The sequence below is a fragment of the Syngnathus typhle genome, linkage group LG19, assembly GCF_033458585.1.
Source record: "Syngnathus typhle isolate RoL2023-S1 ecotype Sweden linkage group LG19, RoL_Styp_1.0, whole genome shotgun sequence".
Classification (NCBI taxonomy): Eukaryota; Metazoa; Chordata; class Actinopteri; order Syngnathiformes; family Syngnathidae; genus Syngnathus; species Syngnathus typhle.
The window spans coordinates 1,048,426-1,192,604 of record NC_083756.1 but is presented as its reverse complement, the minus strand read 5'-3'; the positions used below and the strand labels follow the sequence as shown (position 1 = coordinate 1,192,604).

Below are 144,179 nucleotides of genomic sequence, written 5' to 3'. Positions count from 1 at the left end.
GATGTGGCAGTTGGTTACAAAAGCCCGGACGTACTTGGGATCGCCTCTGAACTTCTCAATGTTGCCAAGGCGGGGCTCCGGCACATCCACAAGTCTCCTAGCCTCTGAGGTCGGCCGGGCCGTGTGCGTGGAACTGGGCATAGGCGGGGCCGGATGACGTGTTGCCTGCTGGGTTGCCAGCTCTTGGAAGGTGCCAAGTACCTGGGTCATCTCCCGCTGTTGCTGCTCGATCTGCCGCTGCAGCTGTTGTTGCTGTGTTTGGCCCGTCTCGATGAGGGTCCGTAGATCAGCCGACAGGCTGCTAACAGCGGTCTCTGCCCACTCCAGTCGGGACAATGCGTCCGGGTCGCTTGCTGGCTGCATGGTGCTGGTCAGTTTGTACTGTAACGGATGGACAGTACAGCCGAGTGCGGTGACGACACAGAGTTTATTGTCAAGGGGAAGGGGATCGGTGGAGGGCTGGAGTGGTGTACGGGCGAAGCGGGTTCGTCGAGCATGGATGGCTGGATGGCGGACCAGGGACCAGAGTGGTCGGTGGGACCTCTCACTGGCGAGAGCAGATCGCAGACAGGAGTGCTCTGAAGAGGATAGCGGCTGACTGGGGAGCAGGTCGGACAAGACAAACAGGACAAGAATCGAGTTGGAATAAATCGGGAAGTCAAGCTTACTTGGACCAGTGCACACACGGACATCACGAGACAGGCTGATGGAGAGTGACGTGCTGGTTGCGCTGATATAGCGCTCTTAATGAGCCCTTGGCAGGTGGCGGTGATTTCGGTGATAAGGGGGCGTGGTCGAGTGGCCAGCGGCGCCTGCGGGTGACAGAACCCCCCCCTCCCAACGTCCCCAAGAGGAACCAACCCCACCAAACACCCGACGGGCGGGCGGGGGGATCAATACATTGTAGATGCGTCGGAGTCCACGGCGTGCGCCGAAGCAACAGGTGCGGAAGGCAAAAGCGCCGAGCCTGGGCGCGAGACAGCATACACAAACATAAATAGAACTACAAGAAGAAATACGACGTTCCCAAGCTGATTTTTTCTTTTTTTAACCGAACCAAAGTATTAGGTTTGCTGCATTAGAAGTGTCCTGCTCATGCTAATTTATTCACTTTAATACATATAGTAAATAAAACTGTGCTAGTTGCGGGAAAACTTCCGAAAAGTTATCTACTTCGGTCTTTAATTAGGCATCTTGTAATGAAGAAAAAAAAAAAACTTAGTCTTTTTTTCCCCACTCACTGTTATGTGGAGCACAAAGACATTTGGAACAAGGAGGCAGGTGGAAACGGCTTATGTCTCCTTGGTAGCACACTGAGATAAAAACAGGTGGCTGCCAAACACACACACACACGTACACACACTAAACACATTTGTGTGCACACAAACAGTGTCGATATTCCACCCCTTGTATTTGCCAATAATGAGCGAGATGCGTTTGCAGCCGAAAAAAAGCATACACAAGTCTAAACTTAGCAGTGTTCCACATATACACGCACCGAGTCAGCGGAGGACCCCCCAGGTGAAATCCCAAAATATCGACGGCACGATTCTCCTCTTCACAAGCCTTCTCTATTCTTCCCCATGTCACGTAACTTTTGGAAACACAAAGAGGAAGAATGAAATGAAGTGTTCAGTCTGATATACTGCCTTCATCAGAAGAAATCATCGTCATCTTGACAGCCCAAAGTCACCGGAGGAGTCCATTAAAAAAAAAAAAAAGTTGATTTCTACCCTGAACTTGCTTGAGGGAGACAATCTTTACCTCACCCAAAAAGGTCATTTATTTATTTCCTATCATTCATGCACAGACTTTTGTTTCCTCCTGTATAAATGTCATTCATCTCATTTCTCAGCCTCTAATTTTTCCTTTTATTGAGACGATTTGAGGAGACACAAACATTTCCGTGATCACATGACTGTGAAAAGCTTGATAAGCAGGCGGAGCGATACAGTGAAAGGCTTGCAAAGTGTGACGGCAAAGAGAAGGGGAACAATAAGGGCCCAAACAAACGACAAACTGCTTTCATTAATTCCATCTGTTTTGTGTCTGCTTCCATTCTCTTGTCATTCTTACTCATTATGTAAGAAGAGCAAAGATCCAGGCTGACACTTGTCTCCTCAGGGGAACAATTAAACAATAAATGAATCCTCTGAAACTTTGTAAACTTCTGTGACAAATAAAAGTTTTTTAAAAAAAACTCTAAAATGTTGACGGGGGAAAAATAACGGTTAAAAAATAAAGGTAATAAGACTAGAGGACATTTCAAGAAGCCATAAAAGAACCACATAAAAGCTGCCATTAGCTGTAATAGTCTGAACTTCCATTAAGGCAAATGCTGTATTTAGAATTTATTCTCAATTCATTCAGGAATGATGCCAAATTGGCAAGTGAACCTTTAATAAAACTGCTTGTATTTCACTGATTTATCCAACCAATCATAAAAGGGTGTTATTAGTTGCGTAGTTATTTGAAGTTTAAGTTTCAACGTAAGCTAAATGCTACCCTTATTGCCAATTAAGTGACCCATGCGCTAATAAAAACAAAGCTAGTTTTTATTTTAGCATTTGACTAAACATTGTTTTCATTTTTTATTACATAATTTTTATTACAAAGAAAAGTGAACGTATTGTTATAATGCCGGCCAAATTCTAAACATAGCATTGACATTATGAGGGAAATAAAAGGTTTTTAGTAAAAAAAAACGTTTTTAGCATTTAGCTTACGACGACTTTTGAACGCCCCAAAATGTTTACTCCACATTGGCAATTTCACGCTTCCGTATGAGTACTCAAAGCAAACTCATGCACATTTTATTTTGTTTTTGTTTATCTATTTATTTATTTATTTTATTTATTTTTTTTATTTTGTTTTCGTTTGTTTTTTCAACAAAATAAATTTGTAACAATAGATTTAATGTGTTTTGGGACATTTTATTGATTATTTTCACCACCACCAAGCGCCCCTGCAATACGATCATAAAAGAGTATTGCCAAAATCTGCCAGGTATGTCTTTAACATGACAAACTGACAAAAAAATAATAAATAAATAAATAAATAAATAAATAAATAAATAAATAAATAAATAGATAAATAAATAAATAAATAAATAAATAAATAAATAAATAAATAAATAAATAAATAAATAAATAAATAAATAAATAAATAAATAAATAAATAAATAAATAAATAAATAAATAAATCATATTCACCTTTTACCATCTTTAATTAGTTCTTTATCACCACTGCCGGATGTGGACCACAGGCAGGCCTGACGAGTGCGTTAATAAGAAGGTGTCACGCGGCAAATCTGTGGGGTCTCTGTTGCACGCCTTATCTGCTCTCAGCGCTGTCATCAACACCAGATTGGGGGGAATAATGTCAGAGACAAGAACGAGTCCGGGAACTAAGCGGCGCTATCCAAGCCTTCTATAAGGGTTAAGCAAATATTAGCCAAGTGAGGTAGAGAATGCTGGCTCTTGTTTACAGCCTATTTGCGGGGATGTTTATTAGTGAGCATCCTGACAGCATATATGGATTCAAAGAACATCAGATTGACCCGACACGTTTTTAATTCGGCATTAACATCTCCCCCAATAGAGTCAATTGTGCTCGCTATTACGTGTCGGCTCTATTGATTTCTTTTTCTCCGTTGTGCCTCCTAGGAAAATGAGGTTTCTCTCCTTTTGTCAGCTAATTATCGAGAACGAGATCTTCTCTCGATTGACGGAGCCGATGGTTGTCGCTTCTGACACATTGACGCGCATAGAACGCCTGAGGTTAGGCGGAGCAAGTTAGATGGAGGGTGAAGGGACTCTAGCCTCCTTATTCGCTCTCGTAAGATTTATTAAAGGCACTGTGTGGCAAAATAACATTCTCATATTTTGTTTTATTTCCTCTTTTGTTCATCCACAATGTCCATGGTCTTGGTATTACACCTTCCAATTTCCCCCCTAAAGAAGTTAGCGCCTCCCAGAATGAAATATTAAACGCGCTGTGACATCTGAGGTCAGCGATACTTCAGGTTCATAACCCGCAAACAATACTTGGATACATCATGGAAAACATTACGTGTCGACTAAGTTGTCTGGAGTCCCGTGGTGGATGCTCACGGCTACGAGTAATAGCGACAACAGGCTGATATCTTTTCAAGATGGCTATGATAAATCAGTAATGGAGGATATCTGATGTTAGTTTGCTTTTCGTCCCCTTTGACCCCTGCCCCGCCCCGCCCCCAACTCCAAGAGGAAGAAAGTAATTGTCCTTTTTGTACATACTACAGCACCCTGTGACCAAATCACTACTTACCGTTTTTTTCCGTGTATAATGCGCCCCCATGTATAATACTAAGAATGGCATGGTGATGCTGGAAAAAAGCCTGTACCCATGTATAATACGCACCCAATTTTTTTTTTTTTTTTTTTTAAGTCCCAATGATCGTCACACACGCAGGGAGGCAATGGGTCCCATTTTTATAGTCTTTGGTATGGTCTTAAGTTAAGTTAACTAGGCTGGATGTATTTTTTTTTGTTGCCGTTGATTTCTCCGACTGCCCGTAAAGGCACCACCGCGATCAGTGCGGACATGTGAAAAAGGCGTGCGGACATGTGAAAAAGAAGTTGAAGAGGAATAAAAACACCCTTGGAAACCAAAACTTGCCCCTCGTCGTGACTCGGAGCCGCAACAAATGTTTCGGATTTGTGTAGGGTACATTGTGACAGCAAACGAGCAGGTGATCGAGCAAGCGTCTGATACGAGAGCATTGTGTTCGTATGGAGCGTGTTTGAAGTGAACAGCAGAGAAGAAAGCGCATCTGTAATGGCGGCCTCCGTATCATATCCGGATTAAAAAATAATAATAATAATATTTTTTTTTTTGTACCCATGTATAATGCGCACCCCAGATTTTAGGACAATAAATTAGTTAAATTTTGCGCATTATAGCGTCTGATACGAGAGCATTGCGTTCGTATGGAGCGTGTTTGAAGTGAACAGCAGAGACGAAAGGAACAAGGCAAAGTGTTGTGAAATGAAATATTACCTGTAATACGCATTTTGTTATTTGATAATTGAAACTGCTAATTAAACTGTGAATTGAAACTAATAGGAAGAAAACAACTCTCGCTTTTTATATAGCTGACATGTCTTGCGCATCCATTCTGCGCATCGGATCCATAGTGCGCATGCGCAGTCATACTGCCTCCGTATGACGTCCGGTCCGCGATGGAGATTAAAAAACAAACAATATTTGACAATAACACACCATCAAGGATTGCACCAAACAATGTGTCGTCAATTATGAATTTTACTGACTAAGTGTGTTGAGCAGGATGGCTGAATGAGATGCGCGATTGACAACAAACAAGAAGAAAGGTGATTTCAAGTTTTATTTCGAGGGAGATTTGTCATGTCTCGTCCCCAGTTTTGCTATGTGTCTAGGTTGCCATAGTTTCTGTTCGCGTCGCCCCTCCCTTCCTGTGTCACCTCAATCAATGTAACGTGTTTTGTATTTTAGTCCTGTCTGCCCCTCGCTCACCGTCGGATCATTGAATGTGTTACTGTCACGGTGTCTGTTTGGTTTCTGTTCCTGTCTTTGGTAATGTCACCCTGTCTTTTTGTTCCACGACTTTGTCGGTCCGTCTTGTTGTTGGTTTTGTTGTACCATGATTTTCTTAAAAAAAAAAAAAAAAAAATTTAAAAAATTGTACCCATGTACGTATAATGCGCACCCCAGATTTTAGGACAATAAATTAGTTAAGTTTTGCGCATTATACACGAAAAAAACGGTAATTATTTATAAACTTTCCCACTGCCCAAGTCCACTGACTTGTATATTGAATTTTATGATATTCTTTTTTACACTTGCAAAGTATTACATGACCATGACACCAATTATTGCCCTCAGAAAATACATTTTGACTTGCGTGGCGCAGAGAAATGTTTTACACTGTTGATTCCAAAGGGAGCTGAACTCAATATTGCTGAAGGTGTCAAGGTGATTGGACAGCGATGTAGTGAATATGTGCTTGGCGAGCCACAAGTTAGTTGTAATTGATCCGCAATGCTGTCTCTTCTCGATTGGGACGTAATATTTCTGGATCAGCCAGCGTGGCACAAACACTTGATCAACTTGCTGAATCATTACACAGCCTTCTAACACTCACCCATAAATCATATTGGGGAGAATTTTTTTTTCTCTTCTTTTCATTTTCAGTGCTATTCATTTCTTTTCCCAAATAAAAAGTGAATCCTCTCCTATTGTTATTCAAGTGCATCCTTTTGAAAGTAGGAAAACACGGGGTGGGCGTTTGCTGAATAGCTGCGCATAACTTATTCCGGAAAATGAAAAACAATCCTGGGTATTGCGCACACACAAAAAGAGCTAAATCAATAAAATGGATAATAAATCGTTTTTTTTGTCTTCCCGTACACAAGCAAGGCATCCCGGCTACACCTCGGCGTGGGAAAATGAATTATGTATTTTTCATTTACATTCACCCTCGGCTCACAGTATTTTAAGGGCATTAAGAGACAGTGGGACGAACAGAAGCTCACAGGTTAAGAATTAGGCCGTTCCTGGAGGACTGTATATGAATGGACTGCATCTGTCTTGCCTGTCAGACTCTTTTCTCCTTGTGGCACTAATCCAATCTCCATGAAAGGAGGAGAGATGAATTCAAATAAAAAGCAAATATTCTGCAGGGCCGAGGTAATGGGAGGAAAGAGGGTGGGGGGCAACCATCCTCCCTCCTTCCCCTTGCTCTAATTAGGTTGTCATGTCTTCTCACGCCATTGAGTGATTGCCATTTATGAGCAAGTTCATCAGATAATAGTTAGCCTCCCTCGCTGATTATCAATCACAACAGTGGCACAAATGGAGAAGAATGTGTGTTTGCCCAATAAATACAGAGGAGAAGATAAGGACACTAAGCCAGATGTTGTATTCTCAGGCTTGTCTTTGGAGTTTCCGAGCGATGCCATATGTCCGCCAAGCGGCACGGGAACGCTCGCCTCAACTTGGCAGCGGCCGAAAAGCAGGTGGTCAACGCACAAAAAAGGGAGGCGGCTCAGGCAAAACCTTTGTTCTGAACAAAAATAAGCGTGTTTTGGACCGCCACCAAATTGTACACCATCAAAGATCTTCTCCTCCCGCTGATCGTCCATTTCTGATGCTTTCAGATAAGGCTGTCGGCCATGTTTTTTTTTTTTTGTTCACTTTTGAGGGAAAGGTTTTGCGGCCAGAACACAAAAGCTTCGAGTCTGCTATATTTTCAAAATGCAGAATTTTCAACACATCTGTGGTGGAGGTAATAATCTTGCACAATAGGTGCTCCATTTTCTCCCCCAAATGAAGACGGTGTTTCCCCCCCTGCCGTCATCGCTCTCTTTATGTGCAGCCTTGGCGGAATTTCTCAAATGAATTATGTAGCAACTGGCTACAGGTTTGATGTGATAAATCTGCACCGCCGCTCAAGTGTACACAGACTCGAGGGTCCGCCGAGCAAACCCCGTCAACGGCCTCGTGTATCTCCTCGTAAAAATGGACGCTATTGTTTTTTTTCTTAGCAATGCTTCACTCAAGAGTCAGGTGGCTTCACGATACAACGGCAATCCAAGAGTGGAGAAGAACGCTGATTCGTAGCATTTTCAGAAAATGGACAGCTGGGGGTCTGCTTTTTAAGAACAACTAATTACCTCCACCAGGGAGACAATCAAATCTCTTGTTATTTATTTAGTTATTTTACTGGTTCTTTTATCACAAACAAACTATTTAGGTTTCATTACTCTGATGAAGACGGAAGTGATAGCCAAAACATGTCAGGTAATGAAACTTAATTAATTTGTTTGTGATAAAAGAACCAGTAAAATAACCAACAAATCTCTTGTTATTATTACAGCCATTTTATTTTTACCTTGCTCTCATATTGTGCAATTTTTTATTTTATTTTTTATTTACACCCACGCACTCTGTTAATTAAATTAATAGTGGGGTGGAAGGTGTTTGTGGATCAATAGTGTTGCAGGGTTCCTCACTCTGGGTGGACACAGCTTCCCACTTATTTGGAATTGAATAAGGGCAGCAAGGGAGGTCAAGATGATGAAGAGTATCAATCATTCTGTCTCCTGTGTGGAGTTATTTGGGGGTCGACACAATGTGCAATAATGAAAGTTCACTTGCTCACCTCTGAGGGGGGGGCGTGGGTGAATTTACTTCTCCAGCGGCAATACAATCAAGATCTCCGACGATACACGTGAGCCTTTCCCCGTTCCCTGTGGCGCATTCCCAAAGTCATTACCGAGCATTTAAGAGAGGGATCGCTGTGAGTTTTCTGCCCATCTAACCGATATCTGACATTGTATTTCCCCTTTTGTCTCCACATTATAAATACTAAGCACCCCGTAATTGGAATCAACCTCCCATCTATCCAAGACTTGTACCTGTCCAGGACCAGGAAACGTGCAAGGAACATCTCTACAGACCTTTCTCACCCAGGTTGCAGTCTGAACTACTCCCCTCCGGACAGCGTTATAGAGCTCTGTACGCCAAAACCAGCAGACACAGAGACAGCTTCTCCCCCCAGGCTGTTGCTCTGATGAATTCACACTACTCTTAGAGTCTCATAGTCATTACTGTGCAATAACATCCTGCTCTCCACACCTTTTTTGAATTGTCTACACTGATTGTACTATGTGTCCTCTGCATCCATTGCAGCCTGGTCATCCTGGAAGAGGGACCCTCCCATCTGTGGTCTCTTCTCAAGGTTTCTCATTTCCCCCAGCTGGAGTTTTGAGTTTTTCCTTGCCCTCTTGGGAGTTTAAGATCAGGGGATGTTTGAGAATATTTGCCATTTTTCACATATCCTGAGTGTTGTTGGTCACCTAAATGTTGAACAGAGGCTGTGATTTACCAAAGTCAAATTCCTTGTTTGGCACGCTCAAACATGGCGAATAAAAACTCTTGAATCTTGAATAATTTCTCTTCCTCTTTTATTTCATAAAAGAGAGATCAGCGGACTTCTGATAACGTTATTGTGGAGCTGCCCACTCGGCTGTCTTGTATTAGCATGCGTGGTTGCGACGGAGGATTCCTAAAGTGAGATTGATTGAACCCAGCAGATGTGGAACTCTGCTATGTTACAGTCATTTATGCCGAGGCCGGCTCACAAGCTGTCAATTGAATGGATGGATGGATGGATGGATGGATGGATGGATGGATGGATGGATGGATGGATGGATGGATGGATGGATGGATGGATGGATGGATGGATGGATGGTTGGTTGGTTGGTTGGTTGGTTGGTTGGTTGGTTGGATGGATGGATGGATGGATGGATGGATGGATGGATGGATGGATGGATGGATGGATGGATGGATGGATGGATGGATGGATGGATGGATGGATGGATGGATGGATGGATGGATGGATGGATGGGCACGGTGGAGTGTAGGAAGGCAGGTATGAGGAAGCAGAGGGTGTCACCTCAAAGCTGTAATCAAACTTATATCATATATATATTGTATATATAAATAGGCTACACAACAAACTGATGAATGACTAGTTTTCAAAACAGAGACTAATAAAAACTGTTCAAATATTTAAAAATGAAATATTGAAATCAAATCAAATATTTAAAAATAAAAATTATCTTAAAAAATGATTGGTAATAAAAATTGCTAACAATATTTTTTAAAAGTGAAAACAATTTGAAATTTTGGAGTTGACACGAATTCGAGGCACAATTTTTCTTCGCGGGCGACCTAAAATGATGTGGCGGGCCGTATCTGGGCCCCGAGCCTTGACTTTGATACCAGTGCTGTAGAAGAAGCTTTGGCACCGCTGCATCCTTGAGCCTGCAAGTGACGTAGATCTGGGGATAAATAATATATTATAAGGTGCGGGTGAAGGAGTGAGTGATGTCTTGATGCTACAAGTTGCCGTGGTTCATTTGTGCAGCGTACAATATTTCACCCCTCCCCCCAGAAAGACAGATTTCTGTCCTCTACACTCTCAAGAGGCAGAAAATATTAACAGAATGCTTAATACATGTACGTTTGATTTGCTTACTGACGGAGTTCACGTCACACAGCTAGCGCTAGTGATGTGCATTCCAGTTCATTTAGGTGAACTGATTCAGTTCACTCAAAAGATTCGTTCAAACAAATCGTTCAATTAATAACCCCCAGCCCCCCCCCCCCCCCCCCCCCACACACACACACACATACACGCACACACTGATACGATTTTTTTTAACCGTCTCTCACCCGGTCGTGAACGGGAAGTTGCGTCACTGACTCGTTTGTGAACGGGAAATTACGTCACTGACTAAAGTCCCTCCTCCATTTAACGCTCGCTGGTGCTGCTGATTGGTCGTTCGCGAAGATTCACGAGTGAGTGACAGATAGCATTGCCGCTGTGCCTTTGACAGCCGACACACTTTATGCCGACATTGATGTTTTAATTTTGTATTTGTTGGATTGTAGTTGATGGTGTTATTACATCGAATGTGTTTGTGTTTGAATAAAAGGTTGGGGGGAAAAAAACGTTATGCCGGCATTTGTTAATTTTGGGGACACCAACTCATATAACAACGTAAAACACATACCTATTGTCATATAAAGCAGTTAACCAAATGTCTGATTTTTATGTTTTGATTGGCGAATGTAAAAACAAGGAATAAAACACCAGACAAGTTATAACATAAATGTTTATTAAAATAATAATAATAATAATAATAATAATAATAATAATAATAATAATAATAATAATAATAATAATAATAATAATAATAATAATAAAAGTACATGTCAAACCAGCAATCTAATGTGAAACTGCGGTCGATATATTGAATAACAACATTTAGGCATATATATACATAAACGTTATTCAAAACCTACTATAAGTAAATCGTAAATCTACATTCTGGCTTACATAGTTCACGCCAGGAGACGCAACATATTCACTGACTGATCCGTTGATGCACAGGAAGGCAGTTCACTCATTGACTCGTTCGCGAACGGGAAAGCCAGGATTCGTTCCCTCACTGATCCGTTCTCGCGGTGAACTGGAAATGCGAATCACCAAAGAACAAATCTGTGAGTGAACGAATCACTCACTGATCGATTCACTCACAGATTCATTCGTAGGTGAACGGGAAATGCAATTCACGACTCGTTCGTGAACGGGAAGTTACGTCATTTTCTTCCTCTTTGTTTTACGGCGAGGTGGCACCAGCTTCAATGGGCATTACCGACATCTACTGGTTGAAGTTGTATGGCGGCTGTGGCTCAGGCAGTGGAGTGGGTCGTTTAGTAACCGGAGGGTTGGGAGTTCGATCCCAGCTCTGTCACAGTCACATCTCGTTGTGTCCTTGGACAAGACACTTCACACACCTTGCCTCCAGGTCGCCATTGTAAATGAGAAAGTGTTCTCAATTGGCTTACCTGGTAAAACTATGATTTAGAAAAAAAAAGAATCACTTTAAGAAGTGATTCGTTCACTCTCGTTCACTGAAAAGTATCGTTCTCTTTGAACAAATCGTTCACTCACTTGCCAACCCTAGCCTAGCGCGAACACTAGACGGTGAAGTAAGTGCCAAAATCAGCGAGTTGAAAATTAAGAGAGCTGAAAGAGCAGCTAATTTGTGAAATTTGAATAATTATGCTGACAATTTAATCAGGCCTCTGTGGATCGTATTGTACAATGATGATGATTTTGTTGATGTATCATCCATGCACGACTGGGCCTAAAACCGATCTCTGTGGGACTCCTTTTGTGCAAATGACAATAGCATCACCGAAAATGTAATTTTTAGACAATTTATAGACGCTACCTGTTGTTTTGATATTATCCCTATGATATTTTTATTAATTGTATAAGGGATTAGTGGCCATCTAATGATTCCCTGTGCAAATCATTTTAAGTAGCTTTCGCTTGTGTGAACGTTGGTCAAACGTCAACTCCAGCTACTACGTTACATCCATCCATCTAACAATTGGAGGAAGGCAGCGACGACCAACAAGAGAAATATTTTTATTTTCTACTTGCAACCGAAGTTCGACGACGCCGAAGATAATCATGAAGACCAAATGTGCTAAATGTGCTCGTGGAGTAACCACAAAGTCGAAGGCCGTCCAGTGCAGTCTGTGCGACGGATGGATTCACATCGCCTGTTGCGGTATTGAGAAGGCGGAATATGAATGCCTACGGATGGTAACCTCCTCGGCTGTGAACTTCCTCTGTGACCACTGTCAGTGTGTATTTAGCGATATGCGCGTAAAGTCAGGACTTCCACCACTCACTCCCCAAAACGCTCCCGTAACTCAAGTTTTGCGCTCTGCAGACTGCTCCCCGGTTCGGGTCACCTTTCCTACCTCATCCTGCTCTACGACAACGCCATTGACAAAGTGTAACTCAGAGCCGGATATCTCCACCCTGACAGCACCCACAGTCCTAAAACAGCCTGCTCCAAAGGCAACCTACGCCGCTGTTGCTGCAAGCCCAGATCCCGACGCGCCCAAAGAAGAAGAAGAAGAAGAAGAAGAAGAAGAAGAAGATGATTTTATTCTTGTACGGAACAAGAAACACAAACCAAAAGCTCCGAATGTCAGCTCTCAGATGCAAACTGTCTTAGACAAACTCTCAGCGCTACAAAAACAGGTGACTGAAAACTCCAAGCATCAGGCAGCCGAAAACTGCAGAGCCAACCCGTCTATTCCACTTCGTGAAAGATGTTTGATAATTGTGAATGCCCCGGAATCTTTGAAAGAATCTTCGGCCGAGAGAATTGTTGACGATCAAACATTTCTCCAACGTATGGTGTCACTCATGTTTGACGAAGGTGAAGAAGGGATACACGTTATCTCAGCTTACAGGCTTGGACGCAAATCGGAGGACTGCTCAAAAACGCGCCCGCTGAAACTCGTACTTAACAACGAAGCGGAATGCCACCGCGTTCTCAAAAGAACCTTTCGCCTGAAAGGTGAAAAGTTCTATGTGCTGCGTGACCTATCGCCGGAGGATCGAATCAAAATGAAAGATGCAGTCACTGAACTTCGTACTCGCCGTGCAGCCGGTGAAACTGATCTACGCATTGTGGATTTTCGCGTTGTTCAGAAGAGGACCAGAGAGACCTGGAGACCGATTACCTTTATCCCGAAGCATTAACATCGCCTTTGGGATTAAGGGTGATCACGGCCAACGTTAGAAGCATTCGTAACAAACTAGATGACATTGAACTCCTTGTAGAGGAACAACATCCTGACCTGCTTGCTTTCACGGAAACGTGGTTAACCCCAGAGATCGCTGATTCTGAGATCCAGCTTCCAGGTTACCTCCTAACCCGGTCCGATCGTCCCGAACACCGAACTGGTGGCGGTGTCATCCTTTACTGGAAAGCGGAACTTCGTGTCCACTCGATAGTAACCAACTGCGATGCTGACAACGGAATTGAAACCCTATGGTGCCGCGTCAACAATGGGCGCAAATCAGTTACAGTTGGCGTCATCTATAGAAGCCCGTCTGCTCAAGGAACTGAGCTTGAGCTACTAGATCAACTTCGATGTCACGGGAGAGGCAGAGACTGTCTGATTGTCGGTGACTTTAATGCGCCCGCTATTGAATGGGACAGCCTCCACTGTAACCTAGATCAAGGAACTTTCGATGCCCAACTGCTTGATACAATCCTCGACTGCAATTTGACCCAGCATGTCATGTCTCCAACCCGTATGTTTCCTGGTCAAACCTCAAACATCCTGGATCTTGTTTTAACAGCGTCCCCAACTGACATCGACAAATTGCAATGTTCGCTGCCAATCGGGAGAAGTGATCACTGTACAATTTCCTTTCACTGGAGCGGTTGTGCATCAATTAACGATTCTGGTAGACCTCGTCGAAATTATTGGCGTACAAATCAACCCACTCTTCAGGAAGCTGCTGCTCAAACAGACTGGAGTATTCCGTCTCATCTCGAACTCGAAGATGCCTGGACCCTGTTTCGTTCCAAACTTGAACTTCTTGTGGAGGAGCATGTGCCAATTTCTCGGAAACGAACCTTCACCAAAGGTCCTCCTTGGTTTGATGGTGAACTAAGACTCTTGCTGAAAAGTCGTCGTAAACTATGGGATCGATTCAAACTGTCTCAATCTCCCGTGGACTATGATCGCTACAAAATAGTTCGAAATCGGTGCACACAAATGAAGCGGAAAAAACGAACCGAATATGAACTGCGTCTGGCGGAGACATCCAAGACTTCCCCAAAGCTCCTGTTCGCTTATTTGAAGAGAAGGACCAAGGCAGGAAGCGGCATACCTCCCCTTCGTTCCCCGGGTTCTGAGGATCTCCTTCTCCAGGATGCCGAAAAAGCTGAATCACTCGGCTCACAATACGCCTCTGTGTATACCGTCGAGCCGCAGATCCTGGATTCCCATTTTCCTGTTCCTGACTCAGGCTTCCACCATCTTGTATTTGAGCGAGAAAATGTTATGAAAGCACTTCTGGAGTTACGGCCGGACTCCTCTCCTGGGCCAGATGAGATGCACCCAGCTTTCCTCAGAACTATTGTCGAGCATATTGCAGAACCCGTCCGACACATACTCCAGCTTTCCTTGGAAACCGGACGTCTACCTGTCGACTGGAAAATCGGCACAGTCAAACCAATATTCAAGGGAGGAGCTCGCCATGATCCGACAAATTACAGACCCATATGTCTGACCTCGATCGTTTGTAAGGTCATGGAAAAACTACTAAAGCGGGCTCTACAAAATCACCTGAACGAGCTTGACGTGCTAACTGCTGCTCAGCATGGTTTCCAGAAAGGACGTTCCTGTGTATCGAATCTCTTAGTAGCCAGAGAGAAGTGGGTAGCTGCCGTCGACGCTGGTAAATGCCTTGATGTCATTTTCGTGGACTTTAGCAAAGCCTTTGACAGAGTACCTCACATGCGTCTCCTGCTTAAACTCCAAAGGGTTGGTGTAACTGGGAAGATCTTATCCTGGATTGCTGACTTTCTGGAAGGACGTTATATGCGAGTGAAAGTCAACGACGCATACTCAGCGCCTGTGCTTATGTCTAGTGGAGTGCCACAAGGATCGGTCCTTGGACCCGAACTCTTCAAGCTCTACGTCAACGATCTCCCGCAAGAACTGAACATTGAGTGTTTACTGTACGCGGATGATTTAAAACTTTGGGCTGAAGTTACTAGCGTCGAGGATGCTGACTGTTTCCAAGACGTGTTAGATAGGCTCCAAAGTTGGACGGAAAAATGGCTGCTTCCAATAAACCATGCCAAATGTTCAGTGCTCTCCATGGGAACTCAGAATCCACTCGGGGCGTACCATATTGGAGGATATCTCCTTAAAAACACCACAAGTGAGAAGGACCTTGGTGTCATAGTGTCGTCAGACCTAAAGACTAGTCTTGACACCACGAAGAAGGTCACCGCTGCCACCAGGATGTTTGGATCCATCAGACGGTCTTTTGCCCGTATGACTCCTGCGATTTTCAGACTACTGTTTATCTCTCACGTGCGTCCCATTCTTGAGTACGGACTGCCTGCAGTATTCCCATTGACCAAGTACGAATCCGATATGCTGGAGCGAGTTCAACGTCGCGGTACGAAAACAGTCGCAAAACTTCACCAGCTTTCCTACGAAGATCGACTGGAACAGTTGAATCTCTTCTCTCTGGCCTACCGTCGTCACCGAGGAGATCTGATATATACCCGGCGCATTCTCCGAGGCGAACTTGGTGAAGACCTGAGGGAGTATTTCATCTTAAATAATGATACTTCGACACGTGGTCACAGTTTGAAGCTATACAAACCGAGGAGGTTACGCATCCATGGTGACGCCACTCTCTCTACCCGTGTAGTTAATAGCTGGAACCGCCTACCCGAATCATGTATCACAGCCCAGTCAGAGGAAAGTTTCAAGAGAAGTATTGACGCAGTGTTTAAAGTCTGAAAGGTGAAACTGCCGACCGCGGTATCGGTACCGACTTTTTTCCGACATTTCAACCGCGGCTTGGTAGCATCCCTTCAACGTCCGGGAAGTGAAGGAGCTGACAAGGGATTCTTCCCTCTGCTTTCTACCTCTCAATGAAGTCAATGAAGTAGAACCTGATAAGTCTTACTGTCTGGCTCTGGGTGTTATCTTGGTGTTGCTGCTGTGTACATTCGGATGCTGTGTAGGTGGCAAAGGCAGGTGGCAAGAGTAAAAGGAGGTGAATAAAGCAAAAGGGAATTAGGAGGCGAGAAAGGTATGTGGCAATGTGACAGTCGCAGTGACACCAGGAGGGAGGAGGACATGAAAAAAAAATGCAACGCAAAGGAAGCCAATGGGTGCTGGCTGGGTCTGTCAGCTATGCGATGTGTTACAGTGAATTGTTTTTAACCCCGCAGCAGATTATAGTGAGGGCAATATTGTGTGTGTGGACCACCGGTGTCATGCAGGATCTCAGCTGGGTTTGACGTTAATTGGGTGAACTTTGCACCTCACTGAAGTGAGATAAGATTCTTTGAAGGGAGAGTGAAGGTAAAAGAATGAACAGATGGGTGCAAGAATTTCAAACACTGGACTTGAGATGATGCATAGACAGCCAGGAAATGTTGTTTTAAAAACAATTATGGACCTCGGGTTGAGCCATGAGGGACACCACAGTTCCGGCATCATTATCAGGTAATTTACATTCATTTGCATTTACAAGAAACACACAATTGCAGTGTCGACTTGTGCTCGCTACACACTTAGCAACTGTTTGGTACTCTCTCTAGGCTCGGTAATTTGCTACTGCTTAGTCAACACCGCCTTTGCTGGAGCGTCACCTGCCTGCTGGCCTATTGGTGGTGAATGGTGAGGCAGTAATATTCCAATCAGGTGTACAAATTCATGAGACAGTGATGTTGTTTTTCATTCGATTAGCAGCCAAACGTAAAAAAATATGATCTACCGTATTTTTCGGACTATAAGGTTTTTTTCATAGTTTTGGGGGCTGATTTATACTCAGGAGCGACTTATATGTGAAATTATTCACAGATTTTTACTTGATCATTAACACATTACTTACTAGTATAGTTGATCACTTCACATGTTATTTTCACTTTAAACCGCATGAGGGCGCACTATGGCTGTGGAATAATTGGAGCCTCACTGACAATGAGGTTCATTCATTGACTTCCAGATTCAGGAGATTTAATGATTTGAAATGGTATCTGAAAACGGCCTTCAAAATAAAGCACCCTACCTCAAATCAAAGCACGGCTGAATAACATAAGTAACATGGAGAATTCTTAACACATACTGTAAATATCTTTTTAGAGCAGCTTTTATTATTGTAACAATTTTATTAACAAGGTACAAGTTTACATACTGTAAATATGTTTTTAGAACTATTTTATTATTATAACGATTTTTCTATAAAAAGTTATAACACTTAAATGTGTTTTTAGAACTCTTATTAATATAGATTATTTTTTTATAAAAAGGTACAAGTGTATGCACTGCAATTGTGTGGGCACTCCCCGCCTTCTGCTGACGAGTGGGCAACATTTGTGCCATAATTCCGCAATTTAAAAGTTTTATTTTGAATCTTATTTTCTTTTAATTTGGGAAAACAAATCCGCGATGTAGTGAAACCGTGATAAACGAACCGCAATGTAGCAAGGGATTACTGTAATTTGAACTCCAACTGACGCCTAGTCCAACGTCAGCAGTGTGGTGCACACGCGGCCTTGTTTACATAAAGGACGAAGGATTTGATCGATGGATTTAATGATGTGGCGTTACAGAGATAGTTTGATAAAATTTTGTATATAATTATATGGGCCTGTGGAATAATTTGAACTGCAACTGACGCCTAGTCCGACGTCAGCAGCGTGGCGCACACGCGGCGTTGTTTACATAAAGGACGAAGGATTTGATCGATGGATTTAATGACGTGGTGTTACAGAGATAGTTTGATAAAATTGTTGTTTATAATTATATGGGCCTGTCGAATAATTTGAACTGCAACTGACGCCTAGTCCGACGTCAGCAGCGCGGCGCACAAAGGACGAGGAATTCGATGGTTGGATTTAATGATTTGGAGTGACACAGATGATTTGATAATATTGTTGTTTCTATGATAGTTTTTTTATATATACTTTATATATCGTTATATGGGCCTGTGGAATAATTTGAACTGCAACTAACGACGAGTCCGACGTCAGCGGCGTTGTTTACAGAAAGGAGGACGAATTCGATCGATGGATTTAATAATTTGGAGTGACACAGATGGTTTGAGAAACGTGTTATTTATGTTATAGTTATTTGAATAACATCAGGCCCATTCTCAGCTCCTCATTTGTGTTTATGTCATGTTAGCATACCGTATCGTTTAGCCCAGGAGTGGGCAAACTTTTTGACTCGCGGGCCGAACTGGGTTCTAAATTTGGACCGGAGGGCTGAACCAGGAGCAGATGGACGTAGTGTTTGTGTGAAGTAATATAAGCGACCTGTAAAGGTCATTGCATAAAAGATTTTGGCCTTTAGTAGGTAGTAAAACATGGATATTCCAAACATGTTTTTTGAAAACAAATGCATTTATTAACAGCATTAAAAAAAAAAAAATCACAAAAAAACTGCTATCAGTGATTCTCATAAAATACGACACTGTTAATATGAATAACAGTCTCCATCACTTCAGTGCCTGCAGGTCAGATTAATGAAAGATGTTTAGCTTATGAGATCACATCAAACGGCAAACATTCTGACCAAATATATCATCTTGAAGAATCTGTAAAAGCATACATCCAAATAAAGTACCGTTTTTTCCCATGTATAATGCGCAAAATTTAACTAATTTATTGTCCTAAAATCTGGGGTGCGCATTATACATGGGTACAAAAATATATATATATATATATATATATATATATATATATATATATATATATATATATATATACTGAAGGATATACTGGACTGAAGGACAGCACAGAGGCACTCATCATGGCTGCACAGGAACAGGCTCTGAACACCAGAGCAATAGAGGTCAAGATCTACCACACCAGACAAGACCCAAGGTGCAGGCTGTGCAAAGAGGCCCCTGAGACAGTCCAGCACATAACAGCAGGGTGTAAGATGCTAGCAGGGAAAGCATACATGGAACGTCATAACCAAGTGGCTGGCATAGTGTACAGGAACATCTGTGCAGAGTATGGACTGGAAGCCCCAAGTTCAAAGTGGGAAGCACCCCCTAAGGTGACAGAGAATGGGCGAGCCAAGATCCTGTGGGACTTCCAGATCCAGACTGACAAGAAGGTGATGGCGAACCAACCGGACATTGTGGTGGTGGATAAACAACAGAAGAAGGCCGTTGTAGTGGATGTAGCAATACCAAGCGATGGCAACATCAGGAAAAAAGAACTTGAGAAGCTAGAGAAATACCAGGGCCTCAAAGAAGAGCTTGAGAAGGCCTGGAAAGTGAAGGCCTCGGTGGTGCCCGTGGTCATTGGGGCACTTGGGGCAGTGACCCCCAAACTGGAGGAGTGGCTACAGCAGATTCCAGGAACAACATCAGACATCTCAGTCCAGAAGAGTGCAGTGCTAGGAACAGCCAAAATACTGCGCAGAACCCTCAAGCTCCCAGGCCTCTGGTAGAGGACCCGAGCTTGGAGTGGGAGACCACCCGCGGAGGGTGAGAGGGGAATTTTTTTTTTATTTTTTTTTATCCGGATATGATACGGAGGCCGCCATTACAGATGCGCTTTCTTCTCTGCTGTTCACTTCAAACAGGCTCCATACGGACACAATGCTCTCGTATCAGACGCTTGCTCGATCACCTGCTCGTTTGCTGTCACAATGTACCCTACACAAATCCAAAAAATTTCTTCGCTATTGAGTTTGCTAGCGCATGCGCAGTGATACTGACCAGCAGAATAACATCCGGTTGTTCCCAAAGATGATCTTTTTTCTGAAATAATTTTACGTTTACGGACTTAAGTAGGAGTCAAAATTTGGGTGCGTATTATACATGGGTACAGGCTTTTTTCCAGCATCAACATGCCATTTTTAGGGTGCGTATTATACATGGGGGCGCATTATACATGGAAAAAAACGGTTATCAAAACGGCAACACGGTGAGGGGTATCTGAAAATCAGAGCAGAGTTTTAACTCACAAACACCTGGTAACAGAGGTGAGGAAACGGGAAACATTTCCTTAATGTAAGCCTTAAGAACTTTACAGGTTAAGATTAGTTGCAAACAGGTGGTGCATCAATGTCCTTGAGCATCCTGCATTGTTTGAAAATGAGAATGGTCGCAAGTTTCAATCCCTGCTATGTGTACAAATCATATTCAAAATGCATTTTTTTACAACAAACTTGAGAGCCTCCCGTTCATTTTCAGTGGGAACAGTGTTGTTGGTCTCCCTTTTTTGCTAGTGCGTCACAGCCTGGAGTAAAATGTGTTGTGGCAATTCTTAGGAGAGATTCGAGGTGTTGGTCCGTTTACCGCAATCTGTGACGGGTTGATGTTGATGTGGCTGAACGTCACGTCTTTTTTAAACACTTGGCACTGTGTCCACCTTGCTTTTCCTTGGGCGACTCGTTTTAATTGAAGGATTCCAGGCGAAGGTTTGTGGGTGGCTTTAGCGCTCCACGCTCTAATTCGGGACTGATACAAATAGAGCGCGAGTGCGCCATGTCCGTACTACTGAGTACGTGCTTGTGAGTGTGCACCGAGCTTTCTGACACGGCTTCCGGTAGTAAATGCGTAGGCGAGCGGTTCCCCATCTACTGGGGAAACGCAGTCATTGCAGGCAAAATGACCCAAAAAAATGTTTATTAATACAATTTATTCAGGGTTGGCGGGCCGGATTAAACGGTCCCGTGGGCCGGACGTGGCCCGCGGGCCGTAGTTTGCCCACCCCTGGTTTAGCCTGTTGTTGCTGGTTCTTGTGTGTTCTTGGTGTTGGATTTTGTCAAATAAATTTCTTCCAAAATGCGACTTAAACTCCGGTGCGACTTATATATGTTTTTTCCTCTTTATTGTGCCTTTTATGGCTGGTGCGACTTGTACTCCGGAGCGACTTTTAGTAAAAAAAATACGGTATTTTTTTTTTTTTTTTACACAACCGCTGGGTGAAGAAGGGGTATGTCCCAATAACCTATAAATGGCAAAGTAAGGGAAGTCGAGGAATATTTTTGCGATTTATGTATTGTGCCGTTTCTTTTCAGACTTCTCTCCAACGCTCCTCGAGTAAATGTCAGACAGTCTGTCAAATGGATATGGCAAGAAAAGGAGAGTGGTAGGCGCGCATGAAAAGACGTAAAGACGAAAAATAAATCGTTGTCAAGTAAAAGACGATGGGGAGACATGAGTTTATAAAGCACGAGTAGGAAAGCAGCACTGCCAACACGGCAAACTGATACTGAAATAGCGGTAATTGAGCACAGTGTAAAACTACCTCCAGAGTTCTTTGTGTTTGACGAGGTTCTATTACCTTTGCCCTGTACATTTACATTTATAGTAGCTGTGTCGGCAGTGTGAGGCGATGGAAGATGATGCAGGGAATTGTGGAGTTCTAAGAAAGCGAGAGAGAGAGAGCAGCGTGATTCCAGGGCACGCCTAATGTGAGCGCTGGGGTCGATGACGAGGGCTCAGCTCACAGATGGGCTCAGCGGGAGGCCGAAAGAGCCTCAAAGGTAGAAGGTCCACTTACTGGCTAATCAGTGCGCAAAGGGGTGCAGGAGCTGAAGCGAGCAGGTGATAAGGAGAACTTGCTTTTACAAAATTCCAACCCCATATCAAAATTTGGCTTGATTCAATCATGGCTACAATTCATTTGCAGTCAAACTGTCTTTTTTTCCAATATAATATAATATAATATAATATAATATAATATAATATAATATAATATAATATAATATAATATAATATAATATAATATAATATAATATAATATAATATAATATAATATAATATAATATACAGTTTTTTTCCGTGTATAATGCGCCCCCATGTTTAATACGCACCCTAAAAATGGCATGTTGATGCTGGAAAAAAGCCTGGACCCATGTATAATACGCACCCACATTTTTGTTTTTGTTTGTTTTTTTGTTTTTTGTTTTTTTTAAGTCCCAATGTCACACACGCAGGGAGGCAATGGGTCCCATTTTTATAGTCTTTGGTATGGTCTTAACTAGGCTGGATGTATTTTTTTTTTGTTGGCGTTGATTTCTCCAACTGCCCGTAAAGGCACCACCGCGATCAGTGCGGACATGTGAAAAAGGCGTGCGGACATGTGAAAAAGGTGGCTCTGTATGGGAGAGAAGTTGAAGAGGAATAGAAACACCCTTGGAAACCAAAACTTGCCCCTCGTCGTGACTCGAAGCCGCAACAAATGTTTCGGATTTGTGTAGGGTACATTGTGACAGCAAACGAGCAGGTGATCGAGCAAGCGTCTGATACGAGAGCATTGCGTTCGTATGGAGCGTGTTTGAAGTGAACAGCAGAAACAAAAGGAACAAGCCAAAGTGTTGTGAAATAAAATATTACCGGTCATACGCATTTAGGTAGAGAACTGAACTCTCGCTCTTTATATAGCTGACGTGTCTTGCGCATCCGTTCTGCGCATCTGTAATGGCGGCCTCCGTATGATCTTCGGTTTGCGATGGAGATTAAAAAACAAACAATATTTGACAATAACACACGATCAAGGATTGCACCAGCTCAGTGGCCTAGTGGTAGAGTGTCCGCCCTAAGACTGGAAGGTTGTGGGTTCAAACCCCGGCCGGGTCATACCAAAGACTATAAAGATGGGACCCATTGCCTCCTTGCTTGGCACTCAGCATTAAGGGTTGGAATTGGGGGGTTAGATCACCAACTGATTCCCGAGCGCGGCACCGCTGCTGCTCACTGCTCCCCTCTCCCCCAGGGGATGGATTAAAATCACACGGGGATGGGTTAAATGCAGAGGACAAATTTCACCACACCCAGGTGTGTGTGTGACGATCATTGGGACTTTAATCTTTAATCTTTAATCAAACGATGTGTCGTCAATTATGAATTTTACTGACTAAGTGTGTTGGGCAGAATGGCTGAATGGGATGCGCGATTGACAACAAACAAGAAGAAAGGTGATTTCAAGTTTTATTTCGAGGGAGATTTGTCATGTCTCGTCCCCAGTTTTGCTATGTGTCTAGGTTGCCATAGTTTCTGTTCGCGTCGCCCCTCCCTTCCTGTGTCACCTCAATCAATGTAACGTGTTTTGTATTTAGGTCCTGTCTGCCCCTCGCTCACCGTCGGATCATTGCATGTGTTACTGTCATGATGTCTGTTTGGTTTCTGTTCCTGTCTTTGGTAATGTCACCCTGTCTTTTTGTTCCACGACTTTGTCGGTCAGTCCTGTTGTTGGTTTTGTTGTACCATGATTTTTTTAAAAAGAAAAAAATAAAATAAAAAAATAAAAATAAATTTAAAAAATTTGTACCCGTGTATAATGCACACCCCAGATTTTAGGACAATAAATTAGTTAAATTATGTGCATTATACACGGAAAAAAACGGTAATATAATATAATTGAATAAAGACTATGCAGCCACATGAATTAACAGAAAAAATGGACAGCCGGACTCAGACTCGTGGTCAAGAGGCCGGACTCGGACTCGGTGCAAAAATCCGACCGAGTCCACAGCCCTGAATATAATATAATATAATATAATATAATATAATATAATATAATATAATATAATATAATATAATATAATATAATATAATATAATATAATATAATATAATATGATATGATATGATATGATATGATATGATATGATATGATATAATATAATATATATAATATAATATAATATAATATAATATAATATAATATAATATATATAATATATATAATATATAATATAATATATTATAATATAATATAACAGGCGGCTCGGTGACACACTGGGTAGCACGTCCGCCTCACAGTTAGGAGGGTCCGGGTTCGATTCCACCTCCGGCCCTCGCCGTGTGGAGTTTGCATGTTCTCCCCGGGCCCGCGTGGGTTTTCTCCGGGTACTCCGGTTTCCTCCCACATCCCAAAAACATGGTTGGTAGGCCGATTGAAGACTCCAAATTGTCCCTAGGTATGAGTGTGAGTGCAAATGGTCATTTGTCTCTGTGTGCCCTGTGGCTGGCAACCGGTTCAGGGTGTCGCCCGCCTACTACCCGATGACGGCTGGGATAGGCTCCAGCACGCCCGCGACCCCCGTGGGGACTAAGCGGTTCAGAAAATGGATGGATAATATAATATATATTTTAAAAAATGTATATATTTTTTAATATATCTTTATAAAACCTGGTTAGTTAGCCTTTCACTATATCAGCCTCAAACAGGAAAAAACATCTCGGGTGGATTTGCACTTAGGCTAATGTTTACATAAAACAGTGACATCTGTCCATGCCTTTTAAAGTTTTTTTTATTTTGTGGGGGACCCGAACAAAATCCTCCTGGCCAGAGCTGCATCTTTTCTACTGGTAATTGCAGAAAACAGCATAGGTAAGATCGACATAATGCCTTATACATGCAATAGCTCAAGTAAATAAATAGGAGAGGCACTGCCCGCGCCCCCGAATATGCAGATAATTTCATTTCAACATTTCCACCCATCTATCGTAGAAAACAGGAATATTCATCAGCAGATATATAAAAGTATTTTTGGGGTTTGTAAAAAAAATGTTTTAATGGATTTGGGAGCAAGGCAGAAAAATAGATTTACACCCATCTTAACTCTGATACGTGCCCCTCCACGAATAACAGCAAACCTAGACAACACCTCATCAGCATGATGGGAACAATCAAACGGCAGCGCCGCATGAGATATGAGGTGACGAAGCTAATTGAAAGCCAAAGACTCTACCGGCCCTCGGGGACTGTCACTTTTGCGCACGCTACGTGCCGAGTGTTGGGTATTTACGGGAAAGGAAAGTGGATTGGGCAAACGACACGGCATGTCTCTGCAAGCGAGCTGGAGCCTGGCCTCCTGCAGCAGGAACAGCTTGGCGCTTCCCAAAGGAACAGACCTGACGACGGTCTGCAGCTGTGCTGAGAACTATCACCATTAAATATTCACATATTTAATCCGTTAAAACAGTGGCCCCAATGCTCTTGCGCACATGCTCGCTATCCTGATGAATCAGTTCTTTTTGAAGGCAGCCCGAGCTGCACTGTGTGGATTTTTGCACTTGCTAGAACAAGCAATGACAATGTCATGAATTACTAGAAAGGATTCAAAATCCAGACTGTGTAGATCTGCTTTTCATTTCTAATCTGTTTTTAGGAATTTGTCAGCTGTCTATTATTAGAACTGTAGAGGATTTAGCTCTTAGGTAACCAAATAATTCCTGAAAGCTTGACGACTAAACATAACATCTTTTATTGCTAATACCAGGAAAACAATATTACGACACATTCATTCTTTTGTGTGTAAAACAAAAAATTGCATACAATGACACGGAGATTTTAGAGGCAGCATCAATTAGCCGCGTGCAAAGCTTCGACCCGTCACACAGATATCTTAACACCTTTTATCATCGTACATCTCCGTGTGAAAGGTATCATCCTTAATCATGCGCCGCCATTGTTGTTTCCTTTTTTTTCCGCAGAGGTAAAAATATGTCTTGGCACCACACACGCACGACTCCCCAGACAGCCATGTTGTTTACTGCCGGTTAACAAAGGGAAGGCAAGTCAAGACTGACTGTGACACAGACTAATGTGAAGGGGGGGGGGGGGGGGGGGGCGCACAATAATACCACAGCGGGGAAGGAATTCTAAAGCAAAAGTCTGGAAAAAGAGGAGGCAAACAACAGAGACGCACCTGAGTGAGAGACGATAGACAGCCATTTAAGCTCTCCGTCAGTCTTTTTCCAAATTAATAAAACGCAACGTGCCAGCTTCTTTGCTAACTTTATTCTAACGACAATAAGACAGATACATTTCATCATTGAGCTCAGGATATTTATATTGGCCACCAAACACTGCCAGACATTTTGGGGCAAAACTCACGAGAAGCGACATGACACATCCCACCCGACATTTCCTCATATCGCAGTGTTCTAATACCCTAAAAATAATCTTAAAACAGATTGAGGAGTCTGCTAAAGGATCAAAGTAGCACAAGTGCTACACCAGCTGGTCTGATGAAGAAGACTTTGGATGTCAATGCTGCTCCCTCCGCAACTTCCACAGGTCAAAGGGCAATTTTTGGACTACTAATGGCTGTCACGCTTAATAACAAGCTACATCAAAAAAAAAAGAAGATTGGCTTTGTTGAGGAGACTGTAGTTAACACATATGAGCATCAGGTGCCATTAGCGCTCATCTTCATTGGCACTAGTTGCACTCCCACTGAGACACGCTGAAAGGATTAAGATGATATTTATAGGCGCTTTTGGACCTCCCTAATACATGCTTATCTCCAACCTGCTGGAGTGTATACTTTGGGCCTGGTTCTTCTTTCATCCACTCCCGTAAGTACCGCCATTCAGCACTGCACTTTCTGCTCAGGTTATTCATTTTAGAAGAAAAAAAGGGCCATGTGAAAAGGCGCACAATGAACATTTTAAAAAGGCTTTTGCAAACCAGGTTCGGATGGACAGTATATAATAAGAAACAATACAAAAGCAAAAAACGTGTCCTGCGATTGGCTGGCAACCAATCCAGGTAGTGATTTGGCATTACTATGTGTCAATATATTGAATATTTTTTATCATGTTTTTTGTATTGGCACCATTTTTGAAACACATGGTGAGATGAGTCACCTGAAAGTGCACTCATTGTGGTGATATTTCTACCTGGGGAGGGGAGGGAAAAAAAACAGGTAAACATCTTTGGAATAAAAATAAATCAGCGCTGAGGATAAGAACACATTGTTTCAAGGATACAAGCAAGGAATTAAGCAGAGGCCGCCACACTGCTTGCGTTCTATTTAGATTCACGCAGCATAGATAGCTATCAGCCTTGTGATGTAGGGAGGAATTATTTCTTTATTTAGCTTTCCACCATCTATTTATTTCCACGCTTTTTTGAATACCTCCCACGTCTGCTTCACGTTGCTCTCGTCTCCCCACTAGTTGAATGAAGATCTAGGCGGCGGCGATGAGTCTTTTACCTTTGTGTTTCATCCAATGCTGCTCTAATTGTGGTTTCAGAGACTCCCCAATAGAGTTTATATTAAAAAAAAAATGTGCATACGTGTTTGTGTTTTTGGCATGAAAGTCGCAAGTCTGACTACTTTTCATAGCTCCTTTAAAAAAACAAAAACAATAATACAATAATAAATCCATGATGTTTTATCACTGTCCAGAAAGTGGAAATTAAAACCAGCAATCTGTTTGGCATTTGTGAAGGAAATAATGATGCCAGACGAACGTACAAGCATGTTAAATTAATTACAGGCGGTGTGTGTTGATTCATTAAAACATTGAGGAGCGAGGGATTAGGATGAAAGGTTTTTGTTTGTGAAACACACGCATCAGAGGCTTGTTGGATAAAATTGCTACGGGAACCTCTTCTGAGTCAACAAAGACGAGACTGCGTAAAAAGTATCCCCTGTGCTCTGGTGGGGTACCTCACATTTGAAGCGTTTCAGAAAAGTGGATTATCTCCATTCAATTTAGATGAAACTTTGTAACGTGCGAAACAACGTCACTAATAGGCCGTCGAGGGTACCGTAATTTTCGGACTATAAGTCGCGTTTTTTTTCATAGTTTGGGTAGGGGGGCGACTTATACTCAGGAGCGACTTATATATGTTTTTTTTCACAAATCTTTACTTGATCATTAATAATAATAATAATAATAATAACTGGGATTTATATAGCGCTTTTCTAGATACCCAAAGTCGCTTTACATGTGTGTGTGTGTGGGGGGGGGGGGGGCTGGGGGAGGAGGGAGGATAAAGAATAACTTTGTTGGGAAAGAAAACTAAGAAAAGAAAGAAAAAAGAAAATAAGAAGAACAAAGAAACACCAAGGGCAGGGTCAGTTAGGAAAGGCTAATGTGAAGAGGTGGGTTTTTAGGGTGGTTTTGAAGGTAGGGAGGGAGGGGGCATCTCTGATATGCCTGGGGAGAGCGTTCCAGAGAGAGGGGGCAGCCACGGAGAAGGCCCTGTCGCCCCAGGTTCGGCGCCTGGTCTTGGGGACCTCCAGGAGGCCGGCATCACTCGACCTGAGGGAACGGGATGGGACGTGTGGCTGGAGGAGGTCAGAGAGGTAGGGTGGAGCCAGGTTATGGAGTGCCTTGTAGGTGGTAAGGAGTATTTTAAAGGTGATTCTATATTTGACAGGCAGCCAGTGGAGGTCATGAAGGACAGGTGTGATGTGCTCTCTGGAGCGGGTTCCGGTGAGCAGGCGGGCAGCGGAGTTCTGGACATATTGCAGTTTGTTGAGGGTTTTGGAGGTGATGCCGTAGAGGATGCTGTTGCAGTAGTCTAGTCGGGATGAGATGAAGGCGTGGATGAGGGTTTCGGCAGCAGAGGATGTGAGGGAGGGCCGGAGACGGGCAATGTTTCTGAGGTGGAAGAATGCAGTTTTGGTGATGTGGTTTACGTGGGGGAGGAATGAGAGGGTAGGGTCGAAAATTACACCTAGATTGCGGATGTGGGTGGAGGTAGTGACAAGGGAGCCGTCGATGTTTAGTGAAAAGTCCTGAGTGGAGCGAGTGAGGGAGTCGGGGCCAATGATGATTATTTCAGATTTTTTGCAGTTGAGTTTTAGAAAGTTATTTTGCATCCAGGTTTTTATGTCTGTGAGGCAGGTGGTGAGGGTGGAGTGGGTGGCTGTGGTGATGGTCGTGGTGGAAAGGTATAGTTGTGTGTCGTCGGCATAGCAGTGAAATTGAAGGCCGTGGTGGCGGAGGATCTGACCGAGGGGTAGGAGGTAGATGGTGAAGAGTAAGGGGCCAAGTACTGAGCCCTGGGGGACACCGTGGGTGACTGGGGCAGTGGAGGAGGTGCAGTTGTTGATTGAAATGAATTGCTGACGGTCAGAGAGGTAGGATTTCATCCAGGAGAGGGCAGTGCCGGATAAACCAAGGGAGGAGTGGAGGCGTGATAGGAGGATGGAGTGGTTGATGGTGTCGAAGGCAGCACTGAGGTCGAGGAGGATGAGGATGGAGAGGGAACCAGAGTCGGCGGAGAGGAGGATGTCGTTGGTGACCTTGAGGAGGGCAGTTTCTGTGCTGTGGAGTGAGCGGAAGCCGGATTGGAACGTATCGTATAGGTTGTTGTGGTGAAGGTGGGATTTAATTTGGGAGGCAACTGCACGTTCGAGAATTTTAGAGAGGAAGGGGAGGTTGGAGATGGGCCTGTAGTTGTTGGGGGAGTTGGGGTCGAGACCGGGTTTCTTGAGAATGGGGGTGATGGCAGCCAGCTTGAGGGCAGGAGGGACAGAGCCAGTAGATAGGGAGGAGTTAATTATAGTGGTGATGAGAGGTGAGAGTGAGGGGAGGCAGGCTGTGACTAAAGTGGATGGGATTGGGTCGAGGATGCAGGTGGAGGCTTTCATACCAGAAGTTATGGAGGATAGGTCAGCTGTGGTGATTTCGGAGAAGAAGTTGAGTGGGTGGTTGGAGAGTAAAGGGGGGGCATGATCGGGGGTAGGGGAGGAGGTGGGAGAGGAGGCGGCCAGTTCAGTGTGGATGGTGTTGATTTTTGATTGAAAAAATGATAAAAATTCTTCACATTTGCTGGTGGTGAATGAGGTGGTGGTGGTGTCCATGGGTTTGAGGAGTTGGGTTACGGTAGAGAAGAGTATCTTGGGGTTGTTGCTACCAGATTGTATGACGGAGGAGTAGTGGGAAGTGCGTGCATTGTTGAGGGCATCTCTGTATTCCTGTTGGTGTAGTGTGTAGATGTCCAGGTGAACAGTGAGACCGGTTTTCTTTGAGAGCCGTTCAAGCTGCCGGCCCTTGGCTTTAAGGTGACGGAGGTGGTCAGTGTACCAGGGAGCGGTGTGGGTGTAGGAGACAGTTTTGGTTTTTATGGGGGCGAGTTGATTGAGACAGGAGGAGAGTGCGCTGTTGTAGCTGTTAACCAGTTCAGTGGGGGAGGCGTTCAAAGTGAGGGTGTGATCGGAGGTGGTGTTAGTCAGTAGGGCGGAAAGAGAGGGGGGGTGGATTGATTTCATGTTCCGGTATGATATGGAGCGTTGCTGCTTGATAAGGGGGGTGGGGATGTCTATGTCCAGGGTGAGGGCCCGGTGGTCTGAGAGGATGTCTGTGAGGTTGAAGCTGGTGAGGTTGCTGATGGAGAGTCCAGTGGTGCAAATTAAGTCCAGGGTGTGTCCTTTTTTGTGGGTGGGGAAGTCAACGTGTTGAGTGATATTAAATGAGTTGAGAATGTCCAGAAATTCAGTGGCAGTTTTGCAGGTGGTGGAATCGACATGAATGTTGAAATCTCCCAGTAGGATGACTGAAGGTGAAATGGCACAGAGTTGGGTGAGAAATTCAGAGAGATCGGAAAGGAATGCAGGGTTGGGTTTGGGGGGGCGGTAGATGATTGCAGTGACCAGGGGTTTGGGGCCAGGCAGCTTGAATGACTGGTGCTCAAAGGAGGAGGGGGTGGTGATGGTTACAGCAGTGGGTTTCAAGTGTTGGCGGTATATTGTGGCTATACCGCCACCACGACCGTCACGTGGTTTATCCATGTAGGTGTATCCTTACTGACAAGTATAGTTGACCACTTCACATGTTATTTTTAGTATAGTTGATCACTTCACATGCTTTGGTATCTTTATCTTGAACATATTCAAAACATGAAAAATAGAGAGAAAAAATCAAATAAAGTAATTAACACTTTAACGCGCCATATCCTCTGGACATGTCCTCTGTCATCAGGATGACATAAAGGACGAGAAATTTGATCGATGGATTTAATGATTTGGAGTGACACAAATGGTTTGATAATATTGTTGTTTATGTGATAGTTATTTAAAATATAGTTTATATATCGTTGTATGGGCCTGTGGAATAATTTGAACTGCGGCGCGGCACACGGAATTGTTGACAAAGGACAATCGATGGATTTAATGAATTGGAGTGACGCAGATGGTTTTATAAACGTGTTATTTATGTAATTTTTTTTTTAAATAACTGAATGTTACGTCAGTCAACCGAATTGTTTCCATTTGGTAAATAATGTAGTCTTCTGGCATAAATATAGCCACAGGCCATACAATAGTAATGACGACTGGGAGCGTGTTGGAGAAATAATTCCATTTGAGGAGGACGGTTACATTTACACAGCTGTCATTAGGAGTTGCTGATGGGATTTGTGAAGAATTAAGAATAGCTTCCTTCATTTATTCATCTCACAAAATGGCGGGTCCTCTGACAATGTAATAGTTTAAGCGTGCAATTAGGTTGACTGTGGGGAAAAAAAAGGGAATGGTTGTTTGTCTACTGTAAAAGTGACACAGAGCTTTCATTAATTTATGCTTAAATGTGTAACGTTAAAATGGTAAAGCCGTGTGTCCTTCTCAACAGATGGTGAAAGGTCAAAGTAATCATCCGGACAAAGAACCTAAAGCACCCACGATGATGAAATTGAGTGTTTCCGAAAAGGGCGATTTGGTGTTTCCTGGGTACATGAGAGCAGAGAGAGGTCGAAAGTGTCTTGGCAGAGTGGGATGTAATTTGTCAGCAGAAAAAAAAAAAAAGTTGCACATTCCTAATTCTTTTTAGAAGTGTTACGATCAATCAAGTGCTTCATGTTTGGTCCACTTACCTAGTAAACTAAAACAGACGTAGTGGCGAAGCTTTTAGGAGTTTAATAATGCACACAACAAAACGAGAAGTAGCATTTTGGGTTTCTTCTGCCATAAAACACCGACAATATTAAACATCTATTCAATTCATTGAACCGCTCTGTTGTCAGGGAATATCTAATGATTGTAATACCGTAATTTTCGGACTATAAGTCGCTCCAGAGTATAAATCGCACCAGCCATAAAATGTCCCAAAATGTGAAAAAAAACCCCGACAGCATTCTTGTAATTCGCGCGCTGAGCGTTCAGATACAGTTTTACGCTAAAGCCACCCACAAACCTTTCTCTGGAATCCTTCCATTAAAATGAGTCGCCCAAGGAAAAGCAAGGTGGACACTGAGTGCCGAGTATTTAAAAAAGAGTGACCAATTTGGCTCGACGTGACGTTCAGCCACATGAACATCAACATCAACCCGTCACAGATCTAGATAAACGGACCAACACCTCGGATCTCTCCTAAGAATTGCCACAACAAATTTTACTCCAGACTATGACGCACTAGCAAAAAAAAGGGAGACCAACATCACTGTTCCCACTGAAAATGAAGGGGAGGCTCTCAAGTTTGTTGTATAAAAATGCATTTTGAATATGATTTGTACAAATAGCAGGGATTGAAACTAGCGACCATTCTCATTTTCAAACAATGCAGGATGCTCAAGGACATTCTTCAAGATGACATATTTGGTCAGAATGTTTGCCGTTTGATGTGATCTCATAAGATAAACATCTTTCATTAATCTGACCTGCAGGCACTGAAGTGATGGAGACTGTTATTCATAATAACAGTGTCGTATTTTATGAGAATCACTCATAGCAGTTTTTTAGTGTTTTTTTTTTTTTTAATGCTGTTAATAAATGCATTTGTTTTCAAAAAACGTTTTTGGAATATTCATGCTTTACTACCTACTAAAGGCCAAAACCTTTTAAGCAATGACCTTTACAGGTCGTTTATATTACTTCAAACAAACACTACATCCATCTGCTCCTGGTTCGGCCCTCCGGTCCAAATTTAGAACCAAGTTCGGCCCGCAAGTCAAAATGTTTGCCCACCCCTGGTCTAGCCAGACTTCGTTAAAAAAAAAAAAAAATCAATAAACTATGTGCTCTTGCGCATTTTCAAAGTTGCCATTCAGATATCGTTATTTTCGGACTATAAGTCGCTCCGGAGTATAAGTCGCACCAGCCATAAAATGCCCAAAAATGTGAAAAAAACATAAATATATAAGTCGCTCCGGAGTATAAGTCGCATTTTGGGGTGCAATTTATTCAACAAAATCCAACACCAAGAACAGACATGAACGAGCAACAACAGGCTAAACGATACGGTATGCTAACGTGACAAACACAAACGAGGAGCTGAGAACGGGCCTGACGTAACATTCAGTTATTTAAAAAAAAAAAAAATTACATAAATAACACGTTTATAAAACCATCTGCGTCACTCCAATTCATTAAATCCATCGATCGTCCTTTGTCAACAATGCCGTGTGCCGCGCCGCAGTTCAAATTATTCCACAGGCCCATACAACGATATATAAACTATATTTTAAATAACTATCACATAAACAACATTATCATCAAACCATTTGTGTCACTCCAAATCATTAAATCCATCGATCAAATTTCTCGTCCTTTATGTCATCCTGGTGACAGAGGACATGTCCAGAGGATATGGCGCTTTAAAGTGTTAATTACTTTATTTGATTTTTTCTCTCTATTTTTCATGTTTTGAATATGTTCAAGATAAAGATATCAAAGCATGTGAAGTGATCAACTATACAAAATATAACATGTGAAGTGGTCAACTATACTTGTAAGTAAGTGATGTGTTAATGATCAAGTAAAGATTTGTGAAAAAAAAACATATATAAGTCGCTCCTGAGTATAAGTCGCCCCCCCCCCCCAAACTATAAAAAAAAAACGCGACTTATAGTCCAGAAATTACGGTAAGTACTATTGTGTGCTGAACTTGTATTTATAGAATACGTTGTAACAAATGATTAGGACAGATTTAGGACAGGAATTCTTTTGATTTGTTATAGGTGGACGTTGGACAAAATACAAGAAGATCTCAAAGGCTAATAGGAGTGAAGGATTTCAAGAAGCGCCTATGGCTGCAGTGAACTCAAAGAAGAAGGGACAGGCTTGACAGATGGATCATGGACTCCACAAATGGCCGTCTGGAGACCATGTCAGTCAGTTTAACTGATTCAAACAGTGAGGGGATCCACTTTGCCCCAAAGCACGCAGCTCAGCACTTTTATTTTGCTATTGGATTTTACGTATCGGATATTATGGATGCATGGCGGAACAGCTAAAATGTCAGTCAGGCGCTAAACACAATGATTTGTGCTTTCCTCCATTTTTTTTTTTTAACAGCAACACACACATTGATGCATTAGTTATCCCCAGGAAACAACCAAGCTCTAAATATTTATTTGTCTTGTGATCAGTCAGCAGCATATTTAGCATACATCTCAGGCATTGGATCAAATGCCACCACCCCTCAAGCTGCAACCAAGGGGATGAGATCCACGCGCCCCTGTCATATCTAGTGAACATGATGGATCCCCCCTACTTGAGATGCGTAAAGAAAAATTACAACTCTGGATTAATTGTCAGGTAAATGTTATCTAATAAAAGGACAACTGGCAGTAAACAATAGGCAGCTGCCGCTCGGTGTAAGATAAAGAGCTTGTCGCTGCAGTTTGAATGTGGCAGATGTGAGATGACGACAACAGTGTAGAAAATAAAATTACAAAATCATTATTACATTGAAAATATGTATTATGAAGGAAGAAGAAAATAGCTTCTACTAAACCATCCAATGTATGCTGTCGCTACTCACTCCTGACAGAGCGAGGAAGGAGAACGAGAGCTACTATCAGCGGTGTAGGAATCACAATTTCAAAGGCTCGTCCTGTTCTGGTGTCTGATATAAAGAGTCCATTGGTGGTTCAGCCGCAAACTGCCACCTGCTCGCTACTTCATCTTACTTCAGCCTCATGAACCCCCCCCCCCCCCCCCCCCCGCCTTTGCCCCTCAGTATCTACACGGAGAAAAGGAGGCTGCATGATGATCCCCTGTCAGTTTCCTGATGACCGCCACCTGTTCGACTGAAGTGTAGGATGGACGGACGCACAACAGAGGCATGATGCCGCATTGTCACTGTCACATGTCACTTCAGAATAATATTATTTTTAGACCCCAGCCCCGAAAGTCCACTTACACATTTTGGTGTGTTTCTTAATCGTGACTAAGTGAAAAAAAAAGCATATTTTCAAGGATGTAAATATATTAGAATTAAACAGAGCCTAATATCTCATAATAGGCATCAATTTGTTTTATCCCCCCAAATACTTAATATGATGGATTTTATGGGTTGGTATATTTACATCCATATTTTCCCAAGGTAATTTCTCTATCCTCGTTCAAGTATTCTTTGCCCGATGATACTTCATCATGAAAATGAAAGAGGCTTTGATTGCATTCCAGACTTTCTAGCGCGACTTTGCAAATTTACATCCAAATAAATTATTTGAGTTTAAGATCAAAATTGGATTATGTAAGCCTGATGTCCTTCTAAATTACTGACCTTGCTCGACTCAAGAACTGACTTGACAGGTTAGCACGTCAAACTGACTTTTTTTTTTTTTTTACAGATCTGATAACCTGTGGCTGTGACCATCTGGAACGGCCATTTTGGGGTAATTATACACGTGGCAATTGCTCTTACTCAATTATCTGGTCTGGCGCATATTTAAAGGGGGGATTCAGTGCCCCCTGCGGCCTCCCCTCCTCTAGCTCCGCCCCTGCTTAGCTGAGCTAAAAGACCAGGGGTGGGCAAACTTTTTGACTCGCGGGCCGAACTGGGTTCTAAATTTGGACCGGAGGGCCGAACCAGGAGCAGATGGACGTAGGCTTTGTGTGAAGTCATATAAGCGACCTGTAAAGGTCATTGCATAAAAGATTTTGGCCTTTAGTAGGTAGTAAATCATGGATATTCCAAACAAGTTTTTTGAAAACAAATGCATTTATTAACAGCATTAAAAAAAAAATAATAATAATTCACTAAAAAACTGCTATCAGTGATTCTCGTAAAATACGACACTGTTATTATGAATAACAGTCTCCATCACTTCAGTGCCTGCAGGTCAGATTAATGAAAGATGTTTATCTTATGAGATCACATTAACGGCAAACATTCTGACCAAATATATCATCTTGAAGAATCGGTGAAAGCATACATCCAAATAAAGTAATCAAAACAGCAACACGGTGAGGGGTATCTGAAAATCAGAGCAGAGTTTTAACTCACAAACACCTGGTAACAGAGGTGAGGAAACGGGAAACACTTCCTTAAAGTAAGGTTTAAGAACTTAAGAACAGGTTAAGATTAGTCGCAAATAGGTGATGCATCAATGTCCTTGAGCATCCTGCATTGTTTGAAAATGAGAATGGTCGCTAGTTTCAATCCCTGCTATGTGTACAAATCATATTGAAAATGCATTTTTTACGACAAACTTGAGAGCCTCCCCTTCATTTTCAGTGGGAACAGTGTTGTTGGTCTCCCTTTTTTGCTAGTGCGTCATAGTCTGGATTAAAATTTGTTGTGGCAATTCTTAGGAGAGATCCGAGGTGTTGGTCCGTTTACCTCGATCTGTGACGGGTTGATGTTGATGTGGCTGAACGTCACGTCGCGTACGTCGAGCCAAATTGGCCACTCTCTTTTAAACGCTCGGCACTGTGTCCACCTTGCTTTTCCTTGGGCGACTCATTTTAATGGAAGGATTCCAGGGGAAGGTTTGTGGGTGGCTTTAGCGCAAAACTGCATCTGAAAGCTCAGCGCGCGAATTACAAGAATGCTGTCGTCAAAGCCCACGCTCTAAATTCGGGACTGATACGAATAGAGCGAGAGTGCGCCATGTCCGTACTACTGAGTACGTACACGCACTTGTGAGTGTGCACCGAGCTTTCTGACACGGCTTCCGGTAGTAAATGCGCAGGCGAGCGCTTCGCCATCTACTGGGGAAACACAGTCATTGCAGGCAAAATGACCAAAAAAAAAAAAGTTTAATAATACAATTTGTTCAGGGTTGGCGGGCCGGATTAAACGGTCCCGTGGGCCGGATGTGGCCCGCGGGCCGTAGTTTGCCCACCCTTGATCTAGACAATAGATTGAGTTAGTTAAAACAGAAATAAACATATAATAATAATAATAATAATAACTGGGATTTATATAGCGCTTTTCTAGATACCCAAAGTCGCTTTACATGTGTGTGTGTGTGTGTTAAAACCAAGGTGCTACTATCATTGAAACTCCTAATGTCATTACTAGGGGTGTAAATCGCGGGTTTTGTCACGATACGATATCATGTCGATACAAAGAACTACGATACGATATTTGCAGATATCTTAAAGCCTGCTGCGATTCATTCACGATATATCACGATATAGTGCTCTACGATCGATATATATATATTTTTTAAATAAAAAATATAGAAAAATATCCTGATTTATAACAATTCATACGCAAAATCAACAAGGTACTGCAAACTCTATTTAGGAAATTACAAGAGTAATGTAGTATACAAAGTGCTTATTTTAACACTGAACTTTGATGTCGTGTTTTTTCTTTAAATGTGCGGCGAGATTTGTGGTCCCTGAATATTTGATCACCGCATGGCAGGATTTACAAACTGCACGTGTCTTGTCCGTTGAGCCATCTTTTCTTTGGAATCCAAAGTGCTTCCAAACGAATGACTTGAAGCCTAAAGGGGAGCAAATTTCCTCGGCTTTTTGGACACTAGCCATAAGCACCAGCCCAGGAGCCACGTACTAGTTGTCGACTCCCCTTTCACGTGCCTGCTTTGCTCACAACACAACAACGCCCCGCACTGCTCCCGGAAAGAGGAAGCAAGCAACAATGAACTGGATTTCAAAATAAAGTCGCGTCTAATGTCCGAGGTCAAACACGGCGATATAAATCGATGTTTACGTTTAGCATCGATGCCAATAAATCGTAGAGCATTATATCGATTAATCGATGTGTATCGATGAATCGTTACACCCCTAGTCATTACATTTTTTGGAGCTGTAAAGTGTGAACCATGTTTGAAATGAAACCGTTACCTGTGTTGAGGGAAAAGCGTGTAGCCTACTATAAATTCGGTGCACCCCATAGGGATACATTAATCACCGAGATGCTGGGCTGTTCCAGTAGAGAGGTGATGCCGAAGAAGGCGGCCCCGCTGTCTAACAAGGCTAATTGGGCTTTAGAGGCTGCTAATGCATGACAAATAGAGAAGGAGGGTGTCTAAGCACTGCTTGTATGAGCAGCTCAAGGATTAATAAAGCCACACCTTTCAAAGACATCTGTTGCCAGCAGGCAATGCTGCCTCCATCATTACGGGCCGAGCACTCTCGTGTTTGCCTGGCGTGACCATTTGAAGCAATACGTATATATGTTTCCCGGCTAATTCAAGCTGTCGACATCATCCCGGTTTAGAGGTGAAAAATGGGCGCGCCACGCGGCGCACCAGATGGCGGAGTCGGATCATTAATCTCAGCCGGCAGACATGCGATGGATGGATTCTCCAGCATGAACTGTTTCAAAAGTGAGAAGCATCCCCAGGGATGGGAATTTGCTCACTAATGACTCATTTTGTGTTTACTAATAGTTATGAAACAAATGTCATGTTTGTCTTTACCAATGAATTGGAATTGAACTTGGCTGTACCATGACACGAAGACAACTTGAGAAACCCTCACCCGTGCTTTTGTTTTAAATTTGAAAATTAAAAATGCCAAGAAGGGTGTTTTCATGGAAGGGAGGGGCGACGGCATCTCCATATGACATATGACTACCAGTGCGCAATGAATAAATCATTGCGAGGCAGGCAGAGGGAGAGTAAACAGTTGTGTATCTTCACCTCAGATGCCTACAGAGGCCTGTCAGACACTGCAGTTAATAAAGGCTGCCACCTCATCGCCATGCAGATGTTGTTTGCCGCCGCAGAAACCTGACATGATCGGAGGGCGCTACCCCGTGAACCCCAGAGTTTGTTCAAGATGGCCTCCATTTTGTCTGCAGACAAAAAATGAGGGAGGAAAAAAGTACTGGAAACCAAAACAATCCTTTTTAGAATATATATATTTTTTATTTATAATTTATAATTGGCAGATACAAAAACTCTTACTGTATCCAAAATGTGCAATAAATCACTGCTGATTACCAAAAGAAATTACAAAAGTCTGTCTACTCTTCAAAGTTGACAACCAATGTAAACTGGTTTGAACTAGTAATCCTAGAGAGTGTTTACTAATGACTAGTGAACTACAGTTTTTAACAAATTGCAAATCGCCGTTGCTCTCCCAAGTACGTTGATATCGGCGGCACCCCCCGTTATTAAATACAAGAAAGGCAATCATTTTCCGTAAGCAGCACAAAATGTGTAGAACACATGACAAGGTCTTGTACCAATATATTTGAGAAACGGGACGGCGTTAAAAAAAAAAAAATGTAAACGATTACCTTCATCAAAAATCTGTGACACTTAACATGCGTCGCCATAATCATACAAAATGTGTCATTTCTTAACCAACTAGAAATATTTGGGAGGGGGGGGGGCATAGTAAGAACACTTCCCGCTCATCAATAAATTGTAAATCAAAAACAGAAACAAACACTGTATCAAAAGCATCTGTCGTTCACATTTCAATAAAAGAAAATACATCCACAGTCATGATCAGCCTATCTGGACAGAATGTCGTTGCTTTCATGTTCCGCACATGACACCAAACTAAAAACAGAATCTAGTGAAGCAAACGCATACAAACGATTCTTGGCAGACTGTAACAACAACAAAAAAAATATCCAAGTGCAAAAGAATTCTTCAATGTACTAGTTTGTTAATTTTACTCCAAATGAGCGCACATTCCTTTTTGTGTAGCATAATTCCCCCAAGATGGCAAAAATAAAACTACAAAACAACATCCGACTCGTGTTTGATAGAAAGCAAACATCCCTGGTCCGACTCCGACCTTTAACATGCAACACCATTACACCGAGGTCCTAATTTCTCCGACATTGAACGTTTCCAGCTACATAAAAACCAAAGCCGTATTATCGTCGAACAATAACGTCAAAAGTCACATCATCAGAATTCCCTCTCTGGGAATCCGTCTCAAAGCACTTGCGTAATGAAGTCTGTGCTTTTCCATTTTTCTGTATTTGAGCCGAGACATCACGTACAGATTCGGGGCAAGTGACGACAGGTCTGCTTTTAGGGTTCTAGAGGACAATTTATAAACCGCAGCAAGGTTTTATTGGGTTCATGTAACATCTTTTTATTGTTGAGGTCAACCGTTGAAGCCTTTGCGACATGCAAATAACCAAAGAGCAGCAAAGTTCTTCACTCAAGTTGCTGTCTACTATTTCTGACACAAAAAATATTTTAAAAAAGGGACCTATTATGCTCAACTCGATTTTTAACAACCAAAATGGTCAAGAAAAGTAAGAATAGAAACACTAATTTAGCATACATGTAGCGGTGTGAAAATGAATCGGTTAATCGGCAACAAACCGATAAATCGCCTTGTATTTTAAGAATCTAGTAATCGTTTAAAGACATTAAGGATTGTCCAAATATTCTGATTCCTTTAATCACTAAATAATCCCAAATAAACACATACTTGGTAAATAAACTGTATTCGGGGGGAAAGAAAATTAATACATTAATGCAAATAAAATTGTATCCGATTATTTGATGGAATATCGATGCAAAAAATATTCGAAGTTGATATCCCTTCATATTGTTACAAACATTGTATCTCAAATCATTAATAAGCATAATAGGTCCATCTTATTTGTAGAGCACAAGATTAACGCAATGCTGCACAACGGCACAACATGAAAAAAAAAAGATCCAGCATCATCAGTACCGTGAGACTTGCATAATATCGGATGGCTCTACATAGCCATTTAAAGCTCCATGCTCATGACCAAACTATTCCTAATGTCGCAATTTTGGGCAGCCGTAAACCGTGGCTACTTGCACGTCACGCACAAAATTTTATACATAAAAAAAATATGATTTCATATTCACATGGCATTTGTTTTTGGAATTAATTGTCGAATCACTTGAGTCTAGTCGTGTTCGCTTTGTGCTTTCTCAGGTTCCACCAAATGTGTACTGCGATGAACTCAGCTTAAGACAGGGGTGGGCAATTCCGGTCCTCGAGGGTCCTGCATGTTTTATAGGTCTCCCTGCTGCAACACACCTGATTCAAATAATCAGGATTGTTATCCAGCTTCTGCAGACCTTGCTAATTATCTGACCATTTGAATCAGGTGTGTTGCAACAGGGTGACATAGAAAACATGCAGGACACCGGCCCTCGAGGACTGGAATTGCTCACCCCTGGCTTAAGAGGATTTGCAGTTTTTTTTTTGAAGGCCCAAAAATGGTCATTTGATAGCAATGTACTAGTAGCCTTTCATTTTGAATTTTGGGTTTGATTGCGCAAGTGGGATAACTGCTTTGTGTGTGGTTGACCTCCAGCGCTCATCTGGATGGATTAGCGTAGACCAATGGTTCCCAAACTTTTGCAGGCTGGCGCCCCCTTGGCTCCCCAGTGAATTCCTAGCGCCCCCTCCCCCCTCAGACACATATGGAAACAAACACCTCTTTCTTGATATTTGGTATGCTGCAATTTGAAAAGAGAAAGGTTAAACACAAATGTGTATTTCACAAATAAAACCCAATTTAGTAAACCAATTTATTTTTCTAGCAGTTTTAACTGTTTCAGCAACATAGAATGGTAAATAAACATTCCACCAGTAACCTTCATTGCTTGGTGCAGGGACATAAGCTTCTCAACATCCGGCTGGAACTCACTAAGAAGAAGTCGTAGATCCCCGCGGTCAGTAATTTTCAGTCGGTTTCTTTGCTTGGAAAGAAGCAAGGCGACTGCACTGAAGCCCCGTTCTACTAAAAATGATGTTGGGAAGGCAATAAAGTACATCTTGACCTTGTTCCACAGCACTTGATAGCAGTCAGAGACTCGTCCTGCTGCACGTGTTGTGTACAAATCGTCAAACAAACGTTCAAACTTCTGACTTCGGACTGCCGCCCCCCTACCGCCCCTTTCTTCCTCACCGCCCCCCCAGATCTTTCCACCGCCCCCAGGGGGGCGGTACCGCCCACTTTGGGAACCACTGGCGTAGACCTTGACTGAACATAAAAAGTGCAAAAGACTCCCGTGGCGTGTGTTCGTGTGTGTGTGTGTGTGTGTGTGTGTGTGCGTGTGTGTGTATGTGTGTGTCAGTAGTGCTTCTCCTGTAGGTAATCTTTCATCTTGTTAGGTAAGGGCAGTTTCTGGATGAGGTCTATCCTGGTGTATTGTCGAATGACAAAGCGACAAAGGTACTGCAGGGAGCGCACTTGCATAAAGCGAGAAACGGGGTTGGTGAGTCTGACCGGGTAGGTCGCAGAGCCCGGTAAGCGGGACCTGGAATAACAAAAAGCGCCATTCTCAGAGTCTTTGATGGAGTGCTCGATGAGGTCCACGATGGACGTGTGTCCTTCCACGTCGGGCTGCTCATAAAAGCTGAAGCGCCCGTTGGAGTGTTCGATGCGGGTGTGGAGAGTTTTGCTCTGCGACCTGAAGCTCAGGCTAAGCAGGTACCTGTCGTCCGAGCTGTCTCGGACCAGAAAGGAGCCGTCGGCCAGGTTGACCAGTTTCTCCTCCGCCTCCCAGCGTGTGATGGGGCCCCAGTACCAGCCCTGCCTAGCCAGCTTCTTCAGCTCCTCCGTCAGGCTGGTCACCACTATGGGCCCGCTGCTTTGGACCGAGTCGTACACCCGACTCACTCCGGGAGCCGAATTGGGATCGAAGTTAAGGTGATGCCGGACTCGATCGGTGACATGGCTGTCTGAGGAGCCAAAGCTGGAGAACGTCCTGGGAAAGCGAGTGTTGCTGCTCATGGGAGGCAGGAGAGGAGAGAGGGGAGGTGGGCCCTCGCCTCTGGAATTTTGGAGCAGGACGCCGGCGGAAGCCATCAGAAGACTATTCATGGAAGTCTCCATGAAGAGATCTGGAGGCAAGCCGCCAACCATTTGGTGCTCCTCCTGTCCCGGATCCATCAGCGGGGACCGGTTGTCCGCCTCTGCCGCCACCTCCATGGGAGACGCGCTGTCCAGGCAGAAGGAGTGGGACCCTTCGGGGTACATTCCCTCATCTAAAGGCATCGTGTACTGAATGTAGTCTTGGGGCGTCAACCCCAGCACCACAGGCACGTCACTATCGTCAATATTTAAATGCAGCTCGCCGTTTTGCGGCTGCTGGAGGTTTTTGAAGGATTCGGGTTGGTCCTGAAAGAGCCCATTCATCTGAAAATCGCTGAATTCCTTTCGGATGCCGTTCAAGTTGGGGCTGGGGCTGGGAGAGTGGACCATGGCTTTCACTTTGACCTCCATCTTAATGCAAGCGTCATCTGAGTTGACCAGCCGCAGAGGCCAAGGCGAAGGGCTGTAGTGGTGACTCCGGAGCGACGCGGACCTTAGAGGTCGCTGGGCCTTAACCTCGTTGAAGCCGATGGGCGCCGAAGAGGAGGAGAAGGTGTCCTCGTCATCCGTCGACCCGATGGCAGAGGACCCCGCTTTGCTCTTCGCCTTTTGCTTGGCCGACAGCCTTCTCTTAAGCGATCCCATCAGGCCTTCGCTCTTTGACCGGCTCTTATTCTGCCCACCTTTGTCTTCCTCGCCACCCAGGTCGCACACGGAAAGGTCTTTGGTGTAGCAGCCTCCGAAAAGTGACTCGTCCTTGGAGAACTCTGTGGCCACTGGAGCCTGCTGGAGCATGACAAAGTCGCCGTCCTCTTTGCCCTTTATGCTCAGCGACTTCCGAATGGTCTTAAGGCTGATCTTCTTCATTCTGACTGGCCCTCCGCCAAGGTGGGGGGCATGAGATGTCTCTCCTCGTATCCTGATGAAAGAACTAGCCACAGTATCCTCCCATCAGGTTGCACATAAGTCATGCATACAGCGGAGCCCACAAACTCTTCAAAAGGGGGTGGGGGGTGGGGAGGAAACACAATGTTCTTAGAAACAGTCATATGCATCTTTATTTACCTCATACATTCATCCATGTAGACGGATTAGTTTGGGCAGCTGGCGTAATATTTATTTTACAGATCATTTGCTGACTCAAGTTTTGGAAACTTCTGTGGCACTGCTGAAACGGGTTTATGACAGGGTGTGGATATTAATGACAAGTGTTTCCATTTATACTCTCTACAACAATGGCATTGAGTGCTGACATGTTTAAAGACTCAGATTTAAATATTTTGACTTGCATTAAGTAAAAGCTGCAAGTATTTAGCAATTCAACATGATCTAAATACCCTCGCTTAACTGATGAGTCAACTAACGATGCCACTACTAGATTCACACAGCATAAGTAAGGTTAAAAACGCAGCAAATCGACATTAAAATACATTGCTAGCATTTTTTTGTGCATTCATGGTGGTGATAGATTAAATTAAAGCACACACATGCACCCACAAGATAAAAACAAACCCAAGATCAATTACTCACCATTATGCGCAGAGAAAATGTGACTCGACTTGATTGAATGGGTCAATTTCCACATCCAGCACCTTTCATTTGATGCTGTGAAAAAAAGAAAGCTTGTTATCATATTTCAAACACTTTCCATGTTCGCTAACATGTTATTACCAGCGTAATAAATAACTAGTAGTTTATTCAAGCTGCTACTTGTCTGATCTTATTAAAGAAACAGAATCAAGGTTTTGTCCTGACTTATCCTAGCACGGCCTACACATTTAAAGGCATTCTTTATCTTAGCCTTGAAAGTTAGCATTTTATAATGTCCCAGTTTAAAATAACAATATCAAACATTAGAAAAAGCTTCAATACGCACTCGACAACAGTTGACGATTGTTTCTTGAACATCGAGTGTCAATAGAACAGCTATAAACAGCCAGATATGTTACAACGACGAGCTATAGCGTTAATTAGCACATTCGCTCTTCACAGCGGAAACAAATCTTAACCGATCGCATTTTAAAAACATCCCCGTGTTGGATAAACCTTTATCTCGTCACTTGCGCTTAAGAGAACAACAAATAAATCCGGATTTTAAATAAAAGCTAGCTCTTCCACCTTTGTTAGCTACCTTAGCTAACGTTAGCATACGACCAACCTAAGCCAATCAGCTTGTTTCCTGAACGCTTGTTGTCGAAAACATACAAGATAACATTACCTTGCAGTTATTCTGCTTGCCAATCCGCAGCAAAAGATCAGCGTATACATGTCCAGGGCTTGGTACATTTTAGGAAAAAAAGGTGCGATGATATAATCTGGAATACGACACAATAAAGTGACACCTTTCTTTCTGACTGACTAGGTTAGCACACTTGAGGAGCTCCCGGCCTCTTCCTTTGTTGCCTGTTAAGTTGAGTTAAGGCAGCTCGGCAAGCAGACTTGGATGGATGGATGGATGGAGCGAGCACAGTTTGACAAATAATTATAACATTCCACTTCTGAAATGAAAAAAAAAATGCAGACATTCCACTGTATTAAAAATACCGAGTCTTGATTGACAAATTTAATTGCTGTAAATCTGAACCAAAACAAACTTAATAGCCTGGCTGACTCATGCACTGTATAATATTGTGCACATTTTGACAAGTTATTATTATTATTATTCCCACTGTGCAATAGAAAATGTCTGTTTTTCCTACTTTAATTATATATATAAGTATGACGACAGTATTGATAAGAAGATGGATGGATGATTTATATTTTATTTGTAATTTATAAAGTATGTAGCATGAGGACATATATTTATGTAATTTTTTATGCTGCATATCCTCTGTTACATGTAATAAAGACTAAAGGATCAATTATTAAACCTATAGCTACTGTTAATCTGTAATCATTTCTGTTTGGCAAAGGTTATTTATGGTAAATGTATGTTTTCTGTGTCATTTATCAACAGTTTAGTCAACGTTATACTTTTCTAATTTCAGTTTCAAACTGGAAAAGTTTGGGGAAATGTATTTACCAAAGACTGCAAGTCATTTCTTGTTCAAACAAACGTTGACCACAGTGGTTTAGTGCTGATCACATCATGACAGGCCAGTGTATCAGTGTAGCAAGCTGTCTGAGCAAAAGAATTGCTCTAAAATATCCAATGTCCAAATATTCACTAATGAGTAAACTTTCTTATTTGCGGTTTATGAGGCTGATCCAGTGTGGTGACTTGTGTTTACAGGTCTTCTTAATTTGTATTTTGAAGAAGATCAAATTGACCCTCCAAACTACAAGTTGATAGAGCAAACTAAATGTTGGTTGCCCAATTAGCGTCAGTATTGTTTTTAAAAGGGATGATATTTACCACTGCCAGACTAATTTGGTTTCTGCAGAAAATCACATTGTTGTTTTTCTTTTTACACACTGTCAAGTGTATGGCAGTCCTTCCCCACCCTGCTTGAAGCTGCTATAGGCAGACAGGCCCTCTGCAAGCACTCTAATTACTGGGCCTTATTAGGCTTCATCAGGCTACCTTTTCTTGATATCCTGGCACACGAGGGAAAGTGGTGGTGGAGCAAGGGGGGAAGAAGGATGACAGCTGATGCACCGAGGACACCATAACACGAGTCTGTTTTTACAAGCCAAATTAGACCTGACAAACAAAGTTCACTCCACTTGATATCGGAAGGCAAACAGTAAAAATGAATGCAGGCACAATTTGACACATTACTGTACCTCGTAAAACAAAATTCAACGCAATGTAGCTTCTCAAGTTAAACACAATCTGTAGCGTGATGTTGATTGACATCCTCGTTGCTCTTTTTTAAAACAAATTTTCAACTTGCTGTAGTTTGACTCTTTTCACCAGCTGTCAATTTTGTTTCCCTTAGAGGCTGCTCTTACCCTTGGTGATGTAGTGGAGGACAGTAACAGAAGAAATGTCAACACTGTGGGTCCGTGACAGGACCATTGGGACTCCTTTTCCACCAGGAAGGTCGGTGGAATGACAACACCTAAGCCTTATCTTATGTCAAATTCAACCATTCATTATTCATAATCAGCTATTTTAATGTGAATGTATGCAGTTTAAAAAATGTTTGACAACAGATAATCTTTAATGATAAAATAAAGTATCATGCCTTTTGAATCCTCACTAAAAAATCCAAGTTGACCATCAAACTTAATACTGCTGAAATTATTAATTATCACCATGCCAAATTCTAAAATACACATCTCATCATCATCAACATCATTAAAATAGGCCTAACGTGTCTGTAGCGTCTGTGGAGCACCTTTTTTTTTCTTTCTCGAATTGGATCTCATTTGATCCTCCAGTTGTACTTAAAGCCATACATTGAAAAGGAGATCTGAGAGGATGAAAACGTCTTTTTGTCCTACGCATATGAAGGCTTTGAACGCATCTCTGCTCGATCCCGGAAGTGGAGTGGAGCCGGCGCGGATGTTGAAAACAAACCGAGATCGTTGGCTTTTATGTGACCCTAGCAGAAGCGATCGGCCCACTAAACTGACTCATTTGGACCTAATCTGGTTTTGAATAACATTCAATTGAAACAAGTAGAAAAGCAGTGTCACCGGAATATGGAATTATCTGCTATTATCAAGAAAATAGGTAAGCCAAGTGTTAGCTGGAGAAAGGGTGCACAGTGGGCTGTTTTTTTTCTGCAAAACTGAATGATCGTTGACTTCTATGCATTCTACCGAAGTATAATAATGATATTTTCTCTTGATTCATAGCGGCTCTCATGTTAGATATTACGTCGCACTTGTCTCTGTACTTAAACGCTTTTGTTTAGCTAATCCAGCAAAGTTATCAAAGTCACTAAAACTCATCAATGCAGAACTTTTATCTGCTACTGAGATCAGAATTCTACTACGAGAGCTTGATGTTTCTTTTCAAATGGAACGTTTCCTTTCTGTGACCAACAGGCCACTCTTTGGTCGAGATACGAGTTCGAGCGTTGAAGAGCATCCTGTGTAAACTGAAGCACTCCCTGATTTCCATCCCTGACATTGTTCAAGAAAAGATGCTCTTTGTGTACCTCTTGGAATGGTTCAATCTCCCAGAGGTGCCCATGCAAGAGGAAGTTTTGGATTTACTCTTGACTTTATCCAAGGTAGATGAAATAAATTCACAACCTCTATGATGTCATTCATCATTATTTCTTTCATTATTTTGCCAATTATTTATTTAAGCATCCAAGTGCAGCCCAGATGCTGAGAGATGTCGAGGCGGAGGATTTCCTCTCCCAACTGTCTGCTAACGTGGAACCGAGACTTCGAGCTGTCATTGACGCAACCCTGGACCAGCTGTTTCAGCTACCTCAGCTAATCCCCTGTCGCAACGCCAACGACACGCATGAACTCCACAATACACCTCCAACAGGTGCTGCAAGCTGAGACAAATAGTTAAGGAAATCTTAAAATAAATAAAAATTGTTTCTCATTCATCTTGTATTTTTTCACAGTGCATGAGGATGCGAAATGCTTGAAAGTTTCCGTGTTTCCGTGGCTGACATTGACGAACGCTGACAGACACATTCTATCTTCCAAAGAAAGGTGAGGAGAGGCTTTAGTTAAACATTTTGGATGGATGATTTGACTTTTTTTTTGTAATCACTTCTGTAAAAGTTCTTTAAGAAGCAGCAACCCCAATTTGGTGCGGACCACGTGTGAGCTATTATGTGACGTCATCATGCAGGACTTCCCTGCTGAGATCTTCCTGCAGAGGCCCAATATTGCAAAGGTGTGCACTCTTAAACTGTAATTTTGCATTTATTTTTAAAGCAGTACCCATACAAGTGAACTTTCATGTTCAAGTGTAATAATTGAAAGGACAGTTTCTTCATATATATATATATATATATATATATATATATATATATATATATATATATATATATATATATATATATATATATACCGTTTTTTTCGTGTATAATGCGCAAAATGTAACTAATTTATTGTCCTAAAATCTGGGGTGCGCATTATACATGGGTACAAAAAATTTAATTTTATTTTTTTAAGAAAGTCATGGTACAACAAAACCAACAACAGGACTGACCGACAAAGACGTGGAACAAAAAGACAGGGTGACATTACCAAAGACAGGAACAGAAACCAAACAGACATCATGACAGTAACACATGCAATGATCCGACGGTGAGCGAGGGGCAGACAGGACTTAAATACAAAACAAATTACATTGATTGAGGTGACACAGGAAGAGAGGGGCGACGCGAACAGAAACTATGGCAACCTAGACACAGAGCAAAACTGGGGACGAGACATGACAAATCTCCCTCAAAATCAAACTTGAAATCACTTTCTTCTTGTTTGTTGTCAATCGCGCATCGCATTCAGCCATCCTGCCCAACACAGTCAGTAAAATTCATAATTGACGACACATCGTTTGATGCGATGGTGCAATCCTTGATGGTGTGTTATTGTGAAATGTTGTTTGTTTTTTAATCTCCATCGCGGACCGGACGCCATGACTGCATGCGCACTATGGATCCCATGCGCAGAACGGATGCGCAAGACACGTCAGCTATATAAAGAGCGAGAGTTGTTTTCTTCCTATTAGTTTCAATTCACAGTTTAATTAGCAGTTTCAATCAGCAAATAACAAAATGCGTATTACAGGTAATATTTTATTTCACAACACTTTGCCTTGTTCCTTTCGTCTCTGCTGTTCACTTCAAACACGCTCCATACGACCGCAATGCTCTCGTATCAGACGCTTGCTCGATCAGCTGCTCGTTTGCTGTCTGTCACAATGTACCCTACACAAATCCGAAACATTTGTTGCGGCTCCGAATCACGACGAGGGGCAAGTTTTGGTTTCCAAGGGTGTTTTTATTCCTCTTCAACGTCTCTCCCATACAGAGCCGCCTTTTTCACATGTCCGCACGCCACTTCCCTCTCTTTTCATCTGATCGCGGTGGTGCCTTTACGGCAGTGCTTCTCAAATAGTGGGGCGCGCCCCCCTTGGGGGGCGCGGTGCTATTCCTGGGGGGGCGCGTGTGACCCTGGGGAACAGGCTTTTTTTTTGGCAGTACTAGAATAAAATGTAATTGCGAATCTTCACAGCAGGGGGCAGTGGCGCTCTCATTGTTACTTCTGTGACGTTTGCGACAGTGCAACATTTTACGACTTACAAGACAAGTTAGGATAGTCACGGTGGGGAAGGGGGGGCGCGAATAGTTTTCTTCTTGCTAGGGGGGGGCGTAACAGAAAATAATTGAGAAGCACTGCTTTACGGGCAGTCGGAGAAATCAACGCCAACAAATACATTTAGCCTATTTAAGACCATACCAAAGACTATAAAAATGGGACCCATTGCCTCCCTGCGTGTGTGATGATCATTGGGACTTAAAAAGAAAAAAAAAAAAAAAATTACCGTTTTTTTCCGTGTATAGTGCGCCCCCATGTATAGTACGCACCCTAAGAATGGCATGCTGATGCTGGAAAAAAGCTTGTACCCATGTATAATACGCACCCAATTTTTATGAATTTTTAAAAAAAAAAAAATTAATTTTTTTTTTTTTTTTTAAGTCCCAATGATCGTCACACACGCAGGGAGGCAATGGGTCCCATTTTTATAGTCTTTGGTATGGTCTTAACTAGGCTGGATGTAATTTTTTTTGTTGGCGTTGATTTCTCCGACTGCCCGTAAACGCACCACCGCGCTCCGTGCGCGCACGGGAAAGAGGCGGCTCTGTATGGGAGAGACGTTGAAGAGGAATAAAAACACCCTTGGAAACCAAAACTTGCCCCTCGTCGTGACTCGGAGCCGCAACAAATGTTTCGGATTTGTGTAGGCTACATTGTGACAGACAGCAAACTAGCAGGTGATCGAGCGAGCGTCTGATACAAGAGCATTGCGGTCGTATGGAGCGTGTTTGAAATGAACAGCAGAGACGAAAGGAACAAGGCAAAGTGTTGTGAAATAAAATATTACGTGTAATACGCATTTTGTTATTTGCTGATTGAAACTGCTAATTAAACTGTGAATTGAAACTAATAGGAAGAAAACATATCTCGCTCTTAATATAGCTGACGTGTCTTGCGCATACGTTCTGCGCATCTGTAATGGCGGCCTCCGTATGACGTCCGGTCCGCGATGGAGATTAAAAACAAACAATATTTGACAATAACACACCATCAAGGATTGCACCATCGCATCAAACGATGTGTCGTCAATTATGGATTTTTTTGACTAAGTGTGTTGGGCACGATGGCTGAATGCGATGCGCGATTGACAACAAACAAGAAGAAAGGTGAGTTTTATTTCGGGGGAGATTTGTCATGTCTCGTCCCCAGTTTTGCTATGTGTCTAGGTTGCCATAGTTTCTGTTCGCGTCGCCCCTCTCTTCCTGTGTCACCTCAATCGATGTAACGTGTTTTGTATTTAAGTCCTGTCTGCCCCTCGCTCACCGTTGGATCATTGCATGTGTTACTGTCATTCTGTTCCTGTCTTTGGTACTGTCACCCTGTCTTTTTGTTCCACGACTTTGTCGGTCAGTCCTGTTGTTGGTTTTGTTGTACCATGACTTTCTTTAAAAAAAAATAAAAATAAAAAAAAAAAAAAAAAAAAAAAATTAAAAATTCTTTTTTTGTACCCATGTATAATACGCACCCCAGATTTTAGGACAATAAATTAGTTAAATTTTGCGCACTATACACGGAAAAAAACGGTAAAAATTTTTTTTTCAAAAATTGGGTGCGTATTATACATGGGTACAGGCTTTTTTCCAGCATCAACATGCCATTTTTAGGGTGCGTATTATACATGGGGGCGCATTATACACGGAAAAAAACGGTATATATAAACTTTATCGGACTAAATTGCATCAATAATAATGTCTCATGTCGTTATTTATTGCCTTTCTCTGACAAAGTATTTTCCTGTCTTCAGACCCTTCTGTCCCTTCTGAGGCCGGGGTCGGGTAAAGGTGAAACATGTTACCTCCACTTGCAGGCGTTCTCCTGCCTGAGGCAGCTTTGCGTGGGGCTAAGGCAGAGGCTGCGCTTTCATCGAGATCCGGGTTTCCACTCTGCCAAGCAAGGACGTTCTGCCTGTGAGTTAACGTCACAGCGTCTTTTGCATAAATCCACTTCAAATCTACAAGTTGAAAAAATATGCTGACTCAGCGTTCACTTCATCAAATTACAAAGTGCATTCAAATGGTTTCCTCATTGTTTTGGTGATTTAGATACAGTGTCCCTGAACTCCTCCTACTCCCAAGCTTCACAGGTTTTTTCACCAGCAGCAGAGTGCTCTCCTCGGCCGTCTGTAGTCGGGGGAACGGCTCAGAGAGTCCGAGGTGATGGGCAAGATGGAGACGCGGGTTCCCCCAGGTATGCGTATTGATATTCAATTATGTTCTGGCTTTCATCATCTCCAAACATTGAGTGGCTCGTGTTTTTCTTTCCTATCTAGTAGCAGCTTAAACAGAAGTGCAGTGGCATCCCAGCCAGCCAGCCAGACACCTCCAGCAGATGTGGGCCGCTTGGCGCTGCCCGACCAAGGTCTGGAAGATGAGCCAGAGATGGTGTTAGAGCAGCTCACGTTAGCTCAGTTCACCGTTGCCACCCTGGAGCATGTCATACCTCTGCTGAAGACAGGTAAGGTCATTTGAGCTTAGCATTTAATTCCCATGTTCTACAAATGCTACCCTAGAGTGGTGCTCACTCTAATTAATTTTTGTAAGAACCACACGGGAGACAGTATGCCCTTTTTAAGCACTTGCAAGTGGAGAGTCATTCGTCGCTGTGCGTACAGCGATGATGGAATGAGGTCTGACTTTGGATTCTTGCAAGAGAGTATTTATTGAGAGAAAGCAGGGTGGGGGTGACATTGGACATGTTTGGTGGTCACCTCAGCAACTGGTTAATCAGTGCGGAGGGTCCCAGCTCATTGTTTTACAAGGTCGTGGAAACAGAAACTAGTGGAGCATTTTAGATGACTAACTAAGCAAGAATGTTTCCACACCATTTGGAAAGTTTCAACAACTGAATGGTTAGACTTTTCAGAGTGAAGGAAAGGTAAAGGTTTAAACAAAGTTAATAACTCTAGTCTACATTCCAACATAACCATACGATCAAAATAATCTGTAAACCCTAACACCCTCCATATTTTTGTATTCCTCAGATGCTTCACATGTGTTCTGTTGTGTTCTGGAGCTGCTGTTCGACACCGTCCTCCTGCTCGGGGACAGCGTTTCCGAACTGGTCTGGAATGATGGCAGCCTGATGGGGATGGAGCTGGCAAGTCAAAACACAGATGAATGAATGCGCCGTACTTGCATGGGGGAGGGGCCGAGCCGCCCCACTGAGTTTTACCTCCGGCCATTTGCCACTAATATGTAGGCATACGCTACTGGTATACATCAGGTAAAATGGGAGTTATCCCAAGATGCAGCAAAAAAAAAAAAATGGCAAGAAAAGTCATATGCACAGGTTTTTTTTTTTTGTACCTCAGAAGATATTATCATACTCCATTTAACATTATACGCCTCTGCTATTGGGCTCATACTGTACACTTGTCAAGAAGGAGGGCCCGAGGGCTCTTTGCTGTTTAATACATGCCATTCAACGTCTCATGGCCTGTTTTGTCATGTTTATGTGAGGAGCAGTTTTGTGTGGCAGACCTTTTTTTTTTTTTTTTTTTTTTTTTTTTTTCCCCCGATTGGAATGCACTTGTCTGACTGCGTTAACCAGCCAAACAATAAAAAAGACACTTACTGCCCTCCAGTGGTAGTAATCAATCACTATTGCTAACCGAACAAAGTGTCAGAGAATAGACTGTTCCAGTTTCTTCATTGTGAGATGGATTCAAATGTATTTTGTCCAAAAATAACACTCAAATCCTCCCTCATATTCAATTTCCCCACGTCTGCTTTGAGCAAGTATTTCCCTTGGCCGTCAGCCGCTTTCTCTGTAAATTCTGTGTCAAGTCAACATTGATGTGATGGAACGACATTCTTGTCTCTGTGCATTATAGAAGGAGAAGCTCCAAACATGCATGGACCTACTCGCAGATGTTCTGAGTTACCATCAGGACTATAGCGGCGGTTCTAAAGTTCACCACACAGTTACATACACAGGCTCGGCAGTCTTTCTCATTAAATTCCTGCAGACCATACTCCCACTTGAAAAAGTATGTGTGCTCATCTTATCATGTAATTGATTTTTCGAATGATAATAAAACACTTTTTCTCACAGGCGGGCGGGAATGTTCCGGAGAATGCGGTAACAGCTATTTTTCATCTGTGCCTGGACAAGTCATTTGGGATGGCGCTCCCCAGCATGCAAGAAACCGCAGTGGCCTACTTGGAGCAGTTAAACTCGGGCAGCCATGAGCTCTACGTGAGGATGACCCGGGCCGCTTTGTGGATGGAATCCACTTGCGGCTTCCTCAAGGAGGTACAGGCCGAGGTATGATATGCATGTCACACACCTGAAATCAGTTCCTGTTAATAGACGTTAAATACATATATGTATAATAGTAAAATACAGTAAGAGTATGTACTCATATGTTGACGACTAGAAGGTGTTTGAAGCATAACACTGCCACCTGGTGGCTCAACTTGGAAACACAAATAAGATTAATAATAGATTATCCTTTTTATCCAGATTTTATTTGGCCATTTATAGAGTAAAAGTGAAGTCACTTTGGATTCACATTGTTTCTTCATTAAGGGAGAGAAGAACTGGCCGGAGCTCCTGGAAATGGCGGAGCAGGCGATAGAAGGCCTTCCCTTTCATCAACACGTGCCTGTCGTCAAGGAATGCGTTCAATTCTGTTCTTATTTGTGAGTTAAAGATTATTATGTTAATGATCCCATGTGTTTCATGGCTTTTTAGTCTTACTGTGGTTTGCCATCAGGTGGAAGTTTGATCAGTCCAGTCCACTTCAGACGGAGAGTCAGAAGCTGCTCCTTAAGTTGCTGTCGCATCCATTGCAGCCTATCAGGATAGAAACGTACACGTGCGCATTGAGTGTCGTCAAGGTCAGAGCGTGGTATTCGGTGTTTCAATGAGAGTTAATTTCTCGAGTGATTTGAAATTTTATATCTGCTTACCCACAGGAGTGCCTCGGCATCCACAATACGTCCCGACAAGAATCGGGACTCTGCAGCAGAGTCAACTTCCTCCTCCAGCACAAGGTGTTGTATGAAATAAGCACCTTTGGCCTCCAGGATTCTGCAGAGAAGGTGAGAAAATATTTCTGGCGGTCATTTAAAGGGGTTCAGTGGCTGGAGTCAGTTTTTCAAAATCATTCACAATTTCACAGAAGCACAGGAAAATGATTGACATTTCATAATTCTTTCGATTAATCAAATAATCTGCTAACAATTTATTTTGCGTTTGTTTCAAATTTCCTTTTTTTTTCCTTCTAAATTTCCGTTTAAATTGCATTTGCAATTGCATGCATTTTATTTGAAGGGCATGCGAGTCAACGATAGCTGCTATTAAATTGTGGGAGTGACCTTGAAGATGACTTAACTCTGCCAATCTGCCATACCACCCCACTGTGTCCTCTTAAAATGTTAATTCCATCCATTTTAAGTATCCCGGGGCAAGGTCGTCGACGCAAACTGACTCGGGGCGGCCATCGGTTTTTAGCAATGTTAGTTTAGGTCCTGGTTGTGAGCAGAGCCAGCAATTAAACAAAAGGCCCACGTCGCCATTATATGCATCACGGGCCCAGTAAAGCTGTCCAACATTTTATTAAGGCCGTTAAAGTGCCAGTGTCACGTCGCGTTAGACATTATAAAAGTCTGTCACTTGCATTACCTGCTGTCTTTACCCACGGTGCTAAATGTCACTCGGCCACTTAACCTGTGATCTATAGGTGAATGTCGCCGCCAAGGATATCCTGCTATTCCTGCTCAAAGGACGATTGATGATGACAACACCAACCTGGGACAGATTCATAGCGGCGCTTTCCCGGGTCATCGCCATATTACAGGTTTTGTGCTCTTGGTGGAAAATTGCGGTTGTACTGCACAGCTCACAAAGCACTGTAATGCTCATGATTTATCATTTGATATTTATTAGGAGAGGGGAGGGGGCGGAGGTGTTGGATGTTGGCTCATAATCAAAATAACTGTGATCAAAAGTGCAAATGTAGCATTTTTGGACCAGCAAAGGCTGTTTATTGGGCTGCCAGAGAATAATATTTAGTTATTGTCTCATTTACATAGTCCTGTTTTATTGTTTCTTTTTTGGGTGGTGGTGGAAGAGGTCAAGCGCATGGGGGGGTGGGGGGCAAGTTTTTATTAATTGTTCCATTTCAGGCAGCAGAAAGCCTGAAAATCCCCCATAAATATGCATGCAGTTGTGACGAGGCTGTCGAGCATGATTTCATTTCAAGGGGGCTATTCACAATTGTGCCCATCCTGCCAACGAGTAACAAAATGAAAACTGCATGTAATCAAAGTGATGCATATTTTACTTACTCTTGTGCTGCTTAGCGGGAATTCCCCATCGTTCATTGTCTGCCAAGACTGTTTGGAAATGTGTGTGTGTGTGTGTGTGTGTGTGCGTGTGCGCGCGTGCACGCGTGCGCGTGTGATGCAGGGTTATGCCAGCACCGAGGAGCCACTGGGAAGCTGCATCCTGCTGCTAAGTGACACGTCGGGAGGAGACGGCTTTCTGAGCACGACCAAGTTAAAAGCAGCTCTCAGACTTCTTTTCACCAGACAGCCCACGTGAGTCAACATTTCAAATCACGTCTGCCCGTGTGTGTCCTGCCCGCAATGTGTTTGTGGTTACTAATGGCACGGTTCTTCTGTTCCTCAATTTAGATAAAATGATTAGTTGGCTCCCAGCATCTTTTTTTTTTTTTTTTTTTTTTTGCTCAGCAGACAAGCTCTTGAGACTTTTTGCGACGGACATATTATCACAGTCTGTTGCCATCGGCTCATCAAGTAATCTAAATGCTTTGCGAGGTCTGTTTAAAACAGTTACTTGATCCCAGTATATGAATATTGATGAAAATGGAAGTTCACAGCCGGCCAGTCGATGAGCTCGGGTAGATTTTGGAGCCCCGTAACAGATTTGTCGGTGCCGTTTGACGCTTTTGTTAGTGATTACACCAGGAGTATTTAGCCATAATGAAGCTCCAAAGCCTTGACAACACTAAAGTTGTTTTATACGCTCATGCTGAGAGAAGATGATTATTTTCTTGGGTGGGCTTTTTTCAATTACCGTTTTTTTCCATGTATAATGCGCAAAATTTAACTAATTTATTGCCCTAAAATCTGGGGTGCGCATTATACATGGGTACAATTTTTTATATATTATTATCTCTTTTTAATCCGGATATCATACGGAGGCCGCCATTACAGATGCGCTTTCTTCTCTGCTGTTCACTTCAAACACACTCCATACGAACACAATGCTCTCGTACCAGACGCTTGCTCGATCGCCTGCTCGTTTGCTGTCACAATGTACCTTACACAAATCCGAAACATTTCTTCGCTATTGAGTTTGCTAGCGCATGCGCAGTGATACTGAATAAAATAACATCCGGTTGTTCCCAAAGATGATCTTTTTTCTGAAGTAATTTTACGTTTACGGACTTAAGTAACCCGGCCGGGTCATACCAAAGACTATAAAAATGGGACCCATTGCCTCCCTGTTTGGCACTCAGCATTAAGGGTTGGAATTAGGGGGTAAGATCACCAAATGATTCCAGAGCGCGGCGCCGCTGCTGCTGCTCACTGCTCCCCTCTCCCCCAAGGGATGGATCAAAATCACACGGGGATGGGTCAAATGCAGAGGACAAATTTCACCACACCCAGATGCGTGTGTGACGATCATTGGGACCTTAAAAGAAAAATAAAAGGTCAAAATTTGGGTGCATATTATACATGGGTACAGGCTTTTTTCCAGCATCGACATGCCGTTTTTAGGGTGCGTATTATACACGGGGGCGCATTATACATGGAAAAAAACGGTAAGTGTTTTTTTGTTTGTTTGTTTTTTGTCAACAGAGTGAGAATAGCAGCGGTGCAGCACATCCTGGCCCATCTAACCGGAGCAGACAATGCGAAAATAAGCAGGCCGCAGCTGGACCGGGTGGTGACCTCCTCACTTCCCAATCTCTATTGCATTCCATACCCGCTGGATGTCACGCTTGACACCAGCCACAAGTCTGTACTGAAGGTATAAATAGACATGGACATTTTAGTCTTGTACTCACAAATCCAACTGTTTCAGCACGTTTACAATGAGACGTTTGCTAATAAGGTGGAGGCGGTGGAGAAGCTCTTCCACATGCTGTCTTCCAACACTCTCGATGTGGCTCTAAGAAGATCTGCAGCCGAGCAGCTGTCCGTGGTTCTGCAGGGTGAAGAAAAAAACTCTTTTAGTTTACATCGGCGTTTCATGTCGGAACGCTGTCAAACCGGAGGAGTCATTTATGTTTCTCCGGGAAAAGCCGCTGACTGCTAACTTTTACTTCTTTGCTTTCTAAATTGGTTTCACAACACACTCTGTCCCGTTCTCATCACGGCGTTGAAGGACCGCAACACCGCTCTGACTTTCCGCAATTTCTTTGAACTGATGTTTGTTTTATTGTATGAAATCTTAAAGCCCTGACAAATGAACCATCTATTTGTGAAAAGCCGTTTTAGTATGCGTAGCCAGTCGTGCTCTCAAATATAAGCATGGCATCGCCAACTGACTGTTATGTCAAGCCCCGCCCACAAACGACTCAATAACCAAATTTCCAATTGTGTGGGATTGACTGTTGATTTTGGTTTTCCTTCTCCGTAGCGACAACAATGCATCCGGTCCTGAAGAAGCTCGGAATAACTGACAGAGTTATTTCTTTCCTCACTGACAGTGTCAACGGTAATAAGGTAAAGCCAAACCCGCTCTAACAAAAATATAAAGCATCACTGCAGTGATTCAAGACATGGAAATAGCCCTGGTTGCTCATTTTGTAAATATTTGTTGTCCTTCTGTGCAGAGCTTGGACTGCATACTGGAGCCTTGCGTATCTATCCTGAGGAAACTGGCGTACGCTGATCCAGCTTTGCGGAACAGCCTGGCGCAACGCAACCTGCTGCTCATCACTCTGCTCCAAGGTGCGTTGATTTATAAAAAAAAAAAGACATCTCAACGTTTGGACACACAGCACATAGAAAATTGGTTTGCATGCTCTGTGTTGTGCATAGCATCTCTAATCATGAAGGCAAACAAAAACAACGGGGGCGAGGCTGCCGTTCTAATGAGTTTGCTGCTCTTTGATGAAATAAGCAACATGGCAATATGGTGAGTTTGATTTCTCACGATCATATGCAGAATGTTGGCTATACCTTTCACGTTGTTTTCTGTTTGTTTTTTGCTGGGGGCTTATTAGGTCGGACAAATCAGCCACCGATGGCCCTCTCCCAACATTCTCTCTCCCAGTGTCAGTAGTTCGCAGGTAAACTTTAAGATGGCTGTATTAATTTGATCGCTGTCTAACTCAACTTTCTCTTTTAAGATACAAGATGCCTTTCCAGGCCGTGATCCATCACGGCGTCAGCCCGTATCGTTGCGTCCTGATGCCCACCTCAGATCTTCTGGCCTTAGCACCTGCCTGTCAAACCTTGCAGTTAGCGTGGAATGTTGCATGGCACTGCAGCGTCGACAACCTGCTTGAGGAATTCCATGGCTTGACCGGCAACGCTGAGTAATTTGCTTTGCTGTTTCTGTCATCATACTGACTTTACTAACCTAATTAATTTAATATGATGACCCTTTCTTGAAAAAAAAAAAAAAAACATTTTTAAGCTGCTACACCGAGGAGTCGAAGTTCTCTGGCGCCCCCTAGAGGTGCCTCTTAGTTTTACAATCACACATTGTTCATTCCTCAGATTCCATGGTGACCTGAAGCTTTCGGAGGCCCAGGTGGCGTGTCTGCGGGCAACCCACCTCCCCCGCGCCCTTCAGGACTGCATCCAGGCCGTGGTCACGGCAGCGGGACACAATTCGGTGATCGCCGCCCTCTCCAGGCTCAACATCTACTTGTTGATCGAAAGAATGGCTGTCCCTTACGTGGCCAGCTACAAGTGTAGAGAAACACTACAGTCGCTCAGCTGGCAGGCCGCCGTCACCAGGTACAAACACATATCGCAACCAAGTCAAGACAATCTCTTAAATGTCATCCACTGTCAGCCACGTTGCTCTTTCTCCACCGCAGGTTTCTCCAGGTGCGTCCGGCGTCTGTGGAAGATGAGAGGCTGCTGGCATACGTTGTTGCATTTCTGAACGCATACTTCAAAGATGCGCGCATGCGCTGCACCGATCCCGAGGACAAGGACCTGCGCTGGATGTTGGAGCTGCTTCTCAATGAGGTAGACAGCATCTACAACAGATTTGATTTTTTAGAAAAGCCCAGTAAAGAAGCACTATGCCAGGCGTGGCCAACCAGTCAGAGACTAAGAGCCACATTTTTTACTGTCATTGCAAAGAGCCACAACATACAGATGAACACACATGAACACCCCCCCCCCCCCACACACACACACACACACAAACACGCGCACACACACGCACGCACACACACACACACACACACCTCTGCCCAGCCAAATTTATTGTGTGACATTATTATGTCACGCACCAACATGATAATGACAAATTGACTCCTACAGTACTAAAACCACAGACCAAAGACCACATTTTCAACAATGAACATTGTGTGCATTGTCTCACACAGACAAACTCTCAGTTCAACAAATTCCACAAACAAAAACATAAGTTTTTTTCACTTACTATGTGTGGCGGGACAGACCATTCGATCTAGTTTGTCGTTTTCAGGAGACGAGATTTCAATAACGTCACTGAGGGATTTATTAACGAACTCCACTTCATTGTATGGCTTTTGTACCTACCGTTTTTTTCCGTGTATAGTGCGCCCCCATGTATAATACGCACCCTAAAAATGGCATGCTGATGCTGGAAAAAAGCCTGTACCCATGTATAATACGCACCCAATTTTTATGAATTTCTTTTGAAAATTTTTTCTTTTTTTTTTTTTTTAAGTCCCAATGATCGTCACACACGCAGGGAGGCAATGGGTCCCATTTTTATAGTCTTTGGTATGGTCTTAACTAGGCTGGATGTAATTTTTTTTGTTGGCGTTGATTTCTCCGACTGCCCATAAACGCACCACCGCGCTCCGTGCGCACACGGGAAAGACGCTTGCGGACGTGAAAAAGGCGGCTCTGTATGGGAGAGACGTTGAAGAGGAATAAAAACACCCTTGGAAACCAAAACTTGCCCCCCGTCGTGACTCGGAGCCGCAACAAATGTTTCGGATTTGTGTAGGGTACATTGTGACAGACAGCAAACGAGCAGGTGATCGAGCAAGCGTCTGATACGAGAGCATTGCGGTCGCATGGAGCGTGTTTGAAGTGAACAGCAGCGAAGAAAGGAACAAGGCAAAGTGTTGTGAAATAAAATGCACAGAACGGCTGCGCAAGACACGTCAGCTATATAAAGAGCGAGAGTTGTTTTCTTCCTATTAGTTTCAATTCACAGTTTAATTAGCAGTTTCAATCAGCAAATAACAAAATGCGTATTACAGGTAATATTTTATTTCACAACACTGCCTTGTTCCATTGGTCTTTCCCGTGCGCGCACGGAGCGCGGTGGTGCGTTTATGGGCAGTCGGAGAAATCAACGCCAACAAAAAAAATTACATCCAGCCTAGTTAAGACCATACCAAAGACTATAAAAATGGGACCCATTGCCTCCCTGCGTGTGTGACGATCATTGGGACTTAAAAAAAAAAAAAAAAAAACAAATTAAAAAAAACAAATTAAAAATTTTTTTGTACCCATGTATAATGCGCACCCCAGATTTTAGGACAATAAATTAGTTAAATTTTGCGCACTATACACGGAAAAAAACGGTATTCTTCTGCCTGACTTTTCAAAGTGTCCAAACTTGTGCTTGCAAAATTCAGTCCCTTTTGCAAAGTCCTTATCGATATCGGCATGAAGTGAGCTGAAGTGGCGCTGAACATTTGAAGCTTTTAAATGCGCTAATGACGTCCGACAAAACAGGCAGAATGGCCGGGTTGGCCACCCCTGGCTTAGCGTCTTGTCAGCTTTTCTGGACCTAATGGGCCCCCGTAGTCACAGTCGCCATTCATTAAAAAGCCAGCAAAACCAATCGCTCTGCCCTGTGTTCATCGTCATATATTCGTTTAGCTGTGCATTTTTTCCTTGCCATTTTGAGAGCGAAATTGATACTCCTCAAATGGGTTTGTCCCTCCTCCTTTGCGGGATTTCACCTCACGCGCCTGCGCGTTTGACCAAAATACCATATTGAACTCAAGCAAAGCAAATACGCACGAAAAATAAACACAAATGTTGATATGAACGTAAAAGAGCCGCATGAAACCAGCCAAAGAGCCGCATGCGGCTCGCGAGCCGCGGGTTGGCCACCCCTGCACTATGCGCATCTCTGTTAAACTCTTCACCCCTCTAGGAAAGTGTTTCCCTCCTTAATTTGCTGCCTGGTGCGAAGCCTGCCACCCTAGATCAAGACTCCGAAGAACCAGAGGACGTGAAGAACTTTGTTAGCCAGAAACTACAGCGAGAGCTCACCGGTCTCTTTAAAAACGTGCTCAGCCAGGTGACGCGCACGTCAGACAGGTAAGATAAGGTTGAGGCCATCCATCACGTTGAGCCATTTTCCATTGCCTGTCCTCTCTGCGGTTGCAGGCTATGTTTGGCACGAGCCGGTCCGTTCAAGAGCCAGCTGGCACTCGGCTTGCTTCAGAGCTTGCGGCTGTCTGATGCCCCGCACTACTATGGCCTCCCCAGCCTGGAGAGAACTTTGCAGGGTATCGTCAGCCTGACAGCCCAGTCTGGCTGGAGTTTGCACTGCCTTGACTTTTCGCCCGCCACCCTCTGCGCCAAGTTTCTCAGCGGCTTGCTCGAGGTCTGCGCCTAAAATGATTTCATATATTTATCATTGAGCTCAGTTCACAGTGCTGAATGTATAAGGATTAGCGTGCTTTTAATTACTGTTTTTTTCCATGTATAATGCGCCCCCATGTATAATACGCACCCTAAAAATGGCATGTCGATGCTGGAAAAAAGCTTGTACCCATGTACAATACGCACCCAAATTTTGACTCCGACTTAAGTCTGCAAACGTAAAATTATTTCAGAAAAAAGATCATCTTTGGGAACAACCGGATGTTATTCTGCCGGTCAGTATCACTGCGCATGCGCTAGCAAACTCGATAGCGAAGAAATGTTTCGGATTTGTGTAGGGTACATTGTGACAGCAAACGAGCAGGTGATCGAGCAAGCGTCTGATACGAGAGCATTGTGTTTGTATGGAGCGTGTTTGAAGTGAACAGCAGAGAAGAAAGCGCATCTGTAATGGCGGCCTCCGTATCATATCCGGATTAAAAAAAATAATAATATTTTTTTTTTGTACCCATGTATAATGCGCACCCCAGATTTTAGGACAATAAATTAGTTAAGATTTGCGCATTATACATGGGAAAAAACGGTAATCACAAGTAAAGCATGTGAATATGTCATGTACCTTTTTGTGCATCTGAAGGGCCCTAAAGCTCCGGCAGCTACCTCAGCTATTCGCCCTTCATCTGCTCTCCCATTCTGATAGCACATCAAAACAGCTTAATTAGTCTCGGCTGTATTAAACCTGATGAGCATATGTTAGCTTCCAACTGAGTGTGTTCTTTCTTGTATCATGTCACATGATAGGACCTCTATCTTTTCTTCACAGGTGATCTTGTCTTTTTACGTGAAGTGGGGTGGCAACTCCATGTCGTTCATGGGCAAAGGCGTGACCAAGAATGCCGTCGTCTGCTTGCTTCACTTGTCTCACGAGATGATCGCCAAGAGCGAGGGCAAGGTGAGCTGCAACGTCTTATTTCTAATGTCTAGTTACCTTAAATATTTATGTGGAAAAGATTTAAAAGTAATCTTGAAGTTGACCTTGCGCAGCTGTTATTGCTATTCTGCAAGCACCAGTCTGCACATTATTAAAACATTTACTTCAAGCAAGCCAATGTTTTCCTTATGTCTGGAGCAGGACATAATTTCCATGTGGTCTTTGGGGAATGAGAGCAGCGCCGAGGAACCAAACGACTCTCAAATGGGTTTGGCCTGGCTGGTTCCTCTCTGGGTGGACAGGGATCAGGAGGTACGGCTGTCCCGTGGCTCTCGTCACTCGGCATTTTATGAAAACATACAGGCAGGCATTTTATGAAAACATACAGGCAAGCCGGGGCTTTTTAGTATTCAGCTTGTTCACCATCGCTCCCAGCTCTGTCACAAAGTAATCATTTGTAGATTCTCGGCTTTCGGAGACAAGCTGAAAACCCCAAAAGAACATCACAAGAAGTTATACTTTAAAGGTAAAGGAGTGCGTGACAGCGACGTCACGTCACTCGTTACCAAAAATAAGCTCCCACACAACATGGGTTCAGTCTCGATGGGTTACCAACACATAAAGATTTTTTTCTGTGTGATTCCATCTAATTAGAATTTCTCTCGACATCTTTCCCGAAGGTGAGATTTGCCAGTTTGGGTTTAGGCGCCACTCTGTCGTCGGTGGAGAGCGGGTGCCAGGCTCTGTGCGCCAGCTGCCAGAACATCAGCGAAGGCCTGTGGGGCACCTTGCTCAACATCCTCCTTGATCAGCATGAGAGCAGCATGGTCCGCAGAGAGGTAGATGAATAACAAAACAAAACAAAACAAAACAAAAAACATTATTGTGAATGTTGGGCTGAGAAGTATAAACATGTACTAGCAGCACACGGCCGGCAGAGGGCGCTTGTGGAGACATTCCAACTTCAAAGTAACTTTTTTGTTTTCCTCGCTGTGGTTGTGTGTCCAGGCTGCGTTTATCCTGCAGAACCTGCTGGTGATGCCCATGCCTGCCAATGCAGAAGAGGCCAAGTACTCCCACTGGCAGGTCAGCAGCTCTGCCAGCGTCCCCCCATCCCCTCTCTTCTTTGTCCCCTCAAAGCTTTTTATTCTTAACTTCCATTTGGTCTCTTGTTGAGCCCCACAGGGTTCAGAGCAAGGGGGTAGTTGCTTGAATTGAAGCACAACCGAGTTCTCAGGCCCTCCAGCACTCTCACTCAAGTTCAAAGATCTTTAAGAACATCAAAAGCATCTTTTTGGGACACTTTCTTAGAAGGAAACTAATAAATGAATAAAGCATGGACCAGTGAAAACATTGAGAATTGATCTGACTCACAAATTCCTAAGTCCAGGGTTCAAATCACTTTGCATATTTCTCTCCATGCCCAAATAATATCCTGTGCTTATCTTTGTGTTTGTCACTCCGCCAGCATCCTTGCGTCCCCACGTCTGGTGTGTCTTTGGTGGGTCTTCCCGCGCTCCAGGCTCTGCTTTACCACTCTCAGTATTTCCAGCACGTCGCGCTGTCTGCCTCTGCCTGTTACAAAGGCAGGTACACTTTTCACCTCCAAAAACCTGTCGCTGGGCCCGCCAGTCGACTCGGGCCACGGGACGGTGCTTCATTTGGTAGGTTTCGCTCACTCATGATGTCACATGTTAGACTTGGCAGTTTTTCCACCCAGCTCCTTAAGAAAAAAAAAGAACTGAACAACGGAGCATTTAAAAGTTTAAAATATGCGTATGACTCTTTTGCGCACATCCAGTTTCCGACGATTCTCTACTGTTTTGGAGAAGTGCCGCGGCGGCAGCACAGGCTGCCAACTCCAGCAGACCTCCCAGCTCCTTGTCCACATCCAGTACCTCGGTTTGCTTAATTATTTTTTTAACCCACTGCCCACTGACACACAAATGAACATTGAAATTTAAATGTGTGTCTTTTATTCCAGGTAAGACGTTCAGAGTCTGAGACCTCCGGTGCTGCATCCCCCACCAGCTTCACGGCAGATGTTCCTGCTAACAGGCTAATGGCGCGAGGTAACCCACTCTTGAAATTCCTTAAAATGCTTTTACCAATTTTTGCGGATTTATGTCATCTCTTAGGCCAAAGTGACATCGACACAAGGGACTCTGTTGCTTCGCAAGACCTCCAACGCCGCCAGTCCTCGTCTACGCAGCCGGTCATCATGGTTACCCCTGACCTCCTGGCGGCCCACTGTGGCCTGCTGACAATTTTACTGGCCATCATGCCAGATTTTACCCTGATGGCGATTCGACAGAAGCGGCTCCTGCGCGTGTTGGCGGGGTAAGAAGCTAAATTAATAATAAATTCAATTCTTTGAGCACATTTTAATGTATTTTCCCTTAGCTTGGTGACTGTGGAGCCAATTGAGAAATGTCTGAGTGAAATGAAGGCACCCAACGTTCTTCCTGGAGAGAGAGAAGACATCAAGAGTCAGGTGACAGTCAAGAAATGTTTTTTTAGCTCGAACTGTTTGGGGATTTAATTCTCTTGTTCTTGTCTATGATCAGCTTGTCACGCTTCTTCACTTCCTGTCTGGCTTCTCCAAGCTGCTGCAATCGTGCGTCTCGCTCAGCCAAGACTTGATCAGCCAGTGGGACTTTGTGAAACAATTGTTGCCCAACCTCGCGGCGGCGCTCACGCTCAGCGCGGAAGGATTAGGTATGACCTTTTGGATCATCGCAAATGTTATTATCAGTCCTTTTATTGGCGACATGTCTAAAACCCAGATGCGGACGCGCGGGACGCCGTCCTGGCGTGCTGGGCGGATGTGTTTACGCTCATGGCTTCTCTGGTGAAGAGGGACAGTTTTACCGTGTATCCATCTGTTTCCGCCGCATTGGGGAGACACTGGCGGATGTTCACAGGTATTGTTTGTCATATTGATGAATGGGGAATAGCAGGAATCATCAATCACGACCTCTACTTTTTATTCATCTCAGGAACGCTCTCAGTGTGTGTGCACGAGAAGTTTGTGGACTCTCACCTTCACGGAGCGGCTTTGCATTTTCTTTGCACGATTTTGGCGCAGGAGACTAAAAGGCGAGGAGTCGTCAGGACTTTGAATTCAGACCAAAGCGTCACTTTGGTTGACGTGCTTGCCGGTCCGTCAGCGGGCCGGCTTTGCGATGTGCTGCTGCAGGTGAGGACAGAGGCGTGTGGTCATCCTTGAAAAAAAAAAAATATATATATCCACCTATCTTTGTGGGGTTCGTTTTTTTTTTTTTATTATTATTTTTTTTTTAGAGCTTTGAAAGGAGGTGCCTTCATGAGCCACTTAAAAAGTTGACGGCCAAAGCTCTGATGGCTCTACTGGCCAGCAGTGCCGCTGCCCAGAACCACGCCGCTACAGGTAGCTTAACATTTTCACAAAAGCATACTATTTTATTAGCGCTATGTGAAATTCCTTCGTATGCGGCTGTGCTTGTGCTCCAGCTGGAATAATTGACAGCTGCGTGGATCAGATGAAGCAGACTCGCTCTCAGCTCAACCTGGAGTCACTCCGAGGCGACAAGACTTCCCACCGCAAAAAGGTGAGGGGGGCGGAGAATGTGACCACTGCAAATGCTTGCGTAATTTGACTTGTCTTTCTTTCTCATCAGGAAGAAGGCTACTTGAAGGAGGTTAAGATGACCGTGGAGATCCTGCAGAGTGCTCTTTACTGCAACCGGGAATGCAAAGTGAGCCTCTGTGTCTTGCCTTTTAATTCCCCGCTGCTAATTGGTTTGAAATGGTTCATCTGAGTACCCAACGCTGTGCTTGTAAATGAGGCTCTCCCCCTCCTAAAATGTGGATGGAATGCCTTAACATCAATCTCAACTTCATGCTGGTTGTGGCTTTCACATCATTTTGTAGACTTTTGTCTTTTCCATTTGTGTAGGAGTTAGCCAGAGATACAAGCCTCACAGCAGTGTTGCATGCCCTTTGGCCTTGGCTCCTATTGGACAACTCCATCATGGAGGCGGTGCTGGAGCTCCTCTGTGTTTACACGGCCGACTGCCCCGCAGGTTTTTATACATCTCACTTGTTTTCTGTGCCTCGCTCCATGTTTATCCATTGTCCGCCGCTTTCACCGCCGAGCATTGTGTGTCCTGGCGCGCCACAATGGCCGCAGTGTGATGAAGAAAAGGCCGTCTAGCGACAGCAGCTTTCACAACACAGGGAGATGATTTTCTGAGCCTTGCCGTTTCTGCCTTCAGTAATTAGTATTCTAGTTTAATTGGAAGTCTGAACGCCGAGAGGTTCGTAGCAAAAACAAAAATGAGTTTTTCGAGGCGAGATTCACAGGGAGGAAACTGGGAAGTGTTACTTTGATAAATAGCTGGTGGTGGCTTTGATGCGCACGCGCCAAGCACACGGCTTTTCTGGCAGTGTTTGGTGTCTGGATTTCCATTTGATTGGCATGTGCTTCCTCAGCGGGGGCCGGCACTGTATAAGCACAGAGCTCAGAGGCGTCACAAAGCAATGAAGTCAGCCACTGGTATTTCTCTACGGGAAAAGCAGGTCGTGTTGAGGCTGCGCACGCTTCGGCTTAATGTTACACCAGCCGCCCTCCGGCTATCATTTTGTCTCCAGAGACAAAAAGTGAATGTTTCATCTGAAGCCTTTCATCTAAGGCCCTTGTTTGCAGTCAGTTGGTTTTAATCTGTGCATACTTTGACACATTATTTTAGGCAAGCAATTTCAAAGATGAGAATCCATACCAAAATGTGTGAAGGGAAAAAAAAATCATCCTTGTTGTTAGAGTGGTGCTCACTCTAACTTATTTTGCAAGAACCACATGGGAGACAGTTAAGTCTTTTTGGGCACCTGCAGGCGGAGAGTCCATTCGTCACTGTGCGTACAGCAATGATCGAATCACGTCTGACTCTCGCTTCCCACAATAGCATCTTTATTATTAAGAGAAAAAGGGTGGGGGTGACAGTAGACTGAATAGACAAGTTAAAAAGCCCTTGACCTCTAGATTAGCAGAGCAGGGGATGTTTTACGACATTGTGTAGGATGGAACAAGCTAGGTTATTTATTACTGGTTACACACCAACATAAGCATAAAACTAATCTACCAAGGTTATTTATTACTGGTTACATACATTCCAACATAATCATATGATCAAGATAGTTTTGGAAAACCCTGACACTTGTTGCGTGGCTGCAAATTATTTATCTGACCATGGGAAATAGATTCATAATAAAGAATATCTTCCTCGACTAGTGTTCAGAGTGCCCGAGGCTAACATTAGCATACATATGTTACTCTGCCAGAATTAACATCAAGACACCAATCAACAGCATCATTCAACAAGTGTTTAAAAATTTATTTTAAGTTGCGCTATTTTTTTTTCTCATGTCCAACGTCACCGGACAGCCACCCGGCCGAGCGCCGGCCCCCGACTTCAATCCACGGAGGTGAAAGAGAGCTCCGTAGAGTAGGACCGGGCGTGCGTAAAAGCCATAATAGTTTTTCAAAGCTTCTGTGACACTCCAAATCCTTAAATCCTTCAAACTCTTGGTCCGCCGTGTCACTTGAAAACAAAGCCGCTAATGATGCCGGTAGTACGTGGGGCCCTTCGTCATCTTCGTCATCCCGTGATCAATCTTTGTCCTTTATGTAAACAACCGCCGCGCCACGCCGCGTCGCGCTGCTGACGTCGCGCTGCTGACGTCACTTGAAATTCAAATTAGAGTAATCTCTACATCGTGCTAAGCTACATCGTGGTTCGGTTATCGCGGTTTCACTTTTTTGGGGGGAGAGGGAAGTTTTTTGAAAAACAACACATAAGTTGCTCCTTATTATAAGTCGCCCCTCCCCACCCAAACTATGAAAAAAAAAACGCGACTCATAGTCCGAAAATTACGGTAATACTTCCAAGCCCTGTTCTTCACTGGTTGTAATGACAACAAAGTAGCTTTTCAATGAGACAGGGCCTTGCACAAGCACAAAAAAATGGAAAAAGATTGTTCATTAAAATTTATTTTAGCATTGAGAGCGATTATCCTACCACTTTCAAAAGAGATATAAAAAATGGATGAATGAATTAATTTCTCCCTTTATTTGAACTCCCTTCCTGAGAATACTTTTTTTTTTATGTCCCAGCATGCAGTTCTGTGTGTAGCGGGGGGCCGCCAGGACCAAAAAACACAACGAGTGGCTCGCTAATGCACTCCATCATGAGGTTGGCCTCGGGCATCGCCCCCGACAACAGCGTTACCCAGAAACTTGCCTTTTCCTTGCTGGCTAACTTGGTTATGTCCCGTGACTGCCGTGGCGTCTTGCAAAAGGTGAGCTTTGGTACCAATAGTGACAAAAATTCTCATTTCTCTGTGCTTCTAATTGAGTTTTCTCGCCCAGAACAACTTCCTGCAAGCCTTCACCTCAATGGCCGCGCCCAAGGTTGGCGGCTCCAGGGCCGCTGGCGTCGGTAGCGGCTCGGCTCGCCTGATTGGTCTGTGGCTCAGGCTGCTGGTCAACCTGTCCTTCTCAGACGACGGCCAACAGAGTATCCTCAGGGTGACTCGAGCGCTGGAAGCGCTGGTGGATTTGGCGCCGCATCGGCGCGCCGCGTTGCTCACCCTTCACAACGTTTGCTTTTGTCCCGCCAACAAGCCTCATGTCATCGCCAACGGTATTGAAAGGAGTCCAAAATCCTATTTGCTTACTTCTGGTTCTTTGTTTCCTTTTGTATCTTTTTTACCCCTTTTGCTATTTTGTCCCTCCGTCCAGACAAAGCTATAACAGTCCTCTTCTGCTGTCTGGAAAGTAAAGAGATGGAGATGTGCTGCATGGGAGCGTCTGCGCTTTGGGCATTGCTTCATAATAACCAACGGGTACACACACACTCCTACACACAAATTTGTGCGTGCACTGGATGAGTTTGGGCTTTATCTGCAAGTGTAAATAAAAGCCGGAGCTGCATCTGTTGACCTCTGTCCCTGTAAGTCAGATAAATTTGGGTAAGGCTTTATAATTCAGCTGACCAGCTTTTTTTAGTATATCTGGGTTATCAAGGCTTCATTATAGAAACTCTTCTCGTCTTGGATTTAGCACAAAATGTCTTAATCCCCTCCAAGGCCAAGATTACCCTGAAGTGCCCTGCGGTTCGATTGAGGATCGAGGAAGCCCACCGCATGTGCAAGAAAGGTATGCGTTGGGTTTGAATATTTTTATGAATCATTTAAACCCCTTTTTTTAAATATATATCTGATTTTATTTGTGCAACACAGATGCTGAGAACAAAGAGGACCCTTTACGTGCCTACTTGTTGAAGTGCCTCGAAAATCTCTCCCAGCTGCTGAACACATGATTTCCATTTTGTATATTAATTCTTAGAAAATATTTTCTTATTGAAATGCCAATGGGCAATGATTTTGTCTTAAAAATGATGATGAATTTTTTGTTCATAGTGCAAATTTGAAATCCTAATAAAGTTTTAATTTAAAAAGAATTTGGAATTACCCAGCATGCCTCATTGTGCCCACCGCTTCTTTCTACCCTGCAAGATTGCAAGTTTGTGTGTGTGCGCCGTGTGTCTCCGCCACCCGGAGTGAGCAGGAAGTTGCAGATCGGGTGCCGTTGCCTCTCGTCTCATCAATGCAGCTTTCATTCTCTTCGGCCGGGCCAAGATGGAAGTCGTACAAAAGGAGCGCTGGTACTTCATGGCACTTGTCTTATTCCCTTTTCTTCAAGGTATGGAGCAAAAATATTCAGATTTTTTATTTTATTACATGAATACTTTATTGGTTTGAACATAATTTGATTCTGGTGGTTTTCATCCCATTATTGCAAGTCACTAGAAATGGTCGAAAACTAATTCTGACAGTTGTCATTGGGCTTGGATCCAACTGTTTCCGACTGCTATTGTCACTTTTGTTAATTTGGCCACTTGTTTGCATTTATCCAGGTTTGTGCTTTTCGTTCTTTTTGAGGCGAAAAAATACACAAAAAACACACTACACCATTTATTCACATTATAAACGTATTTGTGGATTTTTAGGCAACCAAGTTTTGACCCTAACTAACTAAAATTGTCATGTTAAACCAAATCAAGGCGTGTGCGCAGATACCGCCCCCCCGGAGATCGAGACGGTCACGATCCATTTGCAGGAGGGGATGATCCTCGACTGCTTGTGCCCCTGGGACGGGAACCTCACCATGGTGTCATGGACCAAAGACCCGGACACCAATTCCATCGCCGTTTTCCACCCGGACTACGGAGTAGCCACGACTTACCATTACCGTGAGCGGATCGAGTTCTTGAGGAGCACGCCTATGGACGGAAGTATCACCATGAAGAATGTCACCCACCAGGACATTGGGCTTTATCACTGTTCTGTCCAGACATTCCCTCAAGGCCCCTGGATCAGAAACATCCAGGTGGAGGATTTAGGTAACTGCAGAAAACATTCCTGACTTGCCCTCACGGAGATAAATTTGAATTTCCCTTCATAAGATTCTTGTTGTGAATGCAGATGGGCCTCCGGTAGAGGATAACGAAGACAACGCCGAGGTCATGGAGGCGGGCGCGCACATGACAGCAGAAACCAGTGGCAACCTGTCGGTGGAGTGCAACCAGCAGCGCAACGGCACCATCGTCCACCAGGCCATGGTGGAGCACATGGCATTTGGGCAACTCTGGGTCATCATCGGCATATGCAAGCGGGTGGAGGGCGGCGTGCTGAGCGAAGACTACAGCGAGCGCGGTCAGGTCACCTGCCAGAAGAATCTGGATGTCAGTCTGCAACTGACCGCTGTCGCCCAGGAAGATGGCGGATTGTACCGCTGCAGCTTCAGCACCGACACCGGCTTGCAGACCAACACTGTCATGGTTACGGTGTTGCAGTCAGGTAGAAGGTCACACTCCGACTCTTGTTGCCGGGCAGATTTCATGGGGCTCTGTTAACCGTCATTAGGTTTCTTCACCCTGTCCGTCTTCATGATGTATCTGTACTTGGCCATTGCAACCACCGGATTGATTTTACTGACCGTCCTCCTCATCGTCTTGTTGAGGCGCAGGTAAGCAAAAGCATTTCTCGCAAAATGTATTGCATCATACGCTCATTTGAGTCCAATGACCACTACAGGAAGAAGAGCAGACGAGAAGAAAGCAGAGATAAGCTGCACCCGGCCGACCCACATGTAAGACCTCCAAGGGGACATTTCAACCAGATTGGCTAATATAATTCAAATCCAAAGATGTATTTATGTCATTTCAGACTCCAGACAGTCAAACCAGTCAGGTACTTATTCATATATACATTTTTTTTCTTCAAGCGTTAGGGGAAAGGAAAATGAGTGAAGTGGGTACCGTAATGTTCGGACTAAAAGTTGTTCCGGAATATAGGTCGCATTAGTCATGAAATGCACAATAACGTGAAAAAAAACATATATAAGTCGCTTCGGAGCATAAGTCGCATTTTGGGGGGAAATTTATTCGACAAAATCCAACACCAAGAACAGACATGAACGAGCAACAACCGGCTAAACGATAGGTATGCTAAACACATAAACACAAACGAAGAGCTGAGAACGGGCCTGACGTAACATTCAGCGTTATTAAAAAAAAAAACTATTACATAAATAACACGTTTATAAAACCATCTGTGTCACTCCAATTCATTAAATCCATCGATCGTCCTTTGTCAACAATGGGTGCGCGCTGCTGACGGCGCTTGCGCTTCAAAATATTCCACGGGCCCATATAACGATAAATAAATTAGATATCAAATAACTATTATATAAGCAATAATATTATCAAACCATCTGTGCATTCTAAATCATTAAATCCATCGATCAAATTCCTCGTCCTTTGTCAACAACGACGCGCGTGCGCCCTGACATCAGCCTCGGTGTTATTCCACAGATCTAGTATATAACTATATTGTAGCGTTAACAAAGTACAAGGAAAGACGTGGGTTTGGTAAATTGCTCTTTATCTAACGAAACAAACTTCCAGGCGTGTGGCGGCGTGGACTTCCAGCCACGGAGGTGGAAGAGAGATCCATAGAGTAGGACTGGGCGTGCGTAAAAGCCATGACCGAGCCCCATCCACTGTCCCCGGACAGCCACCCGGCCGAGCCCCGGCCCCCGACTTCAATCCACGTTGGTGAAAGAGAGCTCCATAGAGTAGGACCGGGCGTGCGTAAAAGCCATAATAGTTTTTCAAACCTTCTGTGTCACTCCAAATCCTTAAATCCTTCAAACTCTTCGTCCTCCATGTCACTCAGAAACAAAGCCGCTAATGATGGCCCTTCGTCATCTTTGTCATCCTGTGATCAATCTTTGTCCTTTTTGTGAACAACCGCCGCGCCACGCCGCGTCGCGCTGCTGACGTCACTTGAAATTCAAATACATACTTTATCACTGCTGCGCTTTATACTTATCTTATTTCATATTTATATAGAAATGTCCCTTTTTATTCAGCCGAAATATCATTCCATTGTTGAGAACCGTATGCAACGAAATTTCGTTTTGTGTGCATGTCAGGTTTATTTCTGTCAGGTTTATTTCGCTGACTGAATAAGTGAATAGAAGAGCAACAGCAAACAAACCACAAGTGAGACAGAATATTACCGTTTTTTTCCGTGTATAGTGCGCAAAATTTTACTAATTTATTGTCCTAAAATCCGGGGTGCGCATTATACATGGGTACAAAAAAAAAAATTAAAAAAAAAAAAAATTGTTTTAATTTTTTTTTTTTTTTTTTAAGTCCCAATGATCGTCACACACGCAGGGAGGCAATGGGTCCCATTTTTATAGTCTTTGGTATGGTCTTAACTAGGCTGGATGTAATTTTTTTTGTTGGCGTTGATTTCTCCGACTGCCCGTAAACGCACCACCGCGCTTCGTGCGCGCACGGGACAGCAAACGAGCAGGTGATCGAGCAAGCGTCTGATACGAGAGCATTGCGGTCGCATGGAGCGTGTTTGAAGTGAACAGCAGAGAAGAAAGGCAAAGTGTTGTGAAATAAAATGCACAGAACGGATGCGCAAGACACGTCAGCTATATAAAGAGCGAGAGTTGTTTTCTTCCTATTAGTTTCAATTCACAGTTTAATTAGCAGTTTCAATCAGCAAATAACAAAATGCGTATTACAGGTAATATTTTATTTCACAACACTTTGCCTTGTTCCTTTGGTCTCTGCTGTTCATCCTAAAACACAAAGGCGCTCTTTAAGCAATGCGACAGTGAGCGCCCGGCGCGCTGCACCAAATTAAGCTCCCTGCGCAGTGCGCACTGAGGTCCACTTAAATTTTAGAAAGTACATCAGGACTTTAAAAATATCTTCTAAATTTCAGCGACGGCTCTGTCACAATAATCGACCAGCCCGGTGCAGTTGGGCGGTCGGCGGCGCGCTACGATTGAGCGTTCTCTCGCACGCTCTCTCTCTCGCTCTCTCTCGCTCTCGCACACACGCAAACCGGATATCATACGGAGGCCGCCATTACAGATGCGCAGAACGGATGAGCAAGACACGTCAGCTATATAAAGAGCGAGAGTTCAGTTCTCTACCTAAATCCGTATTACAGGTAATATTTTATTTCACAACACTTTGACTTGTTCCTTTCTTCTCTGCTGTTCACTTCAAACACGCTCCATGCGCACGGAGCGCGGTGGTGCGTTTATGGGCAGTCGGAGAAATCAACGCCAACAAAAAAAATTACATCCAGCCTAGTTAAGACCATACCAAAGACTATAAAAATGGGACCCATTGCCTCCCTGCGTGTGTGACGATCATTGGGACTTAAAAAAAAAAAAAAAAAAAAATAAATTAAAATTTTTTTTTAAAAAAATTCATAAAAATTGGGTGCGTATTATACATGGGTACAAGCTTTTTTCCAGCATCAGCATGCCATTTTTAGGGGTGCGTACTATACATGGGGGCGCACTATACACGGAAAAAAACGGTATTCGCGCCCCCCCTTCCCCACCGTGACTATCCTAACTTGTCTTGTAAGTCGTAAAATGTTGCACTGTCGCAAACGTCACAGAAGTAACAATGAGAGCGCCACTGCCCCCTGCTGTGAAGATTCGCAATTACACTTTATTCTAGTACTGCCAAAAAAAAAGCCTGTTCCCCAGGGTCACACGCGCCCCCCCAGGAATATCACTATTTGAGAAGCACTGGCTTAATACAATCTCTACACACACTGAATATCTGTAGGCACTCCCGCTCTTTTTATTTGGATTTGCCCTACCCAAAGTGTGAGACATAAGCCACTAAAAGGGGAGGAGGAAAGCATGTGGGCTTTGTCTCGTAAGCAAAAATCACTAGGTGTTTACATACTCATCTGGGAAGAGGAGTTTGAGCGGACTGGATACAGAAGAAAAAACCTTTGAACTCTAGTTAAAACATAGCAAGGGAAGTTTTATGACATTGTGTAGGATGCAACAAGCTAAGTTATTTATTACTGGTTATATACATTCCAACCGTATCCTACGATCAAGATAGTTGGGAAACCCTGACTTTAATGGTCACTTGGAGGTTCATCTGGGGTGCAGGACAGCAATGAGGCATGTTGTCTAACAAAGTGGTCTTTGTTAGAAAAGAACTGTCCTTCTGTGGTACATCGTAAAAACAGCAAGGCCAAACAGCAAGCATATATTGCAGTAATATTGCGGTAAGGCATTGATTAGAGAACGCATGATAACATATATATACATTTTTCTAACAGTGCACCAAGTGTTTACAAAATGACAATAAAGTCTGTCTAAGTCTAAATCTAAATTACAGTAATCCCTTGCTACATCGCGGTTCGTTTATCGCGGTTTCACTTTTTTTTTTTGTTTTTGAAACGTTTTGATAAAAAACACATAAGTCGCTCCTTATTATAAGTCACCCCCCCCACACCCAAACTTTGAAAAAACCCGTGACTTACAGTCCGAAAATTACGGTAATCAAAATGCTACCCCTTAAAACTTGTAATTTTATATTAAATAGAACAAAAGAATAACACCTGCGATAGGTGACAATTCTAGATATGGAGAGGCTACATCAAATTAAATCTAATTGTATACCTTCCAGATAATACACTTAAACTGTATTATTTGTATCTTCCTAGTTTTGGCGGCGGTGGTGGGCGAGGGAGCTTTGCGGACAAGTCTACTAAGATGTGGACCACGTGGAATGACAGAGCCATCTTTCCCCACCCTTCCATCATCAACTCTGTCATTATTAAAATGCACCACGGCACATTCAGTGACTATAAAAAAAAGTCGAGCGAGACTACTGCTACATGAGAGAACATTCAAGTTTATTACCTCTGTCATAAAAAAAAAACATATTTACATTGAGAAAACTGCAACATAAATAAAGTGCTATTGATGTAATCTGACAACACATTAATAAACAAACATGGGGTCTATAGATTTTCTTAAATAGAACGCATGAAAATAAAGTGACACGTGGCACTTTGAAGTGCTTGTACATTTCTATCCAGTCCTACGGGCTTTGTTTCAACACAAACTAAATAATAACATTTAAATAAATTACCACCAAAGGATATTCAAAATGCTGATAATGTCATCTGGATTTTGCACAAAAGATAAAAATGTGACAGCAGGTGTGTTACAAGCAAGACAGTGCTAACAACAAGCTTAAAGGAGGTCTCAGTGGGTCTGAAGGCACTTCTTACATGAGGCCAGAAAATGGAAAGATAAAATAAACAATAATACCGTTCATGTGAACTGGGTTGGAACATTTTATCATATATTTTGATTTTACTAGGTTTCACAGCGGAATAACTTTTCATTATTGTGTTGCATTTCTACTTACTATTTGCAATGAGTTTTTTGAAGAAAAATACAATCACAATAATAAACAAATACCTAGCAAACAGTGTCAATTAAAACGATCCAGTCTTCTATTATGTATCTTAAATACAGTGTAATGAGACTGCGATGTCAGCTTTAATAAGGTGTTTGATTGGACATTTCAGTGACGTCACAAGTTCTTTAACATAAAAAGAACACATTTATTTAAACAAGTCTGGTGCCATTGAGGCTACTTCTGCTGTCACATTACAAAACAAGGTGGAGCAACTCTTGAAATGACGTCATATACTACATATAGGTTGACATTGCGTTTTACAGTGTCCACTGTTGTCATTGCAGCGGCCTCAAGCTGCAAGCGGCCTCTCGGCCGCTAGAGGACGACAGCGCCTCTTCCTGGCGCCTCCTCCCCTCTTCAACTTTTCCGTCTTCTGCTTTCCTTTTGGGCTCGTTGGACAGAAAGTTTGGGAAAGTTTGAGCTCGAGGGATGAACGTCATCGACATGCTGCTCGCTGCAAGAAAAAGATGAGGCTCCTTGGAAACAGGACAGCAAATGATGGAAACATTTCAAGCACGGATTGATGCAACCACACCTGTGTCATCAGACAGGTGACAATACCAGTGATTATCCATCCATCCATTTTCTGAACCGCTTAGTCCCCACGGGGGTCGCGGGCGTGCTGGAGCCTATCCCAGCCGTCATCGGGCAGTAGGCAAGGTCAAGTCAAGTCAAGTTTATTTGTATAGCCCTAAATCACAAGCAGTCTCAAAGGGCTTCACATAGACAGAAATTGACAATTATTCTCAAAGCATCCCCTGATCTTAAGCTCCCAAAAGGGCAAGGAAAAACTTAAAAACCCCTACCAGGGGAAAATGAGAAACCTTGAGAAGGGACCACAGATGGAAGGATCCCCCTTTCAGGATCACCAGGTTGAAATGGATGCAGAGAGGGCACAAATGATACAACATGAAAATCAATTAAATAAAAAGTGGATGTCCATGTCATAGCAGAGGGCTGCCGAAGGAGCCCTCAATTGTCCTGGCAGTGTCTTCGAGGAGGTTGAGCTGCAGTTCCCCCATCCTGAATTGGCCCACGAGAATCCAGATAGCCGCTGTCAGCATGGGTGCCACCTAACCACCTCCCCGGCCGGGGAGGGGGAGGGAGGGGGTGGAGAGGGAGAGAAAACAAACTCCAGCCGAATCGGCCACTACAGGTTAGTTAAAGGCCATGTCATAGAAATGTGTCTTTAAACGTGTCTTAAATGTTTCTACTGAGGTAGCAGTCCTAATATCCATTGGTAGGGCATTCCAAAGCTCTGGAGCCCGAATAGAAAATGCTCTAGAGCCTGCAGACATTTTCTTGGCCCTCGGTGTCGCTAAAAGGGTAGCGTTTTGCGAACGAAGGTTACGAGACGGAACATAACGAACAACTACATCGACGAGATATGAAGGCGCTAAGCCATGCAGCGATTTATAGGTTAATAGAAGAACCTTGAAGTCACATCTTAAATGGACCGGGAGCCAATGTAAGTTGGCTAGTATTGGGGTAATGTGATCAAATTTTCTTGTCCGAGAGAGCAGCCTTGCAGCAGCATTTTGTACTAACTGTAGACTTTTGATGCGGGACTTAGGAAGACCCGAAAATAGTACATTACAGTAGTCCAGGCGCGACGTGACGAACGCATGTATAATAGTTTCCGCATCACCGGTCGAGAGGATCGGACGAATCTTTGCAATATTACGAAGGTGAAAAAACGCAATTCTGGTTATATTCTTAATGTGCTTTTGAAAGGAGAGAGTTTGGTCAAATATTACCCCGAGATTAGTTACAGTATCGCTTTGAGTGATAGTACGGTTATCTATAGTTATAGCGGTTTCCTTGAATAAGTGTTGATAACGAGTTGGACCAATTATCAACATCTCAGTTTTATCTGGGTTAAGACGAAGGAAGTTGAGAGACATCCATTGCTTGATCTCCGCAAGGCACTTCTCAAGATTACAACAATCCCGCGGATCTGTCATCGATAACGGCATATATAATTGGGTGTCATCCGCATAGCATTGAAAACTAATATTATATTTACGTATTATGTCCCCAAGCGGAATCATATAAATATTAAAAAGAATTGGTCCGAGAACCGATCCCTGTGGGACACCACATGTAACATTATAGAGCTCCGAGGACGCATTACCATGGACCACTCGGTGCGTCCTGTTTGATAGATAGGAATGGAACCAGCCTAGTGCTGACCCTGAAATACCAACACAACTTTTAAGACGCCCTAATAAAATATCGAAGTCTACAGTGTCGAAGGCAGCACTAAGATCGAGTAGTAACAGTACAGACGAAATGTTTGAATCCATAGCTATGAGGAGATCGTTAGTCACTTTAGCAAGTGCTGTCTCAGTGGAATGATTAGCTCTAAAACCAGACTGAAAAGTGTCATATCGATTATTGGCGACCATGTAATCAATAAGGGACACCCTGAACTGGTTGCCAGCCAATCGCAGGGCACACAGAGACGAACAACCATTCAACAACCTTTTAATTGCAGGAGCATTCAGCCAGACATGACGCCATTTCTATTTGACAGTTTTGCAATTTGGAGCAACCTAAAGTCATTACAGGTAAGTCTTTATCATTCTCATTTGCATTTGCTCAATCAATCAAAAAATTCAAACTGCGAAGCATGATGCCAAACCTTTTAACTCATTTTTTAGTGTAGACTTGACATTTTCTCTTTACATTTTTGCAAGATAAATATATTTTAAAAAGTCACATTTCCCTTTCAATGGTTCAGTGAATATCAATTTAAATACAAAACAAGCAATGTGTTGGTAATTGAAATACTAACTTGATGAATACAAATGATGTGAATATAGAAAATAAATTTTCAAGGTTTTTAGTTAAAATAATGAAAACATCAACACATATCACAAGTGGATCAAACCTTTTTAGTTATTTCGTTCTGTTTGCTGGTCTCTTTGTGTTCCCTTTCAATTACAAAAAAAAAAAAATGGGAATAAAATCCCCAGATATCTTCCATGTCGCTGGTGGCAGGTAAGTCTTATGCTCCTTTGAGATCGACTTCCTCGCTGTGAAAATCTCCCTGCTATTAGTCCCGTGTGATCAAACTAAGTACTCCATTTCAATGCCAAGCACAAGCCAAGAGAAAACAGGAAATATTTGTATAATGTATAATAGACATGTCTTTTTTTTTCATTTAACAATGGTGTGTAGTGGTGGGCAGCGCAATTCGTTTTTCTGCCTTTAGATGGCAGAAAGCACATAACATGTACCGTTTTTTTCCGTGTATAGTGCGCAAAATTTAACGTATTTATTGTCCTAAAATCTGGGGTGCGCATTATACATGGGTACAAAAAATTTTTAATTTTTTTTTTTTTTTAATTTTTTTTTTTTATTATTATTATTTTTTTTTTAGAAAACAAAACCAACAACAGGACTGACCGACAAAGTCGTGGAACAAAAAGACAGGGTGACATTACCAAAGACAGGAACAGAAAGCAAACAGACATCATGACAGTAACACATGCAATGATCCGACGGTGAGCGAGGGGCAGACAGGACTTAAATACAAAACACGTTAAATCGATTGAGGTGACACAGGAAGAGAGGGGCGACGCAAACAGAAACTATGGCAACCTAGACACATAGCAAAACTGGGGACGAGACATGACAAATCTCCCTCGAAATAAAACTTGAAATCACCTTTCTTCTTGTTTGTTGTCAATCGCGCATCGCATTCAGCCATCCTGTCCCAACACACTTAGTCAAAAAAATCCATAATTGACGACACATCGTTTGATGCGATGGTGCAATCCTTGATGGTGTGTTATTGTCAAATATTGTTTGTTTTTAATCTCCATCGCGGACCGGACGTCATACGGAGGCCGCCATTACAGATGCGCAGAACGGATGCGCAAGACACGTCAGCTATATTAAGAGCGAGAGTTGTTTTCTTCCTATTAGTTTCAATTCACAGTTTAATTAGCAGTTTCAATCAGCAAATAACAAAATGCGTATTACAGGTAATATTTTGTTTCACAACACTTTGCCTTGTTCCTTTGGTCTCTGCTGTTCATCCTAAAACACAAAGGCGCTCTTTAAGCAATGCGACAGTGAGCGCCCGGCGCGCTGCGGTTGCGCGACCGCACCAAATTAAGCTCCCTGCGCAGTGCGCACTGAGGTCCACTTAAATTTTAGAAAGTACATCAGGACTTTAAAAATATCTTCTAAATTTCAGCGACGGCTCTGTCACAATAATGCGACCGGCGCGGTGCAGTTGGGCGGTCGGCGGCGCGCTACGGTTGAGCGTTCTCTCTCGCACTCTCTCTCTCGCTCTCGCACACACGCGCACACACGCACACCCGCACACACGCAAACCGGGTATCATACGGAGGCCGCCATTACAGATGCGCAGAACGGATGCGCAAGACACGTCAGCTCTATAAAGAGCGAGAGTTCAGTTCTCCACCTATTAGTTTCAATTCACAGTTTAATTAGCAGTTTCAATCAGCAAATAACAAAATGCGTACTACAGGTAATATTTTATTTCACAACACTTTGCCTTGTTCCTTTCGTCTCTGCTGTTCACTTCAAACACGCTCCATACGACCGCAATGCTCTCGTATCAGACGCTTGCTCGATCACCTGCTCATTTGCTGTCTGTCACAATGTACCCTACACAAATCCGAAACATTTGTTGCGGCTCCGAGTCACGACGAGGGGCATGTTTTGGTTTCCAAGGGTGTTTTTATTCCTCTTCAACGTCTCTCCCATACAGAGCCGCCTTTTTCACGTCGGCACGCCTCTTTCCCGTGCGCGCACGGAGCGCGGTGGTGCGTTTACTGGCAGTCGGAGAAATCAACGCCAACAAAAAAAATTACATCCAGCCTAGTTAAGACCATACCAAAGACTATAAAAATGGGACCCATTGCCTCCCTGCGTGTGTGACGATCATTGGGACTTTAAAAAAAAAAAAAAAACAATTTCATAAAAATTGGGTGCGTATTATACATGGGTACAGGCTTTTTTCCAGCATCAGCATGCCATTTTTAGGGTGCGTATTATACATGGGGGCACACTATACACGGAAAAAAACGGTAGTTCATATGCATTCTTTTACTTGTTTTATTTTGCTGTGAAATATTTTGGGGAACGTATCTTGTATAAATGGCTAAAAAAATATCTTACTACGCCAATGCAAGAACTCGATTCAAGTGCGCTCACCTTGGTAACTGAAGAGATCTCCCACGCTGTTCTGCCGCGTGATGTGTTGCCAATAGGCGCTGCGGGGCAGGGAAATGGACTTACTGAGCGTCTCCGAAGAGCGCACCTGCAAGGAGACGACGGGCCTCAGATGCTTTTGTACAACTGGGTGAAATATAAAATATGCACCACCGTATGAAATTACCTGGGAGCTTTTCTCCATCTCCTCCATCATTCTCTCATGCTGCTGGGCAATGGCCAGAGTAGCCGAATGAACGCGCTGGTAGATCATTTCCCCCTCTCGTGTCTGGAACGTGAACAAGCCCTCGCCTGTGTCGCACATCCTGCGCCCCGGAACAAACAACGTGCGCAGACACAAAAGGGGGAAGTAAAGTAAACACTTTGACGGTCGCTGTTGGACACACTTCGACGGCGCTCGTTGTTGGGAGCGCACGCTTGACTGTGTGCTGATGTAACAGCACAAACGCACACGCATGAGTACATTGAGTCGACCCGGCGCCCCGAGGCCACTGCGCATATCTGGGAACTTTAGTTTCTGACACTTTCAAAGAACTTTTTTAACTATATTTAAAATTCTTAAATGTTATCAAGAAAATCGTCACGCACCTTCCGGACTCAAACGTGAACCAGGTGGAGTCTCGACCGTATCTGCGGAGCGAACTGAGAGGCCACATGACGAGTTTTAGGCGGGCGTTGTGGATGTCCCACAGGTAGATGTTCTCATGGGTGATCTGCATAGTGCACTCCCCGTAGATGTCCAAGTTCGGGGTGGGCATTAGGTACACATTGAAACGCTCTAAAATTCAATTAGAAGATAAATGCAATTGGTAAAAAAAAAAAAAATCTCCCCCAAAACATACACAGCTCCCCTCATCGACATCCCACAGCAGCTGAAGAATTCCAATTTTCAGGGCAAATTTACTCTCGCCAAACACCCAGATATTCTCTTCTTCAAAGATTTACTATCAGACGTAAATAATAAAAAGTCACAAGAGCTGCATCAAAATGCCTCTGCAGAAACCACAATGGTAAACAGATCACATTTTCATTCACTCCTGAAAAGAAAACAGACGCATATTTGTAAATATCAAATGCGGCATTAAAGCTAAAAGCTCTTTGGGAAGAGGCTTTGTTCCACCCGTGCAAAACGTTAGCATGAGAGCCGGAAGGATTAAGAGTGATGGATTATTTGAGTGAGTTGTGTGGCAGCCCGTGCTCCAATTTAGGTACGAATTTTGGATTACGTCGACACCGAGGACCCCAAATATTTGTCTCTAATAGAAAGTACAGCCAAAAAATGTGACTGTCACTATGCTTGCAAATCCAACATTATCCGATTATGAGAAATATCTTGTTGCAGATTTGGGAGCAAGTTGAGCATGTCCCTGCTCCCTCTTCCACTCCATTTAACCGCCAGAGGCAGCGGGCAGGGGAGTGGGGGGGCTAGATGGGTTCTCACCAATTATACTCAATGTCTCCAAAATAAGCCATGTCTCTGCAGTGGATAGAAAATAGCCATGTCATAGCTCGCTGTCTCTTTAGGCTACTCGGATCTAATGATGGCCTTAGCTTGTTAGGGTTTGGGGGGAATTTAGGGTTTGGGTGCTTACTGCCCTTGCTCACTTCCCGGCTGTAATTAGAAAGGAGTCAAAAATGCAACCATGTTGGTATTTAGTGTCCCCACACTTCTTATGATTGCCTGTTGCCTTTCCGCTCTTTCAAACTGCATTGGCCATATTCCTGCAAGCGGAATATGTGGGGGGAGCAACACATTTATTTCGCACAGCTTTGGGAGTGTAATGTCATCCATCTCTGTGACAAGCCTCATCACGAGAGAGGCCAGTGATGCACAGCACTTCGCATCAGGGCCTGGAACGGAGCCCTGACCGCCGCCACCACCGCCGCCACCGCCTGTGACCTATGCATCCACTGGCGCTCATGTTTCCCATAGTATAACTTTGGAAGTTGAACTAACAGGGCAGGCATTGACAATTGCACAGTGGCGGCAGCTCGCCTATTCTCTAAGGTAATTGGGCACTCACCGTTCTGCTCCCGCTGCACTCCCGCCGCTAGCAAGTCTGGTTCGCCCAGGCTGATGTCGTTGAGACGGCTACCCAGGCACTCGGCGCTCAGGAGCTTGCACCATTCCTCCGCATCCAGCTCTGCGTTTGTCCACACAACAGCAGCATCTAATGAATCATCACTGGACCAATCAACAAGTTATTTCCCAAATTTGATTTGATACAAAATCATGTCCGTTAAAAAAAATATATATCTGTGAGTGTTTTGGTCGGGAACATCAATTTTCCTTCCTGATGAGTCAGAACAGCTCAGTGGCCTAGTGGTAGAGTGTCCGCCCTGAGACTGGAAGGTCGTGAGTTCAAACCCTGCCCGGGTCATACCAAAGACTATAAAGATGGGACTCATTGCCTCCCTGCTTGCCACTCAGCATTAAGGGTTGGAATTGGGGGGTTAGATCACCAAATGATTCCCGAGCGCGGCACCGCTGCTGCTCACTGCTCCCCTCTTCCCCAGGGGATGGATTAAAATCACATGGTGATGGGTTAAATGCAGAGGATAAATTTCACCACACCCAGATGTGTGTGTGACGGTCATTGGGACTTTAACTTTAACAGATCATGTTCTCCTCGGGGAAGAAAAGCAGTTGTTTCTCTTTGCCAGTTCCTTTCTGGGATGCGTAATTGTCGTCGGTGACACACGAAAGCGCAGTGGCGTCATGTTTCCGTGTCTCTTTATTTGTGCGTATTAGTGGCAATATCTTTTGTTTCATTCATCCCGCAGTCTCTTGCGTTCCGCCTTAGCTTAGCGCGGTGAGCCAATGGTCTGTTGGTGCCTGAAGCGCTTCGTTCACAGACATCAGAGAGCAAAACTACATTTACTACACACAGGAGGCTGCTACTTAATGCCTCCCCTGATTCATACTCTCTCTTAACCAGATACTGTGGCCTGTAAATGCCTCCTACACTTTTAAGGCCCGAGTGGAAAGGAGCTAAACAAACAGAAGCGGTGCTCAGGCTTATGCATGAGAAAAGTACGTTTGGTGTGGCCAAGCTCATAACGCAGATTTGGAAATTGTGAAAAATCAAAACCCTCTCAAATGCTGGCACCGTCGGAGCTACTAGCTGTTAGAGAGAGCGCCGCAGGGGCACTGCCCCCCCTCATCTGAAATATGCTTGGACAGCACCACTAGGTGCCTCGGCAGATAATTGACTATAGGGTATTATCCTATTGTTCTGGAAATTATTTCCCACATTTTCACAATAGGGAACATATCCGAGGCCCTGCCCCCTCATGGGCCCTTTTAACAAACAAATGTCTGTCAGTGTTTGCTAAGTGTGTAACACCAAGTCTGAAAATCAATGCTACCTCGTCTAGCTTCTTTGCCTCCAAAATATATCCGCTTAAAGCAGGGGTGGCCAACCCGCGGCTCGCGAGCCGCATGTGGCTCTTTGGCTGGTTTCATGCGGCTCTTTTACGTTCATATCAACATTTGTGTTTATTTTTCGTGCGTATTTGCTTCGCTTGAGTTCAATATGGTATTTTGGTCAAACGCGCAAGCGCGTGAGGTGAAATCCCGCAAAGGAGGAGGGACAAACCCATTTGAGGAGTGTCAATTTCGCTCTTAAAATGGCAAGGAAAAAAATGCACAGCTAAACAAATATATGACAATGAACACAGGGCAGAGCGATTGGTTTTGCTGGCTTTTTAATGAATGGTGACTGTGACTACGGGGGTCCATTAGGTCCAGAAAAGCTGACAAGACGATAAAGTTTAGTTTAAGCCTTAAAGCCTCCAATAGCTTGCATATACCCAACGAGGGAATTCCAGGCCCCATGGAGAAACGCTAGCCGCCAGCTAGCCAGCAAGCTAACTGGCTTCTGGGGCCACCCTGTCAGCTGGTGTCCATGTTGTAGCATCACTTACTCGCTTGAGAATTTAAATAATCACAGGGTAGATACATTTTGGGGCTTTGGGATATAAGTCGTAGAAATGGACTCTGTTTACATATACAAGTTAGAGAAATAAATAATCACAATTGTTTCAGTATTCTTGTAACAAAAAAATACTCCTGACCTGATTCGCAGGCAAACGTTCTGGAAGTGTCGTCACAGAAGATAATGGCCACAGCGTGTCTCTTGGTCTCTCTGGGCATCCTGCTAATGTTCTTGATATTATGGAGCTCAGTGATCTGAAGAGGACAAAATTGGCAGCGGCACATTAACTCGGTTGAACGCCGTCGACGGCGGCGGCGGTGACGCTTCATTGAACCTCTTGTGCCGCTCTGTTGAAAGATTTTGCCTTTGGCCAAAATTTGCAGTCTACTTAGAGTGAGAAAAGTAAAATTGTGTTCAGGTACTTGTATTAAATCTTTTGGGGATTGTGCAGAGGGGAGGCCGGAAACATTCTGCAGCCAGACGAAAATATAAATTTATCTCCATCTCTGCCTCCTTTTCTGCCAGAAAGACACAACAGCGTGGGAGCCGGAGTGCCTGGGAGAGCGGAGGCTTCGTGGCCGTTTGTCTGCCGTCGATCATCGGACACAAAGTATGGCTGCGGATCAAGATGTTTGTGCGGCTTTGTGCACCAACTGCACCCTTCTCTTAGAGAGGTTGTCCCTGCTAGAGGGACGTGTCCGCCAGTTAGAGCAGAATTGCACGATAACTGTAGATGTGGCGGATACAGTCGCGGGCTGTAGTCAGCCCGCTAGCTCAGTTAGCATTAGCCCCAAGCGGCTTGCTAATCGCGTTGAGCCAGGTAAGACGCATATCCGTCCAAAGTCATCTCGGTCTACTGGCCCTCGCACTTTGGTCATAGGTGACTCCATTACCCGAAATATTACACTTAAAAATCCAGCCACGGTAATGTGTATTCCTGGGGGCAGAGTACCCGACATAGAAGCTAATCTTAGGGAGCTGACTCGCAATAGGTCTAGTCAACAGCGTAGTTCCACCAACACTAGCTACTCGGACATAGTGATACACGTCGGCTCCAATGATGTTAGGATGAGGCAATCGGAGATCACAAAGAGAAACATAGCGAGGACTTGTGATCTCGCCAGAAAGATGAGTCGGCATCGAGTATTTGTCTCTGGCCCCCTGCCTGGGAGAGGCACTGATGAGAGGTTTAGTAGATTAGTCTCCCTTAATCGATGGATGGCTGGGTTCTGTAAGAAGCAGGGACTGTATTTTATAGATAACTGGCCTTCCTTCTGGGGCCGCCCCAACCTGCTGAGGAAGGACGGCCTTCACCCTAACCGTGAAGGCGCCTTAACTCTTTCTAGGAATATAGATTACTGTTTGAGCCACACATGACAGGTCACTTTAGAGCAGGCCGGGTCACAGGTGATTAGACCACCTGTCAAGATGGGTTTGGAGTCTGTTAAGATAGAGTTAACTAGCGCTAGGCTAGACTCCCAGCATGCACATAGCTCCTTGTGTAGACTAGAGCGTGATAGTTTGAATAGTGCTACAGTACACATAAACGCACTTTCTACTGGGGTAGTAGACAAATCCAATCACTCCACCCCGACCGGTTTTGCTGATGAAACGGTGCGTGTTTCAGATAATTCTACACGTGTAACAAATATTTACTATCAGATTCCCACGGTCGTATCATCCCACCGCGCTAACAAACATTTGAGAGGTGATGTCAGGCCTAGAGAACATATAAATATCCTTCGATAGATACGCACCCGGATCGACCAATTACACTTAAACTTTTATGAATATTGGGTCGCTTCATACGAAAGCCGTTCTCGTTAATGATCTCATCACAGAACATAATCTAAACGTTTTTGGTCTCTGCGAGACCTGGTTAAAACCTAATAAACTGATGCCGCTTAATGAGGCCTTGCCTCCAAATTTTGTGAGCTCGCATGTGGTGCATCCTCGAAAAAAGGGTGGGGGTGTCGCCCTCATCTCGAATTCCGAGCTTAGTTTTAGGCCTCGTTCGATCAACGTATTTAAAACTTGAGGTTCTCACTGTCCGATCCACCGCTTTACCGTTATTTTATCTTGCTGTTATTTACCGTCCACCCGGGGCTTACTCTGGCTTCCTGGATGAATTTTCAGAATTTGTGGCTGATCTAGTAACCAATGCGGATAATAGAATTATCATGGGCGATTTCAACATCCACATGAATTTACCGTCAGAGCCACTTACTTCGGCGTTTCAGACTTTAACTGATACGTTTGGTTTTACGCAAGCCGTACAGGCAACAACGCATAAGACTGGAAATACCATAGATCTGGTATTATCCCGAGGACTTGCAACCTCAAATATAGCAGTACTGCCATACACTACTGTTTTGTCTGATCATTACTTAATAAAGTTTGAAATTCTAGTTCCTTGTCAAAGACAAAAGAGCAATCAGCATTATAGGAGCCGTCATTTCGACTCCATGACTGCAACTGCGCTATCTGAGATACTGTCGCCGGCAACCGCTATATTTCCCACATAAGCCGGCTCTATTGATAATCTTACAAATGAATCCAATGCGACATTGTTAAATGCCATTGACTCTGTGGTGCCGTTACGTCTGAAAACTCGCCGTAGAGTGCCTACTCCGTGGTTCACAGATGAAACGCGTACGCTTAAGCAATTATGTAGAAAGCATGAGCACAGATTGCGTCTAACCAAACTTGAGGTTTCCCATCAGGCATGGCAGGATAGCCTCCTGAAATATAAAGATGCGCTTATCTTAGCAAAAACTCGGTATTTTTCGCAAGTTATTAATCTCAATAAAACCAATCCGAAACACCTATTTGATACAGTGGCAAAGCTGACTCTGCGCCAGCCGACCCCCGATAGTTCCTTCCACTCAGCTGACGAGTTCATAAAACGTTTTGCTCAAAAGATTGAATCCATTAGTGATGAGATCAAGAATACCATTCCAATCGCTCGGTCGAGCCCGCCGTTTACCAACGCTGATGATCATGCAACAACCGTCTCAACTTTTAAAAGCGTGTCTCTTGAAAGGCTTACACAATTGGTTAGTGCGGCTAAACAAACAACATGTTTACTCGACCCTCTTCCAGCCAAACTACTTAAAGAATTATTTCAAATTTTAGGACCGTCCGTCTTAAATATAATCAATCTGTCTGTCTCCTCTGGGATAGTGCCAACAGCCTTTAAAACCGCTATCATTAAACCGTTACTTAAGCGACCAAATCTTGACCCGGACTGTCTCAGTAATTATAGGCCAGTTTCAAACCTCCCATTCATAGCAAAACTTCTTGAAAAAGTAGTAGCGCAGCAGCTTATTGATTACATGGTCGCCAATAATCGATATGACACTTTTCAGTCTGGTTTTAGAGCTAATCATTCCACTGAGACAGCACTTGCTAAAGTGACTAATGATCTCCTCATAGCTATGGATTCAAACACTTCGTCTGTACTGTTACTACTCGATCTTAGTGCTGCCTTCGACACTGTAGACTTAGATATTTTATTAGGGCGTCTTAAAAGTTGTGTTGGTATTTCAGGGTCAGCACTAGGCTGGTTCCATTCCTATCTATCAAACAGGACGCACCGAGTGGTCCATGACAATGTGTCCTCGGAGCTCTATAATGTTACGTGTGGTGTTCCACAGGGATCGGTTCTCGGACCAATTCTTTTTAATATTTATATGATTCCGCTTCGGGACATAATACGTAAATATAATATTAGTTTTCAATGCTATGCGGATGACACCCAATTATATATCCGCGGGATTGTTGTAATCTTGAGGCGTGCCTTGCGGAGATCAAGCAATGGATGTCTCTCAACTTCCTTCGTCTTAACCCAGATAAAACTGAGATGTTGATAATTGGTCCAACTCGTTATCAACACTTATTCAAGGAAACCGCTATAACTATAGATAACCGTACTATCACTCAGAGCAATACTGTAACTAATCTCGGGGTAATATTTGACCAAACTCTCTCCTTTCAAAAGCACATTAAGAATATAACCAGAATTGCGTTTTTTCACCTTCGTAATATTGCAAAGATTCGTCCGATCCTCTCGACCGGTGATGCGGAAACTATTATACATGCGTTCGTCACGTCGCGCCTGGACTACTGTAATGTACTATTTTCGGGTCTTCCTAAGTCCCGCATAAAAAGTCTACAGTTAGTACAAAATGCCGCTGCAAGGCTGCTCTCTCGGACAAGAAAATTTGATCACATTACCCCAATACTAGCCAACTTACATTGGCTCCCGGTCCATTTAAGATGTGACTTCAAGGTTCTTCTATTAACCTATAAATCACTGCATGGCTTAGCGCCTTCATATCTCGTCGATGTAGTTGTTCCTTATGTTCCGTCTCATAACCTTCGTTCGCAAAACGCTACCCTTTTAGCGACACAGAGAGCCAAGAAAATGTCTGCAGGGTCTAGAGCATTTTCTATTCGGGCTCCAGAGCTTTGGAATGCCCTACCAATGGATATTAGGACTGCTACCTCAGTAGAAACATTTAAGACACGTTTAAAGACACATTTCTATGACATGGCCTTTAACTAACCTGTAGTGGCCGATTCGGCTGGAATTTGTTTTCTCTCCCTCTCCACCCCTTCCCTCCCCCCTCCCCGGCCGGGGAGGTGGTTAGGTGGCACCCATGCTGACAGCGACTATCTGGATTCTCGTGGGCCAATTCAGGATGGGGGAACTGCAGCTCAACCTCCTCGAAGACACTGCCAGGACAATTGAGGGCTCCTTCGGCAGCCCTCTGCTCTGACATGGACATCCACTTTTTATTTCATTGATTTTCATGTTGTATCATTTGTGCCGTCTCTGCATCCATTTCAACCTGGTGATCCTGAAAGGGGGATCCTTCCATCTGTGGTCCCTTCTCAAGGTTTCTCATTTTCCCCCGGTAGGGTTTTTTTGAGTTTTTCCTTGCCCTTTTGGGAGTTTAAGATCAGGGGATGCTTTGAGAATAATTGTCAATTTCTGTCTATGTGAAGCCCTTTGAGACTGCTTGCTATTTAGGGCTATACAAATAAACTCGACTTGACTTGAAAGTGCAATTGTGGTTTCTAGGCTTTTTGCACACAAACAAAGTCTCTCTTTCCAATTCAAGACAAGCTCGTTGCATAGCGGTGAAAGGCCCCATTTGACTACCTGCATCCATTTCAAATAGCAAAGAGTAATAAAATACAGCCCAATCCCTTAAATCAGAAATCAATGCAGAATGGCAACATTTTATTGAATTGAATATCAGGCTATTTTGTTGGACTTGACTCAGACTACCCTACATGAGTGTTAACTATCTAGGGTGTTTTAACTGCAGGCCTTTTGCCAAGAAGGCTGGGAATGAATTAGCCGGGCTCCAATGTGAAAAGCGGCGAGATTAAAAACCTGGACTTCAGACAAGATATGCAGACCACACATTCCTCCTGATCCCATAAAATCTGAAAAGATACGCCGCGATTGTAATTTGTTGGCGATTACGAGGGAATAATAAAAATGTGAAAAGATGCAATTTGGGTGTTTTTATCTCCCTACAAGATGGTATCAAAATATTTTATGTGCTGTGTCCTCAGATAAGCAAGCACAAAGTCGTGTCAACTGTGGGAATTTCGGAGCTGTGAAATGAATTCCGGCATGCATCCACTCTTGTGTTGTGTGTCGCCATATATGAAAGGAAAATATTTGGTTGCCTTCCCAGCCTCGGGTAAAAAAAAGGCATCAGTCCTATTTCACATCCCAGCCACCTTTTTCTTTTATTTACACCAAAAAATATTGACTTTAATCTCATATTAGTACCAATATGTTTTCCTTCCGCCGCTTCGATTTCAACACATAATTGTCAGAAAGACTAGAGAGGCACAAAAACTCCCAAATGTCCTTTTGGCTAAATATATCCTGGATTTCTGTTTTTTGTGTGTAGCGACTCAGGCAAAAAAAAAAAAAAAAGGCGGCCAATCCTCTTTGTGTTGAATGTGTAAATGGGCAACGGGCGGGTGCAGCCTATTCTCTCCCAAATCACAGCGGCGTCCAATGAAGCCCTCAGACGGGACCTTTCTTGATCTTTGCGGCGACGCATTACCAAGTGCACTGGTGCATGTGTGTGCCCATCGTTCACTTCAGCATCGCTTATATGAGAAGCCCCATGGAGCGGCGGCGGCGGCTGATTTGTGTGTAAGCGCACGAGACGGCCCATGTGACAATATGATGCAGTGGACGGCGAATGCACATCGTCATCGCTACTAAATCATGCTTTGTGGGGACCAGAGACACCAGCAGTCAGTTCGAGATGTCATACTGATTACGGTTCTTATAAATCAAATTTAACTGATGATTATTTTGATATATATATTGGATTGGGGATCCCGGTCCAATATGGCGGACTCGTTTTTCTTTTTACCTTGTTGAAACTCCTAAAATAAGCGGCCTTCTCATCTGGATACTTCTCCAAGCGTCGTGGTCCTTTACTAGACGCCTTTTTCAATACCAGCCAACATCTTCGGAAGATCTGCCAACAGAGAGAGGTTGAAGTTAACTTCCTGAAATCAAGCCAAATGCTTTTATCATATGGATACTTGGATGAAATTGTGTGCAAAACCTTTTGGTGAGTGGATTCATTGGGGAAAGGTTATTTGGCTCAAGTGGTCTAATACAAGGAATGGAACTTGGTGATGTATACTTTAGAAAAAATCTGTTACCTCAGTTTTGTCATGTCTCGTCCCCAGTTTTGCTGTGTGTGTAGGTTGTCATCGTCTCTGTGTGTCTGTGTGCTCGCCCCTCCCTTCCTGTGTGCCCATGATTAGTGTAATCATACTCACCTGCCTCTTGTTACCTTTGTTGTATTTAAGTTCTGTTTGTGTGCCACTCGCTGTTGGAGCATAGTTGATGTTAAAGCTCACTGTCACGAGGTTTGGTTGGTTCCTGTATTTTGTTTCACGTTTTTGTTGGTCAGTCCTGTTAGTTTGTTGTTAAATCACGTCAGTTTGCCGAGTCTGTCTTTATGAGTTCCTTCAATAAACCCTGGTCCAAGCGTCATTTGGTCGCCCTGGTCCATATTCCACCCCGCCCGTGACAAGTTTACTTTGTTTGTTTTGTTTACCGTTTTTTTCCGTGTATAGTGCGCAAAATTTAACTAATTTATTGTCCTAAAATCTGGGGTGCGCATTATACATGGGTACAAAAATTTTTTTAATTTTTAATTTTTTTTTTTCTATTTTTTTTTAAGTCCCAATGATCGTCACACACGTAGGGAGGCAATGGGTCCCATTTTTATAGTCTTTGGTATGGTCTTAACTAGGCTGGATGTAATTTTTTTTGTTGGCGTTGATTTCTCCGACTGCCCGTAAACGCACCACCGCGCTCCGTGCGCGCACGGGACAGCAAACGAGCAGGTGATCAAGCAAGCGTCTGATACGAGAGCATTGCGGTCGCATGGAGCGTGTTTGAAGTGAACAGCAGAGAAAAAAGGCAAAGTGTCGTGAAATAAAATGCACAGAACGGATGCGCAAGACACGTCAGCTATATAAAGAGCGAGAGTTGTTTTCTTCCTATTAGTTTCAATTCACAGTTTAATTAGCAGTTTCAATCAGCAAATAACAAAATGCGTATTACAGGTAATATTTTATTTCACAACACTTTGCCTTGTTCCTTTGGTCTCTGCTGTTCATCCTAAAACACAAAGGCGCTCTTTAAGCAATGCGACAGTGAGCGCCCGGCGCGCTGCGGTTGCGCGACCGCACCAAATTAAGCTCCCTGCGCAGTGCGCACTGAGGTCCACTTAAATTTTAGAAAGTACATCAGGACTTTAAAAATATCTTCTAAATTTCAGCGACGGCTCTGTCACAATAATCAACCAGCGCGGTGCAGTTGGGCGGTCGGCGGCGCGCTACGGTTGAGCGTTCTCTCGCGCGCTCTCTCTCTCTCGCTCTCTCTCGCTCTCGCACACACGCAAACCGGATATCATACGGAGGCCGCCATTACAGATGCGCAGAACGGATGCGCAAGACACGTCAGCTATATAAAGAGCGAGAGTTCAGTTCTCTACCTAAATCCGTATTACAGGTAATATTTTCACCTGCTCGTTTGCTGTCCCGTGCGCGCACGGAGCGCGGTGGTGCGTTTACGGGCAGTCGGAGAAATCAACGCCAACAAAATAAATTACATCCAGCCTAGTTAAGACCATACCAAAGACTATAAAAATGGGACCCATTGCCTCCCTGCGTGTGTGACGATCATTGGGACTTAAAAAAAAAAAAAAAAAAAAAAAAAAAAATTCTTTTTTTTAAAAAATTCATAAAAATTGGGTGCGTATTATACATGGGTACAAGCTTTTTTCCAGCATCAGCATGCCATTTTTAGGGGTGCGTACTATACATGGGGGCGCACTATACACGGAAAAAAACGGTAAATTATTTTTTTAAATCTATATTTATGAATAAAATTGGCCACAAGATTGATTCATTCATTTGAAAATAATACGACTCATTGAGTTTACTCGCTTAAATTCCACTTTTAATAAGGAATTCATGAATGGATCTAATGTGTTTCGCTGCATCAAGATCTTCTTAACTAGAGAGTTATGGAAGTTATGCTTCATTTCATAACGCAGTGGTCTAAGTATCGTGCCAAGCACATTACGCGCGCACAGCCACAGTAGGCCTGCAGATTATCGTACAGCGTATCGATTACCGGATCAGTCTGCCTACTCGGCGAAGATGAGACAAATACAGAGCACATGATTTCTTGGGCTTCAAGGTCGAACATACAGCTAAGCACGAGCGGATATGTTTCTCTCCATCTTCCACTTGAATTTTTTTTAACTCGTTCGCTACCATTGACGGCTAATGATGCCAAAATTGCATTTTTTTAACCGGGCTGGTAGCGAACGCAGATAGAGATCCAACAATGCAGTAGAGTGAGCGATGGAAAATGGAGTCCATGGTAGTTTTCAACGTTGAAGAACATGATCCTTGTATATCCTGCTGGAGACAGCTGCTATCACTCTATGAAATGTATGATTGCCTCGGGCCATGCAGTTGAGTTGGGAAAGCGTCGACGCACAATTAATTTGTTTACTCTGCCGCAGTACTTCATAAAAGGCCTGGTGAGTTCAACTCGGCACTTTAAATTGACTGGAGTGGATCCCTGGGTCCTTATTGGTCTGTCTTGATGGGCCTCCATTCCAGTTAAGTGTTGCCCAAGCCCATTATCAACAGCGGACAACAGAAAAACACTCTGTAATGCACTCAGTCCCCGCGTAGCCTATAAAACTCCTTCAATCGGCGAGGAAACAAAAAAACATTTCAAATCTTCATCCCTGACTCCTACCACCAAAAAAAATCAACTTTTTAGGGAAATCCGAGAAGAATATCGGCACTGACAATGAACAATAACACGTGTGTGCTTTTTTTAAGCAGTAAACGCAATTCCACGCGGCTCCTAGGAGCTGGAATCAGAGGAGCTTAGTGTGCCTCGCAAAGTAATTCGCCCTAGGAGCGCCAAGATTAAGTAATTATGCCGGCACAAAAGGAAGCTCAATAAAATAGCCTGTGCATAATAGGAACCGTGGGGTATGAATGGAGAGTCTTGAATTTTTTCTGTTCTACAGTTGTCAATGCTTTGTCAAGGCAGAGCTACTCTCCGACTGCCGCCGCCGCCAATTCAGACACTGATTGTAATTAGAGATGTGAATGAGGCTCTGCCACTTTCATATGACTCATTTAATGCCAGAACATTGTTGGGCATAGAGAAAAAACAATTCACACACAAAAAAAACTAAGTTATGATGGAAGAACAGGAATGCTCAAAATCAAACGCTCCTCAGCTCCCGACTCACAAAAATTCGTCTTGACAAATAGGCGCAAAAATAGAGATGATAATTTCAGCGAACGGCAAAAATCAGGAGGATCATCATCAGAGAGTCAAAACCATCAACAATAATGAGCAGATTTACATTCTGAGCAATGGGATGTACCCACACAACAGTGGAATACAAATTGAGTCATTAGAATTTAACACTTCATTATCACAATCTTGGAATGATTTATTAAAGAAATAACATTCTAGTTTAATGACTTTCATTGTATGGAAGAAGCCAGATTAAAAACCCAATTTTTTTTGTGGGGGGGTTAAAAAAAAACAACTTTTTTTTTATTCATATCAGGCAGAAAAATATAAATCCACGTCAGGTGACTTAACAAAAAAACAACATTTAAACACATTGAAAGATTGGATACATTATGATGAAAAGCGCATGTTGTATAAATAGTAAGAGAGTCGTTTTGCAGCTCCGAGCCGCATCTGCGGACGATTTTTCACTGTTGGAAAAACAACAACATCAGCATGCTGAGCTTGCCAGCGTGTAAAATGGGCATCAGTGAAAGTAGCCAGCTGCACAGAACCTTTCAAGGGCAATCTTTTCACTTTCAGGGCAGCTCCATCTTGAAGGGGACATCTTGAAGGGGACATCTTGGAAAAGTACGACGGGTTCACAAAAACCAGGTCGACCATTGTGCTTCAGTTCTTTCAACAATCAATTTCGCGGGATCCATACGATTCTTGCTTCTCCTACGTTTGGAACAACGTTGCCTATTGCTGATGGTAATTGCAACGATAGAGCATGGAAATCTTAATTTAGCCGCCCCTATAGACTAAGTCGTATTATCGGAATCTAGCACATGGAAGAGGGCGTGGCTTGTCTAATTTAAAAGCCGTTTGGTGCCTTTAATCATCTTTTAAGTAGTCTCAAAAGCGCAAAGTCTCATTCACTTGTGCAATTATTGAGAAACCGTCTCTAACCCCCTCTCAATAATTTATGGTCGGTATTCATCCCAAACAGACAAATCCCTCATTATTTGGACCATGTGAGGAGCTGTCGAAAGAGATGAAAATGATTTCCAATGACAGCCCTCTTCAAGTGAATGACTAATCACACCGGCGAATAAATATAGTGCTCTATCGGACTCTCCAGTGTACGAGTGAATATTGAAACGCAAATGGGCCTGCCGCCTCTTCTTTGGATCGTTCAAAGAAAATGGGACAAATGTGGGAAGGGCTTTTACCCTCCTAATGATTTTCCTGCGCCCCGCAAAGTATAATGTCAAGACGATTGCCGCCGCACTCAGTGAAAATACCTCACACAAGAGCACTTTAATCATAGTCTGTAACTCTTAGGCATGATGGGGACCGTCTCATTAGCATGTTTTTTTAACTTCAGTCGTTCCGATAGAATCGGAAAATCAAAAATAAGTGAAGGTTTGTACCCCTCGATATAATGAACACTGCATGTCAAATGTTTGGACATCCCGTAATTTTGTAATTCGTCCTCGACTACAGCTGTTGGCAGCATGGCGAGGCAGCCGTGCTTCAGTCAATCATAGATTAGTGTATCTGGGCCATTCCAAATCCTCGTGTGTGTGTGCGTGTGTGTGTCTGTGTGTGTGTGTTTTTGTAATGCGGTGCTACCTCAGCAGCAAGTAATCATTGCCCCCCCCCCCCATTCCTTCCTGAAGACACATACAACCCCACCCCTCTTTCCAGCCAAATATAATTTCAAAATCCTTATTTCATTTGTTAAGGCCTTGGTCTGATTATGGGACACAAGTCAAAGGCAAACTAAGGTTCCCTGTCATAATATGGTGACGGAATAATGAAGGAAAAAGGTCCAGTATGACAAGGACTACAAGGGCAGACTTCTTTATTTTTTTTTTTTTCAACCACGAGACAGGTCATCAATTCAGCAACAACAACAAAACAAAACTGTCTAAAAAGAGGACATGAAAGAAATATGACCAAGAGGAAACAAAGATTGCTTGAAAGATAATTGCCACCAGTGAATCTCCAAATTGTTGTCCAACGTTAATGTGACCCAGAGAGCCACAATGAGGATATTATTGAAAAATGGGCCAGGTTCAAATGAAGCGGAATTATTCATTTAAAAGAAAACGGTGCACAAGTGCAGAGTGCAGCTTTTTAGTGTCGGAATTCCAATTGACCGTATCTCCATATGTGAATTTATAATGGATGAATGAATAGCCGGAGCGTTTCTTTTGGCTGGCAACCGGTTCAGGGTGTCCCCCGCCCACTGCCCGATGATGGCTGGAATAGGCTCCAGCACGCCCGCGACCCCCGTGGGGACTAAGCGGTACGGAAAGTGGATGGATGGGTTTACAAGAGGCCACTGTGTGCTCGCATGCATGTATAAAACATTATTAGAGGAATAATTTCCCTTTAAATCATCGCCATGACAACCGGCTGCTCTTTCGCCATCCCTCATCCAAACCTTTTTATGTAGTACTGCTTTCGCTGCAATCCTCCCCACACACAAACAAGCAAACATTCAGCAATTTCCATTTAATCCACGCACAAGTCTGACAATAACACGCAGACAAAGACGGATTTGAGAGAGCAACAATTCGGTGTTATTTTCTTAAAAGGGACTGGGATGAGCAGTCCGACGAAACATTTAACTGAACCCAATGCATAAAAGATGGAGCGTTGCTAAAAAGCGCAAAACATGTTTTTACGTTTGGAAGCAGCAAGGGCAAAGGCTTATTCATTAGGGTGTTACTCGCATCGGCAGGCCAAATTTATACTTCAAGCAACAAGCTAGCAAATCCAGTGCAGCCATCACAAAACATGGTGCAAATCACATTAGTGGGTATTTTAGCATATCACGTCGTAGCCTTTCTTGCTAACCATGAGGTGACGTGTAGCGAGATTAGCATTAGCCGACCACTTGATTATCATATAAATCAAGTTTTTGACGCTCCACAAAATATGTAGCAGGACATGACAAAGACATCCCCCCCCCGCCAGTGTTTTCCAGGATGCTTTGTGCAGTTATTTAAATTCAATCAGACTTAATTCTGAAGAGCTACGAATGTTTGGGCTGCTCCCCTGATATACATAGCCCGACTAACTTGACTCTGTGTGCAAATCCGAGATGCCGCCGATGAAGTGCCAAGGTGTGGCGTGTCCCAAAAAGCGTCCAATGGAATTTGTCATGTTGGTTTTGGCTCTCGTCCTCACACTGCCTTTTGCAGGCCGCCATTCCTTTTTATTTCCTCTGTGTCCGAGCCCCACCGCATCTGTCAGGGGTGAAAAGTTGGCCTTAATAAACGGCCTTCACTTTTTTCCACAGGTATTTTTAATGGTTTATGGATTGGTGATTCATCTATTCATCGCAAAGGGGGGCAAGCTTGTAGTTCAAACGCTTGGCCATTAGCAACACAAAGCAAATCAATGCGTTAATTTCTTATGAAAGTCCAAACAGGCTTCATTTTTACCGAGCCGTTCAGTACTGAACATTTGCAGCGCAATCTCTTTCGCTGTGAAGGGTACGAAAAAAGTCTGTGAGAGATGATCAGAAAGCTTCAGATTAGCACAAACTCCCAATTTACAAATAAGCATATTATGACCTTTTCACATCGCCCACCAACTTTTTCCACGGACCTTCTGTTTTCAATTGTTTACGACTCTCACGAGTCATTTTTCCCCCCCTCCTTCATGACCTTTGAATTATCCGCTGGCAGCGCCACAGCCAACGCCACAATTGTGCGCTCCATTTCCCCTGGCAAGACCTTGCTCAAAATTTCCCTCCCCGAACCACCATCCCTTTGCAGAAATATCAAAAAGCTGTCGCCTCGGCTGACACTACACTCGAGGTAATTTCTGCTCATTAAGACGACGCCGTAGGAACAAACCGCGAAGGCGGTCAGCTGCAAAGTTAATACCCGACGCCCGAGCAGACAGAGAAACTGTCACCTCCTTACTATTAAAAGATCTCAACAAAACAAAACTAAACAAAACAAAACAAAGCTCCCACGTGGACAGATGACTTTCACCAACACAAACTCAAGCTGCGGGTATTGCCAGCACAGCCTAACATAAAAATAAACACTTTGTATAAATTTATCTGACACAACAAGAATATTTACTTTCATGTAAAGCAGCTTAGCTTTATATTTAAAGTATTTGCCTGCGACTTGTTTCGTGGATTGAAGGCAGGGAGACAGAGGCAAAGTGAAGTTATATTTGGCTACGTATGGATATGCTTGGCAAGCAGGTTGATGAAAGGTAACAGCAGGAGTGGATCTCAATATATAGTCCAAAGGTGATTTAAAAATAAGGGGCGGGCGGGTATTTTGGTTCTTATACACCATCTACAAATGTCATGCAGTTCATTAGATGATGGACTCCAATAGTGTACACGAGGAAAAGAAAGCAAACATGCAAACATGCACTGACACACAAACGCCAACATGAGCTAAACCGCAAAGAAAATCTCGGGGGACTGGCGTGTTGATTAATGAGTGGCGGATGGCCAGCAAAGGAGGAAGTGTTAATGGAAGCGTGTTAGATTCCTCTCTGCCCTGGTCGTTTATAGTTTAGCTGCTCGATGCTCGAAAGAGAACGGTGAAAATATGTAAAAGTCGTAATCACTCAGCTTATATGATTTATCATTCATTAAACTCCCGAGTGACTGTTACTGAGCCAAGAACTATTAAGAAGACGTAGAGGGAGGAAATGTAATAAAAAAGAAATGCACTCTCCTTTCTGATGACATGCTCATCAAGTGTGTTCAAAGATGAAATGCTCCTTGGATATTTTATGGCAAGCCATTTGAAGGACCCATCTTTAATCAGATGGTCTCCCAGGGCTCTGTTCTAGGTCCACTGTTATTTCATTTCTTCCACTAAATTTGTCCAAACCTACTTTCAAATGAACACTTTAGGGCTCGGGGATACGATTAGATTTGTCAGCCTACGCCCTGCCAACAGCGTGAAAACAATGCTAGACACACAATGGCTGTATTATCATTTAATATCACAATTTTTTCCACTGCAATCTGCAGCCAAGAAATACTTAGATCGAGGTAGGGCGTGTTAAGTTTTAAAATACTGTGGAGCCTTGGTTTTTGAACGTCCCAGTTCTCGAACAAATCGGTATTCGAACAAAAAATTCGAGATTTTTTTGCTTCGGATGTCGGACGAAATTCGATTGTCAAACTTCGTGAGATGAGCCGAGAGGACCCGCATGCCAACTGACTCCGTTATTACGTTCTCGTTACTCTGAGGATTGCATCAACTCTAATCATGCATCCAAAGGAAGCCATCCTAAAACACAAAGACGCTCCTAAAGCAATGCGACATTGAGCGCCCGGCGCGCTGCGGTTGCGCGATCGGACCAAGTCAAGTTTATTTATTTTATCAAATTAAGCTCCCTGTCCACTGAGGTCCATTTAAATTTTGGAAAGTACATTAGGACTTTAAAAATATTTTCTAAATTTTAGGGACCGCTCTGTCACAATAATGCAGTTGCGCGGTCGGCGGCGCGCAACGGTTGCGCGTTCGGCAGTGCGCTGTAGTTGCCCGATCGGACAAAATTAAGCTCCCTGCGCACTGATGTTCACTTAAATTTTGGAAAGTACAGCAGGACTTTAAACATATTTTCTAAATTTCCGCGATGGCTCTGTCACAATAATGCAACATGCGCGGTGCAGTTGCGCGGTCGGCGACGCGCTACGGTTGCACCTTCGGCGGTGCGCTACAGTTGCGCAATTGGACAAAAATGCACAAATGAATTTTTTTTTAGAAAAGGCGTTGTTTTTTGGGGGTCTTAAAAAACGGATTATTTTTTTCCCATTATTTGTAATGGGAAAATATGATTTGGAATTCGAACAATGGAAAAAGCATGATAGAAAGCTAAATCCAGTCCAGTTATTTCCAGAACATGACATATGCTGACAAACAAACACCATTTGTTCAAATCAACCGAGGTTTTCAATTACAAAAGCAACACCGCAGCTGGATAGATTTATTCTCTGTGAATGATAACAAAAATTCCTTGTTAATGGTGGAGTGCTCTGTGGTGTCAAGAAACATCTCTGCCATGTCCCACGATAGACGCATTATCCTCTATTTCTTTGCCCTTTGTATTTGGCGTGCCAACAAAGGGGGAGCATACACACACGGTGGTCACAATATGCACTGTCTGTGTCCAGGCCACAGTTCGTTGAGCAAGAATGGTTGTTAGGCCAAAACAGCTGAGTGCAACAAAAGAGTGATAAAAGAGCTGATAGCTACTAATACAGAGAGCGCGATAGTAATGAAGTAACAGGGGGACGGACGCACAGCAAAAAAAAAAGCACTTCAAAAATAACTAGAATTTTGCAATTTCTGGAGAAATTGCGTGTGAAGGCGAAATGTATGAATAACTTTTTCGGGGAATGCTGCCGAACGATGTTGAAACGTGTTGAATTACTTGAGAAATGTAGAATATTTGGAGAATTTGTGGTGAATTTCAAAATTGAAAGTTTGGAATATTTGGTAAGTGGGAAGTTGCGGAATAGGTAGGCAAAAGATGAACAGTTGAAAGTTGGAATGGGTTGAATCGGTAGAAAAATGTAGAAGTTAGAGTAGAAAAACGAAATTTTGGAGAATTTGGTTGAATTTTAAATTTGGAATTGTTGGTAAGTGGGAAGTTGTGGAATAGGTAGGCAAAAGATGAACAGTTGAAAGTTGGAACGGGTTGAATCAGTTAAAAAATGTAGAAGTTAGAGCAAATGTTGAATCCCCATAGAGAATGAATGGGAAAATAAAAAAAAGCAATTGCGCCAAAATCTTTCTAGATTTGGGACAAAACCAAAAAAAACGGCCTCAGGAGGTTCACTTTTGGGGTAAAAATGTTGAAACGGGTTAAATCGGACAAAAAACGAAGACGTTAGCGCAAATGTAGCTATTTGGGGCACTTAGTGTTGAAATAAGGTCACTTCCGGCTTGATTCGGGTCATTTCCGGTCTAATTTGGGTCACTTCCGGTTTATTTGGGTCACTTCCGGTTTAAAACAGGTCACTTCCGGTTTAGCTGAGGTCACTTCCGGTTTATTTGGGGTCATTTCCGGTCTAAAAAGGTCACTTCCGGTTCATTTGGGGTCACTTCCGGTTTGATTTGGGGTCACTTCCGGGTTACCTGGGGTCACTTCCGGTCTATTTGGGGTCACTTCCGGTTTATTTGGGTCACTTCCGGTTTAATTTGGGTCACTTCCGGTTCGTCTGAGGTCACTTCCGGTTTATTAGGGGTCATTTCCGGTCTAAAAATGTCACTTCCGGTACATTTGGGGTCACTTCCGGTTTGATCTGGGGTCACTTCCGGTTTACCTGAGGTCACTTTCGGTTTGATTTGGGGCACTTCCGGTTCATTCTGGGTTCATTGGTGGCACTTCAGGGTCATCCAAGATGGCCGCCACACTGGAATTGGGGGTCAAGGGTTGAATTGTGTAAGCATCGTGGAAGTGGGGGTGAATGGGAGTGAATGTGGTAAGCATAAGATGAATAAAGGGAATAAATGTGGAATGGGTTGAATCGGTCGAAAAATGTAGAAATTAGAGTGGAAAAACAAAATTTTGGAGAATTTGGTTGAATTTCAAAATAAAAGATGTGAAGCTTTTGGTAAGTGGGAAGTTGTGGAATCGGTAGAAAAATGATGAACAGTTGAAAGTTGGAATGGGTTGAATCGGTTGAAAAATGTAGAAATTAGAGTAGAAAAACGAAATTTTAGAGAATTTTTGTTGAATTTCAAAATAAAAGATGTGAAGTTTTTGGTAAGTGGGACGTTGTGGAATAGGTAGGCAAAAGATGAACAGTTGAAAGTTGGAACGAGTTGAATCGGTTGAAAAATGTAGAAGTTAGAGGTGAAAAACGAAATTTTGTGAAAATTTGTCGGAATTTTTAACGTGAAAACGTGAAATTTTCGAATTTGGGAATTTTGGGAATGTCGAGAATCCTTCCAAATGTGATTAGAATGTGTTGAATGATGTGAATTTCAAATTGGAACGACGTAAATGTGAAATGTCGAATGTGCCATTAAGAATGAATGGGGAAAAATTTGTCGGAATTTTGGGAATTTTGCGGAATCGGTAAATTTTCGGAACGAGAAAAATGGAAGCGCTCGTCGCGTGAATATTTGGAATACGTGAAAAATGGAATGGAGTGAATCGGATGAATTATGTGGAAGATGAAACGTGTCAAAAAAGTGAGGAGAATAAAATATAATAATAACTAGAATTTTGCAATTTCTGGAGAAATTGCGTGTGAAGGCGAAATGTATGAATAACTTTTTCGGGGAATGCTGCCGAATGATGTTGAAACGTGTTGAATTACTTGAGAAATGTAGAATATTTGGAGAATTTGTGGTGAATTTCAAAATTGAAAGTTTGGAATATTTGGTAAGTGGGAAGTTGTGGAATAGGTAGGCAAAAGATGAACAGTTGAAAGTTGGAATGGGTTGAATCGGTTGAAAAATGTAGAAATTAGAGTAGAAAAACGAAATTTTGGAGAATTTGGTTGAATTTCGAATTTGGAATTTTTGGTAAGTGGGAAGTTGTGGAATAGGTAGGCAAAAGATGTACAGTTGAAAGTTGGAACGGGTTGAATCAGTTAAAAAATGTAGAAGTTAGAGCAAATGTTGAATCCCCATAGAGAATGAATGGGAAAATAAAAAAAAGCAATTGCGCCAAAATCTTTCTAAATTTGGAACAAAACAAAAAAAACGGCCTCAGGAGATTCACTTTTGGGGTAAAAATGTTGAAACGGGTTAAATCAGACAAAAAACGAAAAAGTTAGCGCAAATGTAGCTATTTGGGCCACTCAGTGTTGAAATAAGGTCACTTCCGGTTTGATTCGGGTCACTTCCGGTCTATTTGGGGTCACTTCCGGTTTATTTGGGTCACTTCCGGTTTAATTTGGGTCACTTCCGGTTCGTCTGAGGTCACTTCCGGTTTATTAGGGGTCACTTCCGGTCTAAAAAGGTCACTTCCGGTTCATTTGGGGTCACTTCCGGTTTGATTTAGGGTCACTTCCGGTTTACCAGAGGTCACTTCCGGTCTATTTGGGGTCACTTCCGGTTTATTTGGGTCACTTCCGGTTTAATTTGGGTCACTTCCGGTTCGTCTGAGGTCACTTCCTGTTTATTAGGGGTCATTTCCGGTCTAAAAAGGTCACTTCCGGTACGTTTGGGGTCACTTCCGGTTTGATTTGGGGTCACTTCCGGTTTACCTGAGGTCACTTCCGGTCTATTTGGGGTCACTTTCGGTTTGATTTGGGGCACTTCCGGTTCATTTTGGGTTCATTGGGGGCACTTGAGGGTCAATCCAAGATGGCCGCCACACTGGAATTGGGGGTCAAGGGTTGAATGTGTAAGCGTAGTGGAAGTGGGGGTGAATGGGAGTGAATGTGGGAAGCATAAGGTGAATGCATTTGGAATGGGTTGAATCGGTCGAAAAATGTAGAAATTAGAGTAGAAAAACGAAATTTTAGAGAATTTTGGTTGAATTTCAAATTTGAGAATTTGGAATTTTTGGTAAGTGGGAAGTTGTGGAATAGGTAGGCAAAAGATGAACAGTTGAAAGTTGGAATGGGTTGAATCGGTTGAAAAATGTAGAAATTAGAGTGGAATAACGGAATTAGAGAGAATTTTGGTTGAATTTCAAATTTGAAAATTTGGAATTTTTAGTAAATGGGAAGTTGTGGAATAGGTAGGCAAAAGATGAACAGTTGGAATGGGTTGAATCGGTTGAAAAATGTAGAAGTTAGAGGTGAAAAACGAAATTTTGTGAAATGTCGAATGTGCCATTAAGAATGGATGGGGAAAAATTTGTCGGAATTTTGGGAATTTTGCGGAATCGGAAAATTTTCGGAATGAGAAAAATACAAGCGCTCATGTCGTGAATATTTGGAATACGTGAAAAGTGGAATGGAGTGAATCGGATGAATTATGTGAAAGATGAAACGGGACAAAAAAGTGGCGGGAATAAAATAGAATAATAATAATAACTAGAATTTTGCAATTTCTGGAGAAATTGCGTGTGAAGGCGAAATGTATGAATAACTTTTTCGGGGAATGCTGCCGAACGATGTTGAAACGTGTTGAATTACTTGAGAAATGTAGAATATTTGGAGAATTTGTGGTGAATTTCAAATTTGAAAGTTTGGAATTTTTGGTAAGTGGGAAGTTGTGGAATAGGTAGGCAAAAGATGAACAGTTGAAAGTTGGAATGGGTTGAATCGGTTGAAAAATGTAGAAATTAGAGTAGAAAAACGAAATTTTGGAGAATTTGGTTGAATTTCGAATTTGGAATTTTTGGTAAGTGGGAAGTTGTGGAATAGGTAGGCAAAAGATGTACAGTTGAAAGTTGGAACGAGTTGAGTCAGTTAAAAAATGTAGAAGTTAGAGCAAATGTTGAACCCCCATAGAGAATGAATGGGAAAATAAAAAAAAGCAATTGCGCCAAAATCTTTCTAAATTTGGAACAAAACCAAAAAAAACGGCCTCAGGAGGTTCACTTTTGGGGTAAAACTGTTGAAACGGGTTAAATCGGACAGAAAACGAAGACGTTAGCGCAAATGTAGCTATTTGGGGCACTTAGTGTTGAAATAAGGTCACTTCCGGCTTGATTCGGGTCATTTCCGGTCTTATTAGGGTCACTTCCGGTTTATTTGGGTCACTTCCGGTTTAAAAAAGGTCACTTCCGGTTTAGCTGAGGTCACTTCCGGTTTATTAGGGGTCATTTCCGGTCTAAAAAGGTCACTTCCGGTACATTTGGGGTCACTTCCGGTTTGATTTGGGGTCACTTCCGGTTTACCTGAGGTCACTTCCGGTCTTTTTGGGGTCACTTCCGGTCTATTTGGGGTCACTTCCGGTTTATTTGGGTCACTTCCGGTTTAAAACAGGTCACTTCCGGTTTAGCTGAGGTCACTTCCGGTTTATTTGGGGTCATTTCCGGGCTAAAAAGGTCACTTCCGGTTCATTTTGGGTCACTTCCGGTTTGATTTGGGGTCACTTCCGGTTTACCTGAGGTCACTTCCGGTCTTTTGGGGGTCACTTCCGGTCTATTTGGGGTCACTTCCGGTTTATTTGGGTCACTTCCGGTTTAATTTGGGTCACTTCCGGTTCGTCTGAGGTCACTTCCGGTTTATTCGGGGTCATTTCCGGTCTAGAAAGGTCACTTCCGGTACATTTGGGGTCACTTCCGGTTTGATTTGGGGTCACTTCCGGTTTACCTGAGGTCACTTCCGGTCTATTTGGGGTCACTTTCGGTTTGATTTGGGGCACTTCCGGTTCATTTTGGGTTCATTGGGGGCACTTGAGGGTCAATCCAAGATGGCCGCCACACTGGAATTGGGGGTCAAGGGTTGAATGTGTAAGCGTAGTGGAAGTGGGGGTGAATGGGAGTGAATGTGGGAAGCATAAGGTGAATGCATTTGGAATGGGTTGAATCGGTCGAAAAATGTAGAAATTAGAGTAGAAAAACAAAATTGTAGAGAATTTTGGTTGAATTTCAAATTTGAGAATTTGGAATTTTTGGTAAGTGGGAAGTTGTGGAATAGGTAGGCAAAAGATGAACAGTTGAAAGTTGGAACGGGTTGAATCGGTTGAAAAATGTAGAAATTAGAGTGGAATAACAGAATTTGAGAGAATTTTGGTTGAATTTCAAATTTGAAAATTTGGAATTTTTGGTAAGTGGGAAGTTGTGGAATAGGTAGGCAAAAGATGAACAGTTGAAAGTTGGAATGGGTTGAATCGGTTGAAAAATGTAGAAGTTAGAGGTGAAAAACGAAATTTTGTGAAATGTCGAATGTGCCATTAAGAATGGATGGGGAAAAATTTGTCGGAATTTTGGGAATTTTGCGGAATCGGAAAATTTTCGGAATGAGAAAAATACAAGCCACCCTTTCCTGAATATTTGGAATACGTGAAAAGTGGAATGGAGTGAATCGGATGAATTATGTGAAAGATGAAACGGGACAAAAAAGTGAGGAGAATAAAATAGAAGAATAATAATAACTAGAATTTTGCAATTTCTGGAGAAATTGCGTGTGAAGGCGAAATGTATGAATAACTTCTTCGGGGAATGCTGCCGAACGATGTTGAAACGTGTTGAATTACTTGAGAAATGTAGAATATTTGGAGAATTTGTGGTGAATTTCAAAATAAAAGATGTGAAGTTTTTGGTAAGTGGGAAGTTGTGGAATAGGTAGAAAAATGATGAACAGTTGAAAGTTGGAATGGGTTGAATCGGTTGAAAAATGTAGAAATGAGAAGGGAAAAAGGAATTGGGTGTGAATTTCAAAATAAAAGATGTGAAGGTTTTGGGAAGTTGTGGAATAGGTCGAAAAATGATGAACAGTTGAAAGTTGGAATGGGTTGAATCGGTTGAAAAATGTAGAAATGAGAAGGGAAAAGGGAATTGGGTGTGAATTTCAAAATAAAAGATGTGAAGTTTTTGGTAAGTGGGAAGTTGTGGAATAGGTAGAAAAATGATGAACAGTTGAAAGTTGGAATGGGTTGAATCGGTTGAAAAATGTAGAAATGAGAAGGGAAAAGGGAATTGGGTGTGAATTTCAAAATAAAAGATGTGAAGTTTTTGGTAAGTGGGAAGTTGTGGAATCGGTAGAAAAATGATGAACAGTTGAAAGTTGGAATGGGTTGAATCGGTTGAAAAATGTAGAAAGGAGAAGGGAAAAGGGAATTGAGTGTGAATTTCAAAATAAAAGATGTGAAGTTTTTGGTAAGTGGGAAGTTGTGGAATAGGTAGAAAAATGATGAACAGTTGAAAGTTGGAATGGGTTGAATCGGTTGAAAAATGTAGAAATGAGAAGGGAAAAGGGAATTGGGTGTGAATTTCAAAATAAAAGATGTGAAGTTTTTGGTAAGTGGGAAGTTGTGGAATAGGTAGAAAAATGATGAACAGTTGAAAGTTGGAATGGGTTGAATCGGTTGAAAAATGTAGAAATGAGAAGGGAAAAAGGAATTGGGTGTGAATTTCAAAATAAAAGATGTGAAGTATTTGGGAAGTTGTGGAATAGGTAGAAAAATGATGAACAGTTGAAAGTTGGAATGGGTTGAATCGGTTGAAAAATGTAGAAATTAGAGTACAAAAACGGAATTTGAGAGAATTTTGGTTGAATTTCAAAATAAAAGATGTGAAGTTTTTGGTAAGTGGGAAGTTGTGGAATAGGTAGAAAAATGATGAACAGTTGAAAGTTGGAATGGGTTGAATCGGTTGAAAAATGTAGAAATGAGAAGGGAAAAGGAAATTGGGTGTGAATTTCAAAATAAAAGATGTGAAGTTTTTGGTAAGTGGGAAGTTGTGGAATAGGTAGAAAAATGATGAACAGTTGAAAGTTGGAATGGGTTGAATCGGTTGAAAAATGTAGAAATGAGAAGGGAAAAGGAATTGGGTGTGAATTTCAAAATAAAAGACGTGAAGCTTTTGGTAAGTGGGAAGTTGTGGAATCGGTAGAAAAATAATGAACAGTTGAAAGTTGGAATGGGTTGAATCGGTTGAAAAATGTAGAAATGAGAAGGGGAAAGGAAATTGGGTGTGAATTTCAAAATAAAAGATGTGAAGTTTTTGGTAAGTGGGAAGTTGTGGAATAGTTAGAAAAATGATGAACAGTTGAAAGTTGGAATGGGTTGAATCGGTTGAAAAATGTAGAAATGAGAAGGGAAAAGGAATTGGGTGTGAATTTCAAAATAAAAGACGTGAAGCTTTTGGTAAGTGGGAAGTTGTGGAATCGGTAGAAAAATAGTGAACAGTTGAAAGTTGGAATGGGTTGAATCGGTTGAAAAATGTAGAAATGAGAAGGGAAAAGGAAATTGGGTGTGAATTTCAAAATAAAAGATGTGAAGTTTTTGGTAAGTGGGAAGTTGTGGAATAGGTAGAAAAATGATGAACAGTTGAAAGTTGGAATGGGTTGAATCGGTTGAAAAATGTAGAAATGAGAAGGGAAAAGGAATTGGGTGTGAATTTCAAAATAAAAGATGTGAAGCTTTTGGTAAGTGGGAAGTTGTGGAATCAGTAGAAAAATAATGAACAGTTGAAAGTTGGAATGGGTTGAATCGGTTGAAAAATGTAGAAATTAGAGTAGAAAAACGAAATTTTAGAGAATTTTGGTTGAATTTCAAAATAAAAGATGTGAAGTTTTTGGTAAGTGGGACGTTGTGGAATAGGTAGGCAAAAGATGAACAGTTGAAAGTTGGAACGAGTTGAATCGGTTGAAAAATGTAGAAGTTAGAGGTGAAAAACGAAATTTTTTGAAAATTTGTCGGAATTTTTAACGTGAAAACGTGAAATTTTCGAATTTGGGAATTTTGGGAATGTCGAGAATCCTTCCGAATGTGATTAGAATGTGCTGAATGATGTGAATTTCAAATTGGAACGACGTAAATGTGAAATGTCGAATGTGCCATTAAGAATGAATGGGGAAAAATTTGTCGGAATTTTGGGAATTTTGCGGAATCGGAAAATTTTCGGAACGAGAAAAATACAAGCGCTCGTCGCGTGAATATTTGGAATACGTGAAAAGTGGAATGGAGTGAATCGGATGAATTATGTGGAAGATGAAACGTGTCAAAAAAGTGTGGAGAATAAAAGAGAATAATAATAACTAGAATTTTGCAATTTCTGGAGAAATTGCGTGTGAAGGCGAAATGTATGAATAACTTTTTCGGGGAATGCTGCCGAACGATGTTGAAACGTGTTGAATTACTTGAGAAATGTAGAATATTTGGAGAATTTGTGGTGAATTTCAAAATTGAAAGTTTGGAATATTTGGTAAGTGGGAAGTTGTGGAATAGGTAGGCAAAAGATGAACAGCTGAAAGTTGGAATGGGTTGAAAAATGTAGAAATTAGAGTAAAAAACGAAATTTGGGAGAATTTGGTTGAATTTCAAATTTCGAATTTTTGGTAAGTGGGAAATTGTGGAATAGGTAGGCAAAAGATGTACAGTTGAAAGTTGGAACGGGTTGAATCAGTTAAAAAATGTAGAAGTTAGAGCAAATGTTGAATCCCCATAGAGAATGAATGGGAAAATAAGAAAAAGCAATTGCGCCAAAATCTTTCTAAATTTGGAACAAAACAAAAAAAACGGCCTCAGGAGGTTCACTTTTGGGATAAAAATGTTGAAACGGGTTAAATCGGACAATAAACGAAGACGTTAGCGCAAATGTAGCTATTTGGGGCACTTAGTGTTGAAATAAGGTCACTTCCGGCTTGATTCGGGTCATTTCCGGTCTAATTTGGGTCACTTCCGGTTTATTTGGGTCACTTCCGGTTTAAAACAGGCCACTTCCGGTTTAGCTGAGGTCACTTCCGGTTTATTTGGGGTCACTTCCGGTCTAAAAAGGTCACTTCCGGTTCATTTGTGGTCACTTCCGGTTTGATTTGGGGTCACTTCCGGTTTACCAGAGGTCACTTCCGGTCTATTTGGGGTCACTTCCGGTCTATTTGGGGTCACTTCCTGTTTATTTGGGTCACTTCCGGTTCGTCTGAGGTCACTTCCGGTTTATAAGGGGTCATTTCCGGTCTAAAAAGGTCACTTCCGGTACATTTGGGGTCACTTCCGGTTTGATTTGGGGTCACTTCCGGTTTACCTGAGGTCACTTCCGGTCTATTTGGGGTCACTTCCGGTTTAATTTGGGTCACTTCCGGTTCGTCTGAGGTCACTTCCGGTTTATTAGGGGTCATTTCCGGTCTAAAAAGGTCACTTCCGGTACATTTGGGGTCACTTCCGGTTTGATTTGGGGTCACTTCCGGTTTACCTGAGGTCACTTCCGGTCTATTTGGGGTCACTTTCGGTTTGATTTGGGCCACTTCCGGTTCATTCTGGGTTCATTGGTGGCACTTCAGGGTCATCCAAGATGGCCGCCACACTGGAATTGGGGGTCAAGGGTTGAATTGTGTAAGCATAGTGGAAGTGGGGGTGAATGGGAGTGAATGTGGGAAGAATAAGGTGAATTAAGTGAATAAATTTGGAATGGGTTGAATCTGTTGAAAAATGTAGAAATGAGAAGGGAAAAAGGAATTGGGTGTGAATTTCAAAATAAAAGATGTGAAGTTTTTGGTAAGTGGGAAGTTGTGGAATAGGTAGAAAAATGATGAACAGTTGAAAGTTGGAATGGGTTGAATCGGTTGAAAAATGTAGAAATGAGAAGGAGAAACGGAAATATTGGAGAATTGGGTGTGAATTTCAAAATAAAAGATGTGAAGTTTTTGGTAAGTGGGAAGTTGTGGAATAGGTAGAAAAATGATGAACAGTTGAAAGTTGGAATGGGTTGAATCGGTTGAAAAATGTAGAAATGAGAAGGGAAAAGGAATTGGGTGTGAATTTCAAAATAAAAGATGTGAAGCTTTTGGTAAGTGGGAAGTTGTGGAATCAGTAGAAAAATAATGAACAGTTGAAAGTTGGAATGGGTTGAATCGGTTGAAAAATGTAGAAATTAGAGTAGAAAAACGAAATTTTAGAGAATTTTGGTTGAATTTCAAAATAAAAGATGTGAAGTTTTTGGTAAGTGGGACGTTGTGGAATAGGTAGGCAAAAGATGAACAGTTGAAAGTTGGAACGAGTTGAATCGGTTGAAAAATGTAGAAGTTAGAGGTGAAAAACGAAATTTTGTGAAAATTTGTCGGAATTTTTAACGTGAAAACGTGAAATTTTCGAATTTGGGAATTTTGGGAATGTCGAGAATCCTTCCGAATGTGATTAGAATGTGCTGAATGATGTGAATTTCAAATTGGAACGACGTAAATGTGAAATGTCGAATGTGCCATTAAGAATGAATGGGGAAAAATTTGTCGGAATTTTGGGAATTTTGCGGAATCGGAAAATTTTCGGAACGAGCAAAATACAAGCGCTCGTCGCGTGAATATTTGGAATACGTGAAAAGTGGAATGGAGTGAATCGGATGAATTATGTGGAAGATGAAACGTGTCAAAAAAGTGTGGAGAAACGTAGAGAATAATAATAATAACTAGAATTTTGCAATTTCTGGAGAAATTGCGTGTGAAGGCGAAATGTATGAATAACTTTTTCGGGGAATGCTGCCGAACGATGTTGAAACGTGTTGAATTACTTGAGAAATGTAGAATATTTGGAGAATTTGTGGTGAATTTCAAAATTGGAAGTTTGGAATATTTGGTAAGTGGGAAGTTGTGGAATAGGTAGGCAAAATATGAACAGTTGAAAGTTGAAATGGGTTGAATCTGTTGAAAAATGCAGAAATTAGAGTAGAAAAACGAAATTTTGGAGAATTTGGTTGAATTTCGAATTTGGAATTTTTGGTAAGTGGGAAGTTGTGGAATAGGTAGGCAAAAGATGTACAGTTGAAAGTTGGAACGGGTTGAATCAGTTAAAAAATGTAGAAGTTAGAGCAAATGTTGAATCACCATAGAGAGAATGAATGGGAAAATAAAAAAAAGCAATTGCGCCAAAATCTTTCTAAATTTGGAACAAAACAAAAAAAACGGCCTCAGGAGGTTCACTTTTGGGGTAAAAATGTTGAAACGGGTTAAATCGGACAAAAAACGAAGACGTTAGCGCAAATGTAGCTATTTGGGGAACTTAGTGTTGAAATAAGGTCACTTCCGGCTTGATTCGGGTCATTTCCGGTCTAATTTGGGTCACTTCCGGTTTATTTGGGTCACTTCCGGTTTAAAACAGGTCACTTCCGGTTTAGCTGAGGTCACTTCCGGTTTATTTGGGGTCATTTCTGGTCTAAAAAGGTCACTTCCGGTTCATTTGGGGTCACTTCCGGTTTGATTTGGGGTCACTTCCGGTTTACCAGAGGTCACTTCCGGTCTATTTGGGGTCACTTCCGGTCTATTTGGGGTCACTTCCGGTTTATTTGGGTCACTTCCGGTTTAATTTGGGTCACTTCCGGTTCGTCTGAGGTCACTTCCGGTTTATTAGGGGTCATTTCCGGTCTAAAAAGGTCACTTCCGGTACATTTGGGGTCACTTCCGGTTTGATTTGGGGTCACTTCCGGTTTACCTGAGGTCACTTCCGGTCTATTTGGGGTCACTTTCGGTTTGATTTTGGGCACTTCCGGTTCATTCTGGGTTCATTGGTGGCACTTCAGGGTCATCCAAGATGGCCGCCACACTGGAATTGGGGGTCAAGGGTTGAATTGTGTAAGCATAGTGGAAGTGGGGGTGAATGGGAGTGAATGTGGGAAGAATAAGGTGAATTAAGTGAATAAATTTGGAATGGGTTGAATCGGTTGAAAAATGTAGAAATGAGAAGGGAAAAAGGAATTGGGTGTGAATTTCAAAATAAAAGATGTGAAGTTTTTGGTAAGTGGGAAGTTGTGGAATAGGTAGAAAAATGATGAACAGTTGAAAGTTGGAATGGGTTGAATCGGTTGAAAAATGTAGAAATGAGAAGGGAAAAAGGAATTGGGTGGGAATTTCAAAATAAAAGATGTGAAGTTTTTGGGACGTGGGAAGTTGTGGAATAGGTAGAAAAATGATGAACAGTTGAAAGTTGGAATGGGTTGAATCGGTTGAAAAATGTAGAAATGAGAAGAATCGGTTGAAAAATGTAGAAATGAGAAGGGAAAAAGGAATTGGGTGTGAATTTCAAAATAAAAGATGTGAAGTTTTTGGTAAGTGGGAAGTTGTGGAATAGGTAGAAAAATGATGAACAGTTGAAAGTTGGAATGGGTTGAATCGGTTGAAAAATGTAGAAATGAGAAGGGAAAAAGGAATTGGGTGGGAATTTCAAAATAAAAGATGTTAAGTTTTTGGGACGTGGGAAGTTGTGGAATAGGTAGAAAAATGATGAACAGTTGAAAGTTGGAATGGGTTGAATCGGTTGAAAAATGTAGAAATGAGAAGGAGAAAAGGAAATATTGGAGAATTGGGTGTGAATTTCAAAATAAAAGATGTGAAGTTTTTGGTAAGTGGGAAGTTGTGGAATAGGTAGAAAAATGATGAACAGTTGAAAGTTGGAATGGGTTGAATCGGTTGAAAAATGTAGAAATGAGAAGGGAAAAGGAATTGGGTGTGAATTTCAAAATAAAAGATGTGAAGCTTTTGGTAAGTGGGAAGTTGTGGAATCGGTAGAAAAATGATGAACAGTTGAAAGTTGGAATGGGTTGAATCGGTTGAAAAATGTAGAAATGAGAAGGGAAAAGGAAATTGGGTGTGAATTTCAAAATAAAAGATGTGAAGTTTTTGGTAAGTGGAAAGTTGTGGAATAGGTAGAAAAATGATGAACAGTTGAAAGTTGGAATGGGTTGAATCGGTTGAAAAATGTAGAAATGAGAAGGGAAAAGGAATTGGGTGTGAATTTCAAAATAAAAGATGTGAAGCTTTTGGTAAGTGGGAAGTTGTGGAATAGGTAGAAAAATGATGAACAGTTGAAAGTTGGAATGGGTTGAATCGGTTGAAAAATGTAGAAATTAGAGTAGAAAAATGAAATTTTAGAGAATTTTGGTTGAATTTCAAAATAAAAGATGTGAAGTTTTTGGTAAGTGGGACGTTGTGGAATAGGTAGGCAAAAGATGAACAGTTGAAAGTTGGAACGAGTTGAATCGGTTGAAAAATGTAGAAGTTAGAGGTGAAAAACGAAATTTTGTGAAAATTTGTCGGAATTTTGAACGTGAAAACGAGAAATTTTCGAATTTGGGAATTTTGGGAATGTTGAGAATCCTTCCGAATGTGATTAGAATGTGCTGAATGATGTGAATTTCAAATTGGAACGACGTAAATGTGAAATGTCGAATGTGCCATTAAGAATGAATGGGGAAAAATTTGTCGGAATTTTGGGAATTTTGCGGAATCGGAAAATTTTCGGAACGAGAAAAATATAAGCGCTCATGTCGTGAATATTTGGAATACGTGAAAAGTGGAATGGAGTGAATCGGATGAATTATGTGGAAGATGAAACGTGTCAAAAAAGTGTGGAGAATAAAATAGAAGAATAATAATAATAATAATAATAATAATAGAGAATGGTGTAGAATAACATATGTGTGAAGGCCTTCGCCTTCACACAATAATAATAATAATAAAGTAAATGGAGTAGAATAACATATGTGTGAAGGCCATCGCCTTCACACAACTAGAATTGCAATTTCGGAAGAAATTGCGTGTGAAGGCGAAGGCAGATGTTAAGTTACAAACGTTAAGCGTTAAAAATGATGAGCGGGAAGAATACAAAGGGAAAATAGATAATTGTGAAATAAATGGGAAAATGTTACAAATACATGTTACAAAAAGGTACAAATGATAAGCGTTAAAAATGAAACGTTACAAATGTTACAAAAAAGGTACAAATGATAAGCGTTGAAAATGATAAGGGGGAAGAATAAAGAGTAAAATAATTTATGACTCCCAATGTGGGAATCGAACCCACTACAGGAAACTGGCTCGGGTTGACATTTCCATTGTGTTTCCGACTGAGCTAATGAGGATCCTTCCTTCTTGCTGGTTGAATTTGGTTAATGTAATGAATGTGTTTGTTGAATGCGAATGCGTAATCAAAGTGGTGGAAATTGCTTAATGTAATGAATGTTGGATGCGAATGACAAAAGTTACAAATGATAACCGTTGAAAATGATAACCGGGAAGGATAAAGAGTAAAATAAATAATGACGCCCAATGTGGGAATCGAACTGACGCGGGTTTTGATACCACTCGGGAATGATGCTCGTGTACTGGAATCACTTGTGTTCCCCACGAGCTAATTGAGTCCCTTACTATGTCGTGGTTGCAATTGGTTAATGTAATGAATGTGTTTGTTGAATGCGAATACGTAATCAAAGTGGTGGAAATTGCTTAATGTAATGAATGTTGAATGCGAATGTTAGTTACAAATGATAAGCGTTGAAAATGATAAGCGGGAAGAATAAAGAGTAAAATAATTAATGACGCCCAATGTGGGAATCGAACCCACTACAGGAAACTGGCTCGGGTTGACATTGCCATTAACAATGAATGGGGAAATAAAAGGCACAAATTTGCTAATTACTTAAAAACGGTAAATGTTATGAACGCGACAAATACTGGCAAGCGTGCCATGAATTTTTGGAACGTGTGAAAGGTTGAACGAGGTGAATCGGTTGAAGCATGTGGGAGTAGTTAGATGTCAAAAAAGTGGGAGGAATAAGTTGTTTAATAATAAAGTACAATATCAATGTGTGAAGGCCTTCGCCTTCACACAATAATAATAATAAAGTAAATGGAGTAGAATAACATATGTGTGAAGGCCTTCGCCTTCACACAATAATAATAATAAAGTAAATGGAGTAGAATAACATATGTGTGAAGGCCTTCGCCTTCACACAACTAGAATTGCAATTTCGGAAGAAATTGCGTGTGAAGGCGAAGGCAGATGTTAAGTTACAAACGTTAAGCGTTAAAAATGATGAGCGGGAAGAATACAAAGGGAAAATAGATAATTGTGAAATAAATGGGAAAATGTTACAAATACATGTTACAAAAAGGTACAAATGATAAGCGTTAAAAATGAAACGTTACAAATGTTACAAAAAAGGTACAAATGATAAGGGGGAAGAATAAAGAGTAAAATAATTTATGACGCCCAAAGTGGGAATCGAACCCACTACAGGAAACTGGCGCAGGTTGACATTGCCATTGTGTTTCCAACTGAGCTAATCAGGTTCCTACCTCAGAACCTGTTGAATTTGGTTAATGTAATGAATGTGTTTGTTGAATGCGAATGCGTAATCAAAGTGGTGGAAATTGCTTAATGTAATGAATGTTGAATGCGAATGACAAAAGTTACAAATGATAACCGTTGAAAATGATAACCGGGAAGGATAAAGAGTAAAATAAATAATGACGCCCAATGTGGGAATCGAACTGACGCGGGTTTTGATACCACTCGGGAATGATGCTCGTGTACTGGAATCACTTGTGTTTCCCACGAGCTAATTGAGTCCCTTACTATGTCGTGGTTGCAATTGGTTAATGTAATGAATGTGTTTGTTGAATGCGAATACGTAATCAAAGTGGTGGAAATTGCTTAATGTAATGAATGTTGAATGCGAATGTTAGTTACAAATGATAAGCGTTGAAAATGATAAGCGGGAAGAATAAAGAGTAAAATAATTAATGACGCCCAATGTGGGAATCGAACCCACTACAGGAAACTGGCTCGGGTTGACATTGCCATTAAGAATGAATGGGGAAATAAAAGGCACAAATTTGCTAATTACTTAAAAACGGTAAATGTTATGAACGCGAAAAATACTGGCAAGCGTGCCATGAATTTTTGGAACGTGTGAAAGGTTGAACGAGGTGAATCGGTTGAAGCATGTGGGAGTAGTTAGATGTCAAAAAAGTGGGAGGAATAAGTTGTTTAATAATAAAGTACAATATCAATGTGTGAAGGCCTTCGCCTTCACACAACTAGAATTTTGCAATTTCTGGAGAAATTGCGTGTGAAGGCGAAATGTATGAATAACTTTTTCGGGGAATGCTGCCGAACGATGTTGAAACGTGTTGAATTACTTGAGAAATGTAGAATATTTGGAGAATTTGTGGTGAATTTCAAAATTGAAAGTTTGGAATATTTGGTAAGTGGGAAGTTGTGGAATAGGTAGGCAAAAGATGAACAGTTGAAAGTTGGAATGGGTTGAAAAATGTAGAAATTAGAGTAAAAAAACGAAATTTTGGAGAATTTGGTTGAATTTCAAATTTCGAATTTTTGGTAAGTGGGAAGTTGTGGAATAGGTAGGCAAAAGATGTACAGTTGAAAGTTGGAACGGGTTGAATCAGTTAAAAAATGTAGAAGTTAGAGCAAATGTTGAATCCCCATAGAGAATGAATGGGAAAATAAAAAAAGCAATTGCGCCAAAATCTTTCTAAATTTGGAACAAAACAAAAAAAACGGCCTCAGGAGGTTCACTTTTGGGGTAAAAATGTTGAAACGGGTTAAATCGGACAAAAAACGAAGACGTTAGCGCAAATGTAGCTATTTGGGGCACTTAGTGTTGAAATAAGGTCACTTCCGGCTTGATTCGGGTCATTTCCGGTCTAATTTGGGTCACTTCCGGTTTATTTGGGACACTTCCGATTTAATATAGGTCACTTCTGGTTTAGCTGAGGTCACTTCCGGTTTATTTGGGGTCACTTCCGGTCTAAAAAAGGTCACTTCCGGTTCATTTGGGGTCACTTCCGGTTTGATTTGGGGTCACTTCCGGTTTACCAGAGGTCACTTCCGGTCTATTTGGGGTCACTTCCGGTCTATTTGGGGTCACTTCCGGTTTATTTGGGTCACTTCCGGTTTAATTTGGGTCACTTCCGGTTCGTCTGAGGTCACTTCCGGTTTATTAGGGGTCATTTCCGGTCTAAAAAGGTCACTTCCGGTACATTTGGGGTCACTTCCGGTTTGATTTGGGGTCACTTCCGGTTTACCTGAGGTCACTTCCGGTCTATTTGGGGTCACTTTCGGTTTGATTTGGGGCACTTCCGTTTCATTCTGGGTTCATTGGTGGCACTTCAGGGTCATCCAAGATGGCCGCCACACTGGAATTGGGGGTCAAGGGTTGAATTGTGTAAGCATAGTGGAAGTGGGGGTGAATGGGAGTGAATGTGGGAAGCATAGTGGAAGTGGGGGTGAATGGGAGTGAATGTGGGAAGCATAAGGTGAATAAGGGGAATAAATGTGGAATGGGTTGAATCGGTCGAAAAATGTAGAAATTAGAGTAGAAAAACGAAATTTTAGAGAATTTTGGTTGAATTTCAAATTTGAGAATTTGGAATTTTTGGTAAGTGGGAAGTTGTGGAATAGGTAGGCAAAAGATGAACAGTTGAAAGTTGGAATGGGTTGAATCGGTTGAAAAATGTAGAAAGTAGAGTGGAATAACGGAATTTTAGAGAATTTTGGTTGAATTTCAAATTTGAAAATTTGGAATTTTTGGTAAGTGGGAAGTTGTGGAATAGGTAGGCAAAAAATGAACAGTTGAAAGTTGGAATGGGTTGAATCGGTTGAAAAATGTAGAAGTTAGAGGTGAAAAACGAAATTTTGTGAAATGTCGAATGTGCCATTAAGAATGGATGGGGAAAAATTTGTCGGAATTTTGGGAATTTTGCGGAATCGGAAAATTTTCGGAATGAGAAAAATACAAGCCACCCTTTCCTGAATATTTGGAATACGTGAAAAGTGGAATGGAGTGAATCGGATGAATTTTGTGAAAGAAGAAGCGGGACAGAAAAGTGAGGAGAATAAAATAGAAGAATAATAATAATAATAATAACTAGAATTTTGCAATTTCTGGAGAAATTGCGTGTGAAGGCGAAATGTATGAATAACTTTTTCGGGGAATGCTGCCGAACGATGTTGAAACGTGTTGAATTACTTGAGAAATGTAGAATATTTGGAGAATTTGTGGTGAATTTCAAATTTGAAAGTTTGGAATTTTTGGTAAGTGGGAAGTTGTGGAATAGGTAGGCAAAAGATGAACAGTTGAAAGTTGGAATGGGTTGAATCGGTTGAAAAATGTAGAAATTAGAGTAGAAAAACGAAATTTTGGAGAATTTGGTTGAATTTCGAATTTGGAATTTTTGGTAAGTGGGAAGTTGTGGAATAGGTAGGCAAAAGATGTACAGTTGAAAGTTGGAACGAGTTGAGTCAGTTAAAAAATGTAGAAGTTAGAGCAAATGTTGAACCCCCATAGAGAATGAATGGGAAAATAAAAAAAAGCAATTGCGCCAAAATCTTTCTAAATTTGGAACAAAACCAAAAAAAACGGCCTCAGGAGGTTCACTTTTGGGGTAAAACTGTTGAAACGGGTTAAATCGGACAGAAAACGAAGACGTTAGCGCAAATGTAGCTATTTGGGGCACTTAGTGTTGAAATAAGGTCACTTCCGGCTTGATTCGGGTCATTTCCGGTCTTATTAGGGTCACTTCCGGTTTATTTGGGTCACTTCCGGTTTAAAAAAGGTCACTTCCGGTTTAGCTGAGGTCACTTCCGGTTTATTAGGGGTCATTTCCGGTCTAAAAAGGTCACTTCCGGTACATTTGGGGTCACTTCCGGTTTGATTTGGGGTCACTTCCGGTTTACCTGAGGTCACTTCCGGTCTTTTTGGGGTCACTTCCGGTCTATTTGGGGTCACTTCCGGTTTATTTGGGTCACTTCCGGTTTAAAACAGGTCACTTCCGGTTTAGCTGAGGTCACTTCCGGTTTATTTGGGGTCATTTCCGGGCTAAAAAGGTCACTTCCGGTTCATTTTGGGTCACTTCCGGTTTGATTTGGGGTCACTTCCGGTTTACCTGAGGTCACTTCCGGTCTTTTTGGGGTCACTTCCGGTCTATTTGGGGTCACTTCCGGTTTATTTGGGTCACTTCCGGTTTAATTTGGGTCACTTCCGGTTCGTCTGAGGTCACTTCCGGTTTATTCGGGGTCATTTCCGGTCTAGAAAGGTCACTTCCGGTACATTTGGGGTCACTTCCGGTTTGATTTGGGGTCACTTCCGGTTTACCTGAGGTCACTTCCGGTCTATTTGGGGTCACTTTCGGTTTGATTTGGGGCACTTCCGGTTCATTTTGGGTTCATTGGGGGCACTTGAGGGTCAATCCAAGATGGCCGCCACACTGGAATTGGGGGTCAAGGGTTGAATGTGTAAGCGTAGTGGAAGTGGGGGTGAATGGGAGTGAATGTGGGAAGCATAAGGTGAATGCATTTGGAATGGGTTGAATCGGTCGAAAAATGTAGAAATTAGAGTAGAAAAACAAAATTGTAGAGAATTTTGGTTGAATTTCAAATTTGAGAATTTGGAATTTTTGGTAAGTGGGAAGTTGTGGAATAGGTAGGCAAAAGATGAACAGTTGAAAGTTGGAACGGGTTGAATCGGTTGAAAAATGTAGAAATTAGAGTGGAATAACAGAATTTGAGAGAATTTTGGTTGAATTTCAAATTTGAAAATTTGGAATTTTTGGTAAGTGGGAAGTTGTGGAATAGGTAGGCAAAAGATGAACAGTTGAAAGTTGGAATGGGTTGAATCGGTTGAAAAATGTAGAAGTTAGAGGTGAAAAACGAAATTTTGTGAAATGTCGAATGTGCCATTAAGAATGGATGGGGAAAAATTTGTCGGAATTTTGGGAATTTTGCGGAATCGGAAAATTTTCGGAATGAGAAAAATACAAGCCACCCTTTCCTGAATATTTGGAATACGTGAAAAGTGGAATGGAGTGAATCGGATGAATTATGTGAAAGATGAAACGGGACAAAAAAGTGAGGAGAATAAAATAGAAGAATAATAATAATAACTAGAATTTTGCAATTTCTGGAGAAATTGCGTGTGAAGGCGAAATGTATGAATAACTTTTTCGGGGAATGCTGCCGAACGATGTTGAAACGTGTTGAATTACTTGAGAAATGTAGAATATTTGGAGAATTTGTGGTGAATTTCAAAATTGAAAGTTTGGAATATTTGGTAAGTGGGAAGTTGTGGAATAGGTAGGCAAAAGATGAACAGTTGAAAGTTGGAATGGGTTGAATCGGTTGAAAAATGTAGAAATTCGAGTAGAAAAACGAAATTTTGGAGAATTTGGTTGAATTTCGAATTTGGAATTTTTGGTAAGTGGGAAGTTGTGGAATAGGTAGGCAAAAGATGTACAGTTGAAAGTTGGAACGGGTTGAATCAGTTAAAAAATGTAGAAGTTAGAGCAAATGTTGAATCCCCATAGAGAATGAATGGGAAAATAAAAAAAGCAATTGCGCCAAAATCTTTCTAAATTTGGAAAAAAAAACAAAAAACGGCCTCAAGAGGTTCACTTTTGGGGTAAAAATGTTGAAACGGGTTAAATCGGACAAAAAACGAAAAAGTTAGCGCAATTGTAGCTATTTGGGGCACTTAGTGTTGAAATAAGGTCACTTCTGGGTTGATTCGGGTCATTTCCGGTCTAATGTGGGTCACTTCCGGTTTATTTGGGTCACTTCCGGTTTAAAACAGGTCACTTCCGGTTTAGCTGAGGTCACTTCCGGTTTATTTGGGGTCATTTCCGGTCTAAAATGGTCACTTCCGGTTCATTTGGGGTCACTTCCGGTTTGATTTGGGGTCACTTCCGGTTTACCTGAGGTCACTTCCGGTCTATTTGGGGTCACTTTCGGTTTGATTTGGGCCACTTCCGGTTCATTTTGGGTTCATTGGGGGCACTAGAGGGTCAATCCAAGATGGCCGCCACACTGGAATTGGGGGTCAAGGGTTGAATGTGTAAGCGTAGTGGAAGTGGGGGTGAATGGGAGTGAATGTGGGAAGCATAAGGTGAATGCATTTGGAATGGGTTGAATCGGTCGAAAAATGTAGAAATTACAGTAGAAAAACGAAATTTTAGAGAATTTTGGTTGAATTTCAAATTTGAGAATTTGGAATTTTTGGTAAGTGGGAAGTTGTGTAGGCAAAAGATGAACAGTTGAAAGTTGGAACGGGTTGAATCGGTTGAAAAATGTAGAAATTAGAGTGGAATAACGGAATTTGAGAGAATTTTGGTTGAATTTCAAATTTGAAAATTTGGAATTTTTGGTAAGTGGGAAGTTGTGGAATAGGTAGGCAAAAGATGAACAGTTGAAAGTTGGAATGGGTTGAATCGGTTGAAAAATGTAGAAGTTAGAGGTGAAAAACCAAATTTTGTGAAATGTCGAATGTGCCATTAAGAATGGATGGGGAAAAATTTGTCGGAATTTTGGGAATTTTGCGGAATCGGAAAATTTTCGGAATGAGAAAAATACAAGCCACCCTTTCCTGAATATTTGGAATACGTGAAAAGTGGAATGGAGTGAATCGGATGAATTTTGTGAAAGAAGAAGCGGGACAAAAAAGTGAGGAGAATAAAATATAATAATAATAATAATAAAGTGAAAAAAGTAGAATAACATATGTGTGAAGGCCTTCGCCTTCACACAACTAGAATTTTGCAATTTCTGGAGAAATTGCGTGTGAAGGCGAAATGTATGAATAACTTTTTCGGGGAATGCTGCCGAACGATGTTGAAACGTGTTGAATTACTTGAGAAATGTAGAATATTTGGAGAATTTGTGGTGAATTTCAAATTTGAAAGTTTGGAATTTTTGGTAAGTGGGAAGTTGTGGAATAGGTAGGCAAAAGATGAACAGTTGAAAGTTGGAATGGGTTGAATCGGTTGAAAAATGTAGAAATTAGAGTAGAAAAACGAAATTTTGGAGAATTTGGTTGAATTTCGAATTTGGAATTTTTGGTAAGTGGGAAGTTGTGGAATAGGTAGGCAAAAGATGTACAGTTGAAAGTTGGAACGAGTTGAATCAGTTAAAAAATGTAGAAGTTAGAGCAAATGTTGAATCCCCATAGAGAATGAATGGGAAAATAAAAAAAAGCAATTGCGCCAAAATCTTTCTAAATTTGGAACAAAAAAAAAAAACGGCCTCAGGAGGTTCACTTTTGGGGTAAAAATGTCGAAACGGGTTAAATCAGACAAAAAACGAAAAAGTTAGCGCAAATGTAGCTATTTGGGCCACTCAGTGTTGAAATAAGGTCACTTCCGGTTTGATTCGGGTCACTTCCGGTCTAGTTTGGGTCACTTCCGGTTTATTTGGGTCACTTCCGGTTTAAAACAGGTCACTTCCGGTTTAGCTGAGGTCACTTCCGGTTTATTTGGGGTCATTTCCGGTCTAAATAGGTCACTTCCGGTTCATTTGGGGTCACTTCCGGTTTGATTTGGGGTCACTTCCGGTTTACCAGAGGTCACTTCCGGTCTATTTGGGGTCACTTCCGGTTTATTTGGGTCACTTCCGGTTTAATTTGGGTCACTTCCGGTTTAATTTGGGTCACTTCCGGTTCGTCTGAGGTCACTTCCGGTTTATTAGGGGTCATTTCCGGTCTAAAATGGTCACTTCCGGTACATTTGGGGTCACTTCCGGTTTGATTTGGGGTCACTTCCGGTTTACCTGAGGTCACCTCCGGTCTATTTGGGGTCACTTTCGGTTTGATTTGGGGCACTTCCGGTTCATTCTGGGTTCATTGGTGGCACTTCAGGGTCATCCAAGATGGCCGCCACACTGGAATTGGGGGTCAAGGGTTGAATTGTGTAAGCATAGTGGAAGTGGGGGTGAATGGGAGTGAATGTGGGAAGCATAGTGGAAGTGGGGGTGAATGGGAGTGAATGTGGTAAGCATAAGGTGAATAAGGGGAATAAATGTGGAACGGGTTGAATCGGTCGAAAAATGTAGAAATTAGAGTAGAAAAACGAAATTTTAGAGAATTTTGGTTGAATTTCAAATTTGAGAATTTGGAATTTTTGGTAAGTGGGAAGTTGTGGAATAGGTAGGCAAAAGATGAACAGTTGAAAGTTGGAACGGGTTGAATCGGTTGAAAAATGTAGAAATTAGAGTGGAACAACGGAATTTGAGAGAATTTTGGTTGAATTTCAAATTTGAAAATTTGGAACTTTTGGTAAGTGGGAAGTTGTGGAATAGGTAGGCAAAAGATGAACAGTTGAAAGTTGGAACGGGTTGAATCGGTTGAAAAATGTAGAAATTAGAGTGGAATAACGGAATTTGAGAGAATTTCGGTTGAATTTCAAATTTGAAAATTTGGAATTTTTGGTAAGTGGGAAGTTGTGGAATAGGTAGGCAAAAGATGAACAGTTGAAAGTTGGAATGGGTTGAATCGGTTGAAAAATGTAGAAGTTAGAGGTGAAAAACGAAATTTTGTGAAATGTCGAATGTGCCATTAAGAATGGATGGGGAAAAATTTGTCGGAATTTTGGGAATTTTGCGGAATCGGAAAATTTTCGGAATGAGAAAAATACAAGCACCCCTTTCCTGAATATTTGGAATACGTGAAAAGTGGAATGGAGTGAATCGGATGAATTATGTGAAAGATGAAACGGGACAAAAAAGTGAGGAGAATAAAATAGAAGAATAATAATAACTAGAATTTTGCAATTTCTGGAGAAATTGCGTGTGAAGGCGAAATGTATGAATAACTTTTTCGGGGAATGCTGCCGAACGATGTTGAAACGTGTTGAATTACTTGAGAAATGTAGAATATTTGGAGAATTTGTGGTGAATTTCAAAATTGAAAGTTTGGAATATTTGGTAAGTGGGAAGTTGTGGAATAGGTAGGCAAAAGATGAACAGTTGAAAGTTGGAATGGGTTGAGTCGGTAGAAAAATGTAGAAGTTAGAGTAGAAAAAAGAAATTTTGGAGAATTTGGTTGAATTTTAAATTTGGAATTGTTGGTAAGTGGGAAGTTGTGGAATAGGTAGGCAAAAGATGAACAGTTGAAAGTTGGAACGGGTTGAATCACTTAAAAAATGTAGAAGTTAGAGCAAATGTTGAATCCCCATAGAGAATGAATGGGAAAATAAAAAAAAGCAATTGCGCCAAAATCTTTCTAAATTTGGAACAAAACCAAAAAAAACGGCCTCAGGAGGTTCACTTTTGGGGTAAAAATGTTGAAACGGGTTAAATCGGACAAAAAACGAAGACGTTAGCGCAAATGTAGCTATTTGGGGCACTTAGTGTTGAAATAAGGTCACTTCCGGCTTGATTCGGGTCATTTCCGGTCTAATTTGGGTCACTTCTGGTTTATTTGGGACACTTCCGGTTTAATACAGGTCACTTCCGGTTTAGCTGAGGTCACTTCCGGTTTATTTGGGGTCACTTCCGGTCTAAAAAGGTCACTTCCGGTTCATTTGGGGTCACTTCCGGTTTGATTTGGGGTCACTTCCGGTTTACCAGAGGTCACTTCCGGTCTATTTGGGGTCACTTCCGGTTTATTTGGGTCACTTCCGGTTTAATTTGGGTCACTTCCGGTTCGTCTGAGGTCACTTCCGGTTTATTAGGGGTCATTTCCGGTCTAAAAAGGTCACTTCCGGAACATTTGGGGTCACTTCCGGTTTGATTTGGGGTCACTTCCGGTTTACCTGAGCTCACTTCCGGTCTATTTGGGGTCACTTCCGGTTTATTTGGGGTCACTTCCGGTTTATTTGGGTCACTTCCGGTTCGTCTGAGGTCACTTCCGGTTTATTAGGGGTCATTTCCGGTCTAAAAAGGTCACTTCCGGTACATTTGGGGTCACTTCCGGTTTGATTTGGGGTCACTTCCGGTTTACCTGAGGTCACTTCCGGTCTATTTGGGGTCACTTTCGGTTTGATTTGGGGCACTTCCGGTTCATTCTGGGTTCATTGGGGGCACTTCAGGGTCATCCAAGATGGCCGCCACACTGGAATTGGGGGTCAAGGGTTGAATTGTGTAAGCATAGTGGAAGTGGGGGTGAATGGGAGTGAATGTGGGAAGCATAGTGGAAGTGGGGGTGAATGGGAGTGAATGTGGGAAGCATAAGGTGAATAAGGGGAATAAATGTGGAATGGGTTGAATCGGTCGAAAAATGTAGAAGTTAGAGGTGAAAAACGAAATTTTGTGAAATGTCGAATGTGCCATTAAGAATGGATGGGGAAAAATTTGTCGGAATTTTGGGAATTTTGCGGAATCGGAAAATTTTCGGAATGAGAAAAATACAAGCCACCCTTTCCTGAATATTTGGAATATGTGAAAAGTGGAATGGAGTGAATCGGATGAATTATGTGAAAGATGAAACGGGACAAAAAAGTGAGGAGAATAAAATAGAATAATAATAATAATAATAATAATAATAATAAAGTAAATGGAGTAGAATAACATATGTGTGAAGGCCTTCGCCTTCACACAATAATAATAAAGTAAATGGAGTAGAATAACATATGTGTGAAGGCCTTCGCCTTCACACAATAATAATAATAATAAAGTAAATGGAGTAGAATAACATATGTGTGAAGGCCATCGCCTTCACACAATAATAATAAAGTGAATGGAGTAGAATAACATATGTGTGAAGGCCTTCGCCTTCACACAATAATAAAGTGAAAAAAGTAGAATAACATATGTGTGAAGGCCTTCGCCTTCACACAATAACAGCCATGTTTTTATCAGCCACACAGTCGTATGAGCTCTGATGTGAGTCATAAAAAATAATAATGTGGTTTTGTTTGCACACAAAAAATAAATATCTGCAAGTTACGGAAGAGGATTAGGGCCAGTGAAGAAAAAAAAACAGTTTTTAATGGCACCGTGAGTGTGTGTGGGGGGGGGCTGAACAAATCCTAACTTTTCTGCATTTGGCCGCGTCCCCCCGCCTTTCCTCTTCATTTTACCACGTTCGAAGTCCATTATCGTCACTTGCACCGCTCGCTAGGGATGGGCGGATCAATACCAAAATATCGATATATCGATCCAGACTGCTCATTTTTAGTATCGATCTCCCTAGCTAAAATACCGATACTTACAATTATTTAATTATATTTTTCCTCATTTTTTTCTGCTCCAATTTGACGACTTGCACTCATGCTAGCACTACTTTTCCTTCCGCCTGCTGCACCGGCATGTCCTGCTCTGCTCCCGCCCCCTTTTCTCACAAGCCAAGCCCTCCTCCTCCGGCTCCCGTTCCAATCCAAACACAAACAAGCATGGCCACGGCGACGGCCCAGTCCGAACGTAAGAGAAGTCTGGTTTGGAGGTATTATATTTTAGTTAATAACAACGAGGCAAGATGTGAAATATGTCACAAAACGATTAAATATTGTGGCAACACCACAAACCTAACAAAACATTTAAGTAAAATTCACCCCACGGTTCATGAAGAGCTGCAGTTGAAACGTGCCGCAGACACTAAGGCAGCGACGGAAAACCCTGCAGCCACACCGAGGCTAAGGTACCAAAGTACCTTAGAAGCAGCGTTTCAGAAAGGCAAGACATATCCAGGTATCATGTGCTAACCAAAAATCGTAAGCATTTGTGGTTGATGTGCTATTTGAAGCAATAATTACTGCGCTTTAGTCAGTCATTTGAAAATAAAGTTTTCCCCTTTTCAATTTGTGGTCGAACGCCATACATTTTATTTGTAACTCCACTTCCTATAAACAACACTAAAGTATTACAATATTAAATGTAAGTATCCAGTGGCTTTACAAATTGATAGTTTTGCTGCTCATGACGATTAAGCCCTGCATCTCTGTTGGTACCATGTCTCTTTTTACAATATACTAAAAGACAAAACTTTTTCACAACAACAGAGAGAGAGAGAAAAAAAAGTAAAGAACAGCTCCTTTTAATCAAAGTTGTACTATTAATATGCATCTTCCATTAATGTTTTTCTAAAAAGGTTAATAATTCATGTACACTTCCGGTATCATATCGGATCAATATCGGGTATTTTGGGGCAGGAAATACTTGGTATCTGATCGAATCCAAAATCATTGGTATCGCCCATCTCTACCGCTCGCTAGCTACAGCAGACGGCACCTGACATAGTAACACACCCCTTCCTTCTCACGCGCTCTGTGTGGTTGATACGGACTGTGGGGGCGGGTGTTAATTGATATAAACCAATCGTCTCTCCCTCCTCACATGCTCCTGGCCCGAGTGGCCTGGCCTATCTCTCTGATAGGCGCGCCGCCGCACCGGCAGACTTAAAGAGAAAAAAAAAATCAGTCCGGGCGTGCTTGTCACTTGCTACTACGGAAGAGGATTAGGGCCAGTGAAGAAGAAAAAAACGAAGGGTTTACAAACTGACTTTTTTCTCAGAATTCTGACTTTAAAGTGAGAATTCTGACTTTATTCTCAGATTTCTGACTTTAAAGTCAGAATTCCCACTTTAAAGTCAGAATAATTTCTGACTTTAAAGTCAGAATTCCCAATTTCTGACTTTAAACTCAAAATTCTGACTTTATTCTCAGAATTCTGACTTTAGTCGGAATTCTGACTTTATTCTCAGAATTCTGACTTTATTCTCAGAACTCTTTATTTATCTATCTTTATTATTTCTTTATTTATGGCGTGGCATACTGTCATAAAGTCATGTTTTCAAAATTCCCACTGTTGTGTTTGACAAAATGTAATTGTTTTTACTTTGTTGTGCAGATAATGTGACTGATGGAGGGTGCAACTCAACCAGTGCCTGAAAAGCCGGATTTGGATGACTTAATCAAGCAGAATTCTGAGAATAAAGTCAGAATTCCGACTTTAAAGTCAGAATTCTGAAAAATAAAGTCAGAATTCTGAGTTTAAAGTCAGAAATTGGGAATTCTGACTAAAGTCAGAATTCTGAGAATAAAGTCAGAATTCTGAGAAAAAAAGTCAGAATCCTGTCACCCTTCGTTTTTTTTTTTTTTTTCTTCACTGGCCCTAATCCTCTTCCGTATGATTTTGTAAGTTGAAGAGTCATTTGTTATTCTTTCTTTCTGGCACATTCCTCTAAACTTTGTAACTGGCCCTGGCTAAATTACCGTTTTTTTTTCCATGTATAATGCGCAAAATTTAACTAATTTATTGCTCTAAAATCTCGGGTGCCCATTATACATAGGTACAAAAAATAAGTTTTTTTTTTTTTTTATTATTATTATTATTTTTATCCGGATATGATATGGAGGCCGCCATTACAGGTGCGCTTTCTTCTCTGCTGTTCCCTTCAAACACGCTCCATACAAACACAATGCTCTCGTATCAGACGCTTGCTCGATCACCTGCTCGTTTGCTGTCACAATGTACCCTACACAAATCCGAAACATTTCTTCGCTATTGAGTTTGCTAGCGCATGCACAGTGATACTGACCGGCAGAATAACATCCGGTTGTTCCCAAAGATGATCTTTTTTCTGAAATAATTTTACGTTTATGGACTTAAGTAGGAGTCAAAATTTGGGTGCGTATTATACATGGGTACAGGCTTTTTTCCAGCATCAACATGCAATTTTTAGGGTGCGTATTATACATGGGGGCGCATTATACATGGAAAAAAACGGTAATATCAAAATATATGTATATGTTTCCTATGCAAAGGTGGAAATATTGCCAGTTTTGGTGCTTCAGACAGTAGGCCCAGAACTAGATCAGAGCAGCTGACAGGTAAAGAACAGACAGTCATCTATCAATGCATGGGATTGAATAGACCAGGGGTGGCCAACCAGTCAGAGACTAAGAGCAACATTTTTTACTGTGTCATCGCAAAGAGCCACATCATACACATGAGCACACATAAACACCCCCCCACACACACACACTCGCACACACACACGCACACACACGCACGCACACACACACACACACACACACACACACACACACACACACACACACCTCTGCTCAGCCAAATTTAGTGTGTGACATTATTATGTCACGCACCAACATGATAATGACAAATTGACTCCTACAGTACTAAAACCACAGACCACATTTTCAACAATGAACATTGTGTGCATTGTCTCACACAGACAAACTCTCAGTTCAACAAATTCCACAAACAAAAAAATAATAAGTTTTTTCACTTACTATGTGTGGCGGGACAGACCATTCGTTTTAGCTTGTCGTTTTCAGGAGACAAGATTTCAATAACGTCACTGAGGCATCTTTTAACAAACTCCACTTCATTGTATGGCTTTTTAGCCCGTGCAATGTTCCAAGCCAGTTGAAACAATGCAACTGTGACAGTCTCTGAGTGCTTCGTAATTTTTTTGAAAAACTGTACCTATTTTTCTGCCTGACCTTTCAAAGTGTCCAAACTTCCAAAACTCCGCCCCTTTTGCAAAGTCCTTATCGATATTGGCACGAAGTGAGCTGAAGTGGCGCTGAACATTTGAAGCTTTTAAATGCGCTAATGACGTCCGACATATCAGGCAGAATGACTTGCCATTGCGTTCAACAAAAAACAACTTTAACTCTGTGAAAAACGTCCTGTGTTCATCGTCATATATTCGTTTAGCTGTGCATTATTTCCTTGCCATTTTGGCCGGGTTGGCCACCACTGGAATAGACTATGACTATGCATGAAACATTTGGGGGGAAAAAGCATATATTTACCCATATCATTCTTTTGATATTGATTAAATGTGTTCTTGTCGATAATATAATTATTATGCTGGTTGTTCTGACACTCCCAGCAGATGCAGAGTATACTGGCAAGTCCAGGGAGCAGTGCAAGGGAAAGGCCAACTCAGGACAGAGACAGACAGTCAGACTCAGAGAGACCTTTTGATTATTTTCCTCGGCCTCATTCTAGAGATTTTGATTTGTTTTTCCGGTACCACCCACAACCAAACCCAAAGAATGATTGTGTGCGCACAAATGCGTTTTGCTTGTGCCCATGAATTAAGTGTGGGTGTGAACATGCACGAAGGGCAGGGTGGCCTGGTTACATAACTGACTCCTGACCTGAAAGAAATCTCCCATCCGGCCCTGGTGACTAGGTATAATATAAAATGTACAGTGGCCCAAAAGGGACAAAATTTGTCTTATTTGTGATTATTAATGATGAGTTGTCATGAATTTGCATTTCTTGGTATGCTTAGTGGGAGTGAGGAATTGTGTGGGAGAAATAAGTGCAATGTGATGCAGATGTAAACGATGATAAATCCATTAATAATCAATTCAATTTTAATTTTCAAACCTATCTTCCTTTGGTTGTCTTTGTGAAATATGAAAACTGGCTTATGGGCTAATCATCTGTAATGTTGAAACGTGATTTAAAAAAAAACAAAAAACTGTTGCGACTGTAAACCAGATTGGACCAAATTGTGAGGAGATATTCAACACATGACCTTTTTGCAATCCAGCCCGATGAAGCTAAACCAGGGGTGGGCAAACTTTTTGACTCGCGGGCCGAACTGAGTTATAAATTTTGACCGGAGGGCCGAACCAGGAGCAGATGGACGTAGTGTTTGTGTGAAGTAATATAAGCGACCTGTAAAGGTCATTGCATAAAAGATTTTGGCCTTTAGTAGGTAGTAAAGCATGGATATTCCAAACAAGTTTTTTGAAAACAAATGCATTTATTAACAGCATTAAAAAAATAATAATAATTCACTAAAAAAACTGCTATCAGTGATTCTCATAATATACGACACTGTTATTATGAATAACAGTCTCCATCACTTCAGTGCCTGCAGGTCAGATTAATGAAAGATGTTTATCTTATGAGATCACATCAAACGGCAAACATTCTGAGCAAATATATCATCTTGAAGAATCGGTGAAAGCATACACCCAAATAAAATAATCAAAACGGCAACACGGTGAGGGGTATCTGAAAATCAGAGCAGAGTTTTAACTCGCAAACACCTGGTAACAGAGGTGAGGAAACGGGAAACACTTCCTTAAAGTAAGCCTTAAGAACTTTACAGGTTAAGATTAGTCGCAAACAGGTGGTGCATCCTGCATTGTTTGAAAATGAGAATCGTCGCTAGTTTCAATCCCTGCTATGTGTACAAATCATATTCAAAATGCATTTTTTTTTACAACAAACTTGAGAGCCTCCCCTTCATTTTCAGTGGGAATAGTGTTGTTGGTCTCGTTTTTTTGCTAGTGCGTCATAGTCTGGAGTAAAATTTGTTGTGGCAATTCTTAGGAGAGATCCGAGGTGTTGGTCCGTTTACCTCGATCTGTGACGGGTTGATGTTGATGTGGCTGAACGTCACGTCGCGTACATCCTTGAGCATCCTGCATTGTTTGGAAATGAGAATGGTTGCTAGTTTCAATCCCTGCTATGTGTACAAATCATATTCAAAATGCCTCCTCTTCATTTTCAGTGGTAACAGTGTTGTTGGTCTCCCTTTTCTGCTGGTGCGTCATAGTCTGGAGTAAAATTTGTTGTGGCAATTCTTAGGAGAGGACCGAGGTGGTGGTCCGTTTACCTCGATCTGTCACGGGTTGATGTTGACGTTCATGTGGCTGAACGTCACGTCGCGTACGTCGAGCCAAATTGGCCACTCTCTTTTAAACACTCGGCACTGTGTCCACCTTGCTTTTCCTTGGGCGACTCATTTTAATGGAAGGATTCCAGGGGAAGGTTTGTGGGTGGCTTTAGCGCAAAACTGCATCTGAAAGCTCAGCGCGCGAATTACAAGAATGCTGTCGTCACAGCCCACGCTCTAAATTCGGGACTGATACAAATAGAGCGCAAGTACGCCATGTCCGTACTACTGAGTACACGCACTTGTGAGTGTGCACCGAGCTTTCTGACACAGCTTCCGGTAGTAAATGCGCAGGCGAGCGGTTCCCCATCTACTGGGGAAACGCAGTCATTGCAGGCAATACGACCAAAGAAAATGTTTAATAATACAATTTATTCAGGGTTGGCGGGCCGGATTAAACGGTCCCGTGGGCCGGATGTGGCCCGCGGGCCGTAGTTTGCCCACCCCTGGTATAGACACTTCTGACAAATCTGTGCATTTCAGAAATATGTTACCGACCTCTTCACCTTCCAGCCATTTGTGTCACCCTAACGTTCACCACCACCCCAACTCCTCAGACCATTCAACACCAAGTTCTGCACACGCACACACACGCGCACACACGCGCACACGCACGCACGCACACGCACGCACACACACACACACACACATTTATAAACACATTTATAAACATATGTAGACACGCATGTCGACACGCATGCATTATTTATATATATATATATATATATATATATATATATATATATATATATATATATATATATATATATATATATACACAAACAGAGGAAGAGTGGCTAGAGACACCATCATGGGAGGACAAACCCCTACATGGGATGTACCATCGGCAGATAAGTGAAGTGGCTGACATCAAGAAATCCTACCAATGGCTGGAAAAAGCTGGACTGAAGGATAGCACAGAGGCACTCATCATGGCTGCACAGGAACAGGCTCTGAACACCAGAGCAACAGAGGCCAAGATCTACCACACCAGACAAGACCCAAGGTGTAGGCTGTGCAAAGAGGCCCCTGAGACAGTCCAGCACATAACAGCAGGGTGTAAGATGCTAGCAGGGAAAGCATACATGGAACGTCATAACCAAGTGGCTGGCATAGTGTACAGGAACATCTGTGCAGAGTATGGACTGGAAGCCCCAAGTTCAAAGTGGGAAGCACCCCCTAAGGTGGCAGAGAACGGGCGAGCCAAGATCCTGTGGGACTTCCAGATCCAGACTGACAAGATGGTGATGGCGAACCAACCGGACATTGTGGTGGTGGACAAACAGCAGAAGAAGGCCGTTGTAGTGGATATAGCAATACCAAGCGATGGCAACATCAGGAAAAAAGAACTTGAGAAGCTAGAGAAATACCAGGGCCTCAAAGAAGAGCTTGAGAAGGCCTGGAAAGTGAAGGCCTCGGTGGTGCCCGTGGTCACTGGGGCACTTGGGGCAGTGACCCCCAAACTGGAGGAGTGGCTACAGCAGATTCCAGGAACAACATCAGACATCTCAGTCCAGAAGAGTGCAGTGCTAGGAACAGCCAAAATACTGCGCAGAACCCTCAAGCTCCCAGGCCTCTGGTAGAGGACCCGAGCTTGAAGTGGGAGACCACCCGCGGAGGGTGAGAGGGGAATTTATTATTATTATTTTTTTTATATATATATATATATATCCATCCATCCATTTTCTGTACCGCTTAGTCCCCACGGGGGTCGCGGGCGTGCTGGAGCCTATCCCAGCCGTCATCGGGCAGTAGGCGGGGGACACCCTGAAGCGGTTGCCAGCCAATCGCAGGGCACACAGAGACAAACAAACATTGTTGGTTATTGGCTAGTGGGTGCATACCGCAATCCTAGTCAACCTCAGTTTGTTGCAGTAAAGCTTCTATTTTATGCGCCTTATAGGCCGGTGCGCCTTATATATGGACAAAGTTTTAAAATGGGCCGTTCATTGAAGGTGCGCCTTATACCCCGGTGCGCCTAATAGGGCGGAAATTACGGTACTTACCTATGTTTCCCTTCCATATCGATCCGTAGATTTACTCGAAACATGAACGGAGCAGCCTATTTTGACATGAAATAGCCTTGCGCGTATAGCAGCTATCGTTATAGCATTAGCCATCCGCAATTTCCTATGAGCCCCAGCTCGCAATCTCCCATGAGCCTCAGCAAAGTGTAAACAATCGTGTTTCTCAAACGATCTCCTATAAAATGATCAGAACTGACTAAAGTCCGATCTAACGCATTGGTACTACTTACCTATGTTTCCCTTCCATATCGATCCGAGATTTACTCGAAACATTAACAGAGCAGCCTATTTTGAAATGAAATAGCCTCGCAGTTACCGTAATGTTGGGAAGCGATGCGACCTTGTAATTTACTAGTCGTACTAAAACGTACTAAAACATTTTGGCAGAGCACTGTGTACAACCAGTATGGATCAACAAATTCATCACTTGATCCATATATAAGGCGCACTGTCGACTTTTGATAAAAATGTAGGTTTTTAGGTGCGCCTTATAGGGCGGAAAATACGGTGTGTGCGTGTGTGTGTGTGTGTGTGTGTGTGTGCGTGTGTGTGTGTGTGTGTGTGTATATATATATATATATATATATATATATATATATATATATATATATATATAAATGCGTGTGCGTGTGCATGTGTGTGTGTATGTGTGTGTGTGTATAAATAAATAATCTGCACCATATGATGCGCAAAACGTTTTAAAAGCCAGATATTTATTTATTTGATGTCATAATACCAATTCTTATACCTCTGACAGCTTTCCAAAACTCCTCACAATATGCAAAACATGGACAATACAATTGATACATTTCTTGTTTGTTTGACACAAACTGCATGGAGTGAACACATTTACAAAAATGTTTTAACTTCTTTTGCAAGCAAGCCCTACTCAGGCCAAAACAGTTGACTTTAAACCTTTTTTTTTCTTCTTCTTTAATGCTTTCACTCAGTATGTCAGAATATTATGTTTCAGACACGGAATACGCTGTGATCGGCATTATATTCTTATTGTTCTACAACAGGGGTGGGCAAACTTTTTGACTCGCGGGCCGAACTGGGTTCTAAATTTGGACCGGAGGGCCGGACCAGGAGCAGATGGACGTAGGCGTTGTGTGACGTCATATAAGCGACCTGTAAAGGTCATTGCATAAAAGATCTTGGCCTTTAGTAGGTAGTAAAGCATGGATATTCCAAACAAGTTTTTTGAAAACAAATGCATTTATTAACAGCATTAAAAAAATAATAATTCACTAAAAAACTGCTATCAGTGATTCTCGTAAAATACGACACTGTTATTATGAATAACAATCTCCATCACTTCAGTGCCTGCAGGTCAGATTAATGAAAGATGTTTATCTTATGAGATCACATCAAACGGCAAACATTCTGACCAAATATATCATCTTGAAGAATCGGTGAAAGCATACATCCAAATAAAGTAATCAAAACAGCAACACGGTGAGGGGTATCTGAAAATCAGAGCAGAGTTTTAACTCGCAAACACCTGGTAACAGAGGTGAGGAAACGCAAAACACTTCCTTAAAGTAAGCCTTAAGAACTTTACAGGTTAAGATTAGTCGCAAATAGGTGGTGCATCAATGTCCTTGAGCATCCTGCATTGTTTGAAAATGAGAATGGTCGCTAGTTTCAATCCCTGCTATGTGTACAAATCATATTCAAAATGCATTTTTTTACAATAAACTTGAGAGCCTCCCGTTCATTTTCAGTGGGAACAGTGTTTTTGGTCTCCCTTTTTTGCTAGTGCGTCATAGTCTGGAGTAAAATTTGTTGTGGCAATTCTTAGGCGAGATCCGAGGTGTTGGTCCGTTTACCTTGATCTATGACGGGTTGATGTTGATGTGGCTGAACGTCACGTCGCGTACGTCGAGCCAAATTGGCCATTCTTTTTTAACATTCGGCACTCACTTCTTTTTTTCGGGCCACTCATTTTAATGGAAGGATTCCAGGGGAAAGTTTGTGGGTGGCTTTAGCGCAAAACTGCATCTGAAAGCTCAGCGCACGAATTATAAGAATGCTGTCGTCAAAGCCCACGTTCTAAATTCGGGACTGATACGAATAGAGCGAGAGTGCGCCAAGTCCGTACTACTGAGTACGTACACGCACTTGTGAGTATGCACCGAGCTTTCTGACACGGCTTCCGGTAGTAAATGCGCAGGCGAGCGCTTCGCCATCTACTGGGAAGACGCAGTCATTGCAGGCAAAATGACCAAAAAAAAAAGTTTAATAATACAATTTGTTCAGGGTTGGCGGGCAGGATTAAACGGTCCCGTGGGCCGGATGTGGCCCGCGGGCCGTAGTTTGCCCACCCCTGAGCTAAACCCAGCAAACGAGTACCTGGACTGCAAGTCAAACGACGCAAAGGTCATCGGCGCGTTTGCAACGCTGATAGCATCACTTGTTTGCGAGTTCTGCTGTGTCATTGCCAAATTAAATGTTCAGTGGGGTGGGTGGTTGTTTGGGGGGTTCCCATTTACTTGTTTTTGTATCTGGTGGCCAAGATATGTAGCAAAGGAAAAAGTACACACTACGGAGCCAGGCGATTAAGATTGAGAATCTATACACTGTCCTCTAGCAGTAGGTTGTTTTCTTGTTTGCTGGATGCATGCGTGTGCCAATTCTTCACTGTTGAGCCGTGCCAAATTGCCTCTGTGTGTGTGTGTGGGTGTGCAGTGTATCAGGGGAGGGGGGGAGCCCGTTGAGGTTATGGAAGGTGCAGTGTGAGGTGATGAATAGGATGCTTTTGGGCTGTCTGTAAAGCAGTGAAGGACAGAAAGGTGAGGAGGGGGATAAAGGTGAAAAGAGCAGGACAGATAAAATAGCAGAGATCAGAGGCTGTGAAACGTGGGGTGTACGGCGGGTGAGATGGGGGAGGGAGGGGGAGGGGAAGAACCAGCATGTGTGAGACCGACGGTGCGTTGGAGAATACTGCACTATTGTCTCCTCCGCTCACTAAGAGACAAAGAAAGTCGGCTAATGTCGCCAATCGAGTTGGTGAAAAGAAATGGCGGGCGGAATACGGCATTGACTTCGTGACCTCCACCTTCACACATGAGCCAATCAATAAGCTCAGCCAAAACTGCTGCTATGGCAACTTCCCTGCCTGCGCCAATTTGTAGCGTGAGCAAAGTCATGGAATTCAAGGGGAACTTGTAAAAAATTCATTCTCATCCTTTTATTCAAAACTGGACATTAATTTATTATTTTCATCATTTCAGTCTGTCCAAATGCTCAAGTTTTTCTCATTCACGAAAATTTTGTTAAAAAAACAGGTTATAATTTTCCTTAAAAATGCAAAGCATGAAAATCGTCTTTTTTCTAAAGCTGCAAATCTCATCTGCGTTCCAAATTACAGCCTTAACAAGCTAGCGCCGCCGCAGAGCCTTAATCACCGCTCGTAGGCCGTAGATCAGGGGTGGGCAATTCCGGTCCTCGAAGGCTGGTGTCCTGCATGTTTTATAGGTCTCCCTGCTGCAACACACCTGATTCAAATGATCAAGATTGTTATCCAGACCTTGCTAATTATCTGACCATTTGAATCAGGTGTGCTGCAACAGGGTGACATAGAAAATATGCAAGACCGGAATTGGCCCCCCCTGCCGTAGATGGATGGATGCAAGTGCATCATGCAACAAAACAGCTGCCCGGATAAATGAAAGAATAAACACAGGGCGGGAAAAACGACCCGTCATCAGGAAAGAATTCCCAAGTTGGCGGAAAAAGTAGCAGAAAGTCGAGCGTTGCAATCTCAGCAGCAGCGGTGGGGACTGATTAAGAATCAAGTGCATTTTTATGCGCATGCTAATTAAACATTTATCAAGATTAATTAAGGCATCATGGCAACGGTGATGGAGACGTCGGCATGCCTGACACATTTTCATTTCACGTGGCCGTGCACGACTTTGCTCTGCAAATAGCTGACGTGAATGCAATGTCACAAATTTAAAAGGCGATATGCTGATGATTCCATGTATTTTCATTCATCGTCGTGACACCTCATGGGTTGTTTCTGATGAGAGAATAAATAACTAAATAAAATTTGAACACATTCTGAATGGCACAGCATTACATTAGAGAGCACGGTGGGAGGATTAGATGGTCAACTGCCTTGAAATGTGATATTTAAAACAAAAACACCCGGGACCTTTCTGGGATTTTATTCTCATTTTCTCCAAACGTGGCTAGGAATATTTACAATTATTTGCCCAAAATAGTAAATCAACATTTTTTGCAATGTTTCAATAATAAATGTATAAATACGTAAATAATATACAAATACATGAATCATTATTGTTCCTGATCAACAATCTAGGAAGAAATATTCATTTTTATTTTGCTTATTAATTCAGCTGTCTGCTTTCAATCCACATGTGTATTATTGTCACAGACATAGTCAGAAAATAATCGGTTAATCGAAAACGATCAAAATTAATCGATTAATATTTGCTAAGTAAATTAATAGATTTTTAATTTTTTAGAGCCAATTTTTTAAGCTTGAAATTGTCCAAACCCTCTGTTAACCCCTCAACAAAATGATTTTGCAGGATCTCCGTCAACAAAATAATTTTGCAGGATCTCTGTGTAAAATAGCTCTCCTAAGCATTCCCATGTAAATATGCCAGGGGTCCTCCGAGGCCATCTCAACAAAACTTCATCTCCATCGTGCTACACGCTAAGCAGCCAAGAGAGTGGGAAGCATGGTGGCAATCTCAAATCAAATCCCCTAAAACTTTATACGCATCAATTTGCATGTTAACAGCCAACGCTGTCTGCTCCTAAATAGCTCTGCGTTCACTCCATGCAGAAAAAGGTTCAAACTATCAAAGCCTAAGAAGGAGGTATGAAGCTGTGTGCTTCCATCATCACACCTCAACAGAGGGAAGGTGCACCTCTTTGTTATCATAATGAGCAAAAGCAGATGGCTCCACGCAAGGCCCACAATATGGCCGCTCTAATCCAATAGCTTGTTATTCATTTTCATTGATGTAATCAAACCATTGGAGTCCATCATATCTACTTTGCTAATACATCGAGGGATGGAGCTTTATCGTGACAATGAAGACGGGTCGGTAATTATGACCTTAGACCTCGCTAATGAGACCTGTAGCCCGTGGTGCAAAATGGAACATGAGCAGACTTTAAATGTTACGCTTATTAGCAAGCGCAGGAGGTTGTCTGGCCATTCAGGGAAATACTGTAGCTGCCTTCACAAAGACAATATTGAGTGATTAATAAACAAGATGCAGAATTTGTAATATTTTATACTGTAGTGTTAATTCTCCCATTCACACCTAGAAGCAATTTATTTAATATGGATAAATTAAAAAAAAAAGGATGGAGCTGGAGTTTTTGTGAAAAACAACAGATTTGAACCTTATACATGAGAACGTTGGGACGGATGTAATAAACATGAGACCACCGTGCTGCCATTCAAACACATTGAGACTTCTGCACTTGATTTTAATTGCCCTTCACTTGTACGAGCTGAATATACAAAACTTCCACCTTAAAACGCAACAGCGACAATATCATATTTTATGGCTGAAAAATTAATCAGGCTCGCTATTTATGTCTACAAACAAATAAAACCTCAGAGGAAGTGTGGAGAAAAAAAAGAATCCTAAAAACATCAACATGCTCTTAATTGTTGGCGAGATCATCTTTTAATGCAGTATGGCCCGTCGAGGACTCAAACTGAAATGCCCCCTGACAGGGAAAACTGATGTATACTTTATAAGATCTTCTAAAATATCCTCATACCTGACACATGCAGTCGGTAAACTTACTGAATTGTAAAATTTCCGCTGTCGACATTCTACAGTTAATCATCCTAAATACAACATCGATATGAGGGATATTTGCTCCAATCTCCTCTAGAAGACCTCACAGCAGGAAGCCCTACGGAGGAGCAATTAAAGCCCAATTTCCAACCCAGATGCCCCTGATGCTTGAGCACATCTTCATCCTCCTCCTCCTCCTCGTCAGCAAGTGCTACAGTACTCACCCCCAGTTTCTTACTCCGTATCCTCACGTATCCCTGTTTGACTATGTCGTTGAAGTTGGAAGCCATGGTGGAGGGATTCCCAGCGGATGCGAGTAGGAAGGGTGTGAAAAAAAATGAAAGAAAGAAACCTTTGTCTTTTTGTCGCTTGCCTGCGTGATGCCAAACGTCTCACTCGAGGTTCTGTCTGTGAAACATCCGGTAGGAGGAGAAGCGAGCAGCGTGCAACCTGCGCCCGTGTCAGCGCTTTCACGCTGCCCGGCTTCAGCGGTGCTGTCCATTTGGCGAGGGGAGGGAGGAGAGAGAGATGGGAAGAGGTTGAGAAGGAGGGAGGGAGTGAGGGAGGCAGGGAGATACCATTTGTCAGCCGATTCAATTGGAGCAGGGGCGCCCGTGTGAATACTGGACTGCACCATCTGGGACACAGAAGTGGATGGGGGGAGGGGGGCAACAGTTTAATTGTGTAATTAATTTATTTCTATTCTATCTAATCATTCTAATATTTACGATGTATCCGAAAATACATTACTATATATTGTTATATATTAATAGTATGTTGCATATATTGCATATTATATTTTGTATTCCATTTATTATATATATATATATATTTCATTTCATATATATATATATAAATATAGAATATACATTTTTAGACTTCAGTCAAATCCATAATGAAAGGAAATATGCAAATGTATAAAAGAGCTTTGAGTTGCAGCTAATTTGTAACACGCTGCTTTGTGCTGTTCTTGCCTGTATGCATCTGAATATCATTTCCATATTTTTTGCCAGACAGGTTGCTAATAGGCAAATGCAATTTTCGACTGCCTGTGTGTGTGTGCGCACGAGGACTGTTTTTCGTTTCATTATTAGGTTGCCTTGAACTGATGTTGTTTGATTTCCCCAATAATAGAAGCAGATAGTCCAGCGCCCTATTAAATGATCACATGAATTGTCCACAAAGCAAGACGGCAAAGCGCTTGCCCATGCGGCTTCTACAGACACAATTCTGCGGACAAGCAATCAAAAAGCACCTCAAATAAATGCGCGGAAGACAAATTTGATGTCAGTAGAGTGAGAGCCTCAGTTTGTTGAATTATGGTTTGGGAATTTTCTTGGCATTAGAGAGCAGATGGCTGGGCGACTGTGTATTGATATGACAGGTTGCCATTACTTATATAGATTAAAACCCCAAAAAAGATAAATGGCTCATAGAATGGAGTGAGATAAGAAGCCGCCAGCTAGGATCAAACATCCTTTATTTATGCGCTCACATATTGCAAGGAAAGCTCGCCACAGTTTTGCTTCTCATGAAAGAGCGTCGGCTATCCTGGAGCGTGCACGCTTTCATTTATTGACGATTGGGATGCCCATTTTTCAACGAAAAATGTGTTATCCTCACACGGACCCACAATTCCATCAAGTATCCCAAGGTGGAACTCGGCATCTTTGTATCATTTTCACAAGGACGGAGTAATCTGCCAGCCGCTAAACCGCTCATCACCAATAGTCGGCCAATCTCTCTGGAAGTGTCCTCAAACTTCAGATTTGTCAAGGCTGTTTTGACTCGGCAACCTTCTTTGTGCCACGCAGCCGTCTTCCGCTGAGCATCTCATTGTCTCTCTCTCTCTCTCTCTCTCTCTCTCAAAAAAAAGAAAAACATCGACACTCAGTGTTGCTTTTCCAATATGGCCGCCAAAATATGACCTCTATTATAATTCAAAATCGATTTCCCCCAAAACTTAACAAAATTCCACTCTT

General features: G+C 42.4%; 5 protein-coding genes across 8 annotated transcripts; 3 read left to right on the top strand and 2 right to left on the bottom strand.

The window, feature by feature from the left end:
- The first annotated feature begins 13,090 nt into the window (after positions 1-13,090).
- LOC133143897 (uncharacterized) lies at positions 13,091-15,171 on the top strand. Its single transcript, XM_061266153.1, has 2 exons — positions 13,091-14,875; positions 14,961-15,171. The coding sequence occupies exons 1-2, from the start codon at positions 13,708-13,710 to the stop codon at positions 14,969-14,971; spliced, it is 1,179 nt and encodes a 392-aa protein (XP_061122137.1). The 5' UTR covers positions 13,091-13,707; the 3' UTR covers positions 14,972-15,171.
- A 24,238-nt stretch (positions 15,172-39,409) lies between these two features.
- LOC133143709 (suppressor of cytokine signaling 6) lies at positions 39,410-45,301 on the bottom strand. The gene is made up of 3 exons (XM_061265814.1): positions 45,083-45,301; positions 44,395-44,469; positions 39,410-43,858 (listed from the first exon to the last, which is right to left on the bottom strand). The coding sequence occupies exon 3, from the start codon at positions 43,729-43,731 to the stop codon at positions 42,121-42,123; it is 1,611 nt and encodes a 536-aa protein (XP_061121798.1). The 5' UTR covers positions 43,732-43,858; positions 44,395-44,469; positions 45,083-45,301; the 3' UTR covers positions 39,410-42,120.
- A 1,994-nt stretch (positions 45,302-47,295) lies between these two features.
- rttn (rotatin) lies at positions 47,296-71,261 on the top strand. 3 transcript variants are annotated; one of them, XM_061265866.1, is made up of 48 exons: positions 47,296-47,485; positions 47,803-47,990; positions 48,070-48,259; positions 48,342-48,432; positions 48,505-48,619; positions 51,857-51,956; positions 52,125-52,236; positions 52,319-52,503; positions 53,030-53,145; positions 53,882-54,037; positions 54,103-54,315; positions 54,580-54,692; positions 54,767-54,890; positions 54,969-55,094; positions 55,736-55,852; positions 56,464-56,594; positions 57,882-58,053; positions 58,138-58,237; positions 58,666-58,751; positions 58,862-58,979; positions 59,070-59,166; positions 59,255-59,320; positions 59,381-59,569; positions 59,754-59,996; positions 60,080-60,233; positions 62,377-62,543; positions 62,613-62,832; positions 63,655-63,783; positions 63,964-64,074; positions 64,443-64,601; positions 64,771-64,848; positions 65,231-65,426; positions 65,564-65,664; positions 65,747-65,834; positions 65,901-66,102; positions 66,166-66,256; positions 66,330-66,480; positions 66,549-66,686; positions 66,762-66,961; positions 67,066-67,171; positions 67,255-67,352; positions 67,422-67,499; positions 67,700-67,826; positions 69,914-70,098; positions 70,169-70,442; positions 70,541-70,644; positions 70,888-70,957; positions 71,041-71,261. In XM_061265866.1, exons 1-48 carry the CDS (start codon positions 47,455-47,457, stop codon positions 71,118-71,120), a joined length of 6,486 nt encoding a protein of 2,161 aa, XP_061121850.1. In that variant the 5' UTR covers positions 47,296-47,454; the 3' UTR covers positions 71,121-71,261. The 3 variants fall into 3 exon arrangements, with proteins under 3 accessions (XP_061121850.1, XP_061121849.1, XP_061121848.1); XM_061265865.1 differs by having other exon boundaries at positions 52,092-52,236; XM_061265864.1 differs by having other exon boundaries at positions 51,794-51,956; positions 52,092-52,236.
- Positions 71,262-71,368: 107 nt separating this feature from the next.
- On the top strand, positions 71,369-77,687 carry cd226 (CD226 molecule). 2 transcript variants are annotated; one of them, XM_061266249.1, is made up of 7 exons: positions 71,369-71,503; positions 71,865-72,203; positions 72,286-72,660; positions 72,727-72,829; positions 72,898-72,952; positions 73,030-73,053; positions 76,876-77,482. In XM_061266249.1, exons 1-7 carry the CDS (start codon positions 71,440-71,442, stop codon positions 76,921-76,923), a joined length of 1,008 nt encoding a protein of 335 aa, XP_061122233.1. In that variant the 5' UTR covers positions 71,369-71,439; the 3' UTR covers positions 76,924-77,482. The 2 variants fall into 2 exon arrangements, with proteins under 2 accessions (XP_061122233.1, XP_061122234.1); XM_061266250.1 differs by lacking the exon at positions 73,030-73,053 and having other exon boundaries at positions 76,876-77,687.
- On the bottom strand, positions 77,488-142,681 carry dok6 (docking protein 6). The gene is made up of 10 exons (XM_061266251.1): positions 142,413-142,681; positions 141,292-141,308; positions 95,450-95,462; positions 93,205-93,312; positions 86,931-87,045; positions 84,878-84,997; positions 83,442-83,631; positions 83,020-83,158; positions 82,836-82,941; positions 77,488-78,096 (listed from the first exon to the last, which is right to left on the bottom strand). The coding sequence occupies exons 1-10, from the start codon at positions 142,485-142,487 to the stop codon at positions 77,918-77,920; spliced, it is 1,062 nt and encodes a 353-aa protein (XP_061122235.1). The 5' UTR covers positions 142,488-142,681; the 3' UTR covers positions 77,488-77,917.
- Positions 142,682-144,179: the final 1,498 nt, after the last annotated feature.

Excerpts from the sequence above, each read along its gene's own strand:
- cd226 (XM_061266249.1), top strand. The coding sequence starts at position 71,440 with ATGGAAGTCGTACAAAAGGAGCGCTGGTACTTCATGGCACTTGTCTTA. Across the intron at positions 71,504-71,864 it reads CTTATTCCCTTTTCTTCAAG|GCGTGTGCGCAGATACCGCC; the intron begins GTATGGAGCAAA and ends AACCAAATCAAG. Across the intron at positions 72,204-72,285 it reads CATCCAGGTGGAGGATTTAG|ATGGGCCTCCGGTAGAGGAT; the intron begins GTAACTGCAGAA and ends TTGTGAATGCAG.
- LOC133143897 (XM_061266153.1), top strand. The coding sequence starts at position 13,708 with ATGTCTCCAACCCGTATGTTTCCTGGTCAAACCTCAAACATCCTGGAT.
- LOC133143709 (XM_061265814.1), bottom strand. The coding sequence starts at position 43,731 with ATGAAGAAGATCAGCCTTAAGACCATTCGGAAGTCGCTGAGCATAAAG.
- rttn (XM_061265864.1), top strand. The coding sequence starts at position 47,455 with ATGGAATTATCTGCTATTATCAAGAAAATAG. Across the intron at positions 56,595-57,881 it reads CTTTTCACCAGACAGCCCAC|AGTGAGAATAGCAGCGGTGC; the intron begins GTGAGTCAACAT and ends TTTTGTCAACAG. Across the intron at positions 58,980-59,069 it reads GCTCATCACTCTGCTCCAAG|CATCTCTAATCATGAAGGCA; the intron begins GTGCGTTGATTT and ends TGTTGTGCATAG.
- dok6 (XM_061266251.1), bottom strand. The coding sequence starts at position 142,487 with ATGGCTTCCAACTTCAACGACATAGTCAAACAGGGATACGTGAGGATA. Across the intron at positions 87,046-93,204 it reads ATTTTAGGAGTTTCAACAAG|ATCACTGAGCTCCATAATAT; the intron begins GTAAAAAGAAAA and ends TGTCCTCTTCAG. Across the intron at positions 83,632-84,877 it reads AGTGCAGCGGGAGCAGAACG|AGCGTTTCAATGTGTACCTA; the intron begins GTGAGTGCCCAA and ends ATTGAATTTTAG.